General features: G+C 39.7%; 3 protein-coding genes across 4 annotated transcripts; 1 reads left to right on the forward strand and 2 right to left on the reverse strand.

Moving 5' to 3' along the window:
• Positions 1 to 2,320: 2,320 nt before the first annotated feature.
• On the reverse strand, positions 2,321 to 3,058 carry LOC139725649 (dynein light chain Tctex-type 5-B-like). The gene has a single exon (XM_071636740.1). It carries the CDS (start codon positions 3,056 to 3,058, stop codon positions 2,321 to 2,323), a length of 738 nt encoding a protein of 245 aa, XP_071492841.1.
• An 11,624-nt stretch (positions 3,059 to 14,682) lies between these two features.
• Positions 14,683 to 93,702, forward strand: LOC139725638 (uncharacterized). 2 transcript variants are annotated; one of them, XM_071636728.1, is made up of 17 exons: positions 14,683 to 15,846; positions 19,326 to 19,514; positions 29,063 to 29,224; positions 31,388 to 31,843; positions 61,354 to 61,654; positions 63,232 to 63,333; positions 69,764 to 69,913; positions 72,004 to 72,873; positions 73,455 to 73,591; positions 75,000 to 75,632; positions 76,722 to 76,898; positions 77,779 to 77,980; positions 78,905 to 79,535; positions 79,911 to 80,421; positions 81,199 to 81,421; positions 87,555 to 87,959; positions 88,339 to 93,702. In XM_071636728.1, the coding sequence occupies exons 1-17, from the start codon at positions 14,872 to 14,874 to the stop codon at positions 90,084 to 90,086; spliced, it is 7,872 nt and encodes a 2,623-aa protein (XP_071492829.1). In that variant the 5' UTR covers positions 14,683 to 14,871; the 3' UTR covers positions 90,087 to 93,702. The 2 variants fall into 2 exon arrangements, with proteins under 2 accessions (XP_071492829.1, XP_071492830.1); XM_071636729.1 differs by lacking the exon at positions 69,764 to 69,913.
• Positions 93,703 to 99,169: 5,467 nt separating this feature from the next.
• LOC139725613 (trifunctional purine biosynthetic protein adenosine-3-like) lies at positions 99,170 to 120,402 on the reverse strand. Its single transcript, XM_071636703.1, has 17 exons — positions 120,349 to 120,402; positions 117,665 to 117,835; positions 116,581 to 116,857; positions 116,195 to 116,306; positions 115,208 to 115,276; positions 114,591 to 114,716; positions 113,982 to 114,069; positions 112,951 to 113,205; positions 111,560 to 111,794; positions 107,333 to 107,543; positions 106,325 to 106,523; positions 105,626 to 105,874; positions 104,585 to 104,944; positions 102,800 to 102,925; positions 101,805 to 101,941; positions 100,216 to 100,470; positions 99,170 to 99,423 (listed from the first exon to the last, which is right to left on the reverse strand). Exons 2-17 carry the CDS (start codon positions 117,816 to 117,818, stop codon positions 99,232 to 99,234), a joined length of 3,045 nt encoding a protein of 1,014 aa, XP_071492804.1. The 5' UTR covers positions 117,819 to 117,835; positions 120,349 to 120,402; the 3' UTR covers positions 99,170 to 99,231.
• Between the last annotated feature and the right edge of the window lie 23,777 nt (positions 120,403 to 144,179).

Below are 144,179 nucleotides of genomic sequence, written 5' to 3' on the forward strand. Positions count from 1 at the left end.
TGTATCGAACGGATGGTTATATGCAGCAGGTGCAATGCGTATTCACAGTGAAAACAAATTTATTCGCTGCACAGTGCCGCCGCATTATGAATAATTTCCCCGATGTATAGTCTAGTTTACCGCAGCAAATGTTATGAATTATTTCTCTGATGCATAGTCTCTTTATCAAGACTGCGTTGTCCTTACCAGCTTATGGCTTGTGTGACGAGACTATGTGTCCCTGCAGTCTATTGAAACGTGTGCTCCTATAGATCTAAATTGAAAGTGACTTAATGGAGACTATAATGCAGACGGTGGGCCATACACATCATCTTTCACATCCTGGTTGAAATCACTGAATTTTGCATGCATCAGAACAGCGTTTATGGGGAATTCTGGCGGTTACCATGGTAATGGCAATTAAAGTGATTTACTGCTTCTGTTGTATAAAAATGTTGTGAAACGAGTCATACAAGTCTGATGCGTTGGAGGACACATGCGTATACCCATGAGTTTTGCATTGATTAACAGGCAAGCACACTTGTACAGACAAACATACAATACATCGGTAATCAAAACTGGAGACACAATGTAAATTGAAAACCGCAGCTATGCTGAATACATCTTTGAAATTCAAGTTACTACATGCACTACACATTTTTTTTTTTTGACCACCATGACCACAGAGCTGATTTTCATTTAAGTTACTGTATCCCGTTATGATTTCCGATTGGTTTTTGAGGGCGGCCTTACCAGACCTTTTCTGAGGCCTAGTCGTGGTAAGAACAAAATCAAAAGATGAGAACACTTAATTTCAATGAAAGCGTGCGTCATGCATTTTTTCCCATAAATAAGGACACTTATTGACTTCAAGATTGCATTTAAGAATGATAAATGCTGATGAACAATAGTGAGAAAGTTTGATTGCAAAATATTATTTACTCTACGATAATTCATCATAAATTGCGACATGACTACGCAATAATCATCACACAACGAACACCCAACACCTGTCACTTATACAGTGCATGGGAAAACACACGGTCTCCATGACATCAAATCCACCATTCAATTCATGGTAGATATAAAGGTGGATCACATTAACACCTCTTGGCGTCTGTCTTCAGAGTGTGCACAAGGATGGTATACAATGCAGCTGCTACTGCAACTTCTGCTTATACCACTGTTTTGTTACAATAATGCTTTTGTAATAATAAACATACCACCACTATGCCATTTTGTCGGAAGGGCGCTATCACAATTTTGGGGGGACATCGAATTTTTGTATCACGTTGGTATAGAGCTCGATCTCCTCTATAAACTTTATGGCGTTTATTTTAGATTTAAAAATTAAAAAAAAACCACAAGGGTGCTATTTTACCTGATGTTTAGGGCAAAGTTTATTAATATATCCATGCACTTTTGATTAAATAAGCTTTTTTATTTCATGAAAATTGAGTGTTTCGTTTTTATTTTCGCTCGAATCTTAAGAACGCAATAGCGCCTTTCTGTTTTTCCGCTGACGATTTGCATTGGTGGCTATTACTACTATATTCACATGCCATCACTATACAACAAACAAGTGCATAAAAAACATCTACCGTCAGCTGACTGAATAAATCTGGTGGGTTTAAGCGCGGTTGGAAAGCTCGTCTCACCGAAAGTGTTGTTAAGTATTCGAAGTAAAGTATTCACTTTCCACTTACGTGTCTTTACGAAGTGGGAGCTATTTTTGTCTAATTCTTGCGATTTAAAGGGTATTGGATATTATCAATTCCTGATGGAAAGACAAATACACATCAAATCGTTAGCAATTCGGAAGGCTTATCAAATGTAGAGATGACAATTACCTCTCAAAAGATGATTTCATGATAACGCATGCTGGTCTCCGTAGCAAAATATTGTATGTACGATAAAGCTATATCTGTGGCAGCACTCAATTTGAGTGTCAATAAATGCCTCCTAATGTATTTTGAATTCATTACAAATGCAAACTACTCCTCAAACGTTAGATTCTCAACTGTCGTTCTCTTTTTAGAGCCTGGTGACCAAGGACTATTTATAACTTAAGTGACAAATTTATAATTTTTTCTCTCATTACTAATACAAAAACTATTAGCAAATCTGTTGCGTTTACTCATTTCATGGCATACACTGTTTCATGCGACTCTCACAGTTCATCGCGAAAATACATCAATGTTTCATATCTGTCGTGTGCGTGTGTCTTTCGCTTTGTTATGGTACTTGTTTTTCGAACCAGTTATGCAACAGCCACAGAGACACGCTGATTTGATAAAGTAGACAAAACAACGCAATCATCTTTGGTCCATCTCAGCTTCCCTTATTCATAGTAGAGACCATAGACAGACACCACGGCGAAGAGAGAAGGATTTTGGTAAACAACGGTCGTATAGTTATCCGTCTCTGCGTTCCACAGGCACCGACTGGCGATCTCGAAGCTCTGTCCGCTAGCCGAGCTCAGCATCGTCTGCACGACGAGCTTATGGCGCGAAAACCCCAGCGTCTTCACCCTGTCCTTGACGGCCTCGGTGATGCGCACGGTGATGAAGCCACATCGCGATGCATCGTACCGCTCGTCAGCCAGAATCGTCTCGACCAGGCTCTCGACCTCGCGACGGACGCGCAGCGGGCGGAAGGTGCACTCGCTCTGCGGTCCCAGCTGGTATGTGTTCTCTACTCGCACCGACTCGGCTTGGCTGTTGCCGTTGTTGCTCTGGTTGTTGATGCTCGTGTTGACGGTGGAGAGTGAGCGCTTGGAGGCCGTGCGGATGAGGATGGGGTTACCGGTTGACATGGAGCCCTTCGTAGGACCTGCGGCATCTCCGCGGATGTTGAGCTTCTTCTTCACCAGACTCCACTGAGAGATTTTCCGGACCGGCATGGGCTTAGGTTTGCTTATTTCACTGTTTGCCTCACTCGCAGCTCCACCGGCAACCACGGATCCGCCGTCACTGCCGCCCTTGCTTCCTTCCGATTTCAAGGTGGCCTTCTCCAAACTTCTCGTTGGAGTGCGCGGAAGGTCACCAGTCACTGACGGTTCACTCGTGATGGTAGCCATTGCGATGAGACTAACATGCAAAAAAAAAAAAAAAGGGCAGAAAATTCTTTTCCAGATCAATAGCACAAACTTAATTGAAAAGAAACACTAGATCCACCAAACATACTACAGTGCAGTTATCCCAGCTGCATTTACATCGATGCAAAAGCAGGGACTCATAACTGGTGAGTCACATACGTTTCATAATAACATCCGCAGTGTACCGGTGCCAATTCAACTGTCTCAATCGTTCCTCTGGTCCACCGACTGATATTCCGTTAGTTAATGATCCGCATTTCAGCATCGCTCCATTTCAGATACAAATGACAACTATCCAATCGCCGTTGTTTATCATTCAGTCACAAAATCATAAGCATATCAATGGTTATTCTTGCTGAAACTCGTTGCATCTTTGCATACTTAAAAAACGTGGCGTATTCCCGAACCAACAGGGTCTTGTAAACAGTGGGGTCGGGTACAAATCGTGCTTCCTGAGTCTCCACTTCTCATTGCTAAGCCCTGTCTCTAGGGCGGCCTAATTCTTCTCGGACAAACAAGATTGAAAAGTCAAACATGCCACTGTTCGAGTTCACATCAGCGTTCATCAGAATCCACTCTGTCCTAAACCCCATAAGAGCTGCAACTTCTTTTATTCTACGTCGGTGAAGTGAGCAGGCATCATCCTATCCGCAAACATGGATGAGTTTACCCTTCGAACAATGCGCATCTGAGGGCATTTTGTGTCAAGGGAGAACTAAAGGGATGTGAGAGAAGAAGCCCATGAAGTGATCATTGAGAGCATTTGACGGCAGAATATAGCTCTTCTCGCCAGCTCTGCACTGCCTGTCAACATCCCAAGCACGATCAGCAACCATGGCAACGCCGAACTTATCAAGCACGGTTATAAAACTGTAATTACTGCTCTCCCGCTCCCCTGTTCGTACTTTATTCATCAGGCACGCGCATTGTCGCTGGGTACTTCACACACACACACACACAAACACAAACACACACACACTGGGGCATCATGATAGTAATATCACTTCGTCCGCATTTGAAGGGCTGTCTGTATACACAATCAACTGTCAAACGCGTCGTCTTTGTGTTGTTGTTATTGTTGTTGTTTTTTAAAGTGACGTGTCGGCATCACGGCATCAAACCACTCTTAAAAGCCACAATAATTAATTTGTTGATACAGTGTATGGTGCATTGTTTACGCATGCATGCTTGAACGATATCATATATCTCCCTCCCTCTGTTCCGGTTAGTGAACACACACTCACTCACGTAAACAAACAAACAAACACTCACACACACACACACACACACACACACACACACACACACACACACACACACACACGTGAAATATACACATCATATAACGGTTTATCATGATACTTTCCCCAAGTGGACTGACGAAATGCAGGGATGTGATGCCACGAATAACAAAATAAAAAAACAAAAACAAAAAAAGAGGTGGATATTACAATCGTGATGGTTGTAACAACAACAGCAATTATAAACATCAGTGTATTGCTTGTGTGATTCAAGCTACAATGATCATGATCACCATGCTCATCATTAACAGTGGCGGATCGAGAGGGGAGCGCATCGGACACGCACCCCTCTTCATTTTTTTTTGTTAAAACAAAATTTTTTAAAAAACATTTTTTTTTTGGTTAAAACAAAAGAAATAGAAAGAAACATAATGGGGTGCATGCGCCCCCTTTACTTTTTGTAAAGGCGCCTCCCCTTGAATTCCTGGATCCGCCCCTGATTAACACCACCAAACTACGCGTAGTATACTATAATACTCATCATTTTGTATTGCTCTTAATCACTGATGAACGAAATGATTTTACTTTTGCTCGCGGTTTAGCTCAGTAATACTGTAATCAGTACTGTTCTTTGGCGTAGTTGTCGGGTTTGTTCAAAGAAGTAGCTATAATGATTATGATCATATCCTGATTTATTACTTGATCATATACTGCTGTAAATAGTGGTAGCAGAAGTAGTAGTAGCGGCAGCAGTAGCAGCAGTGAATCAGTTATAGTATGAGCACGTGATATCTAGAAGTAGTAGTAGCAGTCAGTAGTATAGTATACCTAGTAATAGTAGTAGTAGTAGTAGTAGTAGTAGTAGTAGTAGTAGTAGCAGTGGTGGTAGTAGTAGTAGTAGAAGTAGTAGTAGTAGTAGTGGTGGTGGTAGTAGTAGTAGTAGAAGTAGTTGTAGCAGTAGCAGTAGTAGTAGTAGTAGTAGTAAATATAGTTGTTGTTGTTGTTGTTGTTGTTGTTGTTATAAAGAGAAACATATTAGTGGTAGCCGTTGCTGAAACCTTATTTTGTGGTATTTACTGTAAAGATAAAAGCAACATTAGGAGAAAGTAGAAGTGATAGCTCTTTGTGACACTTCACTAAGTGACCAGCATGTCAGAATTGTCAGACTTACCTTGTGATTTCCCGATTGCTTTGTGACGTCATTTCACAAATAGTGCATTATTTGAAAATTAAAAAAAAAAACGACAAAAACAATGACAAATTGCTGGTACGATCGTCAGGAGATGACTCATAAGGAAAAAATCATAGAATTTAAATAAAATGGCAATGAGGCAATATTGCACATGGTCGCTATCCTGTATAGCGCCATCTACAGTTTGGCTATCCCTACTGTCTTGACCGTTCCAGAGCGTAGCGCCTTGTTGTTGACTGAAAATACATTAGATTCATATGCCAAGGTATTCTCTCAGATGCCATTTAGATGGGTTTAACTCTTTTAGTCCAGTGATATTATGTGAACCCAATGTATGCCTTGAGTGCAGTTTGGCACAGAAATCCCCAAAGTATCAAATACACTGTCAAAAGTCCCTGGTGTACAGAGAAGGTTGATACAATGTCAATGTCTTCGTCCATCTAAAATCTTTTTCTAGCAAAAAAAAAAAAAAAAAAAAAGCTGCTGAAAACTACTAATCCAATAGTGGCGAGCCAATGGAGTAAAATATTGGCCCCCCCCCTTCCCCTCCCCCTTTTTCATATTTTGTTTATTTTCATTTTTTTTTTGTTATCATTTTCATTACTATCACCAATATCATTATTGTTCTTATTATTATTGTGTATTATATTTGATAACATGCGTTTGTGGTTGACTCTCACTTTTCATTTTGTTGCCTCCTCTTGGTATATCTAATTAGGGTTCGCTGCTTGCTCAGCCCACCCCCCCCCCCCTTCCCCATGCTGTTGCTATTTAGCTATTTTCCTTTCTTTATCCCTCTGTTGTTCCTTATCTTGTTTGATGTTGCCTTCCTTGTATTCATCCTTATTCTTCAAAGGTTACCCCCATCAGGCGCGCCGGAAGCAGTTTTGGATTGGGGGGGCAAACATTGGAGGGGGCTCAAGATTAGACCATGCATATGTTACACAATACACACACACACACACACACACACACACACACACACACACACGAACACACATCTATTATATATATATATATATATATATATATATATATATATATATATATATATATATATATGTAAAGTGGCGTACGGTGGGTCGAAACATGGGGGAACCATAAAGTAATTTTGACGGTCTGTATATGCTTGTGCGTGTGTGCGTAAGCAATAATGGGACTACAATACATTACTGAATGTGATACATTCAACAACGCAGTCATTGAGGAACATTGTAAGTTTTCCTTACATGGATTATGGAATGACGGTGTGAAACGATCGACAAATTATATACTGTCAGCAACATAAGGTGAATGGCATAACAATAAAATTGCGAGCGAGCGAAGCGAGCGAGCTTGAAAATTTTGATATTCTACAGTTCCAAAACTGGAGTTTTAATTGTAGCTATAATATATTTCGCTTTGGAAATAAATGGGGGCCCATCGGGCGCAACTGCTGGCAATTATTGGCAGCAACATAAGGGTGGGATTTCACGGAGCACGCGAACGATTTGCGAATGACGCGAATGGCAAAATCCAGCATTCGCATTTTAGTCTGCAAAAGATCGCCAAACAAACGTGAGGGTTCGGAAGCGTCGTAAATCGTTCGCGAATGTCGTTTTTACTTCGGCGAGAATTTCAAAAAAGTTTGAAATTTTTCGCGAACCTTTTCCGCACACTTAGTCGGGATTTGCTCGTGAATTGTTCTCGAAAGTGTCTTTAAAGCTTCGTCATATGCGCAAGACCTTCGCAAGACACGCGCGATGTTCGCAAAATGTTCGTGAAACCCCAAACAGACTCCGAAACTTCTGAGAATGTCTCGCGTATGTTACGCGAAATCTGCGAAGTTTTTCCGATCATTTTACGACGTAATCGCAAACTGTTCGCGTACCTTTTGAGACATTCTCGCGAACGTTTAGCGCACGTTTGGGGGATGTATGCCCTGTACGTTTTCTGCAAATAGAAATCGTAGCATACATCTAAACATCAAACAGTTATTAAAGGGTGTGTACAGTTCTGGTCGAGGTGAGGATTTAGCTTTTAACGTTTTGCGAGATATTCAGAAACCACTCTATGAGATGTCAAAGAGCATGCAGTTCTAAGGGGTATCAAAAGTTAATTCGATGAAAATTGGTTTTGAAATGGCTGAGATATCCAAAAACAAGGTGAAACAAAGAGATCCTAATAAAGTTGTGGCATGTCGCCTTTTATTATTAGCACTTTTTGGATATCTCAGCCATTTGAAAACCAATTTTCGTCAAATAAACGTTGAATCCTTCTTAAAATTGCATGCTCTTCCATATTTCATAAGAGGCTTTTCATTATCTCACTTAGGAATGTTCAAAACATGAATCCCCACCTCAACCAGTACTGTACAGTCCCTTTAACAACTATAGTAACAAAAGAAATTATAGACTAGCAAAGAGAAAGCATATTTGATATACAAAAAGAAAATCGCAGAATATACTTAAAATCAATCTTAAGTATGTAAATTTCATTTGAACTATAGAGATTATGTGTTGGAGGAACTCGCAAAAAAAAAAATCAAATGCTTTACTAGTGGAGATACGTCCTAGGGGGAAAAATGTAGGCAAACACACGATAGAGAAATGAGAGAAAACGAAAAGAGAAATAGAGGAAAGAAAAAAAAATCAACTCAAGAAAGCTGATTTGAGTTGATTTTTTTTTATTGCTTCCACCTCTCCTTGCTACATTTTCTCCCATGATTATAGAAAATTGTTCGTTGTTCGCATTTCCGTCGCGTGTTTTTCGTGTACGTAACATGCTGTACTTTAGCAATGATACACACGACAATCGCACATACGTCGTGGGAACTTCGCACAAATTGCGCAAGAATAGTTTTCGGCTTCATTGTCGGAACACATTCGGAGAAAAACTTTTCCGAATGTTGGATTTTGTCATACGCGTCCTTCGCAAATCGTTCGCGCGCTCCGTGAAATCCCACCCTTAGGAGAATTGCATAACGATTCAATGAGAGCGAGCGAAGCGAGCAAGCTTGAAAATTTTGACATTCTACAGTCCCAAAACTGCGGTTTGTAGCTACATCTTTCACTTTGGAAATTAATGGGGCGGCGCATCGGGCGCAACTGCTGGCAATTACTGGCAGCAACATTAGGAGAATGGCATAACGATTCAATGCGAGCGAGCGAAGCGAGCGAGCTTGAAAATTTTGACATTCTAGAGTCCAACAACTGCCGTCGTAGCTATATTTTTCGCTTTAGAAATTAAGGGGTAATCGCACCGGGCTCAACTGCTGGATGCGAGCGAGCGAAGCGAGCGAGCTTGGAAATTTTGACATTTTACAGTCCAAAAGCTGCCGTTTGTAGCCATATTATTCCCCTTTTATTCATATATATACATATTTATTTTATTTTCTCTGTTTATTCATTTATTTTTATTATTATCATTTTTTTTTTTTTTTTTTGGGGGGGGGGCTTTTTGGGGGGGCAAAAATGCGTTTTGCCCCCCCACTTTTTGGATTGGGGGGGCGGCCGCCCCCCCTGCCCCCCCACTTCCGGCGCCTATGACCCCCATGGTCCTCGGGATCATCTCACTGACCCTCCTCTGCCTTTTCTGTCCACCCTCCTGCTCTAATCCCCTCCCAGCTTACTTGTTGGGCTCCTTCCCCATGACCTTACCCTCCCCTTTTGTTTTCTTTGTTCTGTGTCCCTAGCCCGTCTTTGACTGTTCTTTTTGTGTGAAGTCCTTAAATGTGATTGCTTTCCCTGCCTGTTTGTCATTTTACCTCTGACTAAGATTCTGCTAGGATCGAAAGCTTCACTACAAAGGCCCCTTTTGACTCCAGTAATTTTTTTTTTCCCGGTAAAATTTGGTACTTGTCCGTAGATAGCGGAGGAGGATGATTTAACCTATAATTATTTTAAGACAATTTAATGGATTGTCACGCTTATCTCAAATAGATACTTCGTTGAAGTATAAATATTGACGAGGTTTCGACATTGATACATAGTGCCATTTCTTGTTATTAGCAGTTTATGCGTATAATGCTGCTATCGTAATATACATAAACTGTCCAATCAGAGTAAGCTTACAGAAGTGTAAACACAATAATCGTAATACGTGTATACTGACAGTTCATTACGTTTGCAAATGCATAATATTTTCGATTTAATAAACAAACGGTTTATACAGGATATGAAATACACAGATCATGAAATAAGTGTGTATACCCTGCAGAGACACTTCTTCGTAAGGCTGTCAGTTTTGAAATTCGTAATAGAATTAACGTGTTAGAGTTTAATTCATTAAAATGCTGCAAAGTCTTTACAAGTCATGTCGGTCTCTATTTAGTGGTGGAAGATTATCAGGTTAAGTTTTACTTTAACTGCTCTCCCAGGAGGTTTTATCGTTATCCCACAAATGCCAGGTACCACGCGACCCCGTTGGGCAAGACGGGCATCATGGGTGATTGTTTTGTTTGTTTGTTTGTCTTGCTTGTTTTGTGCGATTTTATTTCTGTGTTCAAACGGTGTCTACGCCGGCCAGGATTCGATCCATAGAAGATTTTAGTGTTTTTCAATTCATGCACTCAACCACAATCATCACTTCCCTGTGCTGTTTGAAGCAGTTTTATCACGTGATGTATACCTGACGAGAGCAACACTTTGTCGTGGTAAATTATAAGGTTAGAAAATAAGGAAACCAAGTGTAATATCTCACAATTATATTTCAGACGATGTCTGCTTGTTCGTTGTCCAATTTTCCTACTGATTATGTCATCTCATTTGAATTGATAACTTTATTTCATTTCAAGTCAAAATGCAATTAATATAATTATTATTACCCGACATTGTATTATTATACTCTTACACGTTTAGATGACATCTTAGGGTCCAGCTTGTATATATACCAATCTAAATAAACAATGCAAAATTAGTATTGTTTAATTAGGTTTCTATGATGCTGGAGAAAGCCCGAAAACGAGAATTCATCCTTCCACGATGTGGTAAGGGGTCATAAATATTTCATCAAGCTTACCTTGAGGCAACCAGCTACCAAAAAGGACAAGAACCCCACGATATTGCAACCGACCAGTCTAATCATAGCACTTTCCTTTATAGCTAATCTTAGTACGATTTCCTACACCTTACATCTATAGCAATACAGATGAGGGAATTAATTGTAGGAATGTGCAATTAGTATAAATCAATTCAGACAACACTGTTCTCACACGCTAAGATAGAGAGGAAAACATCAGCTTCAAATTCTGTGACTTGATAATACAAAAAGCCTCACAACACTTTCATCTTCTACTTATTTTTGTTTTATGATGAATATATAATCTTCATTATATACATTCTCATTGCAACATCACATTCGCGTAACGCGTTCCTGGTTATTCTCCACAATTATTGGGCTCGCAAGGAACTGCACTAGCGCCCTCTACAATGAAAAAAGAAGAAGCAAACCTTGATTCACAAGGAAGCGGAATAAACGGAGTATTGAAATTTATAACGTTTTGAATAATAATAACAGATATAATTCCATGGCAAGGGTCATGCTTGATGATCCATTGATGCATGATAGTTCGATCTTGGTTCATTGTTTAATTGAGGGGGAGGGGAAGAAAAACAATAAGACGCGAGGATTGAAGTATAATGATCTAATGCATTATAAAATTTCTGAAAACATATCTCTTTCCCAGATAGTTATATTATTGGTGTATCTTTTCTACGCTTATTTACTAATCATTATTGTTGTTTTATTATTTTGTGTTAAAGCTGTCATTATATACTACGGAGAGCGTACCTAATTCTCATTATTATCATTGTTGTTATCGCAAATGGCACGTGAATATTAGAGCAAACAACCATGACCGAGGAGAGGAAATTATGCAACAACAATAGTCATTTCGTGACATTGCTGAGGCGTGAAGAGTGGATTTTACGCATGCAATATTCTGAATCAAAACAAGGAAAAACCTAAGGGGGACTGTAATTGTTGACATTTATCAATATATTTTGACTTGCCTCACCATCTCATCGCATTAAATCTATGTTTGAAGCTGCGTCGATGTGACTATGTTCATGTCTGCTCTTTCTTATAACTTGCAAGTGTTGTGCTTTAATAATGTATGATTCATTTATCGCTTGACGTCCAATGTTTTCGATTCTTTTTGCTGCTGATGAATGAGACAGGGCTATTTGTAACAACAAATGCTCTGCCATAGACCCCTCTTGTTCTCGCATACTCAACAGCCGAGACGACAGAAACGCTGCAACTTTTGTTGCTAAAAAAATCAGCAAAATTAACAATCAACAACATCATAGATTCCGTTTTAGTGCATTAACTTTTGCTTCTCATGTGTGTATCGTTTCTCCTTCTCAATGATCTCTTGTCATTTCGAATTAAAGAGAAAAAGATGATTTAAAGACCCTGCAATTTTACAGTGAAAAGGCTTTGATTTGATTTAATATAGTCTGTTTTCAGCGATTCAAACAGTCGGCCTATACATGTCGCATTTTAGGGAGCATCACGGAAATGTTGAGATGATCGTGTCCGCCTTTAATTATGATTATTACGTGCAACGCAGATAACACTGGGCAGAGGCTGGAGTCGGCAAGAGGGAAGCACCGAACAGCTCAGGCGGAAATGAAGAAAACGAAAGCGTGCTTATTCAGCGTGCAAATGGCACTTATCGTTTACAAAAAAACATATTGATGGAGTGAAATTTTTTAGCGAGGTAAAATATGACTTTGCATTTCAGTTAAGATTATGACCAAAAACAAATAGTAAGAGTTGCATGAAATTCGGGCAAGCAATGATACGACGGGTTGTGAGATCTAAAAAAAATAAAAACAAAATAAATGTCTTTACTTGATAATTAGGCCTAAATGTTAAATGGATATTAGTTACAAGCATTATGCAAACTCAAGTGGGTAATGGCATCATTGTCTGACAATATCCCTTTTTGTTACGGCTGCACAAAATCGATATGCTTTTAAAATAAAACTTCAAAAATATATTTTATTTCTGTTTAGTTGTCATAGTTACCTGTCATGTGATCATAATGTAGAATGAAATCAGACTACGATGTTTGATCAATATGGAACAAATGTATAGATCTTTGCATATTAAACAATGACACCCTTCCTGTAAATGTTTCCATATTTAAACATACGTTGTGAGGTATAGGCCTACATTACTTATACGATCTTTTGGGGTCATATACGATTTATGAAACTTCTTCTTCTTCTTTCTTCTTCCTTTTTTTAAGCTTAAGATGTTCAACGGTAGGATCTACCATGCATTGAAATCGGCTCGAATGTGCAGTATTTCTCTCGGAGCATAACACAATGATCATAAAATTGGGCTTGCGCTTATGCATGTTATATGAGTATGTTGATTTGAATATAGTACATAAAACTAATTTAGAGTAATTTAGACATCAACAAAATTTCGAGTTTCTTTCATGCTTTTTCAGATCGAAAAGTTATCAAGAAATAAAACAAAGTTTTGAATGATTAGTTATAATCTCACTTTATAGCTCAGTTACTTCGATTATATACGATTATATAGTTCTGAATTTAAAAGAACGAAAGAAAGTGGATGAGATACAAAGCGATTTGTTGACATACTATGGAAATGTGTAACTCCAGGTTCTTGGCATAGATGTATGAATGGTGTATAATAACAGAGACTGCGTGATCTTTGATGGAGGATGTTAACAATGGCCTGATGGAACCTCTGTTTTGTAGTTATTTGAACTTACAGTAATCACAGTTACCGGCGTGGTGATGACCCCAGCTCAAAGCTGATTGGCTACTGCTATCGAAGAGTGATCGCATATTTCTAAAAAAATGAATGCTAGAGACAGAAATATAGATGCCTATAGATGAAAATTTTTTGTTTGGTTGTTTGTTTGTTTGTTTTTCCATCTACGATTGGCACATAAAGTTTAGCAAGTTGCTCATACTTTCAGCGGGGGGTCCCCACCTCGATCCCTGCTTTCAGTCATTCATTATGCACGTATACACACGCACACATGGTCATCATACATGATATATCTATCTCTCTGTAAATATCAACATGATATTTAAGCACATATACACTTACATACACAGTTTTATATCAGTTATTGAGATGAATATGCATATATATATATATATATATATATATATGAGTGTGTGTGCTTGTGTGTGCGCTCGATGTATGGTGTACGATAGATATGAAAATAACTGCAGTGAAAAATACGTCTGTATGCCAGTCAGCACATTAGTCACTGTTCGAATGTATTTTGCTGCTGTATAAACTGTGGCTTGCGAGAGCGGGAGTCCGCCTAGTTTACATAGATATGAGCAATAAAAAGTAATATACCAACATCCCGCAGTGAACATTGTCGTTAATTACTTCTCAGAGTTGTTCATGTGTATGCGCTATTGTACATTGGCTCCCCATCGTAAACTTCAAAGTGATAGTGGCTCTCACATCTCATTGGTGGTTATCGGGATACGAGAGCATGAGATTGCTTCAGAGGTCGGCCCGAGGAAACGGCGGGATAAATGAAAAAAAAAAAATCGCAAATAATTCATCTGTGAAACACGGTACTGGGGTGCACAGCGACTACAAACAAAAGACCGAATAGAAATGCGGCCTTGCTGACGTCAGTGTTCAATTACTCGCTGGTAATCCGATAGCTGAGGGCACCGCTCACACTCCCTCTACCCTTCTCTCCCCATTGTTACAAAAGTTTAAATTTCACGGTCAACACCTTAGATTTGTTATTAATTGATCATTGACCATTTTTGTTAAATTAAATGACATACGTTATGTAACGAAACTAGAAGAACAGTGGACGGATGCGTTCAAACGCATGATACATTGTATTTCCAGAGGGAGTGAACGGAACAGCTCATCTAAAGCAGGATGAAAAGAATGCCTGGGACTGTCTACCGCCGAGGAATGCAGTGTCCTAGCGAGGCAAAAGGAATTAGTTCTCAAATAATTGGAGAACAGTCCGATCTTACGCACCCATTGTCACCTGTGTGACTTTTAATGATTTTCTTAATTGACTAAGAAGAAACTATGAACCACAAAAAATGAGAAACACATCATATTTAGGGATATTTTCACCCGACGGCGCATGAATTTTCGTTACAAAATTTTTGCAAATTCGCCTAATACAGTTCCATAGAGCGCCTATAATAGGGGAATAGCGCGTGATAAGGACTTCCCGATGGTAGACTAAGTTTTCTATGTTATTCTCTAAATCGCACTTAGAAAACACGTGTGCGGATCGAAGAAGCGCACAAACTGATATCTATGTTTTCTTGTTAGAAATGAAACATTGAGCTTGGCGCCCAATGGGACGTACATTCAAGCCCTGTGTTCCGTAGAACAGCATGGCAACAGAGGTTGCCGCAAATGTCAATTGTGATGAAGAAATTACAGCACTGGGCCGTGTCCAACAAGCGAGAGACGACACAATGGAAAATACAGACAGGTCTTCTGAATTCAGCACAACAGGGAAGGGAACGCAACCCCATGACCCCAGCAGTGGTGGAGGACACGGAGGAGTACCGGGTCCAATAGCTGACGGGCAAGGAGGAGTAAGAATGAACAATTCTCTTGATTCTCATGGTCAACAATCTATGAGTATGTCGAAGGATGGGAATATGACAAAGACGCCTAACTGCAACTCGACAGGCCAGGCAGACGGCGTGCTTCCGCAACCTGGTCGCCCTAACGCAGGCTCCTTTGGCGGACCAAATCCGAACGTTGATCCATTTTCAGGTGGAGGTATACCCCAATATATGGAAAACACTGGTGGTAATAAGCAAGCAAACTATGGTCAAGATGGATTCGGAACTTCTTATTTTGGAAGTCGCAACAATGGCGGCTACGTGATGAATCAACATGGTGGACCTCCAGCGTCAGGAAACTCAAACTCAACTCCCAGTGGTGGAGGGCCCAACCAAATAACGAGCTCATACAGCCAATATGAAGGCACTATGAATTCAAGGCCTGGCTACCCAATGTCGAACATGAACATGGGGGCCCGAAGTGGCATGGGCTCACCAATGGGACCAGGCAGTGCTTCTAATTACGGGGCACACAACCCCCGAACATATGGACCTGGTCCTGGTCCTGGTGGAGAGCGAATTTCGAGCACTGCACCAACACTCTCTCAATTACTGCAAGGACAAAAGCATCCCAGTCACAGTTACTCTGGGAATTATCCTGGACAAGGAGATGTAACTGTAGGGAAAGGACCAGATGGGGGTATGGGAATGATGGGGCAAGGTCCGTATCAATCACAGTGGCCGGGACGTGGCCATCTTCAGCACCCAATGGGTTCCTATGGTCAGCGTAATCAGGTATTCTAATCTATAAACGATACACTACTGTCACTAGTTGTACTTCTGATTTTGATTCTGTATGAATAATTGTAGAATGTGTACAAACTATTGCTCTTCATATGTCTGTCTTTGTGCATGCTGGTTAGAGAGTGTGTAGAAACAAGATGTGCTGTTCTGCGGACTGTTATGTAGATGGTCTATGTAAGAAACAACTAAATTTTACCTTGATTTTCATTTTGGAGTGATTATGTCGGTGTGTGTGATCCGTGTGCGTCTAGCTCCAAATCTGTTGAATGATGATAAAGTAGTTGCATGAGTGTGTGCCAAAGACGTTACATCACTAGTTTAAAAGAGGGTAGAACTTGCAAATAGCATGCCCTTGCATATTCGAAAAAGCTTTGAATGGTCTAAATACAGATGGTACCTCACGAAGCCATGTTGGGCAAGTAAGTATCCCCCTATGGACACGTATGGTATGTTGGTGTTCTATGCCCCTCCCCCCCCCCCCCCCCCCTCAAAAAAAAAAAAAAAAACACTCTCAAGCCAACACTATTTGCCAGTGTGTGGTGTTGCTGATAAACATGTGAAGCTTGTGTACTAGTAATGTTAGTAGTTATTGCAGCAATAATACAGGTCTGTGAAAGGTACGTGAGATTTGACTAATGTCTTTCCTAAAAGTCAAATATCTAGTTAGAAATGCATGAGCGTGAACTGTAGTTTGATGGATTGTACATTGTGTATGGCTTCCACAGAATCAAACTTGAAAAGTGAGTTTGTTTTGTTTTGTTATTGCTGATATGCAGTTTTGTTCAATCAGTAATGGTAAATGGTTTCCCAAGCATTTTGTATAACTTTTGGTTTTGTAAATCACATGTTTTATGGATTTGAGTCTTTTGGTGTTGAGAATGATTGGATGCCATGAACCCTTTGGTTATTGAACTGGAAATGGAATGATCATTTATCAAGTGCAGCAGGCTAATGCCAAAAAAACAAACAATGCAAAAAAAAAAAAAAACAAACACAAAAAACAAGATTGTCACCTGTAGCATACAATGTAACTTGTCAAGTTTGCATGGCAGTTCAGTTGGATGAATGTTAATTTCTGGAGAGAGAGAGAGAGAGAGAGAGGGGGGGGGGGGATGGAGATTTAAGAGAGATGCATGAATAAGAATGATTTCAAGACAATTTATATTCAGTGCAAGGTATCTGCTTTACAAATAGGGCATCAAAGATTCACTGTAGGGTGAGTAATATGAAATGGGCACTCCTGCTTCTTCTCTGAGTGGGACCCTTGCCCAAATGTTGATTGTGGCAAATAATTACTTTGTAATATCTTACTTCACACTTCAAGACATTGTCATTTTATACCACCTTTGGGGGATTTATGACAGTATCTTGTGTACTTCGCATTTTTATCCTTAATTGCCTCCAACATAAATAATACAAGTGTAAGTGAGCTTTCATCTCAATCTACCTTGGTAAGATGATAAATTCAATGTGATTTTGTATTTTAGATAAGAAAATGAGCCAATGGGTCATGAGTCGTTGGCTTTGCTATTGAGTTGAAATTACATTTCAAGTGAGGCAAATGAAAGACAAACTCACTGTATTGCATTGAGTTTATTAGAAAAAAAAAAGATTTACATTGTAGATAATGAGACAGTTGTGTGGAATTTTTGAAGTTTATGATATCACACATAGAATTTAATCTGAAATTGTAATGTGAAGGGAGCTTTAAAGTCCTGTTAGCAGACATGGTCCAGTTTAAGGATGGCTCATGCTTTCATTAGTCCCTCCCTTTTATTTCTCTGCTGAAAAGGGCACCAGAGTCCTTGTTAGCAAGCTAATCTTTGTGAAGAATACAAACAAGCAATTTGAAAGGTGGCTTCACTTTTGTTCACATTTGTAGACCTTTCTTCATTATTGATTACTAGGAAAACATTTGTTCTGTATATGATTTTGTAAAAGTTTTGTCTTTAACTAACAGAGAAAACTGATATCCCATACAGTGCATACCATCTCCTTAAATTGATGAATAATATCACATAAGGTCATGTTGTTATGTATTAGACTGAGCATGGCATGTGTCGACTTGGGGTAAAGATCAGTCCTATTGTGTGCCTGAGCTCCAGATTACAAAAGGTATTCAATACCAGCTACAACAGCCAGCATGATGTAAACAATGCGATAGGCATGCATAGTAGAAATGAATCATAGTGGCCATTCCAGGAGTAATCCCCTCAGGAGTGCAGCATGACTCCTCCAATACCGCCACCTGAGGAAAAAAGGGGAAGCCCCCACATTAAGCAAGTGATGCAGGTTCTTTGAAGACCAGCCAATATTTATGAAGATCACAGAAACAGCTGAGTAGGGCCACCTGCTGAGTGCAGTGCTCGCAAAATGGCACATATTTGATTGGAAAATGACATGGTTGCATGGAGCCAGTTTTATGCCTCTGTGCCATGGCTTTCTTTTCTCATGATTTTTTTTTCTTTTTTTCATTTAGATGCAGTCAAAGTGTTTACTGTGATGTTTTGTCCTTACTGTTTCTTTTGCCTGAATGAAGGAATTAATATTCTTAAATGTTTTGCTGTCAGTTTTATGGCTTTCATATATAGTTGTTAAGTGGCCATTTCAAGATTTCCTCTGCTCCTTCAATTTTATTTATTTATTTATTTATTTATTTATTTATTTATTTTTTTTTTTTTGGGGGGGGGGGGGGCGCGTGAAATTGTTTGTTAGCCCTTCATTGCCTGTGTAGGGGGAATCATTGAAATAATGGCTCAATTTCAAATGTCTGAAAGTAATAACTACATGTATAGCATGTGTAAACGATTCACATAGTTTGTATTTAAATGTTAAAAATGTATGTTGCATCTATAACAAGGCATAAGTTGATTGGTGGAGAAAAGGGAGGGGATTATTAGTTTGTAGTTCTTTTTTAAATTTGTTTGTTTTTTAGTTTTTGTTTTTTGTACCATCCTCAGTTGAAAATGTCTTTTCATCTTGCACATGAATGTGCACTGACACAAGTCTCTGCTGCCTTTCATTTTAAAAAGCGACAGGTATTCATTATTCTTTGTGCTATGATGGAAGAGAGACCATGCATGTTTGAGTAGAAATGCATGTTTTCCTCCAGGTATGTTTTGGTTAGTGTATGTTATTGAATCTTCACTGGTTTCCTATTTTATTTAAAAGATACCTCCCCCCCCCCATATGATATTATGTAAGAGAAGCATTCATGAAAACATGACTAATAAGATACGATGCTGCACGTACCCTGTGACAGTGTGTGTTCTGTCTTAATTGCTCATTATTGGGATGGAATGGGTGTGCTCTTTTGATTGTTTGCTGGCTGAGTGCAGAACTTTGAAATTAATGGAATTGCAAAAAAACGAAAACACCCGAACAAACGTGTATTGATACTTCTATTGATATGATTTTTTACATTTTATTTATATGTGTATTTATTCATTTATTTGTTTATTTTCATGTAGATGGGTATGATACCTGAAAGCCAGAGCCCCATGCAAAAACGACCATACCCAGGTGCCCCACCGGGCCCGTACCAGAACCAATACGGAGGACGCCAGTACTCGGGCATGTCACCTCAGATATACCCAAACCAGATGTATGGAAACAGGCCCTACAGTGGGCCTGGTGGTGGTGGCCAATATCCCCAACAGGTAAGGGAGTCCATGAGCAGCTTCTCCAGCTCTTGTTTTTCTTGTTACATGCTCCCCCCTCCCCCTTAGGGGTGCTGGGGCACTGTTTATTCATACAATGTATGTCAGCCGTAAAGATGAATGTTCAAATGATAGTAATTAGCTAATTTTGAATATCTGCCATTCAAAGAAAAAAAAAAGCTCCCGAGATTACTTTGAAAAAGCAGTAGTTAAGTGGAAAAATATCCTGAAACAAACCATCCTTTTTAAGGAAAAAGAAGGTTAAGCAACAGGTTAAAGTTTTACCAACATTTGATGGATAAAAAGAAAAAGAAAAATAGTGACCTTTGGGGGGGGGGGGGTGTGTCAGTATAAGACCATTTGATGTGCCGTCCTGTTGGCTACTGAGTAGGCCTATGTGCTTATCTGCAAAGGCCTTGCATCATTGATGTCTCATACTAAATTTATTTATTGTGCTCAGATTGGCAAAAGCATTGATTTTCCTGAAGTAGAGGTGCATACAATATTCAGCTTTTCTTTTTCTAGTTTTAGTGAACCAAAAGAATATACCCATTACCTCCTTTGATTTATATCCGGGAAGAATAAATTTATTAACATTTTGATTGAATGAAAGCAAGGAGTATCCCAGACTGGTCATGTGATAGTCATGTGGCTAAGACCATCCATTTCTAGTGCCCATACATGTATGCCACTGTGCCAGATTACACGTTTGTTCACTTGCCAAATTTGTTTTAATACACGTCAGATTTGTTTTAGAAATCATTAATCTGCTTCTTTTGTTTTATTGCTAGAATTCAGCACAAGTTTCTACGGGGGCTGAATTCTCATTAGCATTTCCTTGCATGAATTAGTTCCTGTGTGACCATGTTGGCATTTTTCTGTTTTTTTGTCCCTTGGGGAGTTGGTATTGCAGCTCAAATACCGTAACTGTATTAATGTAGGCGATAGCTGCACTATTTTGAACTGAAAAGTAGTAATCTTAGTTTATGGCCTAAATGTATACACCAGCACAATTATGGACTGTCCAACCCAGCAAATCAACCTGCTCAACAAACACACATGTACATTGTAGATAATCATGTATGGGACTGTGCAATGGGCTACAATGTATTTAGCAACTTGATATTGTCCTATGAATTTACAGTTCAGACATCGCTGCATTCTGCATTTAAGTGACAACTTTTTTTTTAATGTCACTGATCACTAAAGCACTGTTGTAAATGTAAAGGCCAAGTAAGAGATGAAAGTTTATCGTCTTGATTTTTAGAGAGGGGGGCGACGTGGGAGGTCCTTACTACAGTCAACTTCGGATACCTCAAATTCGTCGGGACTGAAGAAAATGGTTCGATGTACGCGAACTTCGAGGTACGCGTACGTCGAATTTTCTTCGACTTATCCGACGTTTATCGATGTTCAACATGGTATCTGTTATAGTGCCTACTGATTGTTTGCATGCTTGTCAACTGGAATTGAATTGACTTTTATATGAATGAATGAATTGAATGAAAATCGGAATTGAAATCAAAATTTCAGAAATAAAGATTTTGGTGGCCCGATCGCGCCACCCAAAAAAAGTCGGATGTTTGCCTTTACTTTTGAAAATGAACAGCGGTAACAATCTGCTCCGTAAGATGCTAAAATAAATGTCAGATGTTTGCTTTTAATTTTGAAAATGAATAACGGTAATATTCGACTCGGTATGATACTAAAATAAATGTCAGATGTTTGCTCATACTTTTGGAAATGAATAACGATAAGACTCAGCTCCATATGGTGCTAAAACTAATGTCAGATATTTGATTTTGTGTTCGGAAATGAATAAGGATAACATTCGGCTCCGGAAGACGCTGAAATAAATGTTGAATATTTGCTTTGATGTTCGGAAATGAAAAACAATAATATTCAACTCCGTACGATGGTTGAATAAACATCGGATGTTTCCTTATACTTTCGAAAGGAAATTGCAATAACATTCGGCTCCGGAAGGTGCTGAAATAGATGTCAGATGATCGCTTTTATGTACGGAAGTGAACAACAGTAATATTCTGCTCCATACGATGCTAAAATAACTGTCTGATGTTTGCTTTTAAATTTCGAAATGAATAACAGTAACATTCAGCTGCGTTCAATGGTAAAATTAATGTTTGATGTTTGCTTTGATGTTCGGAAATGAGTAACAATAATATTCAACTCCTTACAAGGATAAAATAAATGCTGGATGTTTGCTTTTACGTTTGAAAGTAAATTGCAATAACATTTAGCTCCGGAAGATGCTAAAATAAATGTCGAATGTTTGCTTTGATGTTCTGAAATGAATAACGTTCGAAAGTAAATGGCAATAACATTCAGCTCCGGAAGATGCTAAAATACATGTCGAATGATTGCTTTTACGTTTGGCATATTTGGAAGTGAATAGCGGTAACATTCTGCCCCATACATGTACGATGCTAAAAAAATATTGGATATTTGCTATTACATTTCGAAATGAATAACAGTAACATTCAGCTACGTTTGATGGTAAAATAAATGTCTGATGTCTGCCTTGACGTTCAAAAATGAAAAACAGTAACATTCGGCTCCGTACGATGATAAAATAATTGTCCGATGATTCATTTAACTTTCGGAAGTGGACAGCAGTAACATTCGGCTCCGTACGATAATAAAATAAATGTTGAATGTTTGAAATGACGGTAATATTCTGCTCCGAACGATGCAAAAATAAATAACAGATTGTTGCTTTTACATTTGGAAATTATTAACGGTAGTAATCAGCTCAGTGAGATGCTACATGTAAAACAAATAGTGGATGTTTATTCATTTTAGCTCCAGAAGAAGCTAAAATGAATGTCGGTAGTTTACTTTTACATTTAAAAATGATAAACGGTAATATTCGGCTCCATAAGGTGCTAACATACTAATAAATGTTGGATGATTGCTTTTACAATAAGAAATGAATAACGGTAACTTTCGGCTCTTTACAATGCTAAAACAAATGTCGGATGCTAACAAATGTCAGCAAATGCTCCCACTTTCTCATGTCAAACGTAAGTTTTGACCTCCTAAATATATAGGCATCAACTTCTGTAATAATCTCTACGCCTATTTGCTAAATCTTATAACACAGAATAAGGTGATTGAATTTTCTATTCATTTGTTTTAGACATGGGCATCTGTATCACTTCAATAATGCTTAATATTGATTTTTCTATGTTTAGTAGGACCGATTTAGTTTTTCTTATGTTTTTCTTGATTTTTTTTTGTGTCACCAGATTTTACTTTCGACCACCAAAAAATAAAAATCAATGATTTTGGTGGCCCGATAAAAGTTATTGTGGAGCCCACAGTCTATTCTATTCTTTATTATGCTCGGCCTATACTTCCAGATCATATACCACACTTATTTTCATAATGGCATTGCTCCAAAAAAAAATAAATAAAAAAGTATTCAGTGCTTGCGTTCTCGGGGAGAATAAATGAAACAAACTTCGTGAAAGGAAAAAAAGTTTAAAAAGCACTAGCAGGAGATTGATGTTTGGACAGTGGACCGTGATTAATGTCAAAGATATAACTATCAACATCTAGGCAGGTGCGCCATGACGGTTAAATCTACGCGCACAGTATGACTATCACGATCAAAAATCAGAACTCAGTGGTTAAAGAAAAGAAGATGATGGGGCAAAGCGTAGTGCTATCGTAAGCACTCCATTGGCACGGGGGCTATGTGCATACCGTGTACGTGTGTAGGTAGGTGTTGGGGATTTTTCTTGTCAGCTGTGTACCGGGTATTTCTTTGGGCGCGCGATTGTTCTGGTCTCAGAATATTTACAATCGAGTGTGAAAAGATTTGAGACATGTCTTCGCTGTCCACGCGCGCTTAATCGGAGATGCTGGGTGATGTTTGCAATTTCAATTCGAACAACATGCTGGGAAAAACAATAAGTTAATTAAGATCGGGACATTAGATTTCCCTTCGAGGTAACCGAACTTCAAGTTATTTTTTTCGAGCTACGCGAATTTTGATACACGGAAACTCCATAGGAACAATCGGGACTTTCATTTTGCCCCCCGAGATAAGTGATATTCGGCTTATCTGACGTCGAGGTATCCGAAGTTGACTGTATTTGATAACTTAATATTTTTGGTCTGAAGCTGCTGCACAGCGCAAGGCACTCACATTGTTTTGCACCATGTGGTGTAATGATTTGTAAACATGCATTTAACTAACCCTAAATATTTTACAACCTAAAGTACCTGTGTTTGAGTCTCCAATATAGTGTAAAATTTGAACATTTACTGTTAATTTTGACACTTTCTTCACATTTCGAAATGACTTTACAGCATGGTGTGTGCATACATCAGTTTATGTACGTATTAAAAGCTGCACTACTGTGTACTGCACGTATCGTATTATGACCAAGTAGGTATGGACAGATCTGGTTGACAAGCTTGAGTTACAGGGTGGCCTGAGAGCTTCATTTCAAGCGATCAGTTTATTCTATGATGTGAGTTGTCTCAAAGTATCTTCTGCTAGACTTTGGAGACTGAAATACAAGTGTGTTCAGGTTATGAAATATCAATGGTGGGTTGGTACATGTGTAAAAATCATTTGCAGTGTGAAATGGCACTGGCAATCCTAGCATAATAGCAGCAGTTCGAGAGTACTATACATAACCGCAGTTTAAGACTAAACGATGGCCATATGTACAACGTACATGAGTACAATGAGTATGAGCATGTGTGGAGACTTAATCCATTCATGATGTAGGCCTATGTTTATCTAATGTTCTCAACAATGTGCTGTTCAAGCCCACAGTATTACACAGTGGCTAGTTTGTAGGATTCTTGGCTAGTGGCCGTGGTATGACAGTAAATACGCACAATCAGAGATTCTAATGCTATGTGTGCATGAAATTAGATCGGTAGGTGAATTTCCAATGCTTTTTTTCTGCCACCCAAAAGTAGTAAATATAAAAAAAGTTGATGTGGCAACTCAAAAAAAAAAGAAAGATATGAATGGGGACTTTAAACAAAATTGTTAAAAATATTTTCATCAGAATTTTGAAAATTAAATTTTGAAAATGAAAATAGGAATTTTGAAAATAGTTAAAGCATTTGAAAAATTTTGAAAAAAGGATTTTCAAAATAAAAAAGTAAATAGTAAAAAAAAATAATAATCCAGTGCCAAAATCAGATGCGCGCGAGGACAAGAAACTAATTTCGTATTTTTTTACTTGGCCCAAGTTCACAGAGTCATTGCAGCGATTGCAATACAAAAATTGTACAATACTTGTAACCTGCCCTGCACGCATCACACATTAGCGGTTGTAGAGCTACAGTATATCTGCATACTATTTTATAGCAAGCTACATGGCATGTGTGAATGACAACCTTTGAATATAATATTGAGAATTTAATGAAAACACAAATATGCACACTCTTTTTCATGCTATATTCTCAAGTTTCATACATCAACATTTCACATATAGCCCTGTGCACACTCTCAATTATTCTTCACATTACGTGTTATATGTTCGTCCTCACAATCCCAACATGCAGCTTGTGTCATGTAGGAAGGCTTTGAACTGAACACAACACTTTTTTTTTTGGGAAACATGCAACAACATGCAGGAATACAAATAAAGTTTGTTATCAAAATCTAGGAAAATGCTGAATTTTTCATAATAAATCCCACTACCTTTTTTTTTCTACTTTATCAAGCTGGGATGCAGCCTACAAACTTATTGCTCGCGAATACAGTATTGATCAAAAGGAGCTGTTTGTACTTAAAGTGCAGTTGGTGCTGTATAATATTACATAGTTCTTTTGATAGCAATCAAAGAAAATATAATTTTCATGGAAACGTTCCTCTTAGCTCAGATTTATTTAATTTCAGTCAGATGTCAGTACAGTTGTATGCAAGATTTTATTTCTGTTTTAAGAATATCACCAGACAAACTGTACTAGATGCACAAATGTAACTGACTTCAAATTGACATGTTTTGGAACATTTGCCCCACAATTAGTCTGGCCAATTGAGGGCTAGGATGTGTTTGATTCTTTGTTTCACACTTACTTAGCTTGCAACAGCACTGTTCACATACTTCATGTATTTTTGACTTGGTTCAGAAGAAAACAACAACAAAAATGGTGTTAAAAAGCAAGAGAACTTTTCTGAGAATGAACTACACTTGTACATTGACCTTTGAGAGGTATCAGGGTCTCCCTGTATAATTCTGTATGGAGAGGTTATTGGCCTGTGATAATGTGGATTGTTTACCTTTTTGTTTTTGCTTTTTGTGTCCATTAGAGTGTATCTATTATGTATGTTTGAGTGTGCGCATTCATCAGAATCATTGAAAAGAAATAATACATACAGAGTGTAATTGACAAATTTACTGCATTATATTTGGTTTCTGTAAGTGTGTGCCATTTTCAAATCATTACTAGACACAGTGAAGGAAGATATTTATGCTAGCAGTGATTCCTTCTTTTTTTATGCCTCTTGCTCCCTTCTTATTTTCTCCAAGGACTTAGGGTTAGGGTTAGGGTTAGGGTTGTGATAGGGTTTTAGGTTTAGTTTGATGTGAGGATTAGGATTAGGATTAGGGTTATGTTTGCGGGTAGAATTTACATTTTGGCTTAGCGTGCAGATATTTCATGTGAGCAATTGTCGCAGGAGCAAATGTCATGGAACCGGCATAACTTGGCTCTGCAAACAAATGGCTGCCAATGCTGTATTGAAATCCACTTTCTCCATATAGCCGTATCAAACAAGTAAAATTTCCTATTCTTTATTCAGGTAGAAATAGTACATCTTGTGCATATTTCATAGTTCCACTGATGATATTGGCGAAAGGAGGTTCAGACATTAGATATGCTAGGTTTGAGATGTGGTTGATTCAAACATCGTTTACTCTTTTTGCTGTTATCTAGTTTGCATTTCAGTGGAACTACATTATGCAGTTGGTCAGTGATTTAAGTCCTAGACGTGAACAGGGTCCAATGACTATCTAGAATATCCATGATTTTTATTTTTTATTTTCAAAGAGATAGGTCATTCACCTTGGCAGCTGGAATATTTCAACTTTATTATGTAATTCATATGTCTCTCATTCATAAACTGCTGTATGCAGCCTTGATCTTACACAAATTGTATGAATGATGAGCTGATGGATATCCCATGTACGTAAAAGTGGTTGCATGTTGTAAACAGCTCTTCTTCACATGCCTGCATGTGTTGAAAAAATGTAGGATGATTGTGTTATGTTCAGTCTACATGTATTATAAATGCAGCTGTATGCTGCATTTCTTCATTAGTACGACATGATACATGTATGTTTATGCACGGACATGACCATACAATGTACAGTGTATGTGCAAATGTAATTATACATGGTGTGTACTGTTACACAACAGTGTAACACTGATTCGAAGATCATACTTCCGAATGACAAAGCTATGAAATCATTGATTTCAGAGTCATAAATGCATGATAAATTGCTAAGTTATGTAAACAGTTGACGAACATTGCTATATGAAATCTTGAAGGTGAAAATGTGTTCAGAAGTTCAGTCATGAATACAAATAACTTAATGATTCCAGGACCATTATTGCATTTCTTGTGGGCTTGCATGAAACATTATTAGAGCACCCCAATTGTAAAGATTTCTTATCAGTTTGATTTATTTTGTGTCTGTTTTACTTTTATACTTATTTGAATATGATGTCAGCTGCTTGAGCAATGTTCATAGTGGAGTTGGCACATTATTATTATTATTATTACCGTAAAGTTCCGTGTATAAGACGCACTTTTTTTCGTCGGAAAATATGAAAAATCGGGGGTGCGTCTTATACATGGGTACAGTCGAATCACAGAAAAAAATCTGTCACGTACACCCAATTTTATATGGTCAACTTGAGGCCATGTACGCCCATCCACGTCCGAAGGGTAAGCAATCATTAAACTTACCGATAAACGAATGACGTATCAATCTGGACACACACATCAGCTGTAAATACGAGATAAATTTACATCGGCCTAGTGTAGTAACGATGTACAGTGTACATTGTATATCAATCTGGCCATAGACAACAGCTGTAAATACGCGATGTACCTACCGATGTATATCACTATCACCCCAGTCTACCAAGCTACCAACAGCCAACCTAGTAGCTGTAAATACGCGATGTACTCTGTATCATTACTAAATTACCGATACCGTAAAACTTATCGATATACTGGTATTAGTATCAATCTGGCCATAGACAAAAGCTGTAAAATACGGAGTAGGATCGACCCTATGTCATCGTGATGTGAACGATGTGTCGAGCATTCATATCCGTGGGTATTCTGTGGCGTTCATTTGCTCTTCACTAGCCTTTTGCAAAGGCAGAGGCTCTCGCAATGGACTCGCATAGCATGCACAGTACATGTACAGTTACAGCGATCGGAACGGAGCGAGCTTGCCCGTTGCGCACTGTGTGTGGAAGTCCATTGCTCTCTGTGTGCGTGTCGTGGCTTTTGCAAAAGGCTAGCACTGTACATACACGTACAAGCATGGTACAAGAGACACATGTGTTACTGGTAATCCCTCCGGCCGAAACAACAGTGAGTTTAAGCACCGTACGCACCGTAGTCTCGGCGTACGATCCCTTTGCTACACTTGTGAATGTTTTTCATAATGATTGAACATTTTTCTTCTGACACGCGCCAATATTCGCAACACGTCTACGATAGTATCAATGTATGATAGCATGCAAAGATTGTACCGTCGTACAGTCATGAGTATGATCTTTGATGATACATGTACCACGATTGAAAGGCGAAACAGTAGCAAGTGAGTACCGATACAAGTCTCGCATTTTGCGTCTTTCATTGTTTGCCGATGTCCGATGAATACCGTGAAAAGAAAGTTTAAAAAAACTCGAAAAAAAAAGCAAATACATACTGCATTCTAGGGAAATTTTGAGCTGAAATAATATGTATAACACACACAATATGTGCGTGGGAAATTTGCGTGTTTTAAAGATTTTTTTTTAAATTTTAGGTCCGAAAGTAGGGATGCGTCTTATACACATGTGCGTCTTATACACGGAACTTTACGAGTATTATTATTATTATTATTAGCAGTATTATGAAATCTTTGAAGCAGGAATTTTGATTTGAGTTATGATGTTTAATAATATGGTCATCAATTTTTATGTATGTTGCTATGGACATTCAGTATTTTGTCCCCCCCCCCCAAAAAAAAAATCTACAATTGTAAATTTGTCGGCAAAAGTTATGCATCACTGTATGCGCCGTATTTTTTTGTGAGTACCAGTATTATATTTTGCAAATTTGGACTTGAAAGACAAGTTTAAGAGTGGATGAGTTCGTAACAGCAAATCATGCCTCGTATAGTAGCTTGCTACTTCATCCAGTTATGTGGTCCGAGTGCTTCGTGGAGAGTAAATTTCATTGCTTGTATGGTGTATATCAGTCAAGATAGTAAAGACTCTGTATGGCCCGTGAGTTGAATCATTCTGAATATTGTATCCTGATGTAGATGTCCCCCCACTATGGTCAGACAGGCCAGTCGCAAGGCATGAACTACGGCCCTCCGTCAGGCTTCATGCCACAGGGAGGCAGCGCCAACAGTGCTGGGGGGCCGCCATCCCAGTCCATGCAACCGCACCAAGGGCCACAGTCACAAATGTGGAATCAGCAGGTAAAGAGCAGGAATGTTTTGTTGCTCTTTGGTACATTAACATATATGAGGGCATGATTTTTTTTTTTTTTTACACTCAAAATGATGGAACATCAGTAGAATGCAGAAGTACATTGTAGGTGCAGTATTACTGGGTGAGCTAATCAATTGGTAGTCAAAACTAACGTCTTCCCTCCCATCTCTCTACAGCTATTTCAGTCTCAATGAATTTTAGATTCAAGAAGATTGCAGTGTGAAACTAGGAACAAGTTCGCATGTGTTTTCAATGTATTCAAATGTATTTTGAATTTGTCCAAATCTTTCTTATACAGCACAATTGTCTATGTATGGTTATTCAGCAGAACATTGCAGATTTAAATGAAAAAACAACAACAACAACAACTTGTATGCAGCACAGTAAATGTGCTAATTTTTTTTGGGGAAAATGTATAGGAATGAAAGGGAATCACATAATAATTTAGTAGCCATGAGCCATACACATAGAATAGTAGATGACTTTATATGCATGCGTGCATACAATGCAGATCATTACTTTACTTTTTTTTTTTTTTTACCTGTGGAACTGAAGGTTGATTTTGGGCAGCCAGGACATGCGAAATGGTAATGCATTACTCCAGTGAGCAACCAGGAAATAAACTTAATATTTAGCTTCACATCATATCAGTCACATTCATGTAAAATATGAATGTGATGAAGTAATGGATGGATGTAAGCATTGCAATTTTTGCAAATTCATTTCGTGCCCATTTGTGGTTGTAATGCATGGTAAATGATATGGTGTCCATGCTTCATGCAGTATCTTTGCTGATAATTACTGAAGCTGGATATTTTTTTTTTTTTTTTTTTTTTTTTTTTTTTAGGCAGAGCAGGCATGTCTAGACCAAGCTTTTACATACCTTAGAGAACAGTTGATAAGCATTCAAAGCGTGAAAGAGTTGAAGACATTGTAACAACAATCACATCTTTGTGGTAGACCATATGTTAGATAATGTACACTTTTTTGTTGTTCATTTTGATGAGAGCAGGTTCCTATTTCATTCTATTTCGTAGGTATTTGTTATAGAATTTTATATTATGAACATTGAGATATATCTCTTTGATGAACTGGATAAACTTCCAGTTGCAAAAATCAGTTTCTAGCACAGATCACAATATGCAGTAATATTCTTAGTATTGTGTCTTTCTTCATCTTGATAATTTCCTATCTCTCAAGCAGTGCATTTATGCAACCATGTTCAATATGTGTGGCACTGCAGACAAATTATTTTCTGAACGTATACCGAGCCCTCCCTTTTCATGCCCTTGAGAGCTCCGTATGACTTATTAGAATCATTTTCTATTAATGCAATTGATAGCTTATTCCTTCATATTTGAGCTGCTGAACCTGGTCGTTGATGATTCAATAAGAGCCAAATAATGTGTTTTGGTGAGGCATGTGTGTAAAATTTTGGATGTGTACGGATTTAAATGTCAGAGAAATGTTAAACATTGATATCAAGAACAGGAGAAACCATTATGACTCATGCTACGTGTATATCTAAAGAGTTGTGTGCGGCTACGGCCATGATGTAGCAAGTGGCAGCCTGTTACGTGCCAACATTGGATCTGTCTTTTGCCGGCAGTTGCAACCATGTGCACAGCTGTTTTGCAACCAGTGTCTCTGTTTTGAGACCTGTGGTGCTGCCAGTGGCAACATGCCGTTTCCAATGTTCTGTGCCTGTAATATGCCTCACCACTCATGGTATGAACGCATCCTACCAAAATTTGCGTTGTCATACCATGTGCATTTACAATGTATAGTAGCCTTGATTAATTTCAAATTTCTGTATTAACAAGGATGTGGCGATAGTCATTGAATTCCTGTTTTAAGCTTTCTCGTCACTTGACATTGCCCAAATATTTACTGTTTAAATGCCTTTATTGATTTTATTTTTATTGTAACTCTTTCTCTTAAAGTTTCTTGTTTTCGTAGGAATGTAGTTGATGACTAATACCTTCTAAGAAGTCTTGATTAAACTAACTAAAATGAATGAATGTCCCCTACAGCATAGTAAGGTAGTTGCGTAGCAGAGATGATGCAACAGAAGTTGATGAAATCATTTTGATAAATGCCATTGTACCATGCTACTGACTTGTTCAATCACCACTTCTATTGTGATGCAGCATCAGCAACAAGCAGGCATGGGTCATTCACCTCATCCACAACAACAGCCACATGGCACCCCACAGTCACAACCTTCCCAGGGCAGCCAACCACCACATTCTGCATCTGGACCTGCTCAGCCCCAGCAAACTCCACCTGTGCAGCAGCAGCAGCAACAACAGCAGCAACAACAGCAGCAACAGCAGCAACAGCAGCAGCAACAGCAGCAGCAGCAGCAGCAACAGCAATCTTCTCAAGCTCAAGCTCAAACTCAGCCACAGCAGAACCAGAACCAGCCACCATCGACCCAGCAACAGCAGCAGCCGCAAACTCAGCAGCAGCAGCAACAACAGCAACAGCAAAACTTCTCTGGTGGCAGAAGTGGCAGCCAACAGGCAGCTGGGGCTCCAAATTCATCCAGCAAATCTGCTTCACAGCAACAGGATGGATCCATGAATAGACCGCCCAGTTTGCCAGTAAGTGCATTTCTGTATGTGTACATGACTCTGTGTGTGTGTACAGCTGTATGTGTGTATGGGTATGGGCACGCATTTCATCTGATGTGGACTATGCCATGAAGCACACCTGGATGTATTTGAGGTGGGTCCATTTTAGGGCTACGCATGCGAGTGCAAGAATCATGGACTAAGCGTATGAGGCTCATAGTCTCTTGGAAAATATCTTGCCCTTGAGTACCCATTTTACAGATAGCCCCTTCTGCCCCCAGAAAGTAAGAACTAAACCAACCAACCGACAACAAAAAATCAACAACATCATACATACAAAATGGAAAAGGCATGTTCCTGTGTGATGGTATTTGCCAGTATGAATGTGTGTGTACATGAATGTATGGTTTTAAACTGCTGTGTCCAATATCGATAATGTGCATGTACACCATGAACGTGCGAGTGCATGAGAATATGAGGGATGAAATGTGCTTGGGTTTCGGTTATCAACATTCAAAGGTCCAGAAGCAAAACGGCAAATTTCATTGAATTAACTGAACATTCTTGTTTTCAGCTGACAATTTGTGTGTTAGAGATATACACCTTTCAGTTACCTGTAGGTGATTTCTGGCTTGTTTTGAACCTGTCTATTTTTCTTTTTCATTTGGAAGCTTTGTCACTCAAGATAGAGGCATTGTTTACTGTAAAGTTCAGGTGATCTTCCACCCCACTCCCCTCCCCCCCCCCAAAAAAAAAACAACAAACAAACAAACAAACAAACAAACAAAAAACAAAACAAACAAAAACAAAACATGAAACCCATAGCAAAAGGTACATTAGGTCAAACTAATTTTAAAGCAAAGATTTCAGTACATCGTTAATTCACAGTAAAATGATCTGTCAGAATCCAGATATTGGATGGGAGTGGTTAGGAATGTGATGGCAACCCTCTCCAGTTCCACAGATTTTATTTGAAAAAGAAAATTGGCCATATGATTATTTGATCAAACTGCATTAATCATATGAAATGAGGAGTGGAATCAAAACTCGAGTTTTTCTCCTTTCCCTTTTTATGTGTACCACTCGCCTTCGGGACCTTTATATCACATGACTTATATTTACTGTATTCTTCAAATTGGAATATGGTGACTTAATAACTTGTTATTTTGAGTGTGACTGAGCTTGTTCTTTGCTAGGAACCTATCCCCCTTTCCCATCTTTGTCAATTTAGGACTTTTATCTTTTGAAAGAGACTTTGGATTGATTCAAAGAGATATTTGATGAAATCCATGAAGACACAGTTCCAGATCAGGGAAAGGCTGAGCAAAGTGGGCTGAATTTAAGACGGTATTCAATTGAAGGAAAATTATGTAACATAGCAACTTCTTGGTACCGGTACCGCTTAATTGAAATCTTGGTGATCAGACCATCATAGACTTTATGCTAAAATTCAAATATGCTTTTTACATGAAAACTCTGGAATTCTAATAATCTTGCACAAGTATGAAGGGATCAAGTATTATGTGTTGTTTAATGTTATATCATTAATGTGGGATACCCATGAGCATCTGTGAAATTGTGATGAAAACTTAATAGAGACTATTTCAAAAATATTTTGAGTAATTGTAAGGCTGATAATTTTCTTCCTCCTTTCAATTACAAAGAACACCACAACAATAGAACAAAACCCCAGACCCAGACATATCATAGAAAATGAAAGTTGTTGATGATCTTGTAAAAATTGTGTAAATAGTGCCAGACAGCCAGCGAGGAAAAGGTATATTCCCGGTCTCACAAATGAAAACAAAATGTACAAATCTTTCTGCATGTGTCTGTGTGTGTGTCTCGTGTGTGTGCATATACTTTGGTATGTTTAAGCCTTTCTGTAAATGTGGTTGAGCTCTTCTGTTTTTATTTGTATTACAATTACCACCACCACCACCACCACCATCACCATCATCATCATCATCATCATCATCATCATCATCATCAAACATCATCATTATAATAATGATAATAATAATAATAATAATAATAATAATAATAATAATAATAACAATAATAATAATTGTGTTGGATATAAACTCCAAATCTTATTGTCCAAGAATGGAAATTCATTTTGCCCAATTGATCGTGGGCCCGGCAGCCACTGAGCAGCGCCAGATCGACGTTGCTCTAACCTTTTCAACTGTTGAACGGCAAACAAGGTAGCAGCAACTCCCATCTTTTGACAGTCTTTTGGTATGACGTGGCCGGAGTTTGAACCCACGACCTTCCGATTGTGAGGGCAGCCGCTCTACTCACTGAGCCAACACATCGATATCACTGCCTTCCTGTATACTTACGATGTGTAATGCAAAAATGGGTATAGAGATTCCTCTTAGGGATTCAGATGGAGAAACAAATGAGGAATATTACAATATGTGGTGACAGGAACAGATGCAAAAACAGACTGTCAGGAGATGACTGCTTCACAGCTCTTTTCTTTCCATCGCCTAACGCCACCTCTCGCATTCCCTTTGAGATTCTAATGTACATACTCGTGGGCCTCTTGCCTTTCATTTGACATGTGTTTCTGCTTTCTGGTTCTTTCGTTAGCTGCTGCATATTTCCTGCGGAGGTCATGATTCCAAAAATTGCAGCACAAATATCTTACTTGTTCCACTAGAATCATCGGTCAATGTTTTCATGGAGGAAGTTCCGTAGGAACAGATCTTGGAAGATCGTGAGGAAGAGTTTGGCGTTTGCTGCCATTCAAGTGTTACAATTACAGTGTGATTGTGTAATGTGTTGTCTTGTGTGTTAATTCTAAGGCTTACAGCCCAGTTGTACTTTATTTACAGTGATCCAGTCAAACATACGTTTTCTCAGCTAATGTGGTTTTCCTATACTATAATACTCGAAGTTGTTGTTGTTGTCGCGGCCTTATGTATTTCCTGTTTTATTTCGGCGTTGCTGGTTTGTCTATCTCCTCCCGAGCCGTGGGCTCCGGGCAGCTGCGACCGGTGCCGTCGGCCGCAGGAGAGTATCCTGCATCGAATGGCGCGGGTTTCGTCCCCTCTCCGCCTCCGTGTCGACGTCGAGGACGAAAAAGAAAAATTAATTAGCAATATGCATAATGCATTTTTGTGCGTGACGAAAGAGCCAAGCGTTTTAATATTCACCAATCCTGCGCTGGACTCCTGCTTTCTCGATAGTGCATCATTTATCTGGCAGAGACAGTGGGATACTAAAGATGATGGGTGCAGCGAAATCTTTGACATCTTCCGGCGGACACGCAGGCACGCACACAATGTACTCTCGGGTGGGCACGGTACGCCAGTGTGTGGCCTGCGCCTGTGTGTATGTATTGACGATGGTTACATGAAACACTATCTGCTTTCGCGTGATGGACTCGCATATCGTATAATACACGGCGCGCGCGATCATACAAGGGCATTTACGTACAGTGACGTTCGCCATTGGTCTAATGAAAACAACGAATGCTGTTATTTTATTGTATTTTGCACAACTGCAGGATACTATACATATGCAGCTCAGGTACGTCATTTAGTTTACTCTCAAGCGGGTATCATTGTACTCAGACTGTTTAGGACGGCTAAATATCCACTTAAATTTTGTCCTTGCCGATCGTATCCTTCCGTATCAGATTACTGTACACGCGCCGCTGTCCATTCATTTACTGTAGGGCTGCTGTAAACATGAATATTCATAAGATGAGCGGACGTAGAGGAAACCCTCGCTTTGCCGACCGCTTTTTTTTTTTTTTGAATTTCCAAGTGGAAATAAAATGGGTAATTCTATGGTCCATCACACCAAGTTTTGTTGATAAAAATAAAAAAGAGGGAGCAAATGAAGACAAAAATATTCTTCTTTCTCCCATAACGAGGGAAAAGAGTTAAAGAAAAAATACGAGGCCCTGAGATGCAAGGATTCCAACAGGTGCCTACTTATTAAACCTAATGACTATAATATATGATCTCCCCCTCCACAAATAATAGTGGAGATTATAGTGGTAATATAATAACGATAATAATAATAATAATAATAATAATAATAACAATAATGATAATAATGATGATAAAATGTACCTGTGTCTGAAGCAGATAAACGGGTGGTTCTACGATCTATCAAACCAAGGTTTGGTGATAAAAACTAAAAGAAGAGAGCAGTATAGTGAAGACGAAAATATTGTATTTCTCTCAGCACAATAGCAACAAAAACACAACTGGGGTAGTCCTGCTCAGCACAAGATTGAGTATGTTAGTGCAGTGAAGCAGTTTTGGACAGTTTGCGCAGGACTGTCTTCAAAAAAGCTTTTTATCAAGAGCAGAAAAATGGGGAAAAGAGATTTTCACAATTCTTAACAAATTAACATTTCTGCCTCCCTATGTTGATCATCCCTATATTATGACTCTACTCTCTCCTCTCCCCTAATGATGCCTCGCTCGGGTGACTACATTTGACTACATATGTTTGACCAATATTGCAATTTTATGTAGCATTAAATCCTTGAGTTTTTACCTTGAAAATTATAAACTATTTTGTTCATTCCGTAGATTTTATTATAATCTCGACTTACTGAATTTCGCATGTGTTTCGTCATCTTTCGTAATTAGCATGTTGCACTAAACGCTTACATTATTTCTTTGGAACCTACATCCTACAAGCATTGCTTTTTAGTAGGTTCCTCATATTTACACATCATTGTATTACATGTCCTTATACATTTGTGAAATTATGTCTAAAATTGACTGTTGTGTTAAACATATTTTACTTCAAAATCAAATGGAATATGTAACCTGAATATGAAATGTGAAATTTGGAACATGATTAAAAAAAATAATAATTATTATAAAAATGTTAGTAATAATAAAAATGATAATAACAATAACAATATTACACTGTAATAATGATAATAAGAGAATAGGCCAATACAAATTAATGGGGAGGGGTGCTATAATCCATTACTAAGAGTGGGCGGAGGAGATAGGTACTGGATTGTTTTAATGTTTAAAAATAAATATCAATGATAACGAAGCTATTTGAAATAAGTAACCTTGAGAGTAACCTTGACATGACGGACAAAAAGATTCACTATCCTTGACCGATAAACTTTTTTTCTGAATTCCCTTGAGTCATCCCCATGTCAATGAATTATTTGTCCCCGCCGAACGAGTTCGAGCAGGGGACTATGAAACGGGCTCCGTACGTGTGTGTGTCCGTGTGTCCGTGTGTCCGTCCGTCCGTCCGTCCGTGTGTCCGTCCGTGTGTCCGTCCGTGTGTGCGTCCGTGTGTGATCAAAATGTTCAAAATGCTACTCCTTCGCCATTTCTAACCCGATTTTGATTCTGTTTGCTTTATATGATAGCACTACATGGGAGCTTTGAAACTTCTATACAGAATTTCAGTTGTGACCTTTGACCTCGACCTTTGACCTATATTGTACATTTTGCTTCAAAATGCTACTCCTTCGCCATTTCTAACCCGATTTTGATTCCGTTTGCTTTATATGATGGCACTAGGTGAGGGCTTCAAAACTTCTACACAGAATTTTGACCTTTGACTTCTTTGACCTTTGACCTTGATTTTTGACCTACATTGTACATTGCCTACAAAATGCTACTCCTTCGCCATTTCTTACCCGATTTTGATTCCGTTTGCTTTATGTGATGGCACTAGGTGAGGGCTTCAAAACTTCTACACAGAATTTTGACCTTTGACTTCTTTGACCTTTGACCTTGATTTTTGACCTATATTGTACATTTTGCTACAAAATGCTACTCCTTCGCCATTTGTAACCCGATTTCAATTCCGTTTGCTTTAAGTGATGGCACTAGGTGAGGGCTTCAAAACTTCTACACAGAATTTTGACCTTTGACTTCTTTGACCTTTGACCTTGATTTTTGACCTGTATTGTACATTTTGCTACCAAATGCTACTCCTTCGCCATTTCTAACCCGATTTCGATTCCGTTTGCTTTATGTGATGGCACTAGGTGAGGGCTTCAAAACTTCTACACAGAATTTTGACCTTTGACTTCTTTGACCTTTGACCTTGATTTTTTTACCTATATTGTACATTGGCTACAAAATGCTACTCCTTCGCCATTTCTAACCCGATTTCGATTCCGTTTGCTTTAGGCCTATGTGATGGCACTAGGTGAGGGCTTCAAAACTTCTACATAGAATTTTGACCTTTGACTTCTTTGACCTTTGACCTTCATCTTTTTACCTATATTGTACATTTTGCTACTAAATGCTACTTCCGGCGGGGACATATATTACGCACCGCGTAATTTCTACTTTTCCTTGTATAAAATAGCAATGAAACCGAATGACTATGATCTCCCCTCCCTGAAAATAATAATAATGGTAATAATCATAATCATAATCATAATCAATGATTATAACAATAAACAGTATCGATGAGATAAACAGGCGGTTCTAGATCCATCAACCCAAGTTTTGATTATGAAAACAAATGAGGGAGCAAATGAAGACGAAAGTAATCTTTGTGTATTTCTTCTGTCATAACGTGGTTGAAGAAATATTAAAGAAAGAATACGAAGCCCTGAGACCCGTAGATTTCCACGGGTTTCTTATACTTATAAAGCCTAATGACTATATGATCACAATAATAATTATTAACAGTAGGAGCATAATAATGATAACAATGTGATAATAATAATGATGATGTTTAGTCTGAAGTATATAAACGGATGGTTCTCTGATACATCGAACCAAGTTTTGGTGATTAAAAACAAAAATGAGGGAGCGATTGGAGACGAAAATATTATATTTTTCTCTCATAACGTGGGAAAAGAAATAGGAATGGAAGAAAAAAATGCGATGCCTTGAGACCAGCCGCGGATTCGCTCGGGTGCCTGCATGGATGCAAGAACAGGGGGTATAATTAATATCAAAGTCATACAGTGTCAATAGCATCTCCCCGTTCAGACGGGAAGAATCTGTGGGCAAAACTTTCGGAGAATCTCATCAAGCGTTTTTTGGTGATTTTTCCCTGAATGTTTGTTTGTTTGTTTGTTCTGCGAGGGTGAAAATGTGTGTGAGGGGATGGTGGTCATGAGTAGAAGAGAGCACAAGTAACTGTTCTTTTTATTTCATCAATAAAAATGTGTAAAATCGTATTTATGAGAGGGAAAAAAAGAGTAAAACCCCTCAGACCCGTGGATTTCCACGGGTGCTGCTAGTAGTTATAGGAAACCACTATTACCGACTGTTGTGTAATTTCAATTACTTTTTTTTTCTTTATTTTTTCTTACAAATTACTGTAAAAGTGGATATTTTTGCATGAGTAATTTTTCCCACTCGGCCAGGTAAGATGAGTTTCGTGTGTTTTAAATTTTGCGGAACAAAGACATGAACTACTTGAACATATAGCATACAAAGTTATTTGCACGCTTTTGTTTTCGCGCTGGATTTTGGTTTGCGCGAAATGCGGGAAAATTTCAACACTGCAAAAATTTCCACTTTTACAGTATGTGATCAGGTGGTGAGCATGTTAGGATGTTATCTTGTGCTGCCTTTGCCACTCCCGTGGCAGACCAGGGTCCTGTTTCATAAAACTTGTTATCAGTGACAACTGCCACATTTCTCTGACAAATTTGCTCCTAGCCAATCAGATGCAAGGATTTCAGTAGCTTATCAACTATTGCAACTTGTCACTGATCGCAATTTTTTGCATGTGTGGACACAAAAAACCCCACAAACTAGCGTGATCAGCAGCGTGATGCTAAACCCAAGAAATCCTGTGCTTATTTCTGAGTTAGTGTGTTACTTTGCCTCGCGGTGACGGTGCTGAGCGTGAGAACGTTTGCAAAAAAACCTCGAGATTTGGACCACACTCGCCATCCCGCTATTTTGTACATGTGAATGCAGCTAATAGGTAACTTGAAGATGTCTTGGTTGCAGCAAATGGATTTCCCAGCGTGCTGAAAGTGGATCGTTGATACATGTACATCTCACTGTGAAGTTTCTTCCAGCTTTCAGCAGAACAGTTAAACTTCTGTTTAGATTACAGATCAAACTCTTGGCTCAAAATCAGTTGTTGCCTGGTTGCTCAGGGCAACTGACTGTGAGCCATGAAGACAACACCTCAAATTTTGCAATGCTGTGGTGTGGTGTATGTCTTGCCAGGGATGTGAATATGACAGATACGTTTACAAATTAACACTATGAAACCCTTTTCTCACTTGGTTTTCTTAACCCTGCACCATCTGTAGCCCCGTACTGTTCTTATCCCCGGACTTTCCTTAGCCCCGGACTACTGTATACGCTATATATTTCGCGGGGGTTTTATTTTCGCGAATTTCGCGAGTCGGGAGCTATTCGCGAAATTAACAATACGTGAAAATATTACCTTCCAAAATGAATCCCTTGCCTTGATGATACGAACATTTCAGTACCAGTATACCATGTCACGGCTTACCGAACAGACCATACTGGCTAAGCTTGTTTACGCACGTCCACGTCTACTTACGAATACTGAAGAGAGCCAATCCATTATCGCAAGGGGACCACTCGTCAGAAATCTAGCGCGATGGACTTAACCACTTCAAAAATGTTGAATTCTAACTTACTAGTTCGCAGAGTTTGGCAAGTCTTTTTCATGCAGTGTATAACTAGTATCATTCTTATTTGCTAGTAAGTCGAAAATTCACACTTTCTTTGCCACTTCATATTTTCTCTGGTCCCCCAATCGCGAATTTAACCACTCGCGAAAATGTGTGACAGCGGCAATTCGCAAAAATTTATGTACGCGAAAATTATAGCGTATACAGTATCCTTAGCCCCTTTTCTCACTTGCATATTTAATACCATACTATTGAGGCAACCAGGGTGAAGAAAAATTGCGCATGGTTTCATTTGCTATCGTTCACCCTGGACTATCGAGGCCTTGACAGAATCGGTTGGGTAAAAGAATGACGGTCCAAAAACAAGACGTGAAGGTAGCAAGCTACTACGGTGGTATTGTGTGTGATGAGTCAAGGAATGAGAACAGATATATCGCAAAGTGCTTTTCAGCCATTTACTTGTTGTACCAATAATTTATTGTCTTGCTATTTTTAGGAATATTAATGTGCAGCATCGTACGTCAAAAGAATGTTTTATTATTGTTTTGCTCTTCTTTCTCAAATAAATTGTGTCCATCCTGATGCATTGCAAATTTATATTTTGGATAGGATGCATGTATATCAGACCCATTGGTCTTGACATGACAACAGCACCAGCATAAATATACCGGTAATTCATACGGTATTCTAGTTACGTGATGCACTCCAAATCTTTGTATCTGTCATGATATTTACGGATATGTGAACAAGTCCGCCAATGGTGTTTTCTTGTGGGCAAGATTTTTGTACAAGGGACACATGAGGTACTTACTTCCTTTTTGTGTAAGCCACTCAGCAGAGGATGCATAAATTGAGGTAGCCCAAGGATGAGAAAAAAAAAACTGTGACTGGGTGAAGCTCTGTACCTTGCACTGAAAGTATTCACTCCACCTTGTGTTCATGGAATCTAGACGTAAGTTTAACATAGCTGTAGTAACTGGCACTGGGAGCCCATTGTAGAGGGAAGGTGTTTTGGTTATGGGCTAAATATATGAACTTATCCCCTTCTGCACGGTAGTTAATTATTTCAGGAATCACTTTCAGTTTATACTCTCAATTCATCTGCAATTAATGAGCAAGGAAATGAGGTACCAAACAGAGGCACAGTTGTTTGGAATCCAAGCCGTGAGTACTATATTTGTTGTAAGCTATTATTTTTGCATGCAGATATTTTTGTGAATGAGGGGGTCATAGACGTATTCACGAGTTGTGTTCGCAATTTTGACACCGAGGCTATCATAAATGCACTAATGGGCTCTCGGTTTGAGATATTTGTGTGTGTCTGTGTGTGTGTGTGTGTGTGTGTGTGTGTGTGTGTGTGTGTGTGTTTAAATTCGCGGTCCAAGAGTAATTTGTGAAATTTGCATTAAAAACCCTTGTGAAAATAACAGCTTCTACAGTAAAATGAAAGAGACAGCTTCAGATCTTTAATAGAACAGTTTCCCTGTGATATGTTGAAAAGCATTAAATGCTTTAATACATGAGGATCTATTGAACATGTTAGAAGGAAAAATCAGATAAGATGAAAGACATCCTCATATTTTTTCACATTTGTATGAAATAATTGCCAGGCATTATTTGGCAAGATGGGAAGATGAACTAGAAGGTATTGAGACAGGTAACATGTCCGTTACCGTAATTAATCAGTGTTTATTCAAAGAGCGTTTGTAAAGGGCTGTCAGTATTGGCCTCATAGACTGCTGTGAAAATGATTTCTCCTGGGGTACACTGATCCTCTGTGTTTTAATATGCAAATATCTTTTATTTAAAAGGTCTTTACTATTACTGTATCCTCTCAGTACATGGTATATTTGTTTACTTGTTCAGAAGTATGAATATATACTCAAACAGGGTGTGTGCTTACCGTAGGTAAGCAGGTACCAATGTAGTACTTCAAAGAGTTCTGCTGAAAGGTGTTACAAAGAGCAACCATGACATTTTTGTCCCATTCTCAGTGTCAAATTTTTGTAAATCAGGTTATATTGTGTCTCAGAAAAAAAAAAGAGAGAAAAGAACAAGAAGTTAGCTTGGTACTATCAAAAATAGCAACATCTGCACAGTACTTCTAATTTTTGAATTGAGATTAATCACAATATTCAGCTTGTAGGCTATCTCCAGCAGCACTGCACAATCTGTCAATAGGCAGAAGAAGTTCATCTTCTTTAAAATCTTAGGTACTGTACATGGCATAGTATAGCAAGACAGAAAATATAATCCGTATTGTGTTCGTGTCGGGATCTGAGTTAATATTTTTGCATGCTTTTACATTTGCAAATACAACCTAACTTGCGAAATTCCCCAAAATTAAAAACCCCACGAAATACAACTGTATGTTGTGCATACAGTAAATAAGTAAAGCTTCAAATGCAAAAAGTGAGATAAGCTAAGTACATCAATGTAAGAAAGCCCCGTTTTAACAAACCCTTTCAACTAGAGTTACCGTGGCAACAGCCAGGTAATCTCTTTTCACCTTGCCTGTTAAAATGGTTGTTGCTCGGACGTTGTCGCGGTAACTTTTGCTCTTTGCTTCGGTAATCTCCTGCGAAGTTTATTGTTCGAGGTGAGGAATTTTGTTCTTCGGACGTTATTGCGATGTTGCCGCAGTAAGGTCTGTTAAAACAGGGCTGAATGCATGTGCCAGTGCACCATGGCATTTGTGAGGAGAGTGGCTGGGGGCGCAAAGGATGGGTGATGGGTTTTACTTCTTTCACAAGGAATGGCCAGGGATAAGGGGAGGGGGAATGGTGTTTGCATGGGCACATTACTGTCATTTATGTCTTTTTCCCTGTGTCTTTAGTGAGGAGCAAGAGATTGAGTGGCTATTACAGGTAGCTGTCAGCTGACGGCGATAGGGGGCTTATTAATTAATCTTCCCGGCAAAGACAGCAGCGACAGGACACTTGGCAGCGGCCTGGCCCTGGTGGCAAATGTTTACATTCTGCCCACTCGCGATCAGATCTGATCGAGTGACATAGAAATCCATGCCACTAGGGCAATGTCATTGACCTTCTGCCGCCGTCTTATTGCAAAGTCAATCCCCAGACTCCGGGAGCTTTTGTGTCTCCATAATATCCTATGTCAAGCGGGCTGGAAGACATGCTCCTGCAGTGACGTCAATCCACCGCGATCACATGATAGATAATGTCATTGAATCAAAATCTCATTTACATATGTGGCACACTTGATGGGGTATGAGTCACCTGAGTGGGGGGGAAAGCCCCTGTTTTCTTGCTGTGCTATTTATAGGGTACCTGCTGAGTCAATCTGCTGTGCTCAAATGGTTTTAATGACCCCTGGTGGCATGGTTTTGTGTCAAGTAATTGATTCCCCTCCCCCCTTATAGTCGTGCCTGACACATAATATTGAGCTGATGTGTATGTATCGAGCTTGAAGAGAGGAAGGAAACGTTGTGATATTTTGTCTTCTTTTTAGTGCTTCAAAAGAAATAAATTCATATTTCCATGAAAAAGTCTCCAAAAGAGAGAGAGAGAAAAAAAGATGGCCAGTCGTGCTGCACTGCCAACAGTGCATTGAAATATTTCAATGTATACATAGTCCAGCATCCTGTGCATTTATTTTAGCTAACACCTACCAGACATTTGCTTGGTTTTATAGCATTCTTGTTGACTAGTCATCAAGGTCATTTTTGTGGAACCTCTTATATTTTATCTTTATTATTATCCTTTTTTACATTTTTGATTTAGCTTGCTTGACATCTTTGCAATTTGTGGTATGTGACATTTCATGTTTGTAGGTAAAAATGCATACCTGTAAAATGAAATCAGTATAATATACAGTGTACATCCTTGGAGAAAATGTCATTCAAGTTTTTGTACATTGGTATTATGTGAAGGTAACGTTCTGTCGTTACTTATTTTTGTTATTTTTTTTTTAATTTGATGTTTGATGTGCCAATGTGCCTAAGTCATCATTCTTTTACTTGGCATTTTTTTTTATTTCATATTTTCTTTTGTGTATAGATGGTAACAATTACTGACAACCAAATTGGCTGCTCAGAACATTTTGAGACATGAAGGAAAACAGAGCCAATTACACTTATTTGCACACCCAGACACCATTATAACAACCACCTACTGTAAAGCAAGAAATATTTGTGGCATGAAATTGTTGCAAATTACCACTGGCATACCATTTATAAAGTGTAGACAAGAACTTTCATGTGCATTTTGATTTTGCCAATCTTTGCTGTCGCAAAATTAAAATACATGTGAAAATTTGTGGTTCTACAGTATATCAATGAAATGTACTGTAAAACATGATATATTCGCGGCATGAAATTTTCGCAAATTGGAGCCGACAGCCTTTTTCTTGGCAAGAAATTTTCGCAAATTGCCACTTGCGTTCAATGCATATAGTGTAGATAAGACATTTCGCGTGCATTTTAATTTTGCAAATCTTGGCGATCGCGAAATTCGCGAAATTGAAATGCACGCGAACATTCCTCGTTTTACAGTAATGCTAGCGAAAATATCTAGGATATGTTCCATAACAGACAATGAAGAAATGGCATATTAGTTGGCATAAAAGTCTTTGCATTCAATCTTCTTTGATTTCCTTTTTTGGGTACAGTGATTGTTTGATTTCAACTCTTTACATCAGTGGAAGTATTTATAATCATAGTATATCAATTTTTAAAGCAAGGAACCTGTGTCCATGCATTCTGCACTGTGAGAGCTCCTGATATACTTAAAAATGGTGAACAGTGTTAAAAAAACACTGTTTTTAGTCTGGATAATTTATTCTATCAATAAGCTAAATTGTACATTTAGTGTTCTTTATTTTCCTCTACATAAGCTTGCACAAAGGCTAGAAAAAAAAAAGATGGTGTGACCTGATGCCCCCCACAACTAGAGCCATTTAGATATATCTAGTTTTGGTTAATTTATTCATTCCACTAACATACAAGCAATACTGTATAATGATTTTCATCAACTTTTTATAATGAGATACCATGCTTTTTAATATACACTTGTTACAGTACTTCATCATGCCTGACAACCACTGACCTCTTACTGTTACCTGTTTTAGAACGGCTTTGTACACACATATGCACACTGCCAATGATCTGCACTGGGGTCTTCTTTCTAGAACATGGCCCTCCAAACAGATTACATGTAACACTGAATTCGACTGATTGCCTTTTAGTGCTCTGAGACTTTGCGCACTGTACAAGGATTGCTGTGGCTCTGAGTGTATCACATGAAGATGCACACACACAACATCGTATGTACACACATTCACACATACACATTGTATGCTCAGATACCAACAATGCACTGCATGTACCTACAGTACACATACCACTTGTATCAAACGTGTGCATCAATGTGCACGGCACATATAATATGCAAGCAAAAGTTTACAGTCTCTATCCCATTCTTTAATAGACAGTTTTGGTATTATTCAAGGGGAATCTGGAAAAAAAAATGTTTTTCCACATTATCCTTGATTAGTGGATTCCATGAGACTGGTGACATAAGATATCATATCTGGGATGAAAATTAATGGGAGAGAGGCAAGACCCATTTACATTGGCAAAAATCCACTTTGAGAAAGCCTGAAGTTTCTTTCCCCCCCCCCCCCCCCCAAAAAAAAGAGGAAATCAACTGTTGACACTGGCAGAAACTTGTGAGCTAGCTCTCCATCATCTTATTTTATGTTCTTGTCCCCCCCCCCCCCCCCCCCCCCCGTGATTCGCACTAGCGACTTATGATTGGATTATGTGGTAGGTTGCATTATATATCCATACGATGTGAATGGAGGTAACAATGGATTCTTGACCCAAAAATGCACCTTGGGTCATCAAATGCCCCCCCCCCATAAAAAGAAGAAAATAAAAGAAAAACACATAAACCCAGAATTTTTACTGATTAGCAGTGGGCTAGAGTGTACACATGTACATGACTGACACACACACACAAAAAAGCATTGGCAGTTTAGATGTGTGTCTGTGGCTGCGTTTATAAGGTTTTGTTTACCAAGAAACACAGTTTTGAAACATGGTTTTGATACATGGTTTTGAAACATGGTTTGACAGTGGAGATTGTGTTTCTGGCATGCTCAGACTGTGCCATTGTGCATCTCATTATGCGTAGCTTGTCCCTTGACAGTTAGATTGGTCAAATAGCGAAGGTGCGACCATGGGTGCGTTTATCAACTCTTTTTCTCGGCAGAAACAGATTTTCCAAACGACTTTCAGGGAATTTTTACGAGATGATAAACGCAAAGCTGTTTTGAAAGCCTTTTCGGAAAGCCTTTTCGAAAGCCGCAAATTTGTGCTTTCCGAAACAGGTTTCCTTAACAGGTTTCCAGAAAGCTGTTTCTAGAAGCCTTTTGAAGCGAGATAAACGCAAAGCTGTTTTGAAACAGCTTTGTCCTGCAGTTACAAACCATGCACGCCTTATATGACCTCTTCTCCTCGGGTCGAATTGCGCAATGCAGCTGTGCAGTGACAGGCCAGTTAGCGTGTTCGCGAAGAATTTATAAATGCAACTATTTTTGAAGCCGTTTCTAAAGGGCTTTGGAAACGGCTTTGGAAAGAACTTTGGAAACGGCTTTTGAAAGCCGTTTAAACGGGGGAAAGATGATAAATGCAGCCTAGGATGTCCTATAAAGCATGTTTCAAATCACGTTTGTGTTTATATTACTTTCAAAACCTTGTTTCTAGTGAAACACCATTTTTAACACCCCTCCACAGTGCGTTTCAAAACCATGTTTCAAATCTGTGTTGTAATCACAAACTACTGTCTATAGCACACAACACGATTTCAAGACCATACTTCGACCCAGAAAAGTTTGCTGTAAATGCACTCTCTGTGTGAGTGTGCTTGAATCTCCAAAAAGTGTGTAGGCAGTTAAAAAAAAAATGCAGTGTGAAAAAAACCTAGGTTTCTTGCCAATGTAGATTTCCCTGTATACTGAATGCTCATCTATGTCCCATAATTCATTCAACCTTCTACTGTGTGGAGAATTACAACTTGTGCAGTATTGACCTAGACAAAATAGAAAGATGCAACAAAGTAAGACAGGAAAAGGCAAAAAAAAAATATTTTATTGTTTTCAAATTAGAGACTTTGGTTAGATAATGATCCAATTTATTTCTTGGGATTAAAAGAAAGAAAGAAAGTTTAAAATCCAACTATATTTGTGAGCCCAGCATAACTGTACATGTAGCTCCATAATAAGCATAATATGTATGCGAATATAAATTATCAAGTGAAAACAAAAGCCAGAATGTTCCAAATATAGTCAAGTTACATTATTGTCTCTCAAAATTTCATCATCCTTGGCATTTTCTGCATGTTTAACTTGATAATAAATGATGTGCATTGCATGCTGAACTTTACAACTTGACATGAAAAATGTACTATTATATCTCATACTCATTTGCTCAGAAAAGGGATGATGATAATGATTGTGTTGCTTGAAAAGTTGCATGGAAGATTGTTCTGGGTTGTTTCAAAGTTTTTGTTTAACTGGAATTAAAAAAAAGAGAGAGAGAGAGACCATGCATGTGCATCCATGAAGGGATATTTGTGAAACAAACATACAAACAAAATTGTAGTGATGTGAAAATGTGTTCTGGTGAATCCTAAGCAGGTAAATGTGTATCTATTGAGGAAGAAGTGAGAGAACTACCATCTTAATGAGAAGATGCTATAAGTATGTGATAGAAATGTGGTATCATTTTAAGTAAAATATATATGGGGATTGAACAAAAAAAAAAAGAACGAAAAATCAAATAACATTTGCAGCCCAGCATGTTTTGCAAATCATTGAAACAGAAGGCCTGGACATCCTGTTGCAGTTGAAATATTCCTCATTACAATGTGTTTGGGGTTTTTGAGTTGTATGAATTTGATACGATACGTATGGGAGCTACCTCAATTTGATATAAGAATCAAACATATGCTGGATAAGTAACTTGTCATTGGCCTTGACAAAGTGATGAATGTTAGATTTCGAGCAGAAATTGGCATGGCAACACTCCTGGCAATAGCCAAAAAAAAAAAAGAAAAAAAAAGAAAAAGAAAAAGAAAAAAAAAGGGGACAAATTGTCATAAGACAACGCTGCACAATGGCACTGTTCCAAGGGTCCCTGACCAGTAAAAATCACTGTTGGACCAGTAACTTTTTCAGGAATACTTTAGACCAGTAATAGATGGAAAATCTGGGTACCTACACAGAAAAAATGGGTAGTGTGCAGTCCTGCTAGAGTAATGAAAAGGTTTGTTAATTTCAGTATGCCTTTTGGGTTGAGGTATTCTGAGTTAAAATTGCATACAAATGTATCTGAAACACAGACCGAATAAGCGCTCAAAGGCAGTTTCCACATCTGTTCTGCAGTAACTTAAAAACAACAAAAAGCAGCTCCTAAGAAATAAAGGTCTTGTTAAAGTTCTGAGCAATCGTCTCATGAATTGTCAAATCATGTATGACAAGAAGTGGATCGGCGCTTTCAATTGTATATGTATGACTTTAGGAAAGTCATGGCCTCTTCCTAAGTGCCCTTCTTTTTTTTCCCCCCTTGGCCAGTGTATCACCACGTATACTTGTATTGATTTATGCCATCCCTACGAAAGAACTCCACTTAATTACTCCTTGATAAAGGCCATGGAGGCATGCCAGTCCGCATTCCAGAGTCGGCTTTTGTCAGCCGGCAATGTTTGTACTTTCATTTAAGGTCACCTATTATTAGCTCAGTAATCCCCACGGTCACATGACCAAGGCCATTGACCTGTCATTTGAGCCATGTGGTCACATGTCATAACAAAAGCCCTTTTTTTTGTGGTCCATGGGTAGCAGGTAGGAGTGAAGTAGGTAAATCTTTGTGTACCCAATATCGTGATGACTCTGCCATTCATCCCGTACAATGTGTCTTTGCAATTGCTGCCAGCCGCGCATTTAGGTGAAAGGGTATTAATACTTTCAGTTGAGAGTTAAGCGCCAGCGGTATTTGTAAGTCAACACCATGACAGTAGTCTTCATGCATGCATTCCTTAATTTTTATGCACAATAACTTGTAGTAAGAAATCCCAAAATGTGTGTTTGGAGATATTGGTAAAGGATTGCAAAATGTTGACTTATGAGTGATTTTACAAGTTTTCCTGGGGGGGGGGGGGGGGGGGGACCGTGGCTCTGACATGCTCATATCATTGTGCAGTTTGCATGTAGAAAACATGATCGTCAGCTGTAACATTTCAGTTAATTTTTTATCTTATTAAATAATTAGTGTTCATTAAAATCAAGACACATTATTTCTATAACATATTACCGTTGAAGAACATTTTTACTGAGTTCTTGGCATCCCAGTATTTTGACAAATTGAAGTGCTAGAGCTGCAAAAATGTGAAACTTTCAGAAACAGAATTTTTTGTTGTTGAACACTTGTGCAATATTATGGCGAAAGTTCACATGTAGAAAGATGTCGGGAATATAATCTACAGATGTGTATTCATATACGTTTGTAGATAGATATATGGAAGATCTTCCTATCTTAGACAATGCAGTCGTGTGGCTTCTCATTTCAAAGCGACTTCAACAGGGCAGAGCATAGATCTCTTTGATCTGATTGGGCTTCCCTATAAGCAGGCAGTGGTAGTAAACAAGAATATATTTCTGTTTACGCCAGTGGAGGAGACTGAAGTATGGGATATGTGTGAGAGATGTGGGCAGCTTTTATCATTGCCGATATGATCATGTGACCAGCAGAGATGAACCTGTGGAGTAGTGCATGACTGTTATCTGTTAATTTTGAATGTTTGATATGTATGCCTTTTTGCCTAGTATGGTGCATCTTGTCTAGCGAGAAGCGAACCATTGTGATGCCTTGTTTGTCTGCGGAAAAAGAAAACACAACCACATTTGCATAGTTTGCATGATTTTGAAACATTTTCTCAGAGAGCGTAGAAAAGAACACACAATTTGCGAAGTGCATCACACAACATTGAAGTATTGTCTCTTCTCCTGGTACACAGTATAGCACCAGTAGACCACCACCCAAGAAAGGAGAAGGAATAAAAAGAATATAAAAACAGAAGTAGATTACAACCCACATGTTAGCACCATATAGCCAATACACACACCAGAACTACAGTAAGGAGTGGCCAGCCAGCGATGCAGCATATAGCAAGCTAGTTGTACACACTCTTCCCTCCATTGTTCAGAATGCATGCACATAGTAGTGTGTGGTACATGTGTTCACGCACTGCTATAAGGCCAACAGTCTCCTTGTATCCTTTGTAATTATATTGGAAATACTGTAGAATTTAAACAAAATCCACCGTCTAGTTGGGTACAGTGGTAAATTGCGAGCATTTAAGCAGTGCAAGGGTCTGTGTATGTCATAGAAAAAAGTTAAGAATGGTCAGTCATGAAAAATCTGCAAATATAGGCTTTCAGACAGTAAGAAATGTTGAGATGGTCCCTGAAATTGTGTGTGAGATGAAGAAAATTTTAGGTAATTAGAAATCGAAGAGTGAATTCAGATAGAACTTTGGCCAGCAAACTTGGGTCAAAAATCTGCTTTCTGGATCATCATACTTGGATCCTAATTTGATTGTTATCTAATGATTGCCAAGTCAAGTGTTAAATGTTACACGTTTTACTATATGACAGCACCTGTGAGAAGGGGTAAAAAACAACTCATTCATTCATAAAACCACTGAGATCCACTCTTATGATCATTATCAAAAGTGCTAGGGATAACTTTGATGCCACCCACAATTCAGTTTCAGTCAAGGTGCCAAACTTTTTGATGGAGAAATCCCTGAAGGAACTGTAATGTACAGAGCCTGCTTGGTGGAAAAATGACATTAGGGATCGCCTGAAAATAATCAATACCGGCTGCTGTGCACGAGACAAAGTTTGACGAAGGCGCAGAACTCGCGGGATGCAACTTGGGGAGACCATGATTTCTCCCCTTATTTTTTTCCCCTTCCTTGCCTTTTCATGTGTACTCTGCCTAATATGACAGTCTGGATGATGGGATTTTGAATATATTCATCCTGCTCTTTGTTGCTATCCCCAACCTTGCCAATGTTGACCTCCTAGAAGTGTGTCATGCATGGGAAACGCTAGGGGTCAAAGGGATCACATGCGAAGCTTGGCCGTTTGCTTGGCTACTTTTTTAGCTTCTCTCAACCCGAGATAATTCAGGTGGATTCACATTTTTTGCCCCTTTTTCATTATTTGAGGTGCTTCACAAAAAAACTTTGCACATGGTGTGCAGATTCACTTGGTTTTTGTTCACTCAGTTAATGGAGTTGTATGCACAGTGTATGGATATTCTCTACGTGTAATGCGGCGAGCCGTACAGCACACACAGAGTTAGCGCCTGTATTCTCTCCTATGGGGCCCCTTCAGACTGGAACTACTTTCGCATGCAAATGAGTTGTGGCCTCATAAATAAGCCATTACTCATTCTACATGCACTGCCTGTGCACACATGTACACTGCAGTCAGGAGTGTGTGTGTGTGTGTGTGTGTGTGTGTATGTGTGAACGAGCAAGAGCTGTGGAGTGTGTTGTACTGAGTATGTTGTGTTTGGAGCACATTTCAGTGTGTGCTGTGCCGCACCAGCCTCTACTACACTGCACTAGACTAGTCCGCTCAGTGCGCAGTGGTACATGTATGCAGCCTATGGCATTGTGCTGGCTGTAAAAAGGGTTAGGCTCTGTGAATCCACTGATGCATAATGGCATGGAGCCTGAATGATAACAAGGCTGTGTATTTTTTATTCAAACCCAAAGACCTCCAGGAAAGGCATTGCCAATTTACCAGTACTGCTACAAATGGATGATATTGGCAAATATTTTCCATGTTATAAGTTGTGTGTAAAAAAGTACATTGAGAGTCTCTCAAGTGAACTTTGTATTTTTCTCCCCTGATCAGAAGGTCGCTTTAGTTTATATTTTTCACGGAAGATGTTAATCATTAATAGTCAAATTGGCCATGCTGGCTTGTCATATGTGGAACCTCCATAGGCACACAAAACTAGTGGTGGTACTGGGGGTTCTATAATTGAACCTGGAGGCTTTTTTTTTTATTACATTCTGCGTGCACAAGCCACAGCAGTATAGTAGTGTAAAGCTACACATGGCGTATGTGGTGCTGCTCAGTAGGGAGAAGTTGGATTATGTTACTGAATAGAAAATGGTTTTGACTAGTGAAAAAAAAACTTTTTCACATATCAAATTTGTTTGTAAAATGATGTAAAATAGTGTAAGATTTGTAGTTGCTTTCTTAAGTACTGTAAAGGCCTTTTTATTTAAAAGAAATGCACATCAGTCAGAGTTGGAATCATGAATATCAAAGATATAATAGCATGATAAAGTATAGGCCTACTAAGTCGCTCTGGTCTTCTGTAGAATTCATGCAGTCGTTGACTGGTAGTGGAATAGTAGCCTTTGTAATGTAAATAGAGCACATAACAGGATTAAATGTTCAATGCCTTTACATTGTAAGGGTATCAGGGGCATTATTTGATTTCTTTGTGTCATAGGCAGCTACTAATTTATTGGTTATATCCTGCAGGTTGTGCTACATTATTATTTTTCTTTTTAATTGATTAGACTTATTAACCTTTTTTTAAGGGAAATTTCATCTGAAATTTCTAGCAAAGTTAATTTATGATTAATGCTTGGCCTTATTTTTAAGCTCAATTTCCACCACATTAGGGTAAAGAGGATTTAATTTATTGAAAAGATAAAAGTCACTACAATTCAAATTACCTTTTCATGTTATATTGCCTCTGGGTAAAGTGTTGTCAAGTTCATTTTTATACCTGAAAAGTAGGCAGATGATATTTTCTTGCTGGCCTACTCATAAGAACACTTTAATAGTGCCAGGCAGGAATATGTGGTCAGAGGAAATTGTGAAGTCCTTTAGAGTCACTGAACTACATTATGTTGATGTAATTGTAAAAAAAGAAGAAGATATTTGTCAATATAGGCCTACCCCACAGGTTTTTCAATTTTTATCAGCATCCCCCCCCCCAAAAAAAAAAATAAATAAATAAAAGGGATACCCTGTGATGACCAACAGAGAGAATGAAATATTTAAAGGAGATCAGCTTGATTGGTATGTCTGTTGAGAAATTGGTTAACCCGTTGAGGACGGGCTAATTTTTCTACAACACACATTTCCCATAGACACTTGCCCGAGTATACTTGCGACTCGTCCTCAATGGGTTAACAAAAGGGCCCATTCACTCTGACAATGAACACTAGAAAACTTGTGACATTATGCTGCAAGTTGCTTGGTAACTGAGACAAGGGCCAGCTGAAGCGTAACCAGAAAGAAAAATTACACAGGGGAGTTTCACTCTTCTGTCTTCATGTGAAGTTTGCTGTGACAGTTTGAGGAATGAAAACCCTCGGTGCAGAAAACTTGTGATTTTTCTCATGTGACTTCTGCTCATTATTTGGCTCACTCCCCACAGCCACACACAAAGTCTGACTTGCAGCTATCCAGCAAGGCTATTTTGTTTATCATTGTGTGAAATCTGTTGTTGCATGCAGTGTGCAAACACATTGCGCATGTGCTTCGTGGTGGACAAAACTTGCATATTATTTTAGTGCGGTAAGATTGCAAGTTTTCGTGGTAGTATGAGCTGAAGGGGTCAAACAGCATTTTTTTTTACAAGCGCTGTATATAGGGCCTATACCAATGAAAGTGGGCCTTATGGTTGAATACGAGGTTGATCCTGCAGGGCCTTTTTGTATGAGAATTTGCAGTAATGTCATCGAGGCATGCAAGGGATACTGATACGCCATTTATGTTTATTTCGTAAGATTGTATTTTTACTTTTTTGTTTTTTATTTTGTCATATTTAAAAAATGTATTCATTTATTTAGTATTATAATTATTATTATTATTTTTTGGGTAGGGCAATTTTGCGTGAATGTATCAAGTTGGATCCTGGCGTGAATGTGATGTGCACGCTCACATTTCTCCTTCCATTGCTGTACTTCATGCTTGTGAATTCACAGCAAGTGAAATTGTCAGTAAGTCCCGATCATGGCATGTACAGCATGGCATTCATTGATTTGCAATAAGATATGATGACATGTTTTTAGCCCGTTCCATATGGGAACCGGGTGACCTGTGTATTAAGTCTATGGGGATTTCAGAATTTAGTTTGGAACAGGTTTAGTGCTCGTTGACAATAATTTTCAACCATGACTCCTGTAGTAATAGTAAACCTAAGATGGTTTAGGTACTGCTCTATTCCTTGACTTTGCATAGGGTGTCAACTGAATGATATAGGCCTACTGTATACGCTGAATATTTTGCGAGGTTTTTATTATCGCGAATTTCACGAGTCAGGTGCTATTTGCAAAATCAAAGATGCAAAAATAATGACTCTGATCCCGATATGAATGTAACACACACACATTTCTCCATTCAGTACAGTACTCCACGATCACAAATTTAACCACACGCGAAACTGTCCGGAAGTCCTGATTCGTGAAAATTTAGACTCGCTAAATATGTGGCGCATCCAGTAGTGTACTGGATTTAGACAAAAGCGCCTCTGGTCCATATAATATGGCATGATTGGATAATTCATCAGGTCATGTTTTAATATGATACCAGGCATGTATAACAATTTTCTGGAGCAGTCTGCCAATCAGTATTTACTACATTATTGTAAACATTTGTAATCCTTGTTAATGTGTCTATGTAAATGGATGGACTTACATGTATGCGTGCATGCATACTCTTTTATGTTTTTATCAGAAGGATAAATATCTAACTTTTATACCTCCGCCCATAAGGGCACCAGAGGCATTATTTTGCTATGAAATATTTAGTCTATGTATTTAGTCTAGTGACCTTGAATATTTCAAGTTCATGGATGTGAGAGTGCAGTAACCTCTGTAGAAACAGGACCAAGGATTCACATTTCAAAGGGACTGTACAGTACTGGTTGAGGTGAGGATTGAGGTTTATAACATTTTTTTTTTTTGATGAGATAATAAGAAACCTCTTATGAAAAATGAAGGAGCATATGATTTCAAAAAGGATTCAACGTTTATTTGATGGAAATTGGCCTAGAAATGGTTGAGACATCCATAAAAGCGATCATAATAAAATTGACATGCCACGACTTTTATTAGGATCTCTTTGTTTTACCTTGTTTTTTATCTCAGCCATTTCAAAACCGATTTTCATCAAATAATTTTGATTTCCCTAAGAATTGTAAGCTTTTTAACGGTTCATAGAGTGGTTTCCAAATATCTAGCAAAATGTTAAGGCTAGGTCACACTGCCCAAAAGTCGCGTAAACGCATGAATCACGTAAGAAATTCGAGCCTTGCGCGATACATTCGCGATTTGCGCATTTCATGAGTTTGTCTGACGTGGAACCTTCGTAGTTGTCTGCCAATGTGCGCTGGACCGGCGCTTTACGCGATTCCAGCTTTTGAGCAGCGCAAAACTCGGCTTCGCGTAAAAGTTTGCGCAGTATTGCACTGTTTTACATAATTTTTGCGTAGCTCCTACGTGAACAATGCGTGAAATATATGTGGAATATCAGTGATCGTTCGCGAAAATGTTGCCGCTATCGCGTTCATGCGTGAATCATGCGCGATTCATATGCAGTTCATTAGTGATAATGCGCAGATTATGCGTGGTTTTCCGGGGACCTCAGTCATGGTGCACAACCACGAATTCGCCCTATTTGCGTCCCTATGCTCTGAAAGTGCGTTGTTTGTTAGTGATTTTTGCGTGATTTTTCCGTAGTTCTTGCGCAATTCATCGGTGATTTTCATCACGTAAATCAGCGAAAAATCTCTATGGGCAAGCAGGAATAACCAAATTTTGTGCGTGATTCATGCGTTTACGCGACTTTTGGGCAGTGTGACTGGGCCTATACAAGTTAAGTTTTCACCTCAACCAGTACTGTACAGTCCCTTTAACTAAGCAGGCAGGAATATATCATTTATATAATGCATGTACATAAACACAAATAAATGTTTGTATCTACAGTACCCGGTATTTCTATTCAGAGTTGGGCTTGTGTGTGTGTTGGTGTCTATGAATGCTGTACATACCATATGTAGCATATTTTGTAAATATCAACTTTTCAAGATAAATTTCTGTAAGTGGCTAAATTCACTCTGAAAAGAAAACAAAAACAAAAATTCAATATCATTCTTTTTCTAACAAGTGAGACTAATGATATTTACCGTGAATACAATACACTATTTTTGTGGTAATGTTTTTGTGTGTAATTGATTTTTCGAATATATCAGTTTAATAGTGAATTTCATGAAAATTAAGGCACCAAATAATAAACATTTGGTATTAGTAAATACACTATGCATATATACTTTTGTTCATAGGTGTTTGAAATGTTTATCAAAGTGATTAGAGCAAGTAAAATAGTTACCTGTAGTGATGCCTTAGTATGCTTTTTTTTTCTTTTTTTTGGTATGAAAGAAATCAACCTTGTGCAGTTAATGTTGTATTACAAGAAACTAGCCCTTGATTCAACAGAAGAAAAATGATATGGTCACACATGTATATATATATTCAAAGGCGTTTTACTGTATCAATGTGCGTGAAGCATGTTTTGTTTTCATTTGCAACGCCCAGTGCCATTTTACTTTTCTTTTCATATCCCTCTCCTTCTCTCTCTCTTTCTTCCCCCTCTCTTACACTCTCTCTCTACCAATTGTAAGCCACTTACTGGATATAATATGAACAGGAAGCTGGTGAATGAAACTGTAGACAAAGCTCTCGATGCACACAAGGAAAAGTGTGTGTATCCAACTCTGCTGTTGTGTCTTTCTGTTACAATCTGCATGAAAGAATGTTTGCATTCTCTCAGACTACGGGTCCTTTTGTAAACCAAAGGTACCAATGCGCTGAGTATAATTGTGGTTCACTTCTTGGCACAAACTCTTTTTGAAGTGATATTTATGACCATGATTTCAAGCTCTGGACGGTACCTATTTAATACATTACAGTACTGTGAGGAAAATAGTAGATAACTTTTTCCCCTTCATTTTAATGTGGTCTCGAAGTATTTCAGCATTATTTGAGACACAAGTTTGGATGAGAAATTGATGCCTCCCTTGTGTAGTTGATAATTGGATACTCGGATAGTCACTTGAATGAGCATCACAGATGGAAATTGTGCTACGCCTGAGAACTCAGCAACAATTGTACATGTGCATTGATTCGGTTGCCTGAGCTATTGTAGGTTTCCATTGTTAGATTAATTGTTATTATATTTTGGATCAAAAATTTATCCTTAATTGATTGGTTTGAAGGAGCTTCACATGATTTTAGGTATTTTCTGCTCTCAGAATGTTGGCATGCTTGACACTCCGTGGTGTACTCTTTGCAAAATGACATTTTTCTTTTTAATGACATTTTCCAAATTATATTACTTTTTGTGAAATGATGTCACAAAGAAATTCTGATATCATGTGCTGCTTCCTACCGTCATTCTGAAATGTAACAATTTTTAACAAAACAGTTGTGACATCACAGGCAATTCTGACATCACTTCACCACTTGTACTGTAAAATGTAACAATTTCTGATAACAATTGTGACATCACAAAGCAATTGTAACATTGTACACTGCTTCCTACAACCACTGAAATGTAACAATTTCTGACAAAACAATTGTGTCATCACAAAGCAATTCTGACATCGTACATGTGTGCTACTTCGTATGGTCAGTGTAAGATCCCCCACAACATTGCATCCACCACACGACTTCATGCCTCTCAGTTTCCCCTTCTTTTGTTTAGATTTTGATCCAAAATATAAAACAAATATACTATGCGTAAGTTCTAGTTACTGGCTAAAACTATGTGCCTCTTCACTTCGGGCCTGCACCCTTCAGAGAATACTGTAAGACATGATATATTCGCGGCATGAAATTTTTTGTGAATTGCCACTGCCATTCAATGTATATAGTATATAGAAGAAATTTCTCATGCATTTTAATTTCGTGAATGTTGGCGCTCGCGAAATTCGCAAAAATTAAAATGCACGCGAACATTCCTCGTGTTACAGTAGTACCACTTTGGAGTCACCTCTGCCCATAGGTTTAACCAGAAATTCTTAAGGCAAAGTATTTGTATTATAATGTTATGCCACATCCCACACTGTATGATGGTATGCATTTTATTACTGCATACCGGGTAAACCATTTCTGAGCTGCATTGTAACTGTTGGACCCCGTTTACAGTGCGGGGCTGGGCCGAGCCAAGGCCTAGCCGCGGCCGAGCCCAGCCTCAATTTTACAGTGCCGGGCTCAGCCCGGGCTTTTAATTCAAACCTTTCAATATTTTTGTCATAGTGGCGCTCTACTTGCAAGCAAACACTATTATAGGGAGGGCGCCGGTCGCAATGTGGTATAGTCTGGTTTCCAGACCCTTTGCCAACTAGACTCCGCGTCGCCGCCCCTTGATGAAGTCACAGCCTTTGCCGAAGACAAAGGCCTCTGCAGGACAAAACCACCTTAAACTATATTAGTTCTCGACGTTGAGGGCGTTAATATCCTGAATAGCGAAATAGTATGGTCAGAGGGTCTGGAAGCCAGACTAAATTTGGTACTGCATTTGGCCCAGTTTGCGTTTACAGTGAGAAAAGGCCGGGCTCAGCTGCGGCTGAGACTACCGCCAGAGCTTGGCCAAATGCGCGGCCGATTTTGGTACCGCATTTGGCCTTTTGCGCATTTACAGTGAAATAAAGGTCGGGCTCAGCCGCGGCCGGGCCCGGCCCTTTCACTCACTGTACACTGGGTCTTAGACAGTTTCACCCTCCCCCCAAAATAATGAATGAAAAAGGAAAAAAATTTGCTATCTAAGCTACAGCAAGGATTTTACACACACTGAATGACATTGGTTTGAATTACATTTTCAATTATAAACATATCCATGAGTTCAGGTCAGCAATTTGTCAAAAATTCCAGCTGAAACTGTGTACTAGGTCAAACCCCCTATTTAGTGCTGCCAAGATTGTAATTGTGGAACCAAAAGGCAAGAATAGTAGGCTTAAAGGACAAGTTCACCTTCATAAACATAAGAATTGAGAGAATGTAGCAATATTAGTAGAACACATCATTGAAAGTTTGAGGAAAATCAGACAATCCGTTCAAAAGTTATGAATTTTTGAAGTTTTTGTGCAGTACCCGCTGGATAAGAAGACTACTGCAGTGTATGAATAACTTAGATGTCACATGCGTACAACAATATAAGGAAAATATAAAGAGAATTTCACAAAATTCCATCTTTTGAAAAAAGTACACATTCCCCTGACTCGTTACCGATAAATGTTATGGGTAATATTATTCCCCCTGCCTTTAGAAAGAGGCAAGTCAATTGCTCTTTTATTATGTGAAAAAAGTGAAAATATGTTGAATTTTCTTTTATATTTTCTTTATACTGTTGTACGCACATGACTCACAAGCTGTAGTAGTCTCCTCATCCAGCGGTTCCAACACAAAAATTTAAAAAATTCATAACTTTTGCATCGATTGTCCAATTTTCCTCAAACTTTCACTGATGTGTTCTACTAATATTGTTGCATTTTCTCAATCCTTATGTTTATGAAGGTGAACTTGTCCTTTAAGTTTTCTTCACAACCACTTTAATGTCATAGTGTTTCTTATTTATCTAACTGTGATTTTCCCCTAAATTAGTGTATTGTGATCAGAAGCACTCTGTCTATATTGTAAATATGGTTCGATATAGAAGCATTCGCATGAATCAAGGATGAGCAAATGTCAGCTGAAGAAAAAATTTTGTGTATTTTCCTATTACTGTAATGTACATTCATACTTTGTCAGCACAGCTTGGTTGCTTTTCTACCTGGTGCAACTTGTGCATTGCCTCTTTGCACGGGGAGGTGGAATGTTTTCTTTCGTTTCATGACATTTGCTCCTCCGACAATTGCTCCCATGAAATATTTGCATGCTAAGCCACACATAAATTCTACTCAAAAATATAACTCAAACCCTAATCTTTATCCTCACATTAAATTAAACCTGAAACCGTATAACAACCTTAACCCTAACCCTAAGTCCTTGGAGAAAATAAGACCAAAGCAATTGTCGCAGAGCAAATGTCATGTCACACGATTTCCTCTGGTACTATTGTTTGTTGGTGTGCCCATGCTGTTGCAAACTGTACAGTATTGTAAGATTATGATTATGAAAAGATTAATCTGTATCTGGTAGGAAATATGTGATTTTAAAGAAAATATGTGTGATTTGAGAATGTGATTCACTTTGCAGATGCATGCCAACAATTGTAGGTGATTGTTTATCATCAAGATTATTTGATATTTGATTTTCTTGTATGTTATCAGGTGACGATGCCAGGGTATTTTCCTGTGGTACTGCTTTTTACAAATATTTTGCTGTGTTCGTAGACCACGCATGTTCAGTGTGATCAGGGCTTGAAGAGAAACATTATACCCGTTTGCCTGATTTGGCAATCAGGCAGGAATCCAATACATTCTACTTGTAAAACAATGAGTTTTGAATGCTTGAGGCAAACCGGCATGAGAATGTGTGGTACTATAAGAGACACATGGATTTGTATTTGAATCTGTACGAAACTGATTGGTTTTTACCTCCATACAAAAGTGGCATTTGTGCGTATGTCTGTGTGAAAGATGATAAGTAGGCTTACTGTGAGGGTAGAAGTTACGCTTTCTGATGGGCGAGTGATAAAGGCGTGGAAGGGTTGGGGATAAAGGAAGACCAGAGCAAAGTAAGAGTGTTACAGGGAGAGGGGGTGATGTAGATACAATGCCAAAAGTCTGTGTGCATGTACATTGTAGATTGGGATGTGATGTCCATACAAGGGATAGCTGCCCAAATCTAATTCTCCTATTTTTACCTCCTTTCTGCAGGACTTGTCGGGATCATTAGACGATCTTCCGACAGGATGTGACTTCAACAGCCAGTCATCATCCACGGCAGGCGCAGCAGGAGCTGTGGGCAATTCGAGTAGCCACGCCACCCCAAACACCAGCAGCTCAAACAGCCAGAGTGGTTCATCAGCTTCCACAGCTCCACCCCTCTCCCCAGCCACCTCAGTACACTCCCCTCACGTCCACCCGTCAGTTACAGCCCTCAGACCCTCCCCTTCACCTGTGGGCTCACCAGCGAGTCATATATCACGCTCATCACTATCTCCAGCCAGTGTTCATGGTAAGTTTTCGCTGGTGTTCTAATACCCTCCCCCATTTCTTTTTGGAACAACTGGAAAACTCATACTATACAACATACAGTGAACCTTTGCAAACTATATACCAGAGACAAATAGTAGCACAACCTGTAAAACATGATGCCCCCAATGCACCAACACAAGTCCTCATGTTTCTTATTTTGCCATATTTTCTCCCCAGATTCTACTGTCCTATGAAAGCACTTAGAAAAAAAATGTTAGTTTTAAAGAACCTGTGTAGAAACTGATTGGTGATCATAGAATCTCCTCAACCTATCATATTAAGATATTGCCTTGTCAAACAGTCTGTAGTTACTGTTTGTTTGTTTTTGTTTTTTTCAAACAAACAACAGTTTGATTCGTCAGTGAGTATTAGTGTGATATTCCTGCATTAATGAAGCCAAAGTTAAACTAATATTTTGGCTGATAGCTACTGTGTCTAATATTCAGTCGAGCAGAATGAGTCTGGCACAGACAGACTACCTGACATGAAGTTCAGTTTCATTTTCTCTGCAAGGAGAAAGAAGAGTATGGACAGGAAAAAAAAAAATGGAAAGTTTTTAAAATCAAGTCCCTGTGCTTGCTGTATTTACCATTCCGTTTGTTATGTAATCATTATTGCACGCATATGTTAACTAGTGCCGAATCTTTACATCTTTGATGATATTAAAATGAACACTTGCAAGTAAATCCTATAAACCTGTAACTGCCAGTTTTCAATTCAGTGTGTACCTCCCAAGGAAGATATGTTTTCACTTCCCTTGTTACTCCCACATTTATTACACTGATTGCTTGCATTCCACTGCCAGCTGAATTTTGTCATTCAGTGTACACAGTGGATTGGCAATTATCCAAGAATAAATGGAGGAAATGTGTTCTAGTACAAAGTAAGATCATAACTCAGTAAGAGTTTTTTCCTGATTTTTTGTCATCATTGCTGTGTACCTTTTCATTAGCAATATTGGTTGGCACAGGATGCATTTTATAAGTAATGGCAGTTTCATGTGTATAAGTTGTAGTTCAGTTTTATTGAGCACATGGTACAGGAGTGTATGCTCAAGGAATGGTGATTTCATCACTTCCATGAGCGGCTCACCTGGTTATGAATGGTAACCGAAACAGACCGCGGGGACCTGCAGGAAAAACAAAAAAGGAAACCTGTGCGAGACCAGTTGATAGATTGGAGTGCATGGAGGAGGGGGGCGTAAGAGAATACGCAAGAGGGAACTCCCCCAAGTGTGAACTGTGGGCTGAGCAGTGGGACAACTAACCTGTCCAGAGTAAATGAAGACTTCACTGGTGAAGAATCTCCCAATGTGCAAACAATGTCTGACCGGAAAGGACCTACTGCAATAGCCTGGTGACTCCATCAATTCTTATGGCAACTACTGTACACTCTTGACGAATGGAATGATATTGGTAAACATGTACATGATCATGGTTCGTAGATGCTGTCAGTGCTTGTGGGAAATTATTTGCAATATGTTACAACTTTTGTGCTTCTTTGTTGTCGTATGTGTGTGTGTTTGTTTGTGTGTGTGTGTGTGTGTGTGTAATGTAGGTGGTCCTATGACTCCGCAACCTTCACAGAACCAGACGTTACCAAACCAGTCAGATGCTTCGACACCGCAAACGCCAACTTCAACACCAACTGAAAGTAGGGGTAAGCTCTCTTCATTCTCTATTATATTTGTTTGTCAGCTGTTTCTAATGTAAAAAAAGAAGAAGAAAAGACACACACACACACACACACACGCATACACAAAGCACCCCACCCGAAAATCTTCCAGAAAACAAAACAAATCAAAACAGAAATGGGTTCGTCTGAGGTAAGACTTGGCTTTGGCTGAGGTGCATCTGCATGATCTATGTATTGTTGTTGATTACTATTTGCTCTTTTCAAGGGTGTGATGTACCATATGAGCTGTTATATTTGCTTCTCTTTGGTCACTTCTGTACCTCCTCCCTGGTTTATGTGTGAAACTTGATGGTCATCAAATCACTCAACCACATACAGCAAAAATGACGCATCGTACCATGTTGGATACCTTCAGCAAAGGCTGTCTGGGAACATTTTAAATCACATGCTAGCGCTTTCAAATTTGAGTCACTGTGTTCTGTTTATTGATGCTAAGGCTCTGATAGCCCACACAGATTAAAGGCCAATAATCATATCATGGAAGATGAAATGTTATAGCAGTGAATTTGCACTACTCCTATACTTTTCTGGAGAGACATAATTATATTCATCTTTACATTTTCCATGATGATATGAAGATGTTATGTCCTCATTTGATGTGAATGCAATGTTACAATAGTTAAAGCAAATTCATGGCCATGCTACGTGGAAGATTTTGTTTTCTTTCTCTCTGTTAAGGCCTTATTAGACATGTTGGATTCGCTCATGCTGAAGCTTTTAAAAACTCTATTTTTAGTTATTTACTTACAAATATTTATTCTAGTAGTTTGGGTTTCTAACAATATCAAGTTAATGCAGCCTTCACTAAGTGGAAACTACATGATTTCATTAGAGAAAAAAGGTTCACAAAAGTCATTATTTGGTCATGTCAGTACAGCAGCTCTGAATATTTATATAAGGGAAAGAAATTCTGACCAGGGTAAATGATTTTGTGGAGCCCTGTTCACATTTGTATTTTCACTACCTTTGCTGCTGCAATGTGTTTACTACATATATTGCCTTTACATATAGTAAAAAAAAAGAAAAGATAAAAAGATAAACACGTTTCCCACTGATCTATGCCTGGAATTCAAAGATTACACACTCATTCAAAAAAAAAAAAAAATGCAAAAGCAAACAAACTTGTATCCCTTGCACACATTTACCCTCGATATGAAAGTACAGAGTGATTAAAAGATTTTATTGTCATTATTTTAGTCATTTTATCAATGGAATGTCGAGAATCTTGTTTAGGGAAGTACTGCAATGGTAGATATCTTGATAGTTGTGCCGTGTTGCACAGTTTAATTTCTGTAACAAAAACAACATTGCATGAGGAAAGTTTTTTTAAAGAAAGTTTGCACATTGCACACTTAATGTATGATTGAAATCAGCTGCAGTTGAAGGTGCTGATATCATTTGATTGCATTATCTTATGTACTTCATTGTAAGTGGAAGAAAAACTTTTTTTTTCTCGGTAGCACTAGAAGCTTCATAATTGCAAAATGCTATCGAGTCACAATTTGAATGATGCTTTTGGCACTAAACTTGCAATTATAACAGCTCATGGTATGTCATTGACATAAATATGCAAGGTAAGTTTAGGGGGAAATTAATGTGAAATTCTTAGGGCATTGATAAAAAAAAATGAGGGGCAGAGAAGGTGGCTTTTAAAGGGGATAGACTTTGGTTGCAGAGCTGTATGAAACTAATTCAAGGAATCAGGCATTTTCAGAGCTGGAGAAACATTTCTTTTGTGGGAAATGTGTCTCGTACATTCATCTCTTGCTCTCCCTTTGTTGTTTGCACGCAGTGTTAGTTTTTGTTTTCATATAATTTTTTTTTTAATGTGCGTGTGAAATATGTCCCATGTATTTGAGAATGCCTTACTATGAGGATTTTGCTAGAAGGTTCAATTCATATTGGTCAATCAAGTATTTGATTGTTTTATATTATGACACCTCAAAAATAGGAAATAGAAGTATCAGCCCTCATGAACAAATGCTTTTTCAGAATTGCAGTATTAATATAAATTAAAAGGAGATGAATATGAAAATGGGATGAGGCTTGTCATAGACAAAAAAAGTATGGCTTTGCAAAGATCAATTAATAATAAAAGCCACAGATTGTTTTCACTTGAGGGACTGAGATGCATTGTTTAAAAAATGCAAAAGACACTGTTGAATTAATTATGTCATTATGATAATGAAGTTGCAGTGAAAGAAATAATGAATGTTTCATACGTGGAAAGAATAGCCGCTAATTGTCACGATCACATGGGTAGTGTATCGGACAAGGTGGAGCGTGCATTTAGTGGCAATCAGTGAAGCTCTGGAGGGAATGCGATGCTGGCTTGATGGTAAACAGGACTCGGGGAGAACCGGGGTGGGGGAGTTTAGGAAGGAAACGAGAAATCATACCAGTTCACAGCACCAGCATGTGTGCCGCAAGGGATAGTATATCGTAACTTTGGTGTCTAATATGGCATATCCTTATTGGAAACCTGATGTTGTGTGTTTATGTGTGCGTGTGTGTGTGTGTGTGTGTGTGTGTGTGGAGGGTGGGGGGCAGTTAGTTGCATGTTCAATCAATCTGCAGTGTGTTATTGAGGGAATGCCAGTTGGTTAATACCAGACTGTTGCATTAACTCTCCTTTGATTCGTTTTGTGTGTTCCTTTTTAAAGGGTTCAATCACCAGCATGGAATGAACAGTGGTAATAGCAGTGGTGCCGGTGCAGGGGCACAAATGCCCCCTCCTTACAATAACCAACAAGGACCTTCGTCCAAAATGCCATTCCAGAATGCTTCAGGTAGACTGGCCACCAAAAAGTACCCCACTCCTTCTCTATCTCTACTCCCGTCCCCCTTTTACCCGTAACCCTTTCAACCCTGGTACTTGAGAAACCTGCAACCTTTTTTCTATTAACTGTGAATGCGTACATTGTACATTGTACTTGAAACTTCTTCAAAATCCCCAGCAATGCAGAACCTAATACCCCTTTTCATCCCCTCCACTCCTTACTTACTCCTGGATCCAGCTGTAATGAACATAATTCTTTGTCTTTGTTATAAATATGTCTTGAAGAAATAAAGTATTCATCTGAATATTTTATATGTAACGAGATTAAAGTCCAGAAGCTGGCTCAGTTATGCTTCCACAGCCTGTGAAGATGTGTGCTATGAAAGATGAATAGTATTACAAATTTGTTTTTATTTTTATTTTATTTTTTTTTTTTGGGGGGGGGGATGGGGTAGGGAGGGGATGTCTCATGTTTGTTTATAAGACCATAGAATCTTTTCAAGTTGTCTCAAGTTGTTAAGTGTTGCCCTGTTGAACGGTCCGAGGTTAATCTTGTATTCCTTGTCAAAGCAGAACTCCGCAACAGAAAGAGAATGAACTCCATTTGCATGAATATTTGATATACACTTGATTTAGATGATACATGTGTTTTATGTTTATCCACAGTTTCTTTATGTATGAATGTAGTCTAGGTGCATGTAGACTTAACTGACTTAGGAACATCAGGAGATGAGATACAGTTGTATGTGAAATAGTCTATGTTACATAGTTGCTTTGTTGTGCTGCATTTACTTTATATTTCTGGCGGCCACGGCAGTCACGTTTCAGGCCACCGTGGACAAAACGGGATGGATGTGAGACAATACGGTGGGACGGGATAGGCAGATGTGACAGGCTATGGTTGCCTTGGCTGCCGTGTCAGATTTTTAAATTGTAAAAAAATTTGCCATGGCAGTCCCAGTGCAATGAGAAACGTTGTATGGCGTAATAAAACGGGATGAACGCAACAAAACACAATGGCACTTCATAGGATGTAACAAAACTTGGAGGTGGTCCGTAGCGGGCCGTGACGGAAAATATTGTATTGATGTCTAGCCTGACCAGAAACTGAGAACGGCGTCTGATAGCTATATGTTCACCGGGACAAGGACTGGAACAAACAAGACTGAATACAAAGAGGGGAAAAACAATGTCTCATCTACCCACGGTGCATTACGTTTCAGGCAAACGGGGCTGCCATGGCGGCCAGGAACATGTTGTTAATGCAGCACTGGGATGTATTTGGTCCCTTTCGAGTATCTTCTCACAGTTCGATTTTCTCATGATTGCAAAGGCCAGCATTGATGTTATATCATGCTCATAATGGCTGAAAACTTTCTTTTTAAAGCAGCATTTTCAAATGGTAGAATGATTATATCAATATAAGCTATCCTGCGGAAATGGAAGTTGGCCTTTTGTATACTGCCTCCTCTACGAACGGTTCTATCATTTGACCTTAAAAGTATATGTACAAATAGGGGACAAAGATGATGGCATTCATTCTGAGAAGGAGTTACTTGATAAGCATAGTGATCTGTAATGGAGGGAGGATTGCATTGTTATCATATGACAGTTATCATTAGCTTCTGGGCATTTGAGGGTGAAATGAACTTTCAAGATTTCTCATGCTAAATCCGAGGCAGTTTTTCCTACAGTTGTGCTTGTGATTTGCAGAGTCCCTGTATTTTTGTTGTGTGGACTGAAGAATGATAAACTGCACTAAAATTGTTACTGTAAAAGTGGATATAGCCACTTGCCCGAGTATACACTGGACTCGTCCTCAACTGGTTAAGAAACATTCTAGAACTATTGAATGGCTAAGACTTTATAAGACCTGCAAATGTCACTGCCCTGTAGGAGAGTCATTTCCACAGTACCAAACAGCACCCAACAATAAAATTGAGAAAACAAAAACAACTGGAAGCATGATATACAAATGTATGTTATTCCCCCCCCCCCCCAACAAAAAAAAAGCATTTGATATGCAGTCCCATGCACTGAAATAAGTGTTGCCATTGAAAGATAGTATTTAACCTTGGATTTTTTATGCAATTTTACCTCTTTGTGTTACTTTTATAACTATTTGCCGAAGATTAGAAAGATTAATATTTTAGTAAAGATTAATAGTTCATACTGAGATGCTTCTATCAATTTGAGTTACATTGTCTGTAGGTAAAGGTTGATAAATCTGGGGTCTACAATGATTCAAAGTGTGTATTGCACACTTAAAAAAAACAGTAAAAAATACATTTACAATGTGTTTGTGCATTTTGGAATATGAAGTGTTGAGTGCTGAATGGCTGAAACATGCTCCTAGTACTGGCTAAGGCCCTATAATGTGGCAAGCGCTGTGCCGGATAAAGAATTAGTTTATGGCTGAACTACGGTACTTCTCCATAGGTAGAACTCACTGTCGATTCCTACCCTTGTGATGTTGCCAGTCAAAATCTTGAACAGCTGTACATAAAAAGCACATGACTGAACACAAATGTTGATCAGTCTCTGGCACAAGCCCAGTGGCTTCATCCAGAAGTAGACTGTTGTGTTTATAATCTAGATGAAGGTTTATTTTGAAAATAGCAACAACAACAACAACAACAATAATTGAACAACCCTTGTGGCCTTTTTGCATTGCTTTGAGTATATATTTTCTAAGAAACACCGCACAGCAGTGAGAGGGGGCGGGTACAAGTGAATTTTATTGCCATATTCGACAATTAAAAAAAAAAATCTGTTTTATTAGACATGATTACTGATATTGCTCGTATTATGAACAGCAAGAGACACCGTATTATGGACATTTCCCGTCATTCTTTGACACAGATTCATGCTAGTGTAGATGTTATACAGTTAGTGCAGTATGTTATAAATTACATTAAACATGTGAATTTGCATCATCCACCCATATTTCTGTCTTTCCATGTTGCAAGTGTTATAAAAAAAGTCCCAAACATACTACCTAACAAAAAATGTTATTCAGTTTCATTTTGTTAATATTTGTAGGGCAGAATTTTACAGTAAAATGATATGCACAAGATGTGAAATATATTTGCTTGGTGTTATGCCACATACATTTGGGAGATGTAAGCCAGAAATGTCATGCGACAAAACTTCCAGTTTGTAAATAGCTTAATGTTTCAAATGTTACAAGAGTAATAGTTCCAAATGTGTGAACCAACTCTGATCTATCAGTAGAATAAACTCCAGATTTTTAATTTTGTGGGCACTTGACATTGACTATACTGCCAAAGGTACACATTCTACAGTGGTGATCTGGCAAAGTGCTTCAATATGGCAAATCCTTAGTTCTTCGGCCAACTTCATGGGCGAGAAGTATGTCCTGTTTACATATACCAGGTACTTTTTAGTTAGTTTGTCTTTGATACACAGGATTCTTGTGCTACCTATAGTAGAGTCTGCCATGAAATGTTGGTAAGACTCTCAAGTGCCCAAAGAGGTGAAATGAATGTACCTTCCAAAAGGAAAGCGAAGAAAAAAAGAGTAGCTTTGGACCGCCGGAGCAAGTGGGAGACTGTTAACGTGACACAAGTTTGTTTCGTTCTTCCCCTCCGACAGGTGGGTCGTCCGTGTACTCAGGTGGGATGGGAGGGTCTGGGGGCCATCATCAGTACGGGGGATACCCGGGCGGTGCCGGTACTGGTGGTGGTGGTGGTGGTGGTAGTAGTGGCTACTACGGTCACAATGTGGGCCACTATAGCCATCAAGGTGAGACTCTCTAGATGAGTGTTGCCCATCCTCTACTCCCCTTTTCAAAACTGCTCTCTGTCTACTTAACTTTTGCTCTCTGTTATCAATGCTGCTTTGATTTTTTGTTTTCCCTCATCAGTCAGAGTCATGCCTGATTTTTTAATACTCTTCTGTTCTCCTTACATCATTCAACATAATACTGCACTTGAGTTTGCAGATCGTGTGCTTTCACAGCCCATATCGTTTTTTTTTTTGCTCGGCTGGAGTTTGTGTGCAATGCTTCTGTTGAGACTTGCAATTTTTAGTTGGTAACATCCTTTTCATTATGGCCCTTTGAGTTCAGTCACTGTTCATTTGCCACAGTTTCTGTTATCCCTGTCTTGCTGCATACTTGTTGTGCCTCTGTTGTTTGTGTTTTTATTTTTCTTGACTGAGTGTCAAACAACATTCATCCCTGAAACATTTGAAGATGCAAAAAGTAGAAAGGTGTGGAATTATCCCTCTATGGATTTGGGACTTCACTTGGCATGAACATTTATAGATAGGGTCTATTCTTTCTTTTTGAGGTACTGTAAAAGTGGATATTTTCGCGTGACTAATTTTTTGCGCTTTGCTAGGTGAGAAGAGTTTCGCGTGTTTTTAATTCCGCGGAATCAAGACACCAAGTACACGAACATATGGCAAGCAAAAATATTCGTGTGCTTTTATTTTTGCGCTGGTTTCTGGTTGCGCGAAAATTTCAACACCGCGAAAATTTCCACTTTTACAGTACCTGCCAAATTTATATCTCCCATACCCCCCCCCAAAAAAAAAAAAAAAAAAAAAAAACTCAGGACGAAGAATGTCGGTTCCAGTTTGCCAGAGTAACTAGTGTGAATGTTTCAAAATGGAAACAAAAAACAAACAAAAACAGTTTAGATTGAATTGAAACATTCTTCTCTCAGTCAAATTATTTGCTTTCATGATGCTTCCAATGTATTCCAAAGTGGCTGTATAGAAAAGCATTTGGATATAAAAAAACAAAACGTGCCATGAGAATTTTACTTATCTTTTAGTTAATTACGGCATGAAATGGTATTGATAAATCTGCAAACTAAACAAATGTTCGTGTAACTATGTATGTGTGTAAATTCCTACCAGAGTTCTCATATTTATTTCTAATGCTGCCGTCAAAACTCCCACATGGGGGAATTGTGTAGTGTAGGCGAGGGCCTATGTCTTGACCTATTCAAGGACTTGGCATCAAAACAGTACTTCTCTTACACTCCAAACACCCCCTGTGATTTCAGGCTCTGTGAACAGAGGTCACAAGAAGTGAAAGCCTCTGTCTGTAGTCTTCTTATTTCAGACTCCATTGCACTTATGCGGACATACAAAATCAGAAGAATATATAAGAAAACTTAATTTTTTTTTAAACTTTTGATAATAGAACAACCTTAGGTATGGCTTGTGTGAATAAAATTTTATTGGTAGTGCCATATTTTGGTCGCTGCTGTGATGGTTGTATGGATTTCTTAGGAGTGCTTTAGTAAAGAGAATGCAAGCTATTAAAGCATAGATACCCCCAAGTAATCATTTCTTTTGGTTTCTTTGGTGTTTATGTGAACATCTAGATATAGGCTTTGCTGTGCTTCTTTGAAGTGAATTATTGAGTGAATTTGTGTTTATGAAGATTGGTTGTACCACAGGGTATATCTGACATAAATAGCTGTATGTCAAGGCAATTTGTGCTTGATACATCATGCTTTGATAAACATCCTAGCTATCTTGAGTATATCTGATCAGTGACTGTGGCTTTGTGATAACACTGAATGACATCATACTAAGAGTGCAGTGGATTTCAATAACAACAACCCCCTTTTGCACCTCTTGTTTATTTCATTAAAGAAAGTTGTGTACTTCCGCTCTTCAGCAGTTGTTGAATGGCATCAGTATTTGATTTGCCTTAAAGAGTGATAAACAAAATGCCGTATTTGTTTGGTGAAATTAAGGGTTGATAAAAGTGTAATTATAGCAGAGAATGTTGAAGGAGTCTAGTGTCACCACTCTTTCTCCACTGTTCTTGTTTTAATCTTCATCTTATCCCATTTTTGTGATGTTCTGTGCAGGCAATTACGGGAGACAAACAGGGATGCCAGGCTATGGGAGTCATCATGGAAACACACCCAGCTCTGGCGCGAACAACCCTGGCAATATGAGCTACGAGCAAAGATTGCGCAACAACAGCAGCAGTGGCGCCATGAAGATGGACCACAACTCGCAGTATAGTGGATACAACTCAAGCAGCATGCCCAATACTAGCCACAGTATGGGACCCAGCCAGGCGGGGCCCAACAGTATGAGTGCAAACGCTGGGCGTGGACCGGGAATGAGCCCCACGTATGGCTATGGACCCGGTGCACAAGCACAAGCCCTGATGCAAAGGACAGATGGCATTGGCTCTGGGCCCCCTGGAGGGCCCACCAGTGGTGGTAGTAGTGGTGGTGCCAGTGGTAACAGTAGTGCGGGCGGTAGCGGTGGTGGTGGTGGTGGTGTAGCCAATGCTGCAGGTGGTGTTATACACGGTGCGCAGGCGGCGGCCGCCGCGGCTGTTGCCGCTGCAGCCAATTCTGCCCATCAACCCAAGCCCTTTGGTCAGCGGAACCAGTACCCACTGAACCAGCAAATGCAAGGCCAGCAGCCCCCTCAGCAGCCCTCTTCCCAACAGGGACACTATCCCCAGTCCTTTCCCCAGCAGCAGCAGCAGCAGCAGCAGCAGCAGTGGAACCAGCAGGGGCACCCGCCCCAGCATCACTTTGATCAGCAGGGCAATGGCCCCCAGTTTCCGGGAGGAGTACCGACGAGTGGAGACCAAACAAACTTTAACCAAATGCCTTCATCAGTGCCCAATGACGCCATGCATGGGTACATGCATGGCAGTTCGGGGAACCAAATGCCACCTCACACTGCTGCAACAACAATTGCCAATAGCTTGTCTGGTATGTTGTCTGTACAAAGTGACATGTGGCAAAGCTGCTCATGACACTGCCCTTAATTTAATCCTCAGTTAGTGATGTATAAAGTTGATATCAATGACTAATCCTATAACATATGATTCTTGGTCATCAGTTGTATTTACGTCTTGCTCTCCTGGAATTCTTAGATCATAGCCTACAGATCCTGATTCTAAATAAATCTGGAAAAGTCATATTGGACAAGGGTAAAACAAAAAAAAAATGACCTTTACACATAAGACGAAAGTGAATGGAATTGTACTGGTATTCATGAAGCTCATTTTGATGTAATTTGATAAAATGTGATGCAGTACCTGTTGTGCATATGCCTTTGCAGTGTTCCACATTTTTTTGGGGTACATCAAATTCTGTTCATTTTACATTATGTGAATAAAGAACTGTGTAATAATTGTCTTGTGATGCACAGCTATGTGCCACTGGCTTTATTTGATTTTTTTTTTTTAAGTGTATCACTATAGTCTTGCCATCCCATGACTGCTGTACTTTTCTGAAGGTGATGTACAGTATATGTATGGCCCTTTTCCCTTCTCCACTTTCCTGTGCAGGAACGAACAGCACAACGGTCACTCAGAGCATTACAACTCCTGTCGCGTCTTCGGTTAGCTCCCTGACCCCCAGCACGGCCAGCGAGTCCAGCCGAGATGCCCCAACACCGGGAACACCTCACTCGCTACCCATGAAGGCAAGCATCCTGGTCAGGGTAGTGCATGTGTGACTCGTTGCCAGAGTGGCAAGCACGTTGCATATTATAGGATATTTTATCTAGCCGCAGATTCACTGGAATATTAGCTTCAGTGGTAACAAGCTTTGCTGCGGCGCAAACCTTGTGGTCTCTGTGGTTTTTGTGGGGGGATAAGCTGCGACTCATTAATGTGTGTTTTTTTTTTCTTTTGTTTAATTTGGTGCATCCCCCAAGTAGAGAGAAGCAGGGGACATCCCCCTAATAAAAAAAAGTACATACTAACTAACAAAAAGGAACATTCACCATAATATCCTTTGATAAGGCTTTTGTATATGTCTACTTCAGGACTGTCCTTGATTTGTGCCACAGACAGTATGCATGCTTAGTTGGCAAGATCATACTGTACTTCCAACAGGAGCCTGAAAAGCTTGAAAGTTGGAAAACATGCACCTTAACGGGTTTGGCTCAAGAGCAGCATGGCAGTTCTTTAAAATTGTTGTATGCCAGATTTGTGGAACTTTGGAGTAATTGACTTCATATGAATTGACTTTCGACGGAGATGCTTGAAATGTATTTCACCATAGTTTTGATTTGATACAACCAGGCTATTTTTGAATGGGACGGACTATGATGTGGGGACTTGTAGATCACTAAGTTAGCTGTAAGTGAAAACACAAAGAATTTTCCAACAAAACGGACGTAGGGAATGTTCCCGCTAGATTCTCTGATTATCTCTTATTGAAGGTATAGAGGTTTGAGCACAAAACCATAAATCCTCTCTTAGTATGTCATGTGTCTTTGCTTAATAGTATTGCTTATGACCAGTATCACATCAGTGTTTCAGAAACAGTGGTTCATGTGCCTAAGATTTGTGTTAGCCGTCTTCATTATTTGAGTCCCCTGGAAAGTTTCTCCTCACACTGGCTTTGTCTCAGCCTTATCATATTCTGTGTGAAGGTTGGAATAGCCATGTGTGAAGATTGATACATGAAGGATAATTAACGTTTAGCTTTGCTTGGGGTAAGCTGAACGTCAGTCACCTTCGTACAGAAAATATCAAGGATGATGATTGGTGTTATAGTATGTAGATACGACATGACATATTATATTTCATGATAACTTTGATTTATGTGAATTTCTTGAGTTCACTGATATTTGCAAGATTAGTAACCTGCTGAGACATAACATCCATCAATATAAATACACGGTACAACATCTCCAGTGTAGGGAATCGTGTAAATATCTATTCTTTAAAAAATGCTTATTTCTCTTATTCCTGTGGCTCTTGATTTTGATTGGTATTGACTGTAACTTCTGTCTTATTCGTTTGATTTTTTCCATTCAATGTCATATTTTTCATGGCTGCCCCCTTCCCCTTTTCTCTCGCTCGGTCACTATCTCTTTGTAGGAGGATAGTGTATCATCAAGACCTCCATCAGTCCATTCCAGGCCTTCACCGCTGGCTTCGCCAGGCGCCATGAGCAAGTCCTCCCAGGAAGACATGGCCAACACCCCCAGCCCTGGTATGGGCCTGCAGCACCAGCCTCCGCCACCCTACCCAGGGATGTACCAGCAGCAACAGCATCATCAACATCAGCAGCATGCACCACCACAGCAGCATCATCCTCACCCACAGCATCCACCTCACCCACATCAGTATCCCCAGCAACAGCAGCAGCAGCAGCAGCAGCAGCAACCTCATATGCAGCAGCAACCACATCAGCAGCAGCAGCAGCAACCACATCAGCAACACTCCCATCAACAACAGCCACAGCAGCAGCTACCACACAGTCAGCACCCGCAGCAACCCCAGCAGCAACACCAGCAGCAACAACCCCAGCAGCAGCAGCAACAGCAGCAGCAGCATCATCCACCTCAATCACAAGCACAACATCCGCCACAGCAGCCTCAGCAGACCCCTCCTCAACAGACCCCTCCTCAGCCGCCAACTCCCACCAACACCACCAGCTCTAAGTCAAGCAAGAAGTCGCAGTCACAGGAGCCGGCCAGCAAGTTGACCAACCTCAATTTGCCCAAGAAGGTGGGGTTCCTTTGTATGATATTGGCTGCAGTATGATGTGATTCAGTGTGTGTGTGTGTGTGTGTGTGTGTGTGTGTGTGTGTGTGTGTGTACAGGAAAATTTGATTGCTAGATGATCAGAAAAGTCTTGAGTAGTCTGTGTATTTCTTTGTGGAGGATGTCATAGTTTTATAAAAGATTTGATTTTCATTTTGATCACTACATTCTCTGACATGAGATGTTATGTTTTGTATGATCATTTGCATAGCACATTTATATGTTTATCAAGTATGATTGTATAATTAGTGAAATAAAAATTAAACAACCCCCCCCCCCCCCCCCGAAAAAATAAAAGCGAACAACCTGCACACGCACACACAAACACAAAATGTAGAAAAAGTGTGTTATTATGTGACTGTAATCCCGAAGTTGCACCCCTTTGTCCTGTTAAAGATGCTGGCAAAAGATTTCCACGGCCATATGGTTCATTTTACTTATTATGTTGTTATTATTCAGAAATAGAAGACACAAATTACCAGTATCTATTTTGAGTGAATTCGTCATTGAATCTCCAGTGTTAATATCTTCAGCTTCACTATTGACTGTGTGATCTAAATTCTGGGTGAATCGGTAGTTTTATGCTCAGTGGAAAGGATGACATACAAGTGTTCGCTATTTATACTGTCAAAGTTCATTTATATCGAGAAGCCAGACAAGCCTGTTTCATTTGTGGCTTGTGATCAGTATTTTATGATTTCAGAGAGAAAATATCCATGACTGAGATTGAGGCTGGAGTGAAAGGTAGGATTTCTTGTGGATGACTGTTGTTCCTAACGGAATCAGTTGTAATATAGGTCTCAATGTATCCCTTCAAGGCCCCAATAAATGTGATCTGAAATTGCATCCTTCTGAAATTTCGCTATGTATTCTGTGAAGCCAAACATTTGTAGCAGATGACACGCTTCGGATGTTCGAAGCTAGGACAGTGCAGATATAAAGTAGCATCAATGCGATTTACTCATGCTCAAGTGGCTTCTAGCTTATGGAATTATGCAGGCTCTTGACACTGGTGAATATATATGTCTCTCTCTCTAATCTTTGCTCCTGCAGCTTTATAAATTATATGAGCTGTGCACAGACCCCGAGAGAAGGCCGTTCCTGGATCGCCTCTTCAAGCTGATGGAGGACAGGGGCCAGCCGATCCGTACCATGCCCCAGATCAGCAGCCACGTCCTGGACCTCTTCAAGCTCTACAACTCTGTCAAGAGGCGTGGGGGTGTCGTCAACGTAAGCTCATTTCTCCATCGCCTTGGTCTGTTGGAAGAAGCCACAAATTTGCCCAGCAGTTAGCTATTCGTGGGGAGATTGTAAAAAGGGGGGAAGTGAATCTTATGGAAGCAACATTTCTCTCTTCTCTCTGTAATGTCATAGGAGGATGTTGGGTCACGTTGAGGGCTTATTGTGTGGTTTCATGCTGCTAGGACAGGACAGGGGAGGGGGGGGGGGGGAAGAAGGTTCTTTTCGGTAGCTTTAGGACTTGTGGGATAGCCATCATTGTTGCAGTGTGATCCTATAGCGTTAGTGCTGTTTGGGTGAAGAGAGATGCTTTACTGTGATTATGGATTATGAAAACTGTATGGTTGATGAAATACTCAACCACAGCCATAACCAGTGAATATCTATACACATCTTCTACTCCAGATGCAAAATATTATTGTATCAGAGGTGAACTTTTCCTCCTCTTCAAAATTCTGCATGCAAGAAAGCTACAAGATGACAAAAAACACAAGTTATACTTAATCTGTAGCATTTGTATCAATAAAGATGGAATTTAGAAAGAAATAAGTTCAATTTGTGTGATCTTTGTTTCCTAAGGTGCTCTAAAATGCTTTGCTGTTATTTTAGGAGAAACGTAGAAGAGAGACTAGTTGCACTAGTTGATTTAACCCATTGAAGTCAGTGTAGTATTTTGATGTGGGATGTGAACTGTATAAGGACATGATAAAAGACTGCAAAGATGATCAGGGGTGATCAATGCTTTGATGGTGCTGATGCTGATCGTAGTGAAGATTGTACTCGTATCCAAAACTGGGGCCTCTTCAGATGTAGAGAGAACAGACATTCTCTGTATAGTAAACCTTGTGCTCTGTGTCTTACTCAACTCCAGGTGTCAAAGAGCAAGCAGTGGAAGCAGATTGCCATTGAAATTGCTGTGGGCAACTCCAACAGTGCAGCCTTCACCCTGAAGAAGAACTATATCCGCCACCTCCTGGCCTACGAGTGCCTGTTTGACCTGGGCGGCATCGACCCCCAGCAGATCCTGGCTAAGATCGACACAGCCAGCAACAAGAAGGACAAGCACAACCAATGTAAGGAGGGCCAAGCTCTTGCTTTTTGTTATCTTATATTGGAGAGTTGTGTGTGTGTGTTGATGTACAAGAGTGAACCCTTAAGTCTAAAATGCGGTTTCCTGTGTAGTTCTTTGTATGATGGACCTTGTTTTGTCTCCCACCCAAGTGTGGTGAAGATCATGGCCATTGTTTTTACAGTGACTGTTCATGACTGGAAACTGAGAAATGAAGCCTCAAGAGTTCTGTTCTGTAAGGTGTCTTAGGACTGGACTGTGTATGAAAAGGAGCTGGCATAATGTTGTCATAAATGGTGTAGTAGAGGTGGGGTGGGTAGGAGACATACTCAAGTGTAGGCATATTGCTTATGTTATAATGCACTGACACTTTTAAGTTTATGGATTGACTGACAGTTCCTCTTTATGTAGTGTGATTGCTTGAAACTGCTGAGTTCTGGTAATTAGTCTTTGGAATGCCAAAACCCATATAGCATCTCCATTCATTCATGTAGATAGTGCAGCTTGGTTTACACATCAACAGTTCTCTGCAACATTTGAAGTGTTTGAAGTGATAGACAGTACTTCTTTATGTAGTGTGATTGCTTGAAAACACAGAGTTCTGGTAATCAGTCATTGGAATGCCAAAACCCATGTAGCATATCCATTCCTTCATGTAGATAGTGGATCTTGGTTTACAGGTCAAAAGTTCTCTGCAACATTTTAAGTGTTTGAAATGATAGACAGTACCTCTTTATATAGTGTGATTGCTTGAAAACACAGAGTTCTGGTAATCAATTGTTGGAATGCCAAAACCCATATAGCATCTCCATTCATTCATGTAGATAGTGGATCTTGGTTTACAGGTCAACAGTTCTCTGCAACTGACCCAAAGACTTTGGTAGCAGAAGCAGTGCTGACATTAATCTCTGATATTATTTGTTCACAGCTGCGGTGAATCACCATCCACACCCCAATGACCCGTACAATCAGTTTGGACCGCAAGGCACAAAGCCCGGTTTCCCATCCATGCCAAGCCAGATGCACACGTACGGTCCACCATCCATGTACAACAACATGGGCCCGATGGGTCCCATGGGACCCCGGCCCAACATGCCCAACAGCAACATGCCTGGCAATATGCACAGCGGACCTGGCGGGGACATGTCGGCCAACAGCGTGATGGTGTGCGACCCGTTCGCGGATGTGGACTACCAGCAGAATTCGCAGGGACCGTACTCGGGACAGAATGCAATCAATGGGGCTTTCCCCACCGGCCATGGTGGCATGAATCACCAGTTCAGGAACAATATGGCCGGGAGTAGCCCAGCTACTGGGGCCTCGGGCAATGCCCCATTTGGTCCTCCAGGGCCGGGGGAGTCAGATCCCTACGCCATGGCAAATCGCAACATGCCTTGCAACGATCCGTATGCAATGAACAGCTACACCCCTCGGCGGAACAACATGGATCCATTCGGTGGAGGGGGTGGGGGTGGGGCAGGCATGATGAGCCAAGCGAATGCTGGCCAATACCCCGCCACCTCCCATCCACCTGGAGCCCCAAACTTTGACCAAAACAGGTATAGATTTGACTGTTGGCACTTTAAGTATACTTTGTTAGGTTCTCCTTTTACTTCATGATTTCATAACAAATGAAATATTAATGATATTTTTTTCAATGTGTTAACTTACTTTTATTTCTCGTGGTATCTGAGAATTTTCAGGAGTTCATAATTAATGAAGGATGAGCTGTTGATTTGCTCAAAATTTCTTTGCAAGAAACAACTTTGTTTAGATAAAGATGTTAACAGAATGATAAGACAAGCATGACTCTGTCTTATGAGCTAAACAAAGGTGTGGGATAGGGCAGTGTGTTGTTAGGGTAGAACATCCATGAATGTGCAGAGTAGCCGCCAACAAGTTGTAATGCTATAATGTTACCTCGTCACGTATAGGTTCAGTGCATCGCCGACGACACATATGGCACCAAGTCCCAACCAAGGTCCACCCTCCAGTCAAGCCATGATGCCTCCTTTCTCCACGGCCTCCACCCCTGAGCAGCAGCAGACCCAGCAGCAGCCCCCGTTCCCAAACCGGTTTGGCCAGTCGGGCAGCTCTCGGCCGACCACGCCCAGCGACTCGCACACCTCGGCTTCCTCGTCCCCCTTCCTCCCTCCCCCCTACTCCAGCACCGGCCCGTCGCCGGCCAAGTCCCAGCCCCCGCTGTCGAGCACGGCAGGGCAGCAGCAGCAGCTGCCACCACGCCCCACGCCCACTCCGACACCACCCAAGGGCCAGACGCCCCCTCAGCCCTCGCCTCAGGCCATCCAGCCACAGCAGCAGGTGCCTCCGCCCCAGTCGCAGGCTCAGCAGCAGCCGGGCACTCAGGCCCCCACGTCCCAGCATCAGCCTCAGCCGCCGTTCAGCAATGATACCATGCGGCCACAGTTTCCTCAGAAGAGACCAGTAAGTTGCCCCGGTTCTTCCTCAATGTTGTGTGTGAGACAAAACTCCAGTGTTGGGCTCTATGAGACCAGACAATAGGTCACTCTGTGAAAAGGGAAACAACAAACCCGGAGTATGACAGTGCACTCCTGTTACAGTGAACACAGTTGTAACAAAATTCTTGTAACAACGAAATAAAAACTCGGGTCCCAAAATTACCATCTATATATCGTATTATACTTCTCTGTTCGGCTATAACAAAATTTCGATATAAAGAATGAAAACCACCTGTCCTGATGACTTTGTCTTAACGGGAGTGTACTGTAATAATGTGTGTGTATATTCAAAGGGTTACTTCATATGCCATATATACTTTGAGTTTTTATTTCATTTTTTGGAATTTCGTAGTTGGAGGCTATTTGAAAATTTAAACACACGCGAAAATGTTAACTCTGATCCGGACATGAATGTGGCCTGCATGCATATGTGTCTTTGTTTCGTACAGTACTCCAAGATCGCGAATTTAACTACTCGCGAAATTGTCGGGAAGTCCCGATTCTCGAAAATTTACACTAGCTAAATATATGGCGTATATAGTATGGAGTTGTAAGAACTCGCCATTAGACTTGTCTGTATTTCCTTCACTGCTGGAAGATTTTTTTTTTTTCTTAAGCATGCCAAGTTAGAAAACGTGTGGTGGCATACATACATGTGACAGAAGGAGAGATGTTGGGTGTCTGCACTGCATACCTCTCACCGCTATTTTTTCTACTCCCTCTCTCTCCCTGGTGTGTGCAGAGTGATGTCTTTCCTCCTCCCGCGAAGAGACCCGACTACATGAACCAGCACGGTGAGCCGGGTCACGGGAGTCCTGGTTTCCCTGGCATGCCACCTTACAGCAGCCAGCAGGGAAACTTCAACCAGGGCGGGTACGGCAGCAGCGACAGGCCCATGGGCCCAAGCTCGTTCCCGCCCGTGTACAACGAAAGACAACAACCCCCCCATCCCTCCCATGGCCCTGGTGAGTAACTCATACCCCTAACTCAAACTCAATATTAAAGGAGAGTTCTAGATGTTTTTTTTAGACTTTAGCTATTGAACAACTAGAAATTGATAGTACTGGGTACAGAGTTTCAGAATTTATAGTGATCATGATCCACAAATCTATTCGTGTCACTATCGATTTATGCACCACATGATATGAAATTATGAAAATCATTTGGAATTCCCCTTCAAAGGGTTGGGGGGGGGGGGGAATGAAAGAGTACTCTGGTATCCTGTGACAGATAAACAGTCAGTATGTTTGGGAAAAGTAGCATGTCATTAGGCATGGTCCAGTGTTGTCTTTGAAAGGAGAGAAGTGCGTTGACGTCAATAGAAACACACTGCCATTAGTGTTGTACCCAGAAGTCAACTTTATATGCTGTGAAGGAAGGGAAAATGAAATGTAAGGCAAAAACTTCAGTGAACGTGGGTGTGCAGTCATAGCTAAGTAAATGCTGGTTGGTCACCTTTTACATGGCTTTTGGTGGGCACCTCAAAATGACTTTTTATGCCTCCGCCACGAAGTGGTGCCGGAGGCATTATGTTTTCGGGTTGTCCGTCCGTCCGTCCGTCCGTCCGTCCGCTTTCGTTTACGCGATAACTTGAGTAATATTTATTGGAATTTTACCAAACTTGGTCCAAGTATGAAGTATGATAGGGCAATTATTTGATAAGATTTTGGGTGAAATCAGCTGAAGGTCAAAGGTCAAGGTCAAGGTCAAATCATGAAATTGTATCCGTTTACGCGATAACTCAAAACTGGATGGAGCAAATTTCACCAAACTTTGTAGGAGGATGATGTATGATGGGACAATTACTTGATTAGTTTTTCAGTGAAATTGGACAGAGGTCAAAGGTCAAAGATCAAGGTCAAATCCTAAAATTTATCTGTTTACGTGATAACTCAAAACTGGATGAAGCAGCTTTCACCAAACTTGGTCCAAGGATGATGTATGATGGGACAATTAGTTGAGTAGATTTTAGTGACATTGGCAAGAGGTCAAAGGTCAAAAGGTCAAGGTCAAATGCTACAAATGTTGCAATTTCCACCATATCTATGCAATGCCCGAAGGTATTTTCTTGAAACTTGGTGTGAACATGTACTACTGCGTAAAGATTCTCCAGAGAGAGTTTCATGTCATAAGGTCAAAGGTCAAAGGTTTGATGAAAATGTTGCAATATCACTTTTCTCGCAAATGGTTCAATGTATCTTCGTGGAACTTGGTACACACGCATGTACTGACTGGCAGGGATTATCTAGACTAGGGAATTTAGGGGTCATGGGTCTATATTCAGGGGTCAAAGGTCAAGGTCAACTCCTCAAAATTTTACTATTTCCCTCATTAATACTAGTACATTGTATATGCAATGCTTGCATTATTAGTTTCAAAACTTAATACATGCATTACCTAATGGAGATTCTCTGGGAAATTTCCAGCCAGAAGGTCAAAGGTCAAAGGTTAAGGGTCAAAGGCCAGGTTTCAATGTCCCCCCCCCCAAAAAAAAATAAAAATAAATAAATAAATAAAATAAAGTAAAGAATTCAAAAATAAAAATAAACTAGAGAGGGGCCATCAAAGGCGGCAGACCCACGCCTATAAGTACAAAGTCGGGGTAAACATAATGTGCATTCGGTCATCTACCAGAATTCGGCCACTTAATTGCCAGTGTGCTTTATCACCAGCCAGTGAGTTCTACCAAAGATCGTACACTGAAGTGTACGATCTTTGGTTCTACAGTCACATCACACGCAAATCACATCATTACACATACGGTATTAACACTCATTCACGTACAGGAAAGTCCTTAAGTCTCCTCCAAAAATCCATCGAAAATCCCAAATTCCACCGTCAAAAGTGCAGAATCGGAACTTTTCCAAGCGCGCGCGAATTAAGTCCAGTTTTAAGAGTATTGTCTACGCGACGGGTCGCCGAAAAAGTGCTAAAAATCGAGAAATACGCCGTTTTCTTGCGGGATATTTTGATTATAGCAAGCCGAGAGTGTGATGATATCAAAGGTCGTATGAGTGTACGATCTTTGATGGTATCCACAAAAGCGCAAAAGAAAAACAAAATTTACGTACACCAGTACCCCCTAGGCAATTACCCCTATGATTAGTGTCTACGGGAATTATTCAATGCAAGGGTTGAATGCAAATGTCTACTGCACCAGTATTCGGCCACCAACGAGCGCCGCAACGTCCCCGATGCAATTTTGCACCAACAGTGTAGAGCGCGATGCATTTTCAGCGGCCTTGCACACGCATTGACATTGAGCGCGCATATCATGCAGTGTGACTGCGACCGAGCAAATGCTCCTCCAACGAAAAAAACAATCAATGTTAATTTGAAAAATCATCAAAATACGGGCCAGTTTGTGATGACGGAGAACGAACTTTCATAAATCTAGAAGGACATAGTCCCTCAAATAGGCCTAAACGTAAATTTCGGAATTCTTACGAACATTTGAGCAGCGAAGTCGGATCGTTTGGGAGTTTATGTTTTCGTTTGGTAGCGGAAAATCGCAAAGTGAGAAACGGGACATTTTCGGAGTGGTCACTATACCATGGGGTCAAAACTTCAAGGTCACACAGAATTTGCAAGGGTCAACCGATTATCACCAAAATCTAATTGATTCTTTCCTGCCATTATCCAAACATCCCCATAACATTTCGTGCAAATCCGTTTACCCGTTCTCTTGTTATCTTGTACACAAACAAACAAACAAACAAACAAACAAACAAACAAACAAACAAACAAACAAACAAACAAACATACGGAACCCTTCACATAACCCCCTGCTGATTTTCATCGGCGTGGGTAAAAATCTGTTTTGTACCGTCATTACACTCTTTCTTCATACCTTGGAAATTACTCAATGCATAAACTTATAAAAAGGTCTGTCAGAATTCAAGTAAAAATTCTCAATTCCCCAAATACATGTATGTGTCCCTGCACTCTTAGAAAATTATAGCAAACCCAGTTCAAGACATTTCTAACAAACCTGTCATTTCAATATTTTGCCAGTTATGTGAAACTGTCATGGATCACACATTGTGAAGACATTGTACTATACGCCTATTGGGAGAATCATGCATTATGGCAGAGGCATCAGTCGCCATAGCGACATTTCTAGTTTTGATGATGATTTGCTTTTGATTTCACACTTTTTGCATACACTACCACGAGACTGTTTTGCATGTAAGCAAGGATTTATTTCCTGTCTTGGTAAAAAATAGGAAGTTGTTTCATCCATATTAAAGGAAAAGAAAAATTTGGTTCTTTGTGACTCAAGAAAATATGTTTTTGTATTAAAGTCAATACTGTCATGGTTACTGTAAATGTTGAAGCAATCACAGGGTCAATTTTAAGATGTACTTGTGTATATTTTTTCCACAATACGTTACTCCAGCGCAAAATTCATGAAAATTTGCACACTGCAAGTATTCCACGTTTACAGTAAATGACAAAGATACACCATTTCAAGGTTCTCGGCTGACACCATGTTTGATGACCTGCCATGCTATAAAAGGTCGTGACTTTAAAAGTATCTCTACAGATAAGTGGATATTTTAGCAGAGTCATGCAAATATTACTGATTGATTTCCTCTTTGGGTCAACTGTAGTGTTAAGTGCATTTAAAATGTTTGTTCTTGTTTTTGTAAATGAGAGCTACTGCCTGTAAATTTTGTAACCATGGAATTGTGTTTCTTAGCAGCAAGTGTGTATGCATAAATTTTGTGTATAAAATGGGTGTAGGTATTTGTAGAAATGAATTGATAGCCGAGATCACAACTCGGGGAGGGAAAATGGTAAAATTAGAATATGAGAATTATTGATACCATACAGGTGATTTTTTTAAACTTTCTGGATCAGTAGGACGTATTGAATCAATGCCACAGTTGTACAAGTTTTCTTTAGTGTTCACATGCATTATGACCGATGGCAACGTTTGCCATGGAGGCGCAGAAACATAAATCATTGACATTTCAGAGCATGTTTACCAATGCTTGCAGTGATAATCCTTCATCCTGTGTTTATGTCAGTGCTCCTAAAAACGTTGATAGCTGCAAATACCTGCACCCATACTCATATGATAACATGTGTGGTGGTGAAATGTCACACAATCATTTAGCTTCATACCAGTTGTTATCTACCATCATTTAATTTCAGTAGTCAGCCATGGTTTTATGAGGGTAGCAGGTACTGTAAAAGTGGAAATTTTTGTGGCATGGAAATTTTCGCTCATTTCGTGTGACCAGAGACTAGTGCAAAAATGAAAGCATACAAACGTTCTTGCTTGCTATATGTACCACTAATTAATGTCTTGATTCTATGGAATTAAAAAACACATGACATTTATCTTACCCAGCCGAGTGCAAAAAATCACTTGTGCGAAAATATCCACTTTTACAGTAATTAATGAACTTTAGGCCCTGTATTATGAGGAGTTGCAATAGATTGCAAGTCTTGCCCACATGAATAGCCAGAGAGTCGGGCGCCACACAGCTCTGTCGGTCAGTTGCAACTCCTCATAACATGGGGCCCCCCAGATTCTTGTGCTAACCATTCTGAAGTGTGATATTTCCCTTCCTCCAGACTTGATTCACTAATCATGTATTTCTCTATCCCAGCACCATTTGCCTCCTATCAGCTCAAACATTGGCCCAGTGTTCATGACTTCATGTAGCCGCAGCAGAGTGACGCTAACCTCCTCAATTACTCCTCCTCTTCATGTATCGCACATCACCAATTAGTTCATGATTGCCTGTCCCGTAGATGCCACTGTCTTCGGAGCAGGCAGACATGAATTAGTTGCAGTACCTCTTCTGGAAGTATTTTTCTGCACTATCCATGTATATTTTTCTCCTTTGAAGTGTGCTCTCCTCGGTGTGATGAGAGATAAGGGCAGTGTGATACTTCTCGGAAGGAAGATTGCCAAATGTATGCTATACTGTAAAACGAGGAATGTTCGTTTGCGTTTTAATTTCGCGAGAGCCAAGATTCGTGAAATTAAAATGCACACGAAAGTTCTTGTCGACACTATATGCATCGAGTGTTAGAGGCAACTTGCAAATATTTCATGCCGTGAAAGAGGCTATCGGCTCCAATTCGCAAAAATGTCATGCCGTGAAAATATGTTTTACAGTATACTGAAAGGTCTGCATAAAAAAGCTACTTGGCAATTCTTCCTGTCAGAAGTGCCGCATTGCCAATTCAACTGCTGCCTTATGGTATATTCTCCTCACTTCTAACATGTGTGTTGGTGTGAAACTCCGCTTACTAGTCATCCTCTTTCCTTCGCTATCTGGAGCACATTTCTTCTCTCTCTCTCTATCTCTCTCTCTTGTGTGGATATAAAGGCACATTAAGGTTGATGGTCACTAATCTCTTCCCTCCCACACTATTCATGTAGCCATTATAATAGTTTGAAGTGGAAAACAACATATTTCATGCAAATCTGCCTCATAATTCTTGTAGCTGTCAAGTTATTCTTTCATAACCCCCTTCAAAAAAAAAAAGAAGAAAGAAAACATAGAAGACAATAACCAGAGTGTGATGCAGACACTTAAAAAAATGTAACACTGGGCAAAAGTGACGGCACTTTGAATCTTATGCTTCATCTTATACATATGACAGTGTTATGGTCAATAAGACACTGATGGTTTATTTGCACTGATTCTTACAGTGACATATTATGTGTGGCACTATTTATTTCTCCTTTGAGCTGGCATTTACCACTCCAAAATCATATTCATACTAATCAAGCTTAAAAAGGACAAGGAAAAATATCTTTTTATCCATAGTATGTAGGTGAATAGTGTATAAAGTGAGACTCAAGATCGTAATGTGCCCTTATTTCCATTTTGTTTTCCTTGCTTGCCTCACCTGATTGTACAGCCCTAGGTAGTTATGGGGATTTCCACCATCCGTCATTGTTCAGTGACACCCGACCGTGGCCCCACGGCGGCAGCAGCATGGAAGGTCCCGGCCTCATGGACATGTACCACCGCAACGCCCCCACCCCTGCACCACGCAATTTTCCCAGCCCGGGCCCCATGCGGGATCCTGGCTGGCTTGATTCTAACTATCCCTTTCAATCTGATCAAGGTGCTAAACGAGACGGGATCTCACCGGACCAGTTCGGCAAGGGCATGCCTCCGCCTCCATCGTCATCCACCACCCACTCTGGGCTCGGCCCGTCGCCTTCCTGGGGGTCAGTCCAGACCAGGGACATGCCCCGCCCACCTTACTCATCTGGCAGCATGATGAACCAGCAGGTGCCGTACGGTGGGGCGCGTACTCTTCACTCCGTCCTCACTCAGGGAATGCCGCCGCGGGGCGGGCCCCACCCCCATCCCATGCCTCACCCTCAAAGCTTGAAGGCACACAAGCCCCCTCAGCAGCTCCTTGGATCTGCGCAACCAAAGAAGGAGATAGTGTTTCCTCCGGACTCTGTTGAAGCAACACAGCCTGTTGTCACCAAGACAAAGCGGAAGACCAGCAAAGAAATAGGTGAGCTGTATAAAATGTCCTCTGTAGCCAGGATAATCTGATCAGAATACATCTCTCATTTCTTGTTTATGCTTGATGTTCATAAAGAATGAAAGGACATCATAGAGAGTATGTGATATTAAAGATATGCTTTGATTAATATCAGACATTTCCCGGCCGTGGTACATCTTTTATAGACTGGTCCTGTAGTACATAGTCAATTTAAAGTAGAATAACAAATGTTGAATGTAGTTAATAATAATGCATCCATAATAACTCTAGGCAAGATTTCTTTGGCTTACACAGACGTTGGAAAAAGGTCACTTTAAATCTGCCCTACCTCAATCTTGTTGTGTTGTTTGATCCTAACAAGCCATTTTCGTATCCCTCCCCTGTACAGGCGCTGTGGAGGCATGGCGGCTGATGATGTCATTGAAGTCGGGTCTGCTTGCTGAAAGCACTTGGGCTCTGGAAGTCCTTAGTGTCCTCCTCTTCGACAACAGCACCGTCATGTACTTTGATCTCAAGCAGATGAAGGGACTGCTGGAGATTGTCTGTGAACATTACCGTGCGCTGCTCATAGAAGTATTTGGATGCTTTGAAGACCTCGAAATTAGGACTAACGATAGCACGAAGCGCAATTTTGGGAGGTTATGCCCTGTGAAAAGCAAAGAGGAGGATGGGGAGGAGGAGGAGGAGGAAGAAGAGGAAGAGGAAGAGGAAGAGGAGAAGGAGAAGGAGAAGGAGAAGGAGAAGGAGAGGGAGAAAACCGAAGCAGAATTCATCAAAGAGGCAGCTGGTGCACCGGTTTTGGATCGGCTGCGCGGAGTGGACAAAACCAAGCCGATCAAGCTGGATGGAGTCCTCAGCGGCTATTTTTCCAATTTGAAGGATTGGGATGTGCACGAAGGATTTGATTCCAGCTCACAGCATTGGCAGGAGGGAGGAGGAGAAATGACCAAACACATTCTACATGTTTTCCAGCGAGTTTTGGAGGATAATGAATCGTGTAGCGAGGAAAATGGAACCACCATAGAGTGGTTAAGACACTGCAGTGAGGAGCTGAAAGCCATCAGGGACCAGAGTGTGGCAGAGAAAGACAAGCATGTGATATATGTGTCGGAGTCAAAGAAGAAAAGTGGAGAGTTGGTGCTTGAGGATGAGGAGCAGTTTGTGAATGACACGCCTTCTCTTGTAACCACCTCGGACGTCCAGAATGCCATTGGGCAGCGTTGTGTGTGCCTGTCAAATATTGTGCGCAGTCTATCCTTCATCCCGGGAAACGATGCCCAGATGGCCAAGCACCCGGGCCTTTTGACTGTCCTCAGTCGCATCCTCCTCCTCTATCACACGCATCCACGTCGGAAAGACCTCCCGCAGACTTACGACCGCGACGACCACGACGACCTTGACATGGACTGCCCTGTGACCAACAGCCACAGGTGGTGGTCGGACCACTTGGAGTGCATGCGGGAGAATGCGCTGGTGACCATCACCAACCTGGGTGGTGTCCTGGACATGTCTCGGTATGTTGAGAGCGTGACACTCCCCATGCTGGATGGCCTTCTGCACTGGGCTGTGTGCCTGTCGGCCTGCGCCCTGGACCCCTTTGCCTCTATGTCTAGTGAATCGCCGCTCACCCCCCAGCGACTGGCCATTGAGGCTTTGGCCAAGCTCAGCATCCAAGAAAACAATGTGGACATGATCCTTGCCACTCCTCCATTCCACAGACTTGAACGGCTCTTTGGCACGCTGATCCAGTACCTGGGTGAGAGGTCGGATCCAGTCATGCGAGAGCTCTCCCTCGTCTTGTTGAGCAACATCGCGAGATCAGACCTCACAGCCTGCAGGGCAATCGCTACCAAGAACTCGGCCACATCATTTTTCCTCCGCTATATCGAGGATAGCGAGTATGCCATGTCCTGCGAGAAGAACCCGGGGCACGTAATGAACCCTGACATCCAGAAGCCCAGTACGGACATGATTCGCCGGGCTGCAGATGCCCTTGCCAGCCTGGCCAGGGTTCCCGCCAACAGGAACCTCTTCATCCAGCACCAGAACAGACTTCTCAACCTCTCCATGTCGCCGCTTCTAGATTCGGAGGTGAAGGAGAGGATCGCAAGTGCATTATTTGAATTATCGCTCTGACCAAACTAAGACTGCTGACAAACTGTTTGGATCTGATCTATCGTAATGCTTGCGTTGCATCCTTGTTCCCTTTTGGCCCCCTCTCAAGTATGCCGCCCCTTGAGAGAAGTTTCCCAGAGACATGCAGCGGAGAACTTGTGTGTGATCAAAGTGGGAACACCAAGGAGAGATGCAGAAGTTTTGCAAGTGTTTGGTTACATTAGGGAGTTTGTGTAGGGGGAAGTAATTAGAGATGTTTCATGGAACCCCTTGTCGGTCGTATTAGCAGGCATTTTTTGTGTAAATGCAACATTCCGAATGACATTCTCTTCTGGCTGTTTTGAATTGCATCAAAGATGGAACAAAGTGTGCCCCAGTACCACCAGTCAAAAGTCTTGGTCCTTGTTTATTCAGACATTGCAAAAGTCATTGTGTGGATTGTAACTTGTTGCATTGGGTTTTTACCAGCATGTATTTTCCCCTCCATTATAATATATGAACACTTGACCTTGGTTCCTTGGTGACACCTTGGATGAATTGGAAACCATATTTTTTTCCCTGGGATTTGATGATAATTTGCAATGTTTTGTGTTGTTGTTTTTTTTTTTCAGTTCATTATTGTTTGGACTGTCCTGTAGATGACAAAGCACTGGTGCTGCTCATAGACCAGCCAACGTGGTTCAGTGAATAAGCAAGTGCAATTTTTGGTCTGGGTTACTCTGTTGTTGTGTTTTACTAGTTATGTCTGCCGAATGAGTGTCCAAAGAGCTTGAGGGACTGAGGACAGGCTGCTTTGTAGGCTCACATGCCGTGCTTGCATTATCGAATAGACCTTGAGTGCCAGAGCCTTTGTGCAGATTGTACGTCCTCTGCTGGGACTTCATTTCATTCCATCCAATTTGGTTTGCATGTACATTGTTTTTTGGGGTGTGATTCTATCTTTTTTTTGGTGCCACCAGGGAACGGGGAAATAAAGTAGTTCACACGGTGTAGCAATTGATGTGGGAAACTCTCCCTGTGTGTGAAACAACATGGGAATGGGCACTGAAACGTGTCAACTAGGGCCTTTCCCCATAGAAGCCAATTTTGTAGTTGTCAGTGTAATACATTCTTATGAACTTTAACTACAGATGGGTTTGGTTATCATCAACTCTGTATGTGACCTGGTGGAGATTGTTAGAGAACTGCAATAATACAAGTGCCTGCCAAGAAGAAGAAAAATCCCCTCTGTAACAAACAAACAAAAAATGAAAGAAAGAAAACAAATTCTCTCTAACAATGTGAGAGTTTTGACATCCAGGTATGATGATAATGAAGTGTTTAGGTGGTCGAGAGTTACGAGAAAAGCAACGGAATGTGGAGTGGGATGGACATAGGGCAGAATGGTTGTGACGTTATGGTAAGAGAGGGTCTTGTACGTCACCGCCCTGGGTGCTCTGGCGGAGGGTGACCCATATGGAGGAAGGGGCATAGTGAGAGTTATGGGTGCCAGAGTGGCTGAGATAGGGGGATATACTTCGCCAAGAATGAGGGAGAGGTGTTGGCAACAGAGGAAGAGAAAGACTCTGAGCCGAGTGAATATGATCAATTGATGTATGTATCAGAGGGTTTATTCTTTTATTTGAAGAGATGTCACATTTAAAGCCATGGGAGATCTGAGAAGAAGGGGAAAATATTGCCTTCATGCTTGTTGAGTCAGTTCAGGAGGATTTTTAGTCAAAACGAGAAGAGACAATGTCGAAGATGATTCCATCAACAGGCGACAAAATGTGTAAAGATTTTTGTTTTTTGTTTTGAGGACATAGAGTGGTCATCCTGAGAGAGCGGATTGCCATGGTTCTAGTCCTGACTCAATTGTGCTAGTGCATTTTGTAGATACAGCTATTTTATTTTTAGAGGGAAGATTAATTTTTGCAATGTCATGTGAAAGAAACTCTGCTCATCACCATAAAGGATGATGTTCTCAGTTTATTAAAGATTTCATGTTTACAGACATCTCAAGATCAGTTTTATTTTTATGTTTTAGTTTCGCGGGATGAGACTTGCCCCGCAAATGAAGTATTTATAATAGTTATTGAAGATGGTAGATATGCGATCGTTTGAGTTGTACTTAATATCTGCTGCACGAAAAGCAATAGAATCATGACAAAGGTAATTGACAGAATAACTTAACGGAGAGGCTTGATTTACCCGTATATCTATTTATTTCAGCTGCACTCTGATTGAAAAATGACAAGAATGAGATGGGAAGGAAAGCAAATTCAATCACATATCAACAGGAACTTTTGTGCATGTGGAGAGGGTGATGTGTGGTGGGCATGAGAACAAGACTGCCTTTCACTGGTTGTGACAAACTGGAGGGAAGTAAGAGGTAGCAAGGCTTAGGACGGTGAGGTGACGGGATTGTGAGGGGCGGTTTGTAGATGAATTTGTTCATAGGACTATTTTTGTAAAGCGTGAACGAAGAAGAAAACAAATGTGATTGATGATGAATTTACTCCAGTAAAGTGTAAGGGAAAGGTGTCATGGTGCTTTCAATTCCGATGAGTGAACTGTTTTTGTTTTTTTCTTCTACTTTTTTGTTTGTTTGTGAGAAGTAACACTTGCTGTAGTCTTCTGTAACGTAAGGAATCCAAACAACAACAACAACAACACTCTGTTGGTATATTTTGAACTCATCAAACTTTTGTTGTACATTTTCTGATGACGAAAAAAACTTGTGCAAAGTTGCAGGAGTGTGGAAGGTGGCAATGGTGTGCCACGTACTGTATATCCGCTTCGATGAAGAAGCACACGAGGTTGTGTCCTTCAAGGTTGCCAAGTTGCAACAGGCTTAAAGATTCCATTTTCAAGTTTTCTTTATCTGTGCTTACAGAGGGTCTGTGACGGACGATCGTTTATGTAGCCAGGAGAGAAAAAAAGAGGACAAAACAATGCCTTTTGATGATACAAGTGTAATTCAATGTAAAGAAGGGAAAACCGTACTACAAGAAGGTGTCAGTTTATACTCCAGGCAGATATGTAATATATGTTTTATGTAGTGAAAAGTGGAAAAGGAAAAAAAAAAGTAATTTTGTGGAATCAATCCTGTTCATTTGTGTACTGGCATCGATATGTTTTCTTCTGTTCCGTGTATATGTTCACTATGAGAATAGTTTAGTTCAGTGTAAATTGTTTTGTTGGTCCAATGTGCAACTGTCAAAAAAACCTTTTACAGATGACACTTTTCATTTCATTTGTGTAGTCAAAGAGTTAGCTTTAGAGATCATTTTTGGATGTGTATTTTCTCTCTCTCTCTCTTTCTCTTTTTTCGAGACATGGATTCTCTTTATGATATATATTAAAAGACAAGAAAAACAACAGGAATTTGATTTAAGCTGTGTAATTTCCTTGACAGGACGTGTCAAAGGAGAATGAATATTGTATAGGCTGATGAAATATACAGTACATTTTCTGTTTCTGTACATTGCCTGTAACAAGATACACAAGTTTATACGTCAACATGAAATAAAATTGTAAATATCACGGAAAAAAAAAAACACCCACAGGACAATGACCTGTCATTTCTTGTGTACATACTGCTCTGATGGAGTGATTACCCCCTCTCAACTGGTATACGGTGCACTCCCGTTATAATGGATTTGGTTATAACGAAATTCCGGTTACAACAAAGTAAATATTCAGGTCGCAACATCATCCACTCTATGTATTGTATTGTTTATTTGTTTGGTTATAACGAAATTTCGATATAACGAAAGAAAATTGCCGGTTCTGAGGACTTTGTTGTAACGGGAGTCCACTGTGCATGAAATTCAATCTTTGGTTTTGTGTATCGAGGTTGATTGTGATTGGTATTGTTGATGCGTGTTGATGCATGAAAGCTAATAGAATGTCTAGTTGTGTTCATAGCATTCCCATGTCTACAGAGTACAGTATAGAGGTAGCTAGAGTATACTCAGTACAAACTAGAAGCCAAACATCGTGGTTCAACTTTTTTAGTTAGCCTCAAGAACATGAATTGCAGAAAATCAGTCTTACCTGAACATCCTTTGTTTTTTGCCTCTGCCACAAAGCGTCACTGGAGGCATTAGTTTTCTGGTTGCTTTCATTTCACCTGCGATGAGTGGCCGATTGATGTTTGAATTGATTGTGCCGAGTTGCTGATGCTAGATTGTGGAAGATTTGTTCAAGTGTGAATTGCTTGAAGACCAAAAGATGCTGGCTGTTGCAGCTTAAAAGGTAAAAGATAGTTCCCATATGCCTGCAGAAACTAGATTATTGCTCTAAAATGGACACATATTCTTGAGAAATGTGTGAAATTATGCTTTACAATTGTATCACAATTTCAGTAGGGTATCAAAAGATTATCCAAAAGTTCCAGTTGGGCAGCAAAATATTAAAGCCCAAACAAAGTTCTGGTAGGCCTGCAAAAGTTGTCAAATTTCGCTCCCAAATGTGAACGTATGCTTCGGAAATGTGCAGGATAACGATGTTATTACAAGATATTCGATGGGTAACGACGAAAATGCGAAATATTAACCAAAAAGGTTCAGTCTCAGAACTTACCCGAACGGGGTCAGGCTAAACTCGGACTCGGGGATAACTCGGCTTCGCTTTGACGGCGGGATGAGTTGTAATGGTTGTCCCTCTGATTGTACAGTGTTGTCCTATGGGAGCGGCCTGTATAAACTAGCGCTTCGTGTTCTGGCTACTCGCAGTAATGGTCCGAGTTGCTACAACGCGCGCATCAAAAACCTCTTTTGCGCGCAAGCAAAATTAGTGTGCGCCTATCAAGCACCTCTAAAACAATCAAAGGCCCTTGATAAACAACAACAAAAACTCCAAAGACCGCGTCTCAGCAACTGAGGACCGCGCGCTGTCATTTTTGTTTCAAGCGTTTTGTACAGGACTACGTTAGCACGCACTTTCCTGTCCATTCAGTTAGGCCTCATTTGGTACTTTGCAGTGGCCAGTAGAATGTGGCGATCACTTACTGCGTGTGAATTGTCTGAAGTAAGGTCGAATTTTTCCCGAGACCGAGTTAGTCTGGAACCTTCTGGAATAAAAGTCGGTTTTCCTACTATTATTATTTTTCTCAAAATACTCCAAATCGACTCATCATTCCGGCAAACCGCGTCAGCCAGGTAAGTTTCTTAGTGGACTCTTTCGATATATTGCAAGTAAAAATGAAATGGTGCTAGACGGGTTCTCCAGCACTTACCGAAACTTAGTTTTCACTTTAATCGAGAAGGTATACCAACAGTATTGCAATCTTGAAGCATACCCGATCGTGGTTGCTACATAATGCTTTATAATCGATCACAAATCGGACCCTGGCAGTTTCCATCAAGCTTCATCGTGAGAGTGAATTGCATGGAGTTGTAGGGAAATACGGCTAAGCACGATCAATCATCATGTGACATTCTACTTACCCTCTATGGAACATAGAGGGCGCTAAGTCATTCAGGGCTAAAAGTAGTGTACTAAAATAGAAACTACTGTACACTTGATTTCAAAATATTTCAAAACGATTCAGTATCCTGACAAATGGTGTCATCCAGACTAAGTTTCTTGGTAGACCTTACTGACATAATGCAAGCAAATTCCACACGGTTGAAGATGAATTTTGATCCCTTCCCAGAGCTACTATTAAAAGAGATGGGGTATAGTATTGGTTGAGGTGAGAATTCAACTTTCACCTTTTTGTATGATAGTTAAAAACCACTTTATGAAATGACAAAAGGCATACAATTCTAAAAGAAATTCAAAGTTTATTTGCTGAAAATTGAATTTGAAATGGCTGAGATATCAGAAAAAAAAAAAACATAGTAAAACAAAGCAATCCTAATAAAATGTGGGATCATTGATATTAGGATCACTTTATTTTGGATATCTCGGCCATTTCAAAATCGATTTTCAGCAAATAAACTTTGAATTCCTCTGAGAATTACATGCTCTTTCATATTTCACAAGAGGTTTCTCATTATCTCACAAAATCGTCATCACAAAATGTTGGAAACCTCAAAACCCATCTCAACCGAAACTGTACCTTCCCTTTAAGTATATGTATGATTTACTTTTAAAGGGTATCAGGAGGCGAAGATTCCATTTTTGCTATATGACAGATAAGCACTCAGAAACATATAATGTACATAACACATTTGCACTCATCTCAAATATTCCTACCCAGGACCACCACAGAACAACATTCATGCAATCTTTTGCCAGGTTGGTGCTCTGTAAAGATGGGTCATGGTTTTCTAGACAGAATTAAGCAATTCATTTCAGGTAACCCTTTGCAATCGGTAGCCTTGATAAAACCTCATTAGCAATTCATCATTGAGATTCTATTCAGGAAAAAGAAAGAGAACATGACTTACTTCATACAAGCTCTCTCTCTCACACACACACACACACACACACACACACACACACACACACACACACACACACACACACACAAAGGCAACAACATAGTACATAGTGTACAGCATAATGTTCTTTGAAAAACAATGGACACTTTTTAATGTTATTTTCTGGTTCAGCCACAAATCTTTGTACATTTCAGTTTTCTCTTGCTGGTTCACTTAAGAGTATACAAATGAAACCAAAAAAAAAAAAAAAAAAAAATGGTTGAGACATAAAACTAATATTTCAGAGCATCCACACTCAAAAACAAATGGCAGAATTTTGTGCTCGGCAGAAACACTGAAAATTTTTAAAGGAAACTGTTGATACTTTGCACACATATAATAAAAATCATCATACACTTTGTACCAAATTGACTGTAAGTTTGATGTTAGCTCTGTTTCTCATACTGGTGACTTTATAATCTGGAAATATGACAAAAATTCTTGACCCCTGTGCTTTAAGCATACCCAGCTCCACATTAATCCAATAACTTCTCTTACATGATTTAAAGTATGAAACAAATTACTGACTTTATGGGCTTTTCCCACGTTAGGGTGTAAGGTAAGGCTGGAACTTCATTATGTAACCTTCATCAAATAAAGACATTTTCTATACACCATATCACACATCACTCAATCAATCTTTGTAAATTGCATGTGAAAATTCAGACTTTGACCTTGACCTGTGACCTCATTACTTAGCAAAACTTATCACATTTTCCTGATGAAATCTTACAAAGGAAAACAAGTTCACATCAGGCCCCCAAGCATCCCAGTTCTGGAATTATTAAGAAGTAAGAGTAGAAAGACGAATCGACAATCTATTCACAAATTCTATAGCATTAGCATTACTCAAGTACAAAGGCATTGTGGTTATATTTCTTCCGCTCAATACCAAATTATTCTGTTTCATCAGAACGGATTTATTCATTACATCTTCACTCAGACTCAGCAGCACACAATATCAAAAAGAAATACACACTCTTATGGCAGTTGTGTTTCCACAAAGTTCTTTACACATACAAGATAGAGAAACGAACAGTTGAGCATTTGACAGTACATTTGTTGTTTTAAAGGCACATGGTCCCGGTGGTTTAGTCAAATGTGTACGCGGACGCACGGCGCAAGTTTCCTATACAGTGCACTCCCATTAAAGCGAACACGGTTATAACGAAATTTCGTTATAATGAAGTAAATCTTCTGGTCCCAAAATTATCACCATTAAAGTCTATGGTGCAAAATTCGCTTATAACGAACTAGGTTAAAGCGAAATTTCCGTTATAACGAAGTCTTTTCCGAGCGCCACAGACAAAGAAAAACAAAAGAAATGTGCTCTGTTATAACGAAATGCAAATTGCTTTCGAAAATACGTAGCGGAACAAGCATTTATAGCATCTCTGCATGGGTGAACGCTTCACACCACTGTGTGTTTGCTCCTTGTGTCACGCACAGTTTCTAAGGGGAACTTGCGTTTATTATTGTAATACAGTTATCCAATCACATTTCACATAGTTTCCCAGTGTATGATGAGTATTCAGCAAACAGAATATGATATATATATATATACGTGGTTTCCTTGTTTTCATTATATATTGTATTTGTTCGGTTATAACGAAATTTCTTTATAACGACAGAAAACTGCCCGTCCTGAGCATTTCATTATAACGGGAGTGCACTGTAGAGACCTACGCTATCGACTCCTCTTTAGCGCTTATGCTGCGACCCATTTCCTCGAGTCCGAAGAAGTCCGATCCACTGTAGTCAGTGGTCCGATCACAGTTCGGCTCATGATATGGCTGAGGGGGATGACAGCTTTAGCAAACTTCTTTTGTGATGTCATAATAAGAAGCACATATGCACACACCCTGGCATTACTACAGACTGCATGATGCGCAGAGAAGACAACAAAGGCAACGTTACTTAGAACACCTATGCGCTTTACTCTTGATGACAGCTCAACTTCGGCAATCTTTGTATCAATGCTAACAGCGATCGGCAGTATCATCAACAGCGCCCTCTACACTACCAGGACTATGCGCCTTTAACGAAGTCCTTCGGACAAATGAAAATCTTCTTTATGATGCAATTTCTTGACATAAGGGTTGTAACAACACAATAAGATTTATAAAAGAAAAGAAGATGTGGGAGCAGAGGTATCATTTCCTTATACAAAAGTTACTGTTATACTTCTGTTTTTCGTACAGGGAAACCCTGTTATAAACAACCCTGTCATAAGGACCACAGTTTTTAACTTTATATAACCGGTAACTGGTTGTAAACGCAACCAAAAAAAAAAAGAAAAGAAAAAAAGGACCATCTAAATTCAGCAAAAGAAAATCGGGACTGCCGAATTCACCTCACTAAAAGCATTACCTCGCAAGCAAGCTTGCTATAATAGGGCTTTCTTGTAAGAACAGTCCACATACAATGCCACCTTAAAGAAGCCCTTGTGGGCAAACCATCAATCTACACTTGGATGAATATGTAGTAAATGCAAGCATATCAAACCTGCATACATGCTCCAGTTGCTTGCGTTTTCAATACTGTTCTTGGAAAATAAATACAATGCTTAACCTCATTGGACAGCCATATGAATAACAGAAATGTTTGCCTCATGCTGAAGAGCACACGATGAGGAATGCATGAAAAAAAAAAAAAAAAAGACACCAAAAAAATCTGTGATTGTCCATTCGTTCAACTGTGCATATCTTGGTCTAACATTTTGGAATGATGGGGGAGTTTGCTGGGGCCTCCCGCTACGAGTCTGCTTTCCAGGCAATCTTGCCATCATCCCCCAGTCTCCCCTGTCCTCTGGCGATGAGCTCCAGGGCCCTGGGGTAGGCCACATGTTCCGCTGTCTTGACCCTCTCCTGTAGGGTCTCCACCGTGTCACCCGGCAGAACAGGAACGGATTCCTGGACCAGGATGGCTCCCGCATCAACCTCTTCCTGTCGGGTTGTGAAAAGATGAAAAGATGGATGGACCATTACTGCACAAGTAAAGACTTTTGCACGAAAACAGGGGACTCGTGTCATAACAGTCCGTGGGGGAGTTGCCAGCTTTCTTTTGTGATATCGAAATTTTGTTATACCAAACAAATAAAGTGTATTAAGGTATTCAGATAATAATTTTGTGACCAAAATATTTACGTCACAGTAACGAAATTTTGTTAGAACCACATTCATTGTGATGAGAGTGAATTGTAGTTCTTTTGCTCAGAGCCAGTTTCGGTCATTTCTAATTTCTCACTGCTCATTGTGTTGGTTGTACTTTTGCTTGTGTTAATTTCACATCAAGTGATGCCTGCTGACTAAAATTGGTGGAAATTGAAAGGATAGCTAAAGAGGTCTACCACCATAAAGCCAAATGTGCAAATTATGTTTTCAATAATTTCATCAGAATAGACATTTGTGAAAAAAAAAGAATAAAAGGATGCAGTCATTTACATGGCTGCCAAACTCACAGACAAAGAACAAAAACCCTCGAAACATGCAGATGCACAGTAAGAGATATATCCTAAAAGCCGAAAGCATTTCAAGTAAAAGGATGGGTAGACTACTTGTATCAGTTTAATTAAACTGCTTTAAAAACCATGTTTACTTTTTTACATGAAGAATAAACCTTCAAAGTATGGTGAAAGCATACTAGTAGACAGCTCTGCACTTCTGTGCAAGTGAAAGAACAGCAGTTTGATATTTGTTACGCTGAGGGTTGCCCTGCCCCAAGATCTGACCACTCACCACGACGTAGTGGACAGTGCAGCCGGTCAGCCTGACGCCAGCTTCCAGCACCAGCTGGTGTGCGTTCATCCCCCTGAAGGACGGGAGCAGGGAGGGGTGGATGTTGATGAGGCGGCCGTGCCAGCGGGCGACAAACTCGCCGCTCAGGATGCGCATGAAGCCGGCCAGGCAGACAAACTCAGTGCCAGCTTCCTCCAGGGCTGCGTGTACCCTCATGTCAAAGTCAACCCTCTTCAGACCCTTGTGGCTTATCACCTGTATGTATTGTTTCCAACAGAGAAAAACCATGCCTCAATACAATGCACTCACATTACAGTATGTCCCCAAGAAAATTACCATCCAATTTCTGCATTGATAACTTTCAGTATGATCAAACTGTCTGAAAGCTATTTCAGGGTCTAAAAATATAATATCTTGCCAATATTTTGCAGAAAACCCCATTCAATTTGGTTAAGTGGTACAGAGAAATATGTGTACAGAGAAATGTGGTTCCAAGAGCACTTGGATGCTCTTGGAACTGCATATTAAAGTGTGTACACAATGGACAGAACTTGGAGAGAAGGGATTCCTGACATGCTCTACAAAGATCCTCATTTCTCTTTGACCACAGAAGTAAATCAGATGAGGTTTTCTGTAAGATGTGGGTAATAAGTTATAATTTCATACCCTGAAATTGTATTTGGATTGATTCACTATTTTTAAAGTTATCGTTGCTGAGGGTATAACAAACACAGTTATATGAAATTCTTGTTACAATGGAGTAATAATTCATGTCTCAAAATGATAATCTAAATATCTCTATAAACTTTCATTTTCAGATATAACAACATTTCAACAATATGAAAGAAAACTGCCAGTCCCAAGGACATCATCATAACAGGAGTTGCCTGTGTATAACTACTTGTGGATTCAGTGCTCATCATAATGCAGACTTGCGACAACAAATTTAGTGCGATAAAATCAATTTTACAAAATAGATGGTGGATAGTTTTTGGATTGGAAAGAGATGTGGCTGTATTTACTTGGCTTAGATGGGTTCCTGCATTATAATGCATAATTCATTCAGAGCCTTAGCAGTGAACATTGCAGTGTAACCTGGTAAAACTACTCATATCAGTCCATTTCCCTCAGCCAGACCCACTGAGAGAACACAGCTTGCATGTCTTTGGAAGCACTCCTATGTTGCTCACAATTATTGTTGCATGGTACAACCCATCCACACAGTAAATGACAACCTCTTGTTTATCTCCGTGGTGCTCTCTATCTAGGATATCTAGCACTTTCACTTTTCACCACACCAGGGGCTCAGGGGCTTGTGACAGTATGTACAACACGATGAGGTTTTCAGTGCCAATTGGCACTCAAAGCACATAAAGGCTTAACCCTATCCATATCCCCCCCCCCCCCCCCCCCCCCCCCACACCCCGATATGGTTAAAGTCAGTAGCATCATATGACACGACACATACATCCCATGACAGTAATCCCTCATCTGGGAACTTTTACCTCCACAGTCACGTTGCAATGGAACGAATACAGCTTGAATCAGCAAGATTTCGTCTGACTTTGGTTTAACCCAAATCATCTCACCTGGGTTGGGATACCAGCCTTCCTGGCCCGCTCCAGTCCCAGGACATCAGGGATGTTGGAGATGACGAGGACAATCTCTGCTCTTGACTTCACCTTGGGGTCCTTGGTGTGGTTGATGAGGGCTTGAAGGTTGGTGCCTGCCGGTCAAAAGAAAGAAATAGTGTTAAGTCTAAGTCAACGATGCAAGGACCTACCAATCTCTCACACACTTTCACGTCGAGCAACATGGCTTCAAATACTGACAAGTTTCAGGTGACACTGAAATTAATTACCCAATGTGATTGATCCACACAGTGCAACATGTGGGGTAGAAACTCACAATTTTTTCTTTTCTTTTCAATCACAGTGTAGCCATGAAATACTTTAAGCACTTCAAATGGGTTCTATGACTTTTGCTCCTGCAAAATTACTCCCACGATCTGCATGCAAAGCCAAACATAAATTCTACCCCCAAACATAGCCCTTACCCTAATCCTAGTCCTCACATCAAACTAAACTTAAAACCCTATCACACCCCTAACCCTAACCCTAAGTCCTTGCAGAATTTTAGACCAGAGCAACTATTGCAGGAGCAAATATCGTGTCACCTTCAAATAACCTAATGGAATTGACAAAGTACTTGATTTCATTCCAGCCTGCATGTCTTAGAGGTCATTCTAATCTATGACAACAGTCTTATGCAACTACATTTAAAAAGATACCAATGTTAAAGCTGTGATCTTTCACCCACGAAGAGATGAAAAGCGATACAGAAAGAAAGAGAAACATGGATACACAAAAACAAAAGCCAACTTTAAGTGCGAGTTTCTTCACTGTGTCTCCCTCTACAAATTAGATTTGTTAGGATCGCAACTGCTGATCTGTAAATTAACAAACATGTCGGAAAAAGGGACCAATTAATTTGTAGAGGGAGACAAAGTGAAGAAACTCGCACCTGAACCTTCACCCCTCTGAATAATATCTTTCTTTCATTTAAAAGCCAACTTCTTTCGTACCTGTGCCTGAAATGAGAACAGCCACTTTCAGCTTCTTTTCAGAGTTCTCAGGCCTGCCGTTGACGGCAGAGGTGTAGCAGCGAGACAGGGCAGATGACAGACCACTGACCGACACAGAGGGTCCATCTAGGAAATGCAATTAACAAAGGAATATAGGAGGTAGAACACTAAGTCAAGGAGATAACATTTAGACTTCTTCAAGGGTACAATGGAAAGGTTGTATTAAAGGCATAATTTATCACTTGCAGATGAAACAAAAACCCAGCATTAGTGCTTTAAAATAGTTCTAAAATGTGAGTTAGGGATAGAAACAACCACTGTAAAAATTTGAATCCGTATTATCGATGTTAAAGGCATAGTTTACCATTTGCAGATGTAACAAAAACCCAGCATTAGTGCTTTAAAATAGTTCTAAAATGTGAGTTAGGGATAGAAACAACCACTGGAAAAAATTTGCATCGGTAAAATGGATGTTAAGTATTGTTAAATATACAAAATGTGAACAATAGTTATAATAAAAATGTTTCCAGACTATACCGTCTACAGTTACGGTTCATTGAGAAAAATACAGATATCTCTTCATATTTTAGGTATTATTGCGAAAATTTTACATGACAGAATGTTTTGTGGTACAACAGACCTACACATATGCATTAAATGTCATATCTTTTTAAAAAAATCAAATCACGGTTCCCAAGGTAAACAGGGACTTGAAGTATTGTTAGATACACAAAATGTGAACAATAGTTATAATAGACATGTTTCCAGGCTTAACTATCTACAGTTATGGTTTATTAAGAAAAATACTGTTATCTCCTTATATTTTAGGCTTTAATGCAAAAATTTTATATGGTAGGATGTTTTGTGATACAACAGATCTACACATATGCATCAAATGTGATATCTTGAAAATCTTTTAATCACTGCTCCTGAAGGAAAACTGAACCTTAAAAGAAAAAAAAAATTGTGTCTCAGACCTTGAGAGTACATACTGTTTATCAACCTCATGCTTTTTTTTTTTTAAACCACAAGTACAGAAAAACATTCATGCACCATTATTGTTTAGCAATAAGTATGCTTTAATGGAATAACGGCATTATTAACAATATATGACCTGCCCAAGCATTACAAAACTCTAGAAACCTCACAGAGGGTGGGTTTCCATGCGACCTGAAATAAATGCTTGGGGTCCACAAGAATGATTTTGGGGTATTTTCAGTATTTTTGAAAGACCAACGTTTCTTTCATCTACAGCTGAATCTTGAAAGCATGCAGTAAGAGTAAGTTTTCTTTTTAAAGTATTTGTAATACCATATTCGTTCAGTGTTCTGACTTTACCATATTCATTTTCAGATTGGGAGGGGCATGAAAGTGGTGCATGATAACAGTGAGCAATTGCATTGATACCTCGAAATAATCATGAATAGAATGAGATCAATGAGAATGCCCAGTTTCAGCAAAAAATTATAATCCTTCATAGTGGTTGCAATAGAGTTTGATAACCCTGCTCCCCAACTAACAAAGCCCCTTTTCCTCAACAGCAACTTTCATAGAGGTTAGATTTCCTCTAACTCAGTGACTTAGGCTTCTGGGGATATGATGAGTTAAACATCTCTTTACAGCTGCGAGTCTGTCCTCAAAATGTAATGTAAACTAAAAACTCTTTCCTAGCAACTGTGTTGGTTTGGTGATTCAGGTTCACATTCTTTTACCCTTTCCTTCCACAAGGAAAAACAGTCTAGAGACCAGAAAAAGGGGAGGAAGGGGTGTGGGGATGGCACTAACCTCCACACTTTGCTACAACCTGTCCTATCCTCCAGACAGTCTCTCCCCTCTCCACCACCATCCTCCTCATTTCCGCCTCGTCCTCCGGTCCCGCCACCAGGACCCCACCCACCCCGCAGTTGAAGGTGCGGGCCATCTCGATTTCCTCCACCCCTCCGTGGCGGGCGATCCACCCGAAGACTGGTGGAATGCTCCAACGCGATGCGTCCAGCTGGACGGCCAAGGACTGCGGTAGGATCCGGGGGATGTTCTCCACGAGCCCGCCACCCGTGATGTGAGCAAAGGCCTTGACCTTTCCAGAGCGGATGGCCGGGAGGAGAGTCTTGGCATAGATCTTTGTTGGTGTCAGTAGAGCCTCACCTACATCATGAGAGAAAATGAACACAAAATCCTCTCACTGCTGCTGTACTCAAAGACAAGTCATGCACATACTATGGAAAGAGGACACTGAAAAATCTTTCCAATTCATGAAATTACATCGATGCAGGGCAATTTGTTAATCAGCTGCAACTCAAAAATCTGTTTCACAGTCACTTAAAAAAACAACAACAACAACAACTTCTCGCCAAAGACATATGGAAAATACACTATCAAGGCGCTTTCCAGAACAGGTCTCTTAATCTAGGTCATGTTTTTATGAAATGTCTACAGTTATGAAGCGTCAAGAGTTACGTCTACAAATACTATTTAACTCTATTTATTTATGCTAACTTGAACATTTGGTTGAATTGTCCTTCAGTAATGATATCACTATCATGTGTATTCTATTTGTAATCCTGGATACTAGAACCCACTTTTAAGGTTGGAGATATGATATTTTGCTTTGTTGATGTGAAGTCTCTACCAGTAGGAAAGAGCACACTCTCTAAGCTCTACAAATTTCCAAGCTCAGCAATTATCAATGAAGCTTTGAGTGTTTCATGGCTCATTAAAAAAAAAAAAAAATACTGCTCTGATACCCAGTACCTTTCTTGGTAAAATTCAGTGAAAAAAAATGAAGGGTTATGAAAAAAGGGCAAAGTGACTTTTAACACGTCATACCTAGAGTCATGCCAGGCTGGAAAGGGCAGCTGTCTCCATAGCTCAGCCCCTCCTGCTCCACCAGACGCCGCACCAGGCTGTAGCCGTTGCTATGGATACCAGATGAGGCCACGCCCAGGACTACATCACCCTCCCGGATGTCCTCCACCCGGGGCAGCATCTGGCCTCGCTCCACGGCGCCCACGGCAAAGCCTGCCAAGTCATACTCATTGGGCGGATACATCCCTGGCATCTCGGCTGTCTCTCCCCCTGTAATTGTAAGAGTCGGATGGTGAGACCAGCCTCAAAACGGGTGTGGTTTAAGGGTTGGTATAACTCCAACAAACCCTCCTGTGGATTTCACTGTTCATTCACATACCAGATGCCAGTGCTAACTGTCTACATATTGTCATAGTTGCATTGAAGTTCTGTACCCTTATGTGGTTAAGGACCAGTATAAATGCAAAAAGCACTCCCATGGGGTCTATTGTTCATCCACACATCAAATGCTAGTGCTCATTGTCTATATATCCTCATGGTTGCATTGTAGTTCTTTTACTCTAATGTGATGAGAAACTGGGAATTTTTGATCAACAAGTTATATTCTGTCAGTCATTGAGTCATTTTCCTCAAGGTGTTTTGCTTTGTTTTTTCTTTTTTGTTTACTTGCTTGGTTTGATGATAAAACGAGTACAGGTAACACAAGAGTTGGTATCTCACCTAATAGGGCACAGCCAGCTATTTTGCATCCCTCTGCGACTCCGCCCACGACGTCTGCTGCCACGCCCACGTCCAGTTTGCCGCAGGAGAAGTAGTCCAGGAAGAAGAGGGACTCTGCCCCGTGGGCCAAGATGTCATTGACACACATGGCCACCAGGTCCTGGCCAATGGTCCCATGGAGACTGCAAATCTGGGCTATCTATTGCATACAGCATACAAATTGGGGTCAAATCATAATATTTCAAACAGATACAGATGGACAATACTCCAATAACCCTATGAAAATGCAATAAAACTTGTTCTCTTGCTCTTGTATCTCGATCTCTGTAAGCAAGAGGTATTTGATGCTATGAAATCATGATGTTGCCTAATTATGACCTTGGACTATTGAACTGTGTTTTGAGTGAGGTAGCTACAGGGAGTGTATGCCAAACAGATGTTTACTGTGCTTTGCCCAAAGTATGACTGTGGGGTAAACAAAGCCCTGTAATGCAATACAACTACAGGGTTTGTAGACAAGTGTGGATAAGATTGCAATGTCAGCTACCCATACTTCTTGAACTCACGGGGTAAAAAAAAGAACAATCCAAATTGAATTCCATTCACACTTTAATGCATCTCCTTTATCACAATTATTTCCTTTAATTAGCTTAATGCTCAATGAATATCATAATCCTTCTATCCAAGAAACCTTACCCAACGCTGCACACTGGCACTGGGCCAATGGTCCCTGACCAGTAAAAATCACTGTCAGACCAGTAACTTTTCCAGGAATGGACCAGTAAAAAAGGAAAATTGGGTACATACTGGTCCGACAGAAAGGTCGGATCAGTAGAAACAATGGGTTAGTGTGCAGCCATCTTACGTAATATGTACACCTAGACAGACTGACAGATGGAGAAGATAAAAGTGGAATGCCCCGTTTACCACTGATGGAGGCACATTATGACCACAAAGTTTGTACATTGCTGATGATCAATCATGTATAAAAACAACTTCCTCGCATACCTTTAATTTTGTCCCCACTCCATCAGTGCCTGATATCAGGATGGGGTCCTTGTAGCCTGCTGCCCGGACATCAAACAGACCCCCAAAGCCCCCCAGGGCTGCATCACACCCCGCCCTGGCTGTGGCCTTTGCCAGGGGCTTTATGGCTGCTACCAGGGAGTTGCCGGCTGTGATGTCCACTCCGCTGGAACTGTATGTCAGTCCCGGTAATCTGGGTGACAGACAAGAGGAACACCATGAAATGGTTTAGAATTTCCCTTCTTCTGCCTGTAGGCTCATGAACAAAGGCAGCGTAGGATATCCCGTCTTCATAATCATCCTATTTTGACTCATTCAGTCTTGTACCAGCACTTAGGCATCAGTATCATTTGGAAGATTTGTGCTATATATAGTTTTTTTTTATGTGTTTTTTTTTTGCCCTCATAAATTTTGATCTTCCTGGCCTTGTTCTGGGAGATATAAGGACCAATTGGTTATAATAAGCTCACTTTTGTAATAAGGTGAATTCGTCAGTCCCAATATTCCATAGGTGTATTGAGCTGGTTTCTCATTCAGTATTTCTATGAGGTACTGGTTATGATAAGGTAAAATCATGGTTCCAGCCAACGCTTTATGACAGGATTTCAGTACATTGCTTGCATAAGGATTTAATGGTGATGTCGAGCCTATCCCTATGAACTGGATAGTTTGTAGATATTTCTGGTATTTCTTCACCAACAATTCCCCTACTTTTCATACTTTTCTCCAATTACCACACTGATAATGCAACACGACTGTACAGGAGATGTGCTTAGTATGTCACTGGTTCTAACAGACTCTTGATAGTACAGTGCACTCCTGTTAAAATGAATATGGTTATAACGAAATTCTGGTTACAAAAAAATAAAAATTCAGTTCGCGACATTATCCTTTCTATATTTTGATTGTTTATTTGTTCGGTTATAATGAAATTTTGATGTAATGAAAGAAATTGCTAGTCTTGAGGACTTCGTTATAACGGGAGTCCCCTGTATGTGAACTAATATGTGCATATTTCTAACAGCATGAATGTCTGGTGGGATAGCCTATGTGTCTATTTGCTGATACATCATACATGAAAAGACAGTAGTGACTGCAAATGCAGGGGTTGCACTTAACTTTTTTTTAAACTAGCCAGGTGGACTACTTAGAATCAATTTTGACACTGAAGCAATATTTTGGCCAGCCAGACGGACTAGTAACTTCAGAATTTTATGATTTTTAGCTAGTCCGACGTGATTTTGGGTGGCCAATGGCCAGCGGACCATCGCCAATTTTCGAACCCTGAAATGTATAATGTACATATTCCATGTGTGAGCTCCACAGGTGCTTTCAATGAACCACCGACGGTCTGCAATTCCAGTACCAGTAGATAATTGAACTTTTGACATACTCTTTGATTTCTTGTCATGATCACTATACTAACTGTTCAGCATACATCAGAACTGCCAAGACATTTCAGAAGATACCAACTTATAAATGCATCTGTCTATTCTACAAACATACATTGTAGCTTCCCTGCAGTAATAGTGCTCCTACTTAAAACTACCCAGATTCAAACTTTCACACAATTTTCCAATTGCTGATATTTTGCATCAATCAATTACCACAATCATTACTATGATTTTATACTATATATACTCTCTTTTTTTTGGGGGGGGGGGGGAGGGGAGGGTCTGCGCCAAGGGTCAGATCAAATTGGATAAACTAACAAGACATGCTAAAGGAGGCACTGTGACACATCTTGACATTGGGGTCATCAACAGAAATAAGTGCTTTAATGATTTCAGCTCCTTGCATAGACACACTAATAACATCAGTACAGGTGAAGTATGGGATCACTAAACAGAGAATACACAGTCGCAGACATACAGAAATTGCAACATACATAACAATGTCTCCACCTCACGCGCCCTATCCCCAAACATTAACCAGTTTGAAAACAGCATGAAAAGCCACTGTTGCCTAACTTAGGCAAAACTCAATGGCATTGGTCTATCAAGACAAAAGATGTCAAATTCAGCCAACATGACAGGTACTGGCAAGGACTTGAATTTTTGTGCATTATTTCATGTAAAGCCAGCACAAGGCAAAGACTATGTCAGTCTATTTCACTGTTTTAATGAATACACCTTTTATAGTCTAGTACAAAACTCACTACCAAAAGTACACATTTCTGGAAAGACCAGCAGACATAAACCCATGCAACTATTCAAAAATATGCATTGTACATACCAGACATACCAGCAAAGACTGCTATACCTTCACACACCAGAGCCTAAATTCTGTACATGCACATTAGGGGCTCCCGTGGATAACCATGATCTAGCCGAAAAATTACATGAATTTTGATGTGTTCTGCTGCCTTCTGCAGCAATCAAAAATGCCACTAGCTGGAAACCCAGTTCTAAAGACGATGTCAGGACTGCTATATTTTCCCCCCTACAAACGGATACTTCTTGTAGCTGAATGGTCATTAGTACAGAGAAGATGATGTGGGAAACCTGAATTATATCTTTAACTCTGTATGTGGCCATGCGTGCCATATTATTCTGAGACCATTGTGCACGAGCATTTCTAGAAAACTGCATCTTCCAATGCCATATAACTTTCTATAGAAGTGTTTGTTAGAAATGCAACGCAGCAAAGCTATAGAGAAATTTGTGAGCTTTGCTGTGATGTAAATCTTAAGACCAAGCTATGGCTTTGACGCTTTCATTGTCCTGTGCCATATAGCATTTTATCAATTGGTTTGTGTGCAGCTGTGAGTTTGAGTAAAATATGCGAAGTTGGCAATCCGTAGAACGATTCAGGTGTACAATCGTGGCACACACAGAGTTAATTTATGATATGATAGTGCTTATAGCAGTGGTTTGAAATGGGACGCATAATGCTAAAATATCGCACAATCACTGAATCCTAAATAAAACATACCTACTCTGAATGCAAAACTTATTCCATGCCCACAGTATTCCTGTAAATATCATTGTGGGTTACGCAAATGCAGAACTAGTGAGATTACATAACGAACAATCACCTTATTTTCTGACCACCATCATTTTCTGACATCTGCAGGATGATAGCAGGTGTGGCCTAATTAATGCTTTCACACTATCAGAGATACCAGGAGCTGGGACAGCCAGCCAACTTGGATTTTTCAAGCCGGACATATTTCTACACGGTGCCTTTACCGCATGAAAATACTCCTTGCTAGAAAATACGCAATGGATTTTCACACACTAATGATGACGTCTTCCCTTCTCGTGCTTGAAACACATAATCTACAGCGGTTTTGCCCCAACCACAAATGCACGCACACATAAAACTTAAGGGCAACACTGATGATCCAAGTTCGCTGCAAATAAACCAAACCAGAGCTTTACAAGCTCAAAACAGAATTTACCCATATACATACGTGGATACAGTAAAAGCACCAATTTGTAGAAGAAGCCAACAGAAGTGTGCGGAATATCGGACAAAGCTTTAGAAACAATGATTTTTCAAAGTTTTTGATGAAATCTATGTATCCTCATCACTGGATAACAAGGCTACAATAATTTTTTATGTCGGACGCAGTAGTAGAATGATACAAAGAAATAATAACAAGAATTCTCCAAAATGTCATTTTCAATGAAAGATACATATTCCCTCTAGTTGTTACTGACATACAAGAGTATATGTTTAGGGGTATTACCATGCACTCCATGCCTTCTGAGGATGTAAGTCAAGTTCTATGTCATTGCGATAGGGGAAAAAAAAAATCTGGAGTTCATTTATATTTTCTTTATAGCACTACCCTACTGCAACATCACAAATTGGTAGTCTTCTTATCCAACAATGATAGTATATTTAACGAAAATCTAACTAAAACTGTTAAATCCAATAACTTTTTAATGGATTATCTCATATTTCTCAAACTTCACAGGAGAGTTCTACTAATATCTGCATAATCTGAATCTACATAATATTTGGGGTAAATTTCCCCTTCTTACTCTTTCAGTGATTATCTCCTCAATCTTGAAAAAAAAGCCTTTCATGCTCTTGACACTTTGGAAGAGCACAGAGGCAGAAGTTGGCTTCTTCTGCCACAACTTATTCTACACTCACAAATTTTCTTGGAATGAATCTTAAACTTGTTTGTGCAGTTGGACACGGCAGAAAGTGGACAATATGACAATGAAGGATTAACACAGCGGAATTCACACACACCTGTTCTGACTTAGAAAATTGCACGCTCTTTTTGCTATGTCTGTTCGGTGGAAGCATCCCTCGAACTGGACCTTCCTGGCGCCCTCATTGGCCAGGAGGGTAGCAGTTGGTAAATCAGCTGCTGTGGCCACGACGGCCAGGACGCGGCCACCGGAGGTGACCAGCTTCCCATCCTTGCTGGTCGTTCCAGCATGGATGACCATCGTGTCCTGTTGGCTGGCCACCGCATCAAGCCCTTGAATGATTTGGAGGGTGAAAGAGACAGGGAGAGAGTGAGAAACTTTATGAGACATGCTTCCTGATCAATCTTGATCTCAGACACTCAGACATATCAGCAGAATAAATATGTCACATAACGTATACAATCTGAATTTATTCCCTTGTTTAATCTGTTGTCCATCATTTCATCTCCAACTTTTTCATCAATCTCCCATTCTTTTTTTTAAAATCTTAATGCCTTTTTTGGGTAATACGCCTGAACTTGTATTTTTTCATTTTGTGTGTTGTCTGTTTATTTTTCTTTTATTTCCTATACTGTGTATAAAATGTTGTATCTTGTAACTGTATGGTTTAAACTACAAAGACTCACAGAAGAACAGCCATTGGCTGAAGTGAGTGACCCGTGGAGAAATAAAAACTCAAGGTCCTTCACTAATTTTTGTGAAGGGTAGAGTCCTGTTTTATTAAACTTATCAGGATAACATAGTTAACAATGAAAAGGATTCATTAAATATCACCACTCCATCTCATTCCCAAACTAAAATTGTATGCATCTAAAGTAGACTCTGAATACAATACACAATACGCAAACTCATTCATATTTATTTCGCAAAGAGAGTGTTCAAACAGTGAAGGTCAATATTTTTTCAGCAGTATTCTCCACAAAAAAAGCAAAAAGGAGACAGGTCAAGAAATAAACTAGAAAAAGCACCTGGAGAACACAGACCTCCAGCAAGCCAGCATCTAATTTCCACCCATACACACATGCATATAGATGCCCATAATAGAAGCCTTTTGTTTTACGTCATCAGCTACACAGTGCCTTGCCCGAGCAGAGCATGTGCTTTAGTGCGCATACGTAAACCTCCAGTATATGCAGCTAGAAGTCCCAAATTCATTAACCTTATATGCCAAAAGATCAAAAATCTTTCAAAAATCCACAAAAATTTCCGGATCACCACCAAAATTTCAACATCTGTTCCTTGTGTCATTATTGACTTTTCCTGTAAATTTCATTCAAATCCATTGACATTTTTTTCTAGTTATTTTGCAAACATAAAAACCAACATCGATGATCACTTGACCTCCTCCTTCCTTGGTAAAGGTAAAAAGAAACAAAACAAAGCAAACAACCATACAGAGAGTACTTTATTCACACCGTATTCTCCCACCTGTTATTTCACGCCCTTTTGCATACGACCCTGGATAGCCACCGCTGGCGAGGACTATAGCCACTGCATGTCTGTCGTCATGGAAACTGGGAGGCGCGCTGGGCAGGTTGCCATCAACACACGCCTTCATAGTGGCATAGACGTCACTCCTCAGAAGGGGGAGAACGACCTGAGTTTCCGGGTCACCAAAGCGGCAGTTGAACTCAAGGACACGTGGGCCGTCGGCTGTTAGCATCAGACCAGCATACAGAACTCCTGGAAGGTCGGCAAAAGAGGGCATTTCATTTCAGAGAATTACGAAAATGCTGTGAAGAACCTTTACCAAAGGTGCATGAAAAATGTTACAATGTGACACTCCACCATGATGACAGCCTTGTGGCATTCCTATAAGTTTTAAATCAACTTTATATTTAAAGGTCATATAACCCTTTTGCAAACATCACAAAATTTTGCATGATTCGAGAGTAATATCTCTCAACATCATGTATGAAATCTTAAGTAATACACCCCTGTGTATTTATAAAAAGAAATGAAAACTAATTCCATGTTACTCGGGAATACGCTCCCCTGTTGTACCTAGAATAACAGCTGTTTTTTTTTTTTTTGGGGGGGGGGTGTTCAAAATGAATTCACTGGAAATCTGTAGTATGTTTCCCTCTCCATCATGGAGAAGTTTCCGGTTTTATTACAGAATTTCCACAGTTTTAGCAGGATACAGAGACTCTGGCAGGATAAGAGAGACTTTGCAGCTAGGCAAGAAGTGCATTCTGAATTCAAACTTCTTGTGCTACAATAACGATCCTGCTATAAAAAGACCTTGTCTATCCACATAAAATTCTAGTCTGTGTGTATGTATGCACACATTAATTAACCCCATTAATGTCATACCTGTACTCTGCAATAAAGCAAAGTAAGATCATAGGTATGAATCCTTCGTGGCTCCTCAAAACAAAGGTCTTCCAAGCTCAGCAATCTTTACCTTGCAGGAAGACACATCTACAAATAAATGCCAAATAAAGTTTGTCCTGTACCTTTGTAAGGTCGTCCGTCAGCTTTCATGCCATTTACCGCCCTCTTGAGGACTTCTTCATTTATCTGTTGCAAAATTTCCTTTGAGACCTGAGGGGGGAAGAGAACATGATGCATTAACATAGCAATTTGGCTAAACACTATCAAGAGATTGCAGTGTGAACTGAAACCCCAAAGCCATCTAAACCCAATAAGGGGACAGCATTATTTCTTAAAAATTGACAAACATGTATCTTGCAATTCCTTCTGACTAAAGATCATAAGAAACCATATTTTTCCTACAGTGTGAATGCCTATCATGCATCAAATCAAGATTCACTAAGTTTAGCAATCACAAGCAGCAGCTCTCTCATCTGAGCCTGCTAAAGTTTGAGTACTTTTTTTTAACCTCATGGTTGAAGGGAAAAGGCGTGGAATTGCAACTTTTAGAAAAGGGGTCCGGTAAAACAGGAAAGTACTTGAGTATGGCGCTCACACCACCAGAGTTTGGTCCTATCACTAACCAGCTGATAATTCTACAAGGCTAGCAGTGTGTGTCTGTGTCTCTGTGCATGTGTGTGCGTGGGTGGGGGGGGGGGGGGATTCTTGAGGTGATGGGGTGGGGAAAGTACCTGAGGGCAGGGAGAGTAGGCCCCCATACCACCGGTGTTTGGTCCCTGGTCTCCGTCGTGGACCCGCTTGTGGTCCTGGGCAGGCAGCATGGGCTCAAAGTTGGTCCCATCACAGAATGCCAGCACCTATTGTTAAGAACATTTCAAGTGGAAAACTAAAAGACCAAGGAGGGACTGGCACCATGGGCAAGGACACATAATACAATTTGCCCCATGAAACTTGAACAACACCATCTCCATTCCACTACCTTCTCTTCTACCCCCTCCATGTACTCTACCCTCTTCATTTTGGCATATAACATTACAGATATACTGAGAGAAACACTTTTCTCCAGAAAGAGAGCATATCGTGAACAGACTCTGCAATCTAACACTTTGTGTTACTATATTGGAATAAAGCTCACAAAACAATCACATTTAAAAACAAGCAGATCAACAACAAAAAAAGCTTTCAAATGTCAAAAGAAGCTGTGTGGTGCTAAGATTATGGTGCCCTTTTTGTTTTGAAGCTTACTTCTCATATGCTAACTGTTTAAGAGGTCAAAGTGTAATGAGAGATTGGTGGCATCTCTGCAGGTTCAGAAGAAGAAAAAAAAGAAAACAAACTGCATACTCACAGAGACTTCTTCTCCTTCCAAGAGTTCCTCAATGACTACACTTTCACCAGCTGCCCCAAATACTTTGTCCTGAGCAGGAAAAAAAAAAGAAGAGAAGAAGACATATACATATGATTGATGAATTTAACCACTGTATGCCTTCTAACATATTTTCACAATAAACTGAACTGAAAAATTTATTACAACACACAACCCTACACTCCTCACCCTCCTGATATTCATTGGAGTATCACCAAAAACATCACGCCTTGCAAACTTGCATCAGAATGAATTCTATAAGGCACTGCAGCTGATGCCCTTTAAGTTCACATCTGGTAACAACATCCCTGAATGTTTCACTATGCGACTATGCATGATGAAAAAACTTTTTTTTTTTCAAATAATTAAGCTCTTGCTTTTAAACTTGACTCGAGACTGAGTGAGGAAGTTAGTAATCTAAGTTGGGAAGCAAAATGGTTTTTAGGTCAACAAAATTTTTTGTTTGTTTTTATGGCTCCATATTCCACATTCAACAAGTAGATCAGAAACATATCAAGAATTGGATGTACATATTGTCAAATACAAATGAATACGAGACTGAATACATATGAAATATGAGGAATCTACATAGAAGCACTGCTCGTAGGACACAGATTCCCAGAGGCTAACAGTTAATGAATTCTTTAACAGAAGCATGAAATTTACAGTTGAAACGTATAACAAATAATGAAGTGGGAAATGCTAGAATATAACGCAGTGAATTTCCATCAGGAACAATACAAGTTTCTTCAGATTCAAAACTAAACTACTACACGTCTCCTTTATAACATCTGATATTACCATCACTCTCCTTTGATTCCATTCTGTGCATAAAATCTGAAACACTGTTGACACTGAATCCTGCACCATGAATGAAACCTCGGGTCTTCCTGTCACACAGTGCATATTTTTGTTTTGCTATGTTTTATTTTGTTTTGTTTTGTTGTTGTTGTTGTTTAAATGACCTACCTGGAGGATGTTCTTCACAGCTTCACAGGCCTCTTCCTGGCAGCTGGCTACCACCACACCCTTCCCTGCTGCCAGCCCACTAGCTTTTACCACGAATGCCTTGTAGGGTGCTCTGGAATGAGATGGTCAGGGGAAAGAAATGAACAAACATCAGCTCACTTAGGACCAGATTTCTAAAACACAGATGCCCCAGCTCCATCAACTTACATACATGTACTTCAAGAACTGATGTGATCAATAGGGGACTCTGTACTGATTCACAGGGCATCTTTTCTTTATTGCATTAATTTCAGAACGTTTCGTTACCATTTTGTTACACACATATTCACACTTGAGACTCAAACTCACAAAGAGTAAGTAAAGCTGGCCTGCCAAAGCTGACTCACGTGTTGATGTGTTGACAGGCCTCTTCAACCTCAGTGAAGCTTTTCCATCTTGCTGTGGGGATCTTAAACCTGTCCATGAAGCCCTTGGCAAAGACCTTACTGGACTCTATCTCTGCCGCCGCCCTCGACGGTCCGAAGCAGGCCACGCCCGCTTCCCCTAGGGCATCGGCTATACCGGCAGCGAGGGGAGCCTCAGGCCCCACCACAACCAGGTTGACACCTTGCTTCTTGCACCACTCAGCCAGGGCAGGGAAGTCACTAACAGGTACATCAGCACCTGAGGAAGTCACACAGGAAAGCAATAAGATTACAGATCGGGAATTGCAAATGTACATTATACCAGGTATATGGGCATTGAAAGTACTGACCAAGCGATATAATGATTGACACAAACATGGTGAAATTGACATGAAGATAACATACAAAGTGGTTCATTACACCTGTGCTGCTCATTTTAGACTATATGAAACATCTTGTTTTACTGACATTATGCCATCCCGACTGTTGTTTTAGAAGAAATGAGCTACATCTTACAATATCACAATCCACAAAGGTGAATTGAGCTGACAATTTCAAAGACAAAGAATTTGAGAGTTCCCTTCCGAGTAGTGTGAGTATTATCGTTGATTCACATGCACATTTTAATTTGTGCACACTTTCTAAATATATTCCTCAAGTGAATTAATGAAAATGACAAATGAAATCAGTAGATACACAAAAAAGGATCACATTTTTTATATGTCACATTTGTTCTACTCAGATAAGGCTGTGGTACAGTAAGTCTTTTTCTTTATGCTGCTTCTAAAGGAGCTGTTCATGATTTAAAGGTTTAACTGGTTAACATGATCGCATCCACACTTACCCGTCAAGGGACAGTCTTTCTTAAAATACAAATTTTCACTCATATCTCTGCTTCTTCTAAAAAAATACAGCATTATAAAATAAATGCTTTCATTTTCATCTCAGGCTGACATTAACTTGCAGTTGGTGGCTCTAGGATGAACTCCTCACAATATTGTCTTAACTGTGTAGTGGAAGAAGTTTAAAGCAAAGCAAAGCAAAGCAAAGTAATATCAACATTCACCCATGCTGCTAATCTTGCCACAGTTGGCCGTTCCAGCATTCCCAGGGGCGACCATCACCTGGGCGACCGAGGCAGACTGAGCCAACTTCCATGCCAGGCAGTGCTCCCGCCCTCCGCTTCCAATCACAAGGACTTTGTCGCTCATGGCGGACATTCACCAAGGTTCACAATCTGAAATGATGCGAGTTTCTTACTTCAAACATATCAAAGATGTTGGTATAACGTCAAGATGATCGATCATATTTTCATAACTAAATGTCACAGCTTTATCATTTCCAGTGGGCATGTTAAAGTTCAAATGTCACCTGATCTTTTTGTACAGAGCTTATCAGTCAGGCTATCATGATGCAAGCATATACGTCCAAATTTTCAAATGCTCAAAATGACTTCCTGACCGTTTTTCTAGACTATACGTTTCAAAAATTTCCCTGCGTGTGCATCCGTCTGCTTGTTTTCACCGCAATATCCACACAGTGCGTTAACATCATGAAAATGACGGCAAAATGCACTTTTTTGATGAGATAATTTGGTCTAATGTATCTTCTATCATTCGAAGCTAAATGGGCACTTGGTTTGCCTGTCAGCGACTTTGATCCTTTTGTTGTAGCGGGTCACATTTGGATTTGGGCACTTGTTTTTATTACATACTGTAGATTCTATTCCAAAAGGATATCAATTGTCAATAACAATTCCAAGTATCCATATATCACACCAATTAGCTGACGTCATCATTGTCATCTGAAATAAATAAAAAGTGGAATAGAAGTTCATGACGTTATGCTGTAGATTGATCTAGTTGCGTTTGCTTAAATCATAATACCACATACAATTAAAAATAAAATAGTGATAGTCTATTATTTTTTTCTGACTCTTCAGAGGGTGTGATTTTCCAACGTCATGAAAGTGTTTTGATGTTCTATATGCCAAAAAATTTAGACACATTATTATAGACTAGATTACTACTTTCAGTAAATCACTTCACTCGCTTTTGTAGACCCCCTCATCCCCCCCCCTCCCCCCCCCCCCCCCACCACTAGCCAGTTATAGCCCTACCCAAAAGGATATAGGGTCTTGTTAGGAGTAGGACCGGACCTTCTTGTAATAGGAGGAGGACCTCCTTCCTCTTCTTCAAGGTAGACCTACTCCTCAACGTTCCGTCTGGAACCAAACAAGGAGGAAAAGGGGAGTGTGCAATATTGCTGTGCTTTTAGTCCTTGTAGCTTGAGTCTTGGTTGTGGAAAAAAAAATGTCAAGTAGACTTCTACAGTTTTTGTCTAAATGGCTAGGGTTCTATCAAATTGAATCATTAATTGACTGATATATTACTAAGTTTAATTTAATACTAGTGAGTGTAGCAATCATGTGGGACCCTACCACTCCATTTTCAATTTCATCAAGACCAACAGTCCTTGTATATACAGGTATGGTATTACCAGACAGCATGGTAATTCCGGACATGCACTTTTTTGCATACTAATGACATTCAGTACGCGCGACACTTCGTAGATTAGCCTCACAGAATGTTGTGTGGACCGAAATCACAAAAAAACACGACATAAAAATGTAAAAACGCAAAGAAATTCACATCTTACCTCAGATTTATAGTTGATTGACCCGCACCTCATCATTCATAGTTAATATTTAAGCATGTTTGAATCATATTTCGTCACTAAAATTCAATGAAATCCCACTTACATACAGGAAAAATGCTAAAACGTAAAGATTCCAATAGAACCACAAGTTCACTGATCGATAATGGAAATTTGCAGCTAATCCTATTGTCCTCAAACGCGACGATGCATTAGTTATGCGCTAAGGAAGGAGCGCGCAACTCGTCACCCACCCGCGCTCCCCGTCACCCACCCGCGCTCCCATATATAGACAAAGCACGTAAAATAGGTTTATTTGAAGTTGTCAATTTTTTATCGCGTGAACTGTTCGAAACATTCAAGATAGACATTTTACCGTAATAAAATACGAAATTTGAGCCTCATTTGCAGATTTTTTCTTTGTCGTCTGCTCGGTAAGAATGTGTACCAGGTACGGTGATTCGTGGGATGAATTGTGAATGTGATTCTGGTGCAAGGATAAGGAGCAAAAGATATGAAAGACGTCAATTATTTCATTACAAAAATCATGTTCATGCAATTTTACACCGCGCAAAAAGACAACTTTTGGGAGAGGGGTATATTTGAAGTCTATTTTCCCAAAATCGGAGGGAATAATTTTCATAATTTTGCCAAATTTGTAAATTTAATTTTCAGGACTTTGTGAATAACTTTATTGTCTTTACTCGTGCTATTTTTGGCCGAAATTTCGTCTTCTGAGTAAACTTTACGGAACTCAGAGCCATGAAAAAAAAAAGCGTCCGGGGATACGATCAACTCTCCTAGTCCTACAATATTATCGTTACCACGATGACATATGCTGTTCTTTACAGATCTTCAGTTGACTGTTGGAATTCGTTGCCCAAATAGACCCTAGAGACAGAGTCTATATGATGACAACAGCGATCACGTGTGGGACTAACGTGGGCATCCCTACACGAAAAAAATACATTTCTCGAATGATAAGCACACTCAAGATGGGATGGTGAACATTGCATTGGTAATCCAATAGCATAATATTGAAACGTCATATAAAGATCTACACCTCTGTATGTGAAAGAATGTAAAAGCTCTTACCTTAAACGCTTTTTAACTTCACAGCCCCTAGTTGGTACAACATATGAGTGTAGCTAAGCCGTGTAGTGGACGGACGGACATAGTACATAAATACGGCAGGGAATTCGCAAAGCACGTGTTGAGTATGTATGGCAGTTTTGTATCGTGATCGCTAGCATACCGCGTACCGGCACCGCACGTACCGTATGTACCTACCTATCGGCGGCACGCGTTTTTTTTTAAGACGGCACAGATTGGGGCATGGTGCGTGTTAAACCTATGGGAAAAACGTTGGGTTAGGGTTTTTGGTTATGGTTATGGTTAGGGTTAGGGTTAGGGTTGGGGTTAGGGTTAGGGTTAGGGTTAGGGTTAGGGTTAGGGTTAGGGTTAGGGTTTGATGGTTAGGGTTAGGATTAGGATAAGGGTTAGGTTTAGGGATAGGGTCCCCAATAGATTTTTAGTTTCCCCAATCTGTGCCGTCTAAAAAAAAAACACGCCGGCGGCACGCGGAGCCGAGCGCCGGCGAGATGAATAGCGCCCACACACCAAATTCAGCGGGTTTTGGACATCTGTAGGCACGCATGCGCGGCAAAGTAAAAGGAAACCAAAACCCAAAGAGAAAATAATGTGGATTGAGTGTCGCAGCAACATTATAGACCACATCAGTGAAAGTTTGAGCAAAATCGGAAAATCGATGCACAAGTTATGAATTTTTTAATTTTTAGTTTTGAAAGCGACGGATGAGATAACGATTTGTCAATTGTGAGAAAACAACATTCTCAAGCGATTTACTCAGATAAGGAAAATTTGAAACTGGGCGGTAATTTTTTAGACACTCCTGATCGAAGCCTGCTTTTTTCAAAGTTGGATGAATAACTGCTTTTTTACACACCTGTGGAACTACCCCTAATCTCAGGCTAGCATTTATGATTCTTGCGATAACGGGTGCTAATTAAAACGCTGCTACACTTCTTAACCAAATCTGTTTGGATTGGATCAAGTTCACATGATGTGTCAGTCGGTTTTTAATAAGCTTTTCTATCTCATTAACAGTGACAGACTAGCTGAAACTCACACAATTCTGACTTGACTTCACAGACAATGTCATCTGGCTGTAGTCACAACAAGTTGGGAAACTGTTGGATTGCCACAATTTTATCAACGAAATATTGATTGAAACAATTTGCCAGCTCAACCTGATCACCATAAGTGAGGTGTTCTGGTAAAGGGGATAGCTGTTTTCGATGAAGTAAAGCATTAGCAACTTTACACAGTTTCTTTGTATCTTTCCCACAATCCGTAACCCTTTTTGAATGATAATGTAACTTAGCATCCTTAATCAAGGCATTTACACATCGCCTTTGGCCTTTGTGCATGATACATCTGCTTGTGAATCTCCAGTTTTGTAGACCTTGACTTTCTTGAACTAACTGTCTGCGAAGCAGATTAGCTTGAGCTATTTTTGGGGTATATACCATTCAGTATTGGGATGAATTGTGACCTTGATTCGTTTCTCAGGTGCCAACTTATCAAGGGTAGCAGTGAGTAAGATGTTATACAAATTCACTTCTTCATCAACATTATTAACATGAGAACCAGCTGATATAAGAGACTCAACAGCAACAAATTCTTGTGGGTTTATGATTTCAAATTCCGTGTAATAACAAATGTTTTTTTTTTTTTTAAAATACAACGTTTAGGAAGGTTCAATTCAGACATTGTTGCTGAATGATCAGATATAGGCCTACCTTTCACAACACCAGTACTGTATTACAAAGTTGTACAGTGTTATCTTTATATTTTTCTATAGTATAATGAAAGAGCACTTGACTAACAGCTTAAGCAGGAGGAATAATTGCTACCTTTAACATAATATGTTAGTATCAAGTTGATGGTATCATTTTCATGAAAACTTGATTTATGTGGAATTCCCTTTATATTTTTTCTATATTGTTGTCCATACATGACGTCATAACCTCTAGTAGTCTCCTCATCCAGCGGTTCCAACACCAAAATTTTAAAAATTCATAACTTTTGCATCGATTGTCCGATTTTCCTCAAACTTTCACTGATGTGTTCTGATAATGTTGCTGCTGTCACTCAACATCACTCACATTATTTTCTTTTTGGGTTTTTAGACCCGATCTGTGAACCCCGGTATCCATAAAATATTTCCCATCTCCTCCTCACTTTATTCACTCAACGGTCATGGTTTCCCTTTTTTCATTCTGCTTCAATAGGCCTAGAACAATGTAGAACTAGAGTTTAATGGCGTGGGGTAGGGGTGGGATGTATCAATATGAGGTTGGGGAGGGGTGTTCCCTCTTCTTCACACAAACACATTCACTCGGGAAAATTTATGCATATTTCTAGAATTTCCATATTATAATTTTATGACTTTGATAATATTATTTGCACTAGATATTGGGTTGTCCACTGCTCAAACAGATCCCCGAATCCCTTTACGTGCCCGCTGTTCTTCTTTACTCATTATTAGTGTGACACAATGTGCCTGTTTAATACCGTTCATTTCACTAATAATTTCAATAATCTATAATACCATGGGTATACGGGTAAGACACATCCGTCCTGTTGTTTTGTATATATATATATATATATATATATATATACATATACATATACATATATATACATATATATATATATATATATATATATATATATATATACATATGTATATATATATATATAGATAGATATAGATATATATATATGTATTTATATATAATTATATACGCTCCGTCAAGAATATCATGACGCCATGCAACCATTGCATGCGCCTCCACTAAACCAATGACATTATGGGTAAGCCTGAACACTTATTTTTGACGTCATGAATAGCCAGATAATATGTGCGGAAATGAGAATGAAAGGTTTTACAACGAAACTGTCATCAAACCACATAATACTATAATGTAGATGTTTATGTATGACGAACTACTTATAGATGTTACAGAATCCTCTGCCACCATTGTCGCCAGCTGCTCATGTGCTGAAACCAATTTCAGGTATCACAACTCGTCATTGCTTATTTCCACATATAGAACCGCTAGAAAAAAAAGTAATGCGATGGCCAATCATTTTATTTTCCTATTATGCACTGGGTTTGTAATATAGTATCTTCAGTAAGAGTACAAAAACCTCTAGCACGGGTTGGTGAGTAGAGATAGAATGGTGCAGAACTTCAGGAAAATCTTTGCTTTAATTGTGAATTTTTGTTTTAGTATTGCTTTTGTGTTGCATTTTCATTTTATACATCACTTTTGGCAAAAAAAAAATGTATGTGCGTATAGTTTCTTTCTTCTTCTTTTTTTTTTCTGGGGGGGGGGGGGGGGGTGGGGGAGGAAGGGCAGCCCCAACCCCCACCGGCTGCAGCTCCCCCTGTACGATAACGTATATATGCGAAGGCACTTACGGTTCGTGCGTTATCATACGCACTTGAGTCCTTAAAACCAGTTTATTTTCAAGTGTAGGCCCTATATGTTTTATGGCCTGTCGTATCTCTGATATCAATCTGTGTGCCTTCATTGTCCTCGGACTTTCCCCTTTCATAACGCGATCGTGTTTCTGGAAAGAAACATGCCTAGTTCAATGGCTGTAGTCACACTCGGTACGCTGACTTCTGGTGAGGGTGATGAGACCAATAAACTCTTACAGGCACTGAGGTAAGATCTCTTCACAAAATGCAACTCGTATATTCGAAGTTTGATTGGCATGACAAGATGTAAAATCGTGTACGGATTATTGAAGGTATAGATATTTTAAGATAGATAAAAATAAGTCATTAAGTAGCTCATAATGATATATTAGTTGCTGCTCTAGAGTTCCAGGTTCAACTGTTCTATTTGGTTTACTGGAGTGAAAACACGCAGATTCAAATAACTATTAATAGACTTTAGCCCCGATTTTAGCCTGGTGAGCACATCAATTTACTATCCAAATGTATCTACTATTTGCCTTAGACATTTTGTGGCGTTGATGTCGATCTAGATATAAATGATAGGTTTTCTGGTTAAAAGAAAGAGTTATTAATTTGTCCCTTATGTTATCCATGCTCTATAACATTTAATCGTCACATCTCATAGTGCAACATTGTTTGGGCAACTTCAAAAAGTCATACATTGACAGTATATTACTTCTACAAAAGAAAGCCATCCGTAAATGCACTAACTCAGAGTATCAGGATGACTCAGATCTTTATTGTTCGCAGAATTAAACACACTCAAGGTAAATTACATTATTTTTTATGTTGCAAAACTCACTTTTTATGTTTCGTTTACACAACGGCCAGTTTTCATTTTTTCTTTTCTCATTGTTTCTGTTAAACAAGAACATACACTCTTATCCAACAATCTGATAGATTTCTATTACAATGATAATGCTAAAACGGTGATGGCTCTGAAATCTGTCAGACACACCGGACTCGATATTTGGAACTCTCTTCCATGTGATATTCGAAATATATAAAGTCGATGTACGCTGTCAAGAAAGCTGTAAAAGCGATGTTGCTCTTTGGATAATAGGGATTTTAATTGTAAGTGAATTGTGCTGTACACGAAATTCTTTCGTAAAAACGCCGCATTGAATAGTTTGATACGTAAATATGTAACCAACCACGATAATGCTGGCATATCCAATGCTGTTCATTGTTATACCCGGGTGAGAAAATATGTTGCCATGCGTTGCATATCAGTGATCCAGGCGATATAACTTTGTTTGTGTAAACCGAAAGCAAACCAACCTCTCATTCCCTTTTCTCTTTTGTTCTATCCTATCTTACATGCAATCAATCCCTCATTCCTTCCTGTTTTCTACATGCATTATGTATAAGAGCTGCAAGCAAATCAAGTCCTTCTGTATTATTTGTATTGATACGTCTTGTGGATACACATTCGAAGCCAGTGGAGACAAAACTACTTCGTAAATAACTTTGTATATGGTACCAACAATGTGTTTACAGTATGCACATGTACATGCATGTAAGCCTATGTGCATGTACAATTCGATAATGCAAGAACCAATAAATCAAATCAAAATTATAAGAGATAATCAAAAAAATCTTGTGATACATAATCAAAAAGATATTGTCGCCATGTCTCAAGACATTTGTAATTAAACTGTCCAGAGTGGAACATGTTTCATTGCTAAAGTTACCGATAAACAAAATACCTTGCAGTATAAAGTTGACAATTTCAATGGGATGTGAGGCTGGTTTTGGATAGGCTCGTTGTAATGTCGCCTCTATACACAAATTCTTGCCGGCGGCGGCATCGATCTATACGTGATGTCTAACCGTGTCCTAATTTTCACGATGGATCAGTAACAAACATAAATATCATGATATTATTAGTTACCTCCTGCTTGTTCACGAAATACGGGCAAAAAAAAATATCTACGGTCTGGTGCCATATTCCATGAGGCCGGAGGCCGAATGGAATATGGCACCAGAACAAGACCGTAGACAGTGGCGGATCCAGAGGGGGGCGCAAGAGGCGCACGCCCCCTTTTATTTATCGTTGAAAACAAAATAAATAAAAAGAAAAAAAATGAAATGAGACCCGGAAGTGGCACCAGTAATATTAGTTGCGCCCCCCCCCCCCCCCCTTTACAGAAATCCTGGATCCGTCCCTGGTAGATAATATTTCCCGTATTTCGTGAACAAGCAGGGGGTAACTAATATTATCAATTACGTGATTGACCAATAAGATTACAGAATTCACGATCACTAAAAGATAAATATTCATATCCATTAATTTCCACCCTTCCTTCTCCATCACCATCCCTCTCCCCATTACCTCTCATATCCCCACCCCTCATTTTCTATACCTTCTAATTCCTCAGTCTCTCTTTTCCTACAGAGATACCTCACCGTTATAAATGCTATGTTTCGATGACCACTGAACAGGACATTCGAGATTTATAGGCATTGCAATAAGTAATTGTAAACCCCTCGCATAGAAAGTATTCGAGTTCCTCTCGATCAAGAAAGAAAGTAAGATGCATTCACATCTATGTATACGAAAGCCTCAGTGAAGTTTTTGTCCGGAAACTGGAGTCTAATTACATAGCATTATTGTGCATCTGACTAACTCCAAAGTGTATTAATATGTGGATTCATCGAATGCAGAAAAAAGAAATGATATCAAACACTCAACAAGTATTTTAGGAAAATCCATCCAAAAGCTATCATTTATCATAATTTCTTTCACAGTTTATCAGTAATCATCCTCTGTGCGTTGTTCTTCAATTCCATGACGATCGTCGTCATACTGCGCACGCGCAGCCTGAGACAAAACCCCCACAATTTGCTGATGTTGAACCTCGCTGTGGCAGATCTGGGCGTGGCTCTGGCTAGCATGACATTCTCCTTGGCGTCTATCTTCGACGAAGGAAGATTTCTGGAGTCGCACAGGGCAGTATGCCAGGTAATAACAACAAGAACAACTACAAAGTTATCACTTATTTAACACGCTCCGCTGTACCCTTTATACGGGAATGGAAAATGAGATGACAAGTGCCCTTACTCAATCTAAAGGTGAAATGTGAACGTGTTGTATACCTTGGAAAGTATTCGCATGATTTTTGCTTTGGTACAAATGATAGCTATCATGACAACATACGTGCCTATAGTATATTCAGTCATATACAATAATTTGCTGCATAAGGCTTTGTACTGGTCCGACTGACCACAAGATGACCTCATGATTATAGTCCTCTTCAAATCTCTTTTTGCGGGAATACTTTTCCTCTTCGGAAGAGTTTCCGAGAAAACTTATAACATCGCCTTCAGTTTGTTTTGATGATATATTATACACAGAAAGTACTTCTCTTCAAAGGGATGCAGTTAGGTGAAGTGGTACTTTGTCATGATAGGATAGGCAGCTCGTCATTTGAATGGATGTGTGTGTGTGTGTGTGTGTGTGTGTGTGTGTGTGTGTGTGTGTGTGTGTGTGTGTGTGTAATTTTCGTTGGCTTCCTTACAAGCTCCAAAGGCAATGTTCTTGTAGGTTGGCAAAAACTAAAACGAACAAAATAAAATGCAACAAACGGAAAAGCACAATAATCACATGTTCACTTTAAGGCAGGAAAATGATCGGCATCTAATTGGCGACAACAACAGGCGTTTATCAAACACGATTTCAGGTGGCGTAACCATGGTAACCGCATGATTGGTGGAATAGAAGATATAGAATGTTTTTGCACATCAATACAAATGGGCAAATATCATGTAGCAGATGTCACGACAATTCAAAACACTTTGTTGCTGAACATGAAGTAGCGTTTCCACTGATTATATAGCTTTTGCATGGTACATTATTTACTATAATGACGTTACACTCCCCACTAATTACTAGTATGTCTCCATGCAGGCTCAACACTCCAAAAAACGAGAGTGTGATGGTGGCGTCTTTTATTCGGCATACATTAAGGAGTTGTATCGTCCCTCTAGGAGTTGAACCCCGGTAACTATATGCATAAGCGATTACAAGGGAGATATCGGATATGGATGTGTTATACTTGTATCATCAAATCTAGCCACATTCAGAGTGACTTATAGAACTGTACATGTAATTCATGGCAAGCACTTTTACAAAATGACGCGATGAACCAGCGGAATTCGCCCACTTAGAACAGCAGAAATTAATGTCCAATTTACGTCCGGGTAAGGAAAGTTTGAAAAGCAGCAGCTGAAACATTTTCAGCCAAGGGGTTTGCAATCATTTATCCATAAGTAAAGAAAAATGCGTTAACTTCAGAAACACCGGGCTTATTAACCCGTTGTGTGCTTTAAATGCCATATTAATGGCACAGAAAAAAAAACCTCATGGCATTGTACACACAGTCCAAAGCAAGGCTCTGGCACAGAAAAGGTTAACTGAATGGGGGATCACGTGCTCACTGCTACTTTAAAGGGGAAATCCAGCCCAGATATAAGTTAGTCTAATAAAAAAAACCACTAAAATCTTACGAGGTCAACGGTAAAAATTTGACTGAAATCAGATGAAAAATAAGAAAGTTATGACATTTTGAAGTTTTGCTTATTTCTGCAAAACAGCTCTTGTGTAGTGGATATGAATATGCAAATGAGTGAGCTAACCATGTCACACCTTCTCAATTTTCCATTGATCGTGTACAAAAAAGAAATGACGAAAATTCAATCTTTCTGTCATTGAAGTCTGAAACATGATATTATTCCTGGTTGAATAACTTCAGAATAGTGATCAGTTAGATATACGAGAATTTGAGAATTTCGAGAATTTCGAACGAAAAACTGGAAATTTCAAAATTTTATGTACAAACTATATGGTAACTTATGGGGGGATGACATGCTCACTTTTCCATTTGCATATTTATATTGACCGTTGAAGAACTGTTTCCCGGAAATACAGCGAAACTTCAAAATGTCCTAACTTCCTTATTTTTCATCCGATTTCAATAAAGATTATACCGTTGAACTCGTAATATTCTACTCTTTCTTATCAGACTAACTTATATTTGGACTGAATTTTCCCTTTAACGAACGTGCATGCGAAAAGTTATTGGAAGAAGTGATTAACGTATTCCGAAGGATGAAACGAAACTGTATCCTCATTTTTAAGTTGATGAAAGAAAAATTCCGTAGTTATTCTGGAGTTCCGGAGAGAGTTATCCGGATTCGTTCAATCACTGTGTAGATACGCTGCAATACAAAAGTTGCTCAAAAGACTGAAAGATATGGACAACAAAACTCAAATTGCATTCCCTCACGAGTACACACATATATATTTTTCTGACTGTACTTCCCACACTATATATCCTTACGAGTCATGATAATTTGGTGTCGAGTTAGATGAATATGAGGCCCTACATCTCAATGTCAAGTGTGTTTGTTGACTGTGACTCTGTATTTGAGTGTTAACGTCTGTGTCTGTTTTGATGGCATTCATGTAATATGGGTTGTTTTGACAGCGTATATTTAATGCGTGTGCTTCGTGCTGACATTAAACAAACAGTCAACGAAGATCGCATATTTGGTCCGTGCATATTGCTGGGTACACAGTTCACAATCATAATATGGAATGATAACGGCGATTAAGCAGCAAAGCTCATTCACGCTAAGGGTAAATTCATGTATTATGAAGGCCAAAACCAATTTCTGGTACAAACGTGTGAGAACGAAAAGGAAAGCTCTGCTTTGCATGTAACAAATTTAATTGTCACGAACATTTTGGAACTCCGCTGAACGAGGCACGTTGTTTTAACATAATTATATCAACATTATAAACATTAGGACTGTCTTGCTTCAGCAGATAACATGCAATGTTGTAAACAATCTTTAGAGTGCGTTCCAAAGACTGTATGTATAAGACTGCACCACGTACCATGAAGAAGTGTCAGTGTAAACCATAGTGGTGTTGTCAGTCAACCCGCACGGGAAACTCAGGGATATACCATCTCGTTATCATAAAGGTCTCATGCTTGATATATCATTCTTTGGATATTTTCCGCCCCGTATGTTCGATGACTCACTGTTTTAAAGGCAGATCGCATTTGAAGTAGAAATGATGAATAGTGCTAAGATACCCACGTATCGAAACCCATCAATAAGTGTACATCCTATTCAGGCTTTTTCAATGTAGGATCTACTACGTAGATCTATAAAATCTATTGTATTATCATGGCGTAGAGAGGTTCGTTTGCTACTGTTCTCCATCCATGCAACATCCCTTTCTTCTGTCATCGCTTACCGAGAGTGGTTTTCGCGTTTCAACATAATGGCATCAAAACAAGACAATGCAAATCCAAGCAAAGAGAAAAGGAAATATCAAGCCATTTTCCCGACCTATGAGCATTTCCCTTTTTGGTGACCATAACTAGCAGTCTCTATAGATAGAAAGTTCCCTCAATCTTTTTAGCGAATTAGTAAACGATTTGTTTATCCGTTATGTAGTGCTTCAGTTAGTTCAGTAAGTTTGCCAATTTCGCACTGACATGGAGGACTGGGCCCTTTGATGACCTGAAAGTTTCACCGAATATTCCGTTTGTCCCAACATTATCACGTCCTCAATACGATTATATCCATGCAATAATGCAAGACATCGCCATCTTCTTGCGCTATTTCAAAGGACCTTGTCCTTATATGTTGTTATAATAATGTTGAGCCCTTCTTCCATAAACTTTTCGCGCTTTTTAAACCTCACAGAAGGGCTCAGCGTATAATAATGCTATTACAGTGACGTACTTCCATGTGAAAGCTAGATTCGTATTGAATTGTAATCTGGTAATGAAACATGATAACGCTTCGTAATGTCTCTCACACGAAACCTCGAAACCATTCCTCCAGTTGCAATGTAAATCACCTAACAACACATTAATCATAAGCATGTAAGTAATGTCTTCCACCTTGTTTTGATTTAGTTTCGTTTTTGTTTTGTTTTCGTCTTTGCTTTTACACACACACTCAAGACAAATTAAAGCCACGTTCATTCATTTCCCTCTTCAAACGACAACCAATCGCAGGAAACCTTTGTCCATTTTTCTTGGTCATTTTGCGGTCCATCCACTTTCCATCAATCACAAAAAGACAACTTTTCGGCTTGTAGTCCTGTGAGTCTCTGTCGATCTGAAGACCACAGGAAATCGTCTGTTACTAAAACCTGTAGATAAATGTAAGAACGTAAGAAGGTCGCTCATATATAATGTTTACCGATGTCATTTTTCGATTATATTCTGCAGGCTAATGGTTTTTTCTCGACTGGATTTTCATTCACCAATTTCCCACTGATATTCTCTATCGCCTTCGATCGATTCCTCATTATCGTCTGTTCGTCGCGTCGATCCCCGCCAAAACGACTTCGCATCGGCCTCATGATCGGCATGTCGTGGGCAGTGGGTTTTGTCGTGGCTACCATGGCAATAACGGGCTGGCTAAGCGAGTTTAAATACAACATATACACCAAACACTGTACACCAGTCTGGACTAACAAAGGATTTCGAATCGGCTGCGTGGTGCTGAATTATGGCATAATCGTTCCCTCACTTGTCGTTTTCTACGCCGTCATCACCTTTTACCTAAGGAGGGAGGGGATACGTCTCAACAGCCACGATGTTACAAGGTCCACATTCACTCTAACCTCTAGCGTTCCTTCCGCTGATGTAGACCGGTCACGCAGTCAGGTATAACCTACATGAATTCTTTAGCAAATCCTGGCAGAGTTAAAGCTAGATTAACAGCAAGAAAATTCAGTGAATGCAGAAATATTGATAGAACACGTTAGTGACGTTTGAGGCCAATCAGACAATCCGTCCAGAAGTTGTGTCGTGTAAAGTTTCGGCTAAATACACACAACGCCATTGCTGGATAAGAAGACTACAACAGTTTATGATGTCACAATGGTGGAAAGAAAAGAAAGGAAATATAAAGAGATTTCAAAATACTTTCACTTTCTGTAGCGTTATGACAGAGCATTGTACTTTCTTCCTTCACAAGGCAGATGGAATAATACCCCCACTATAAGTCGAGGGATCAAGTAATTTGCGCAAATATTGAATTGCCCTTTAATACAAGAGAGACTGTATACAATGCTGTATATGGAAATTCAGTCAGTACAAGTTTCGGCTCATTAATGTTGTCAGGACTACAATTCTAAACTCACATGAGCATTTAATTGTTACTAGTTATAATATGGCAAGGATAGTGTCAGAACATGTCCAAATTTAAATGATGCTTATTGACTGAACATAAATCTTAACGTCAGCACGACCATTGACAACGAGTGATGGTTTCTTCACAGATGAGTGTAAATTATCTTGAGTATGTTATATTTGCTGGCTAGTAATCTTTCGTCTAGACATCGCCATACACTATACAAGGGGTAAAGGGGTGTACGATACATAGGCAATGAACTGAACGAACTTTATTTAACGTTATTTGTCATTTGATGACTGAACCAGGCTGGCGCTACCATGTACACTGGTGTTGATGCCTCGCTTTGCTCCTCTGAGCCCTCGGTTACGAAGTAGAGAGTCAAGTCCAGCACCCTTTTCTCCGAGTCCCGGCACTCTCTTCTTCACATCTCTTTTGTAAGCTTATCTCAGTCGTTACCATTAATGTTGGGCCGACAGTGTTGTAGCTCGGTGACTACAACATCGTCTGGCAACTGTATTTTGTGCTTTTCTCACATATTTGTTTCTGCTTATATCTCACAGACCATTGATCAGATGGAGACAGCGGCGTCTGCATCCAAAGATGATTCATCCTTCCACAATGTTGAGGCAGATCACCATGGCAACAAAGAGGATGATGCTCCCGTGCCACACGTCACTGCAAACAGGAAAGCAGACTGGAGGATCCAACGCCGACGCCACCGGGCTCACAGTCGGGTTGCAAGAGTGGGTGAGAACATAAGCACCATAGAATGAGTGCAACGTAGATGAAATTAATGAAGTAAAGATGAGAGAATATATAGTACAGTTTGTATATACCCACCTTCTGCTGTTTTTTTTTTTTCGGTGATGTTATGCATAACAGTTGCGCCAACAATATGAGCTTCAAAGACAAAATAACAACAGGATATCGGTTAACAAACATTATTTTAGTGCTCCTCTTCCATCGAGACTCACATTTATTTTTAGCAAACTTTTTCTTTTTTTTTAAAGCAAATCTCTTCATGTTCATTCTGCTTTGGATGACATATAGAAAATTAAAGGTAAGCTTCAGACACCCGTCATCGAGCGGTTTATTCAATTTGTTTCTTGTTTTTCAAAAGCTCGACATGAACGATTTTGACCAAAAAAAAAAAAAATGCTAGCCTATTGAGATTTTACTCAACGCAAATTTTACGTCTCTGTAAAGTCTGAGGTACAACTATTCATTCATATACTGTTATCCTTATAGGAGCTGTCCTCGTCTTCACTAACATCCTGTGCTGGACGCCATACCTCCTGTTCCATTCAAAGTACATCCGGGTGACCGAAGGACACTGGTTTGGCGTGTTCACCATGTGGTTGGGATACTGCAACTCTGTTCTGGACCCCTTGGTATATTCGTGTATGAATCGACGCGTGCGCGCTGAGTTGTTGAAGTTGACTCGCCGTTTGCGGTGTTGTGGGCTGAAAAAAAGCTTAACAGTAGCAAAGTGAAAGGTCATGAAAATATTTAGGCCATAATGTTTACTTGTTCATGGCAAAGAACAATCTGTTTTCATGAGGCAGTAGTCCATTTTGGAGGGACTATTGAGCCATGTTTTGTACCCATCATCATGCACTGAAATCTCGAGGGACAAAAGACAAGCGTTGGTCTGTTATCAGCAATCTGCATATTTCTTTGCAACCATATGGGCAACGATGTACTTGTTTATTTAAATAGTATGTAATGTCGTGATCAAACCCAAGACAGTCAATCAATAATAATAATCTCTACATGAATAGCGCCACCGTAGATTGTCTACCAAGTGTGAAGCATTTTATCGCCTGGTTGACATGAATATATTGATCGTCTTTTGAACTACTGAACATTGTAAAGCAAACTGTTCACGTTTTTTTTTAATAACAAGATCTTTTTTTTCTTCTATTTTGTTTGCTTCACAAGAAAAGCAAATGAAACACACTACCTCGTGTTCTTGCAAGGACAGTCGGAGATTCACCCACGTATGTTGGCCATTTTCAATTCTTCTTGAAGGGGACGTGCTTTTCTCAATTCCCTCCAACTTTACTTTCACTATCATATATCTCTTGGCAGGAACATGTTTCCCCGGCACGTTTCATTGATAGAAAGCCAAGGTATGGATGATAATGCCTAACCCATCAACAGGTCAAGTCGTTGGGAAATTTTGCTGCAGATAATTGTTATCATTATTGTCACAATTAACTCTTACTTTCACTCTACATCTTATTATAGTGGAGAAAGGCTAGATGAAACCGATTGCATTCATCACATGAGCACAGAATTAGACAGGACTTTCAGAAACTTTCCAATTTCAGAGAGAAACAGGAACTATGGAGCTCTATAAAATATCACGCCAGTCATCATGTATCTATTCAAGAATCAGAGGGAATCTCTCCCTGAATATAGGCTTGCGCTACACAGTATGATACGAAATATATTCGATGAGGTCAAAATATCTACGACCATGTCCATCTGAATTAAAAGTAGAATAGGTGGTCTGGCAGATCGCACAACAGAGAAACCAAAACAAAAATTGCAAAAGCAGGAAGCTTTTTCACATGCTCTCAAATCCAACGCAAACCATCCAGAACACTGTCCAGGCTGAGCTCTTTCAACGAAATCCCCTAGGCACCTGGATCTAGTGATGACGTAACAGTCTCATCAGAGATGTCATACACAACAAACTCAACGTACAGATTACCGAGGACACAAAGCGATCAAATCAAATTCAAACATAGAAGAAAGAGATTAAGACCAACATGGCCGCAACGATTGTTTCAACAGCTACAACGAATAATCAAGAAGGCCAAAGTGACGCGGGAAAGAACAAACCGTGCGCTGGTGCCATTATTGTACATTGTAGATGTCCAAAAAAAAAAAATTCTATGTAGACCTATATATTTACACACGATTTGTAAATTTGTGGTATCATACAAGATATGCAACTTTGTGGTATTGTAAAAGATATGTAAATTCGATGGTAAATACGTAGACGTCTCTTAAGGTCACAGGAAACATGTATGGAAGAGGACCTGATGATGCAAAATGAACAGCTTCTCTACACTTGATCACATTTCTACCAGTGTCTATGCCCTATTGATATACACAGCCGTGGTGCAGATCGCCTGGTCCTGTAGGACGGGGATATCATTGCCGTGTGACCAGAATTTACGCGATCAATCGTGTAATATAAGGAGTGAAAAAGATCTAAAGCTTGATATACTAAAAAAGGGTGGCGATGATGGAATGATTGATTGGACAATGTTCGTAATTTTGAATCATGTGCAGAGAAATTAGAACCTAACGAATACGATGCATCTGATACTCGTTTTTGTCATCTACATCAAAATGTGAATCTTTTCTTGTTCCTGATATCCTGCATTCTTTGTCGTACGTCATCATCACAAATTAGTGTGATAAAGCAAAGCAATTGAGTTGGTTGTTCTATGCAAGTTCTGCGTTATTGTAATTACTGGGTCCGTGTAAAGTGTATTGGCATACTATGCTGGCGAATATGATTAATCCAGGAAGCACATGCATGGTTGCATTATCGATATAAGGGTATAAGAACATTGTGAAAATACTGAGATTACGGGTTGCAACAAAATCATACATGTACAAATTTTCCCCCTGAATGAAATAATTGGTTAGATGAATCGATTTTAGTGGCAATATCGACCTGAACGATTATTATACATTACTGATTTTCTTTGATTGATGCTTACAAAAGTGACATTTTGTCTCAAATGCTTGAACGGAACATATTATGCATTTTATACTAAATTTGAATATGTGTGTTATTTGCATATTCTTTTTTTTTCTCTCAAGTGGTCTACGATGTACAAGCTTTGCTGCTTAGTAGATCACTCTTTTCCATTGCTTCTGGGTTTTTTTTTTCTTGGTGTCTATTGCAAATGTGCATTGATTTCCTTCTATATATAATATATGATATTTATTTATGCATATATATATATATATATATATATATATATATGTATTATTATTATTATTATTATATTTCTTAATCTGTATTTCTTTTCTTTTTCAAATTGCTTGATAACATGAACCGACAATGCGCAATTTTATGTATTGATGGAAATGAAGTTGAGTTGATTTGAATTACTATTTCCTTCTGCTTACGATAGTGACATTATTATTCTTTCATGGATGCTAACAACATTACAATATAACATGGGCGTCACCAGGGGGGGGGGGGGGGGGTGCGTTGGATGCGAACGCACCCCCCTTCAGACCAAAAAAAAAAAAAAAAAAAAAATCAGTCTGCGAGCGACCTCAACGCCGGACCATAAATACTAAATATTTTTTATTTATTTATTTATTTATTTTTTGAAATTATGCATCGGGGACAAAAAAAAAAAATGTGGGCAAAAACAATTCGCACCCCTGGTTCTGGCAGCACTGCTTTTATACATATCTACTAGTATAAGTGTATTCTATACAGTGTTTACTATTTAGATAGATTTTGGACATCCTTCCCATGCTTGGTCACTTCGACGCCACCTCGCTGGTCATACCTCCCCAGTCATGAACATAAACCGACACCCTTGACTACCAGTGGCGGATCCAGGGGGAGGGGCGCACCGGGCGTCCCCCCCCCCCGCCCCCTCTTAATTTCCAAAGCGAAAAAGTATAGCTACAAACGGCAGTTTTTGGACTGTAATATGTCAAAATTTTCAAGCTCGCTCGCTCCACTCGCTGGCATTTAGTCGTAATGCCATTCTCCTGAAGTTGCTGCCAGGAATTGCCGGCAAATCCAACCGGTGCGCCCCCCCCCCCCTTTACTGCAAAAAAAAAAAAAAAAAAAAAAAAATATATATATATATATATATATGTATAGCTACAAACGGCAGTTTTTGGACTGTAAAATGTGGCAATTTTCAAGCTCGCTCGCTCCGCTCGCTCGCACTTAAATTTTCCTGATATTGCTGCCAGTAATTGCCAGCAAATGCGCCCGGTGCGCCCCCTTAATTTCGAAAGCAAAAAAGATATAGCTTCAAACGGCAGTTTTTGGACTGTAAAATGTCAAAATTTTCAAGCTCGCTCGCATTTAATCTTTATGCAATTACCCTGATGTTACTGCCAGTAATTGTCTGCAGTTGCGCCCCGTGCGCGCCCCTTAATTTCCAAAGCGAAAAAATATTGCTACAAACGACAGTTTTTTTACTGTAAAATGTCAAAATTTTAAAGCTTGCTCTCTTCGCTCGCTCGCATTAAATCGTTATCCAATTCACCTTGATGTTGCTGTAAGTAATTGCTAGCAGTTCCGCCCGGTGGACGGTAAAATGTAAAATTTTCAAGCTCGCTCGCTCCGCTCGCTGGCATGTACTAGTAATCATTATGCTCTCCTGATATTGCTGCAAGTAATTGCGAGGAGTTGCGCCCGATGCGCCCCCTTAAATTCCAAAGCGAAAAAATATAGTAACAAACGGCAGGTTTTTTTTAACTGTAAAATGTCAAAATTTTCAAGCTCGCTCGCATTTAATCTTTATGCAATTACCCTGATGTTACTGCCAGTAATTGTCTGCAGTTGCGCCCGGTGCGCGCCTCTTAATTTCCAAAGCGAAAAAATATTGCTACAAACGACAGTTTTTTTACTGTAAAATGTCAAAATTTTAAAGCTCGATCTCTTCGCTCGCTCGCATTAAATCGTTATCCAATTCACCTTGATGTTGCTGCAAGTAATTGCTAGCAGTTCCGCCCGGTGCGCCCCCCTTAATTTCCAAAGCGAAAAAATATGGCTAAGAACGGCAGTTTTTGGACTGTAAAATGTAAAATTTTCAAGCTTGCTCTCTTCGCTCGCTCGCATTTAATCGTTATGCAATTCACCTGATGTTGCTGCCAGTAATTGCCAGCAGTTCCGCCCGGTGCGCCTCCTCCCTTAATTTCCAAAGCGAAAAAATATGGCTAAGAACGGCAGTTTTTGGACTGTAAAATGTAAAATTTTCAAGCTTGCTCTCTTCACTCGCTCGCATTTAATCGTTATGGAATTCACCTGATGTTGCTGCCAGTAATTGCCAGCAGTTCCGCCCGGTGCGCCCCCCTCCCTTGATTTCCAAAGCGAAAAAATATGGCTAAGAACGACAGCTTTTGGACGGTAAAATGTAAAATTTTCAAGCTCGCTCGCTCCGCTCGCTGGCATGTACTAGTAATCATTATGCTCTCCTGATATTGCTGCAAGTAATTGCGAGGAGTTGCGCCCGATGCGCCCCCTTAAATGCCAAAGCGAAAAAATATAGTAACAAACGGCAGGTTTTTTTTAACTGTAAAATGTCAAAATTTTCAAGCTCGCTCGCATTTAATCTTTATGCAATTACCCTGATGTTACTGCCAGTAATTGTCTGCAGTTGCGCCCGGTGCGCGCCCCTTAATTTCCAAAGCGAAAAAATATTGCTACAAACGACAGTTTTTTTTACTGTAAAATGTCAAAATTTTAAAGCTCGATCTCTTCGCTCGCTCGCATTAAATCGTTATCCAATTCACCTTGATGTTGCTGCAAGCAATTGCTAGCAGTTCCGTCCGGTGCGCCCCCTCCCTTAATTTCCAAAGCGAAAAAATATGGCTAAGAACGGCAGTTTTTGGACTGTAAAATGTAAAATTTTCAAGCTTGCTCTCTTCGCTCGCTCGCATTTAATCGTTATGCAATTCAGCTGATGTTGCTGCCAGTAATTGCCAGCAGTTCCGCCCGGTGCGCCCCCTCTCTTAATTTCCAAAGCGAAAAAATATGGCTAAGAACGGCAGTTTTTGGACTGTCAAATGTAAAATTTTCAAGCTTGCTCTCTTCACTCGCTCGCATTTAATCGTTATGGAATTCACCTGATGTTGCTGCCAGTAATTGCCAGCAGTTCCGCCCGGTGCGCCCCCCTCCCTTGATTTCCAAAGCGAAAAAACATGGCTAAGAACGACAGCTTTTGGACGGTAAAATGTAAAATTTTCAAGCTCGCTCGCTCCGCTCGCTGGCATGTACTAGTAATCATTATGCTCTCCTGATATTGCTGCAAGTAATTGCGAGGAGTTGCGCCCGATGCGCCCCCTTAAATTCCAAAGCGAAAAAATATAGTAACAAACGGCAGGTTTTTTTTAACTGTAAAATGTCAAAATATTTAAGCTCGCTCGCTCCGCTCGCTCGCATTTAATCGTTATGCCTTTGTCCTGGGGGGCGTTTCATCAACGAGTTCGTCGGAGGTTTTCACCGACAAATTTGCTATCAGCCAATCAGACGCAAGGATTTACACTGACAACTGTTAAAAGCTAATGAAATCCTTGGTCTGATTGGCTGATAGCAAATTTGTCGGTGAAAACTCCGACGAACTCGTTGATGAAACGCCCCCCTGATGTTGCTGCCAGTAATCATTGCCGGCAGTTGCGCCCCGTGCGCCCTCCCCCTTAATTTCCAAAGCGAAAAAATATTACTCCAAATGGTACATAGTTTTTTGACTGTAATATGTCAGAATTTTCAAGCTCGCTCGCATTCAATATTTATGCAATTCCCCTGATGTTACTGCCAGTAATTGTCTGCAGTTGCGCCCGGTGCGCCCCCCTTAATTTCCAAAGCAAAAAAGATATAGCTTCAAACGGCAGTTTTTTTTACTGTAAAATGTCAAAATAAAGAGATAATGAGAGAATTCAAACGGCAGTTTTTTTTACTGTAAAATGTCAAAATTTTAAAGGGATCGTACAGTTCTGCCAGTTGAGACCTTAATTTCAGGTTTTTGGACTAAAACATTTTTAGGTGAGATAATCGAGAAATCTCAGTATGAAATATGAAAGAGCATGCAATTTTATGAGTAAAATTTTCAACGTTTATTTGATAAAAATTGGTTGCGAGGAGTTGAAATGGCTGAGATATCCAAAAAGAGCGATTCTAATAAAGTGTGGGACCCACACTTTGTAACGATCGCTTTGTTTTACTTTGTTTTTGGATGTTTCAGTTATTCCAAACCCGATTTTCATCAATTAAACTTTGAATTCCTCTTAAAATGGTATGCTATGTACTATATCATAAGTGTTTTCTTGGTATCTTGCAAAAATTTAAAAGCCCAATTCTCATCTCAACCAATACTGTACTATCCCTTTAAAGCTCGCTCTCTTCGCTCGGTCGCATTGAATCGTTATGCAATTCACCTGATGTTGCTGCCAGTAATTGCCAGCAGTTCCGCCCGGTGCGCCCCCCTCCCTTAATTTCCAAAGCGAAAAAATATGGCTAAGAACGGCAGTTTTTGGACTGTAAAATGTAAAATTTTCACTTTATAGCTCGCTCACATTTAATCGTTATGCAATTCACCTGGTGTTGCTGCCAGTAATTGCCAGCAGTTCCGCCCGGTGCGTCCCCCTCCCTTGATTTCCAAAGCGAAAAGTTATGGCTAAGAACGGCAGCTTTTGGACGGTAAAATGTAAAATTTTCAAGCTCGCTCGCTCCGCTCGCTGGCATGTACTAGTAATCGTTATGCCCTCCTGATATTGCTGCCAGTAATTGCGAGGAGTTGCGCCCGATGCGCCCCCTTAAATTCCAAAGCGAAAAAAATATAGCAACAAACGGCAGGTGTTTTTTTTTTTACTGTAAAATGTCAAAATATTCAAGCTCGCTCGCTCCGCTAGCTCGCATTTAATCGTTATGCCTTTGTCCTGATGTTGCTGCCAGTAATCATTGCCGGCAGTTGCGCCCGGTGCGCCCTCCCCACTTTATTTCCAAAGCGAAAAAGTATTGCTCCAAATGGTAGTTTTTTTTAACTGTAAAATGTGAAAATTTTCAAGCTCGCTCTCTTCGCTTACTCGCATTTAATCGTTATGCCATTCACCTGATGTTGCTGCCAGTAATTGCCAGCAGTTGCGCCCGGTGCGCCCTCCCCCCTTAATTTCCAAAGCAAAAAAATATGGCTACAAACGGCAGTTTTGGGACTGTAAAATGTCAAAATTTTAAAGCTCACTCGCTCCGCTCGCTCGCATGTAATCGTTAAGCCATTCTCCCGATATTGCTGATAGTAATTTGTCGTTTCACACCGTCATTCCATAATCCATTTATAGGGGAACAACCCCCTCCCACAACCTCCCCCCTTGCTCGTTCCGCTTGTTTGGGCTCGGTCGCGTTCATGACATCAGTGTAAGAATTATACCATTTATAGGCAAATTGTTTAATAACAATTTACTTCAAAATGTACTGATACCATAAACAAGTGGGACTGTTTCAAGTCGATAAAACACGCAAAACACCTGCATCAAATTGCACCATTTACAACATCAAAATGCAAAAAGTGCTCACCGTGGGAGGGGGACACTCCCTCCCACATCCTCCCCCTCGCTCACTCCTCTCGCTCTTGCTTGGCCGCGTTCATGATATTCAGTGTAATTATTAAAACAGGAAGTTTAATTGGATGATACTATTTTATAGGCAAATTGTTTGATAATAATCTACATCAACATTTACTTTCAACAAGTGGGACTGCTTCAAGTCGATAAAACAAGCAAAACATGCATCAAATCCCCCCTCGCTCTCTCTTGCTCGGGCTCGGTCGTGTTCATGACATCAGTGTAAGAATCAATACAAGAAGTTTATTGAAATGATATAGTTTATAGGCACATTGTTCAACAACAAATTCCATTAAAATGTTCTGCAACCTTAAACAAGTGGGACTGTTTCAAGTCGATAAAAACACGCAAAAAGCCTGCATCAAATTGCACCATTTACAACATCAAAATGCCAAAAGTTCTCACCGTGGGAGGGGGACAACAGGCCCTTCCACACCTCCCCCTTGCTCGCTCCCTCGCATACTAACACCCCCCCCCCCCAAAGATGAAATCCTAGCTACGCCGGTGCCCTTTCCCCGTTTGGTTTCCCTAAAAAACAGTAAAAGTCTAGGCATTGAGAGCTTCCTATATTCCAAATGTCTGTCAAAAAAAAAAAAAATCTCGTTACATTAGGGTCAAAACGCACCCCCCTTGAAAAACAGCTGGTGACGCCCCTGTATAATAGTATGATAATGGTGATATTGTACATGTACTATGTGTATATTCAAAGTCCAGTGAATGACTTGTGAGGTGATAACAAAAACCTCTTTTCCAATATGAATACGCGATTGCGGCCGTATACCACTTTTTGTCAAGAACATAATTATAGATATCAGTGATATTCCATAACTTTGTCATAGATGAAGTCTACTTATTATGAAACTTCTACTTTTCTGTTAGTATGATTTTAATCTGTTTATGAAAGCAAAGTGGGCATTGTATCTAAGGTAGTAATGGTCACGGTCGACTGGTATCGTGTCACTGACCAAAACTGCTACAGGCGCAGAATTCATGGACACGAGAAAGGAGTACAGGCCCTACTTATAGACCTATGAAGAAATACAGCAGCTTTTGTAAATAATTACGCCATTCACATGGAAATCTGAAGTTCTCTGCTTCTTTAACAGAGACCCAAAAAGACAAGGAAGAAGGTTTGAACGCAGAAGTCGAACGGTAGTCAGTTGGATATGTATTTAACACGCTGCATACATACACGTAAGCCATAATGAGAAGCAGGACGTCACCTCTTGTGATTTGGTCCCGTCATTATGTTAAAGGAAACCAAAACCCAAAGAGAAATGTAGATTGAAAGAAAGCAGCAACATTAGTAGAACACATAAGTGAAAGTTTGAGGAAAATCGGACATTCTATGCAAAAGTTATTAATATTTAAAGTTTTGGTATTGGAAACACTGGATAAGGAGACTACTTGAGTTTATGACATCATTATGTACGTCTGTTGAGAATGAGAAGGGCGTTAAGTGGTCTTGAACACTATGGGTTTTGTGGCAACTTAACGCCCTTATCATTCTCAACCGACAATATTAAGAAGAAAATTTAAAGCAAGCAAATAGACGTACCAACAGCTGACCAAGTACCTCTATTTACAATGTTGACCCTTTTGTGTGGAAAAAAAGGGAAAAAGGAGAAGGAAAGGGAATTTATTGAGCAGTGTTTGGCGTAGATAGAATGGAAAAAGCCACTAAACACAAAACAACAACAACAAGATTATGTTGACAATAATATAAAGAAAATATAAAGAAATTTCAACATGCTTTCACTTTTCTAGCGTAATGGAAGAGCAATTGACTAACCTCTTCCGAAAGCGGTGCCAGGGAAAAATGTCAGGAGTAAAAATGTCAGAGGCAAAAATGTCAGAGGAAAAAATGTCAGAGGTGAAAATGTCAGAGGTAAAAATGTCAGAGGTAAAAACGTCAGAAGTAAAAATGTCAGAGGTAAAAATGTCAGAGGTAAAAATGTCATAGGTAAAAATGTCAGAAGTAAAAATGTCAGGGGTGAAAATGTCAGAGGTAAAAATGTCAGAGGAAAAAATCTCACAAGTTTTTTACCTCTGACATTTTACTTCTGACATTTTTACCTCTGACATTTTTACTTCTGATTTTTATCTCTGACATCTTTACTTCTGACATTTTTATCTTTGACATTTCTATCTCTGACAATTTTACTTCTGACATTTTTACCTCTGACATTTTTACTTCAGACTTTTTTACCTCTGACATTTTTGCCTCTGACATTTTTACCTCTGACATTTTTACTTCTGACATTCTTACCTCTCACATTTTTACCTCTCACATTGTTACCTCTGACATTTTTACCTCTGACATATTTTCTTCTGACATTTTTACTTCTGACATTTTTACCTCTGACATTTTACCTCGACATTATTACACCGAACCCAGAAAGCAGGGGGAATAATTACTGCCCTTGAATGTCAGTATCAAGTTGATAGAATGTGTAATTTTCATGAAAAATGAATTTCTGTGAAATTCTCTTTATATTTCCTTTATATCGTTGTCCACATATGACGTCATCAACTCTGGTAGTCCCCTCACCCAGCGGTTCCAACATAGAAACCTTTAAAAATTTATAAATTTTGCATCGATTGTCCGATTTTCCTCAAACTTTCACTAATGTGTTCTACTAATGTTGCTGCCTTTCACTCATTCCACATTTCTCTTTTGGTTTTGGTTTCCTTTAACAAAATGTAATCATAGATAAGTATCATAAGGTATGCAGCAATCTTGATAAACAAAATTAGTTTAAAAACACAGAGAAAAAAAATAGTGAGTCTGTGAAGTATGTCGTCGTTCCTGTTGATCAATAGCAAATATGAAAAATTCATAACAATTCATTGTGAGTAT

This window comes from Diadema antillarum, unplaced genomic scaffold, assembly GCF_040938485.1.
Source record: "Diadema antillarum isolate AM-2024a unplaced genomic scaffold, OU_Dant_1.0 seq00000053_RagTag, whole genome shotgun sequence".
NCBI classification, from domain to species: domain Eukaryota; kingdom Metazoa; phylum Echinodermata; class Echinoidea; order Diadematoida; family Diadematidae; genus Diadema; species Diadema antillarum.

What these genes read in the sequence shown, in the direction of transcription:
- LOC139725638 (XM_071636728.1), top strand. Translation starts at nt 14,872, where the DNA reads ATGGCAACAGAGGTTGCCGCAAATGTCAATTGTGATGAAGAAATTACA. An exon ending in AACACCAACTGAAAGTAGGG is followed by an intron (nt 63,334 to 69,763) that starts GTAAGCTCTCTT and finishes CCCCTCCGACAG; the next exon opens with GTGGGTCGTCCGTGTACTCA. An exon ending in CCATCCCTCCCATGGCCCTG is followed by an intron (nt 81,422 to 87,554) that starts GTGAGTAACTCA and finishes AATCTGATCAAG; the next exon opens with GTGCTAAACGAGACGGGATC.
- LOC139725649 (XM_071636740.1), bottom strand. Translation starts at nt 3,058, where the DNA reads ATGGCTACCATCACGAGTGAACCGTCAGTGACTGGTGACCTTCCGCGC.
- LOC139725613 (XM_071636703.1), bottom strand. Translation starts at nt 117,818, where the DNA reads ATGTCCGCCATGAGCGACAAAGTCCTTGTGATTGGAAGCGGAGGGCGG. An exon ending in GCCTGTCAACACATCAACAC is followed by an intron (nt 116,307 to 116,580) that starts GTGAGTCAGCTT and finishes ATCTCATTCCAG; the next exon opens with AGCACCCTACAAGGCATTCG. An exon ending in TGTTCTCATTTCAGGCACAG is followed by an intron (nt 101,942 to 102,799) that starts GTACGAAAGAAG and finishes TTTGACCGGCAG; the next exon opens with GCACCAACCTTCAAGCCCTC.